The sequence below is a fragment of the Lissotriton helveticus genome, chromosome 10, assembly GCF_964261635.1.
Source record: "Lissotriton helveticus chromosome 10, aLisHel1.1, whole genome shotgun sequence".
NCBI classification, from domain to species: Eukaryota; Metazoa; Chordata; class Amphibia; order Caudata; family Salamandridae; genus Lissotriton; species Lissotriton helveticus.
In genome coordinates, this window is record NC_136071.1 from 959,766,400 (window position 1) to 959,910,578 (window position 144,179).

The following is a 144,179-nucleotide window of genomic DNA, read 5'->3' on the forward strand; positions in this document are numbered from 1 at the left end:
CAAAGGACCAAAGGTCTGATTCATTACTTCAACTGTGAGGATATTCGTACTCAAGATGAAAGAATGTTCAAATGTGTGATTTATTCATATCCATATCAGGATTTCAATATAGATGGTACATGTCAATAATCTGTATTCCACACGTATGTTCGGGTGTGTTATCACATCACACAACCCAATGCATTTCGGGCATGGCCCGTCGTCAGGGGAATTACTTCGTGTGAATGTAACAGCGGGACTCCGAAGAGTTCCACGAGGTGAACGCCTCGGAGTCCCGCTGTTACATTCACACGAAGTAATTCCCCTGACGACGGGCCATGCCCGAAATGCATTGGGTTGTGTGATGTGATAACACACCCGAACATACGTGTGGAATACAGATTATTGACATGTACCATCTATATTGAAATCCTGATATGGATATGAATAAATCACACATTTGAACATTCTTTCATCTTGAGTACGAATATCCTCACAGTTGAAGTAATGAATCAGACCTTTGGTCCTTTGAAAGTAGTGCGTTGGGTTGTTCTCTCCCTAGGCGGGAGAGCTTCTTCTACTATTTTCATATAAGAACACATGAAAATATTCAAAAGCCCACACTACTGCTAAGCGTTCTTTCTTAGGTTTTGAATAAGCAGTCAGTTTGTGACAAGCTTTAGCTAGCATAAGCTACGATATGCCTTTGGGCCTTTGGCTGTCCATTGTGCTGTGCAAGATTTGTGCCGAGCCCGAAAGGGCTAGCATCAACTCCAACTTCTGTATGAAGCATAGGATCAATGTAGGGCTTTTCAGTGGCGTATTCGATGGATTGCTTGATTAGATTGAAACGTTCCTCGCACTCACGTGACCACCCAAACACCACATCCTGTTATATCAGTGGGAAAGTCTTGTATTTATCTAGAACCATGACTGGACATCCCAAAGAAAGAACATAAAATAGAAATGTCTTGAGGGAGATTAGCAGTAGATAGCGATTGCACTTTGGCTGAACCAGATGTCATACCCCAATCAGAAAAGATATGACAAAAGAATTCCAATTTTGTCCTATGGAATTCACATTTGTCACATTCAAAGTCAAACCAGCATCATTTAGCAACCAACATACTTGTATGACAGCTTTGTTATGTTCTTTCTGAGTAGTTCCGAAGACTAATATGTCACCAATATAGTTGAAGGCATTTACAACAGGCTGTATAATACATTGATAGATGTCTTTGAAAATTTCTGCAGCAGAGGATGCACCAAAAGTCAGTCGCTTATAGAGAAACAAACTAATGTGTGTAGAAAAGGTTGTAATACACCTGCAAGTCTCTTCAAGTTCCAACTGGTGATGTCCTCTGTTGAAGTCGAGTTGAGAGAAAAAGTTTGCACCATTCACCATTCATTATCATTATCATATCAGCAATGTACGCTCCTAGATGTAGTTCTCTCTTGATTGCCTTGCTGGCCTGACACATGTGAAAGTAAGTGCGTGTAGCTCATTCACTGTCTTTTTTAGGCACTACCACTATGGGAGATGCCCATGTCGTTGGACTAGTGGAGAACTCAGTGATATTGTGTTTGAGCAATGAATCAAGTTTTCTTTCAACAGCTTCTTGCAAGTTAAATGTAATTCCTCTGTATCTTTGGGCAATAGGGCGAGCATCCTTGTTTATATGTAACTGTACTTTCATAGTTTTGAGCTTTCCTAATCCATGAAACAATGAAGGAAATTGACTTAGTATTTCAAGATGAGTATTCATATTGTAGTTCGCTGATATCAATCGCATATCAGCAGAGGTGTTGAAAATGAGCAGACAAGCACTTAACACCATACCTTGAAGTACACGAATAGGCACTTGCACGGCTGTTTTCTTGTGTTTCAATGTAGTTGCAAAGGAACCGTGACTTTTTAAAGGTGTTGACGCAGCCAATGTATATACTTTTGTTTTCAAATGCATAAGTTGTGGTAATGGAGACAATTAACAATATTTCTCCACTTCATAATGTTGACCTACGCTCCTCTATCAATAATAAAAGGTATTGAACATCCATTTATCTTTAGGGCAATCTTCCAACAATGTTTACAGGGTTCTTTTTCATGTCAATCTTTCTTTCATCTGTGTTTTTCTCACATTAGACTATTCCCACATGTGCATGTCTCTCTGAAATAAACATCTACATTGCACTATTATCATTGTCACTTTGACTTGAAATCAACACTGAGGAACTCTTTGGTGATTATTTTGATGATGATCACCTTCATTTGGTGTCAATTGCCTCAGTTGGTGTGACCACTTGGCCTTGTGAGAGCGCGACAAACGACATTGGTGTAACGCTCGGTCAGCCATTTTGTCTTCACGCTGTGACGCACGTACTTTTCCCTTCACTTTGAAAACTGTCACAAAATAGTTTGCTTTGCCACAGCTGTTGCAAATCTGTCCCATGGCGAGACATCTACGGTTATGTGGAAATAACAGTCCACATCTGAAGCATATTTCCTTTTTCTGTGGAGACATCGCTTTCCATCCCTCAGCTGTATGCTTTAGCTTACTTTTCAAGTTTATGACTGACGCCCTCTGGGCACCTCCGGCCTCGATGTCAGCCACTAGTCGATTAGCACGCTCTTCAACTTAGGCAACCGTGAAGGCTTGCTCTAAGCTCAGAGTTTCCTTCAGCATTCGTCATTGAAAGGAATCTGACAGACATTCGTATATCACTCTGAGGCATGAAGCTACCTCATCATTAAATTCAATGAATTTATCGTGCTTTAAGAGGCGAGCCAGTCTCTCAACAAAATAATTGATGGTTTTAACTACTCTCTGGCATTCCTAGACTCAAGATGTATCGTTCATAATCTACATTTGGCACTGGATTAGACTTGATATTTAAGGCTGCTTTGATGTAATTGTATGTCACTTTATAATCCTGTGGTATTTATGGCCTCTTTTACACCTTCACCAGCCATGTTCTTCAGATACCTGATAATCCTTTTGTCATTTGTTAAAATCAATTGTGTCCATGAAATCCTCAAAGGTTTCTATCCAAGCCGTCCATCTATTGCCAATGTTGTATTTTTTGGCAGTATCACATGCTGATGATGGTTTTAATAAAGCAGCAGCAGTATAACCATTGATGGACAACAACTGTCTCTCTAATGCTTCTTGGTGAACTTGCTCATTCAACCTATCCCTAGAGCCTTGAGATGTCCTGGCTTAAGGTTCAACCTTGACAGTTTGTGGAGCTTTGGCCTCACCATTGCTCGCCATTTGAGCTCTTAGTTTTTTTTTCTTTTTTTAATGTCGTAATGTTGTATTGGAACAGAGGTATGCAGCATGGGTAAAGTTTAGTACAAGAAGGAATACACAATACCATTCAATACAATGAGAGGAGGGGGATTGAGGGGAGTGTACAGGGAAAATGTGCCTATCACAAGTAGAATCGGTAGGACTAGCTGTCCTAGTGCTGGGTATCCCTCTGGGTAACAATTGGCAAGGAGCCATCGGGCGGGGGCCCCCAGAAATCTGCACAAGGGGTGGTGGGGTTTGCTGCAGCAGCAACTCACGGAGAGGGGGGTCCACATACCTACATGTCCGGGAAGATGAGGGGTTGGGTAGGAGGGAAGAGTGGAGGGGAAAAGGAGGCAATAGGGCAGGTAGACAAGATGGGGAAGAAGCCGGGTATGGGGTAGCAAGTATGTGGGAAGGGTATATGAGGAGGCTGGGAGGGTGGGGAGGGAAAGAAAAGGGGGAGTTGTGCGGGTGGGCGGTAGGGTGGGAGAGTAACAGAATGTGGGTGTTGTGTTTGGGTAAGCATGGTATGAGGCCTCCTAGGGTTACGTCAAGGGTCTCCTGCATGGCTCACAAGTATGCAGGCTTTAGTGCTCTGGATGGGATGCAGAAGAGGGGATAGTAATGACATTTCACACTTCAAGGGGCATCCCGCAGGAAGGAAGCCCATGTCTGTGTGAACACCTGTGCTTGGTCCTGCTTGCTGTAAATGACAAGCTCATGCAATGTTTTCTGGGTCATTGCCACTGTCGAATCCTCCTATGAGGGGGTATGGGTGACCTCCATTGGTGGAGAATACATATCCTGGCTGTGGCTAGGGACGTGTGAGGGAGGCGGTGCTGTGGACGAAAGAGGACTGGAGAGTCTCAAGCGTCATGGAGGAGAATGACAGGGGTAAAAGCTGAGTTTCAGTGGCCTGGATGCTCCCAAGGTGTCCCTAACATGTGACCAAAAGGACCAGATCGAGGAGCATTCGCAAAGGATGTGAGTAAGATCTCAGTGGGCGTCCGACCTCCTCCAGCAATTTGTGTTGGGGAGGAGGCATGCCCTGTTCAGTTTCATTCGGATCAAGTGCCACTCGTGGAGCAATTTGAAGAGGCAGAGTTTTAGCCAGGCTTTCCGAGTGCCACTGTCCAGGGCTTCTAGCATGTTAGCCCACTCCTCCTCTTCGATGGTTGTCTGCAGGTGGTCCTGCCATTTGGTGCAGAGGCTGTGTAGGAGAGGTTGGGACAAAAGGTGGCTTGTGAGTGTGCTGTAGAGTGCCAACATCACTCCCTTGTGATGGCCCCATGTGGCTAGGTAAGCCACAACTGGTGAGGATTGTAGGGACCATGGATGTGGGGCTAGACAATGCCTCTGCAGTGTTGTAATGGCAAGTAGCACCAAGCTTGACGTGGGTGGTGGTAAAACTCCTCCCTCAGATGGTCAAAAGGTTTCAGATAGCCGTCAAGCAATATCTGATCCAGGGTATGTATGCCTGTCTCCATTCATTGGGCCCAGCTGAGTGCCTTGTCACCAATGCGAACACTGTCTTTACCCCACAGTGGTGCCTTGTTATGCAGTCGTTGGTCTACCCCATGTAGGTGGTGAGTGCATTGCCAGGCCTTTAGCGTAGCCTGCAGCTGAGGGTGCGGGAGGCATGGTTTCGTGTCAAGGTCACCATAAAGAAAGCTAAAACCGTTGCCGCAAGAGAGAAGCAACCGTTCTGTGTGAGCCCACTGCGGTGGGTCCAGGGTACCAGGGAGCAGGTATGCCAATTGTGAGAGGTGGAAGGCTAGGGCATGCTTCTCCACATGAGGGAGGCCTAGGAATCCACAGGAGCAGTACCCCATGAGTTTGGATGTGGCCAAGCAGGGCAGCAAGGTTCTCCACATGAAGGTCCGGATCTGGGAGTTGATAAGGTGTAAGGTGGTTAAAGGCACTGTGACAGGGAGCATACCCAACTTGTAAGTGAATTGCAGCGCTTGACCATCCTCACCGCCTGCACCCTGCCCCACATGGAGAACCCCAAGAGGGACCACTTCTCGAAGACCCCTTTCATTTGGGCTATCAGGGTGTCCAAGTTACCCGTGACCATCCCTCTGTTAACCAGTTTACCCAAGTATTTGAGGCGTCAGGACTTCCAGCAGAAAGGGTAGCTGTGGATTTCCACCTTCTTGGTGCCAATTGAGAGCGGTAGGGCCTCACTCTTGTCCCAGTTCACTTTGTATCTAGATAGGGCCTCAAAGTCACCAATGACTTCCAATAAAGCCAACAAGGAGCGGTGGAGCGTGAGCAGGACATTATCTGTGTAGGGGTAGAGTTTGGAGAGACCACTCGCGAGTGGGACGCCAGAGCTTTTTGTTTTGGTGGAATTCTGAAGAGTTGTTCCAACTTCCGAGCTTCCACTCAGCAGCTTTTGGTGATGTGCCGCTTCATTTCTGGACAGCTCCGCATGCACAACGACTGTCCTCTCTCTGGGGCCACTCCACAGCAGATGGTGGTATGATGATTCTCTTTAGTTGTTTCTGGAAGTAGACTAGTCTTTTAATTTACGAAGGATTTGATAAGCTGATAACATTATAACATTCAATTGGCTTTGCACTTAAATCTCTCTGTGTAACCACCTGGTTGATCTCTGCTTCATAGAACATCAGATTGCACTTCTTCCAAAGTTGGACGATGTGGGGTCATCTAGCTGGTGCACCTAAAGAGCAATTCTCTAACTAGTTTGAACTAGACCACATTATGCTCTACCACCTATAGAGGCACCGTCCTACCTCTGCACAACATGAAAGAAAACACAAAATAAGGTAGGAGCGTACTATATTAATGTATGCATAAAGTACAATCAAACTGAATTTTTTCAATAACAATCTTTCCGATGAATCTTGTTTTCTTGAATATTCTTTATTTTCTGTTTTAGTGTAGAAGTCACAACATGAACAGCAGCCGACGCGTTTCGTCCTATGTCTAGGATGTCATCAGGCTGTGAATACAAGAAATATAAACAAAGAATCACAAATACATTCAGAAACTATACATGTAATTTCAAAGCAGCCACTTTCACTATATATACCATAAGACCACAAGTATTTAAATTGGTTATTAGTCTTTGTTGAGATCCAAGTACATGATGCATTTATACATAAAATAAACTCTAGACCCATAGTTTTAGCCTACAATGCTACAATAATTGCAAAAAACTTAAGCAAACAAATGCATTTCCATATACAGAGACATTTTAAGACGAATGAGACAACATAGTGTTCCCTATCTATTGAACACTCTTAAATAGCCCTCGTGAATTCCAAAGTACATCCTGTGTTCACATGTGGGGCGTTATTACCTAATGTGGGAACGAATGGAACATTAAAAAAGTATCTGAGAGGTACTGTGTGGGAAATTGAAACCTAAAGTTGAAAAGTATAATTACTATTATATCCGCTATCTATATCACTATCCTCTGTCTAATTTACTATTCAAAAAACAGAAGCTCACCTTATTTTCAAAAAGATGCTTTCAACTTGTTTGTGATGCTTGTTAATTCATAACGCATGAATCCTGAGGGCGACGTAAATGAACGATTGCTCGATCGATACTTTTTTAATGTTCCATTCGTTCCCACATTAGGTAATAACGCCCCACATGTGAACACAGGATGTACTTTGGAATTCACGAGGGCTATTTATAGTGTTCAATAGACAGGGAACACTATGTTGTCTCATTCGTCTTAAAATGTCTCTGTATATGGAAATGCATTTGTTTGCTTATGTTTTTTGCAATTATTGTAGCATTGTAGGCTAAAACTGTGGGTCTAGAGTTTATTGTATGTATAAATGCATCATGTACTTGGATCTCAACAAAGACTAATAACCAATTTAAATACTCGTGGTCCTGTGGTATATATAGTGAAAGTGGCTGCTTTGAAATTACATGTATATTTTCTGAATTTATTTGTGATTCTTTGTTTATATTTCTTGTATTCACAGCCCTGATGACGTCCTAGACATAGGACGAAATGCGTCAGCTGTTGTTTATGTTGTGACTTCTACACTAAAACAGAAAATAACGAATATTCAAGAAAACAAAATTCATCGGAAAGATTGTTATTGAAAAAATTCAGTTTGATTGTACTTTATGCATACATTAATATAGTACGCTCCTACCTTATTTTGTGTTTTCTAACATCAGATTGCAGCTTAACTTCCACAATACGCTGCTTTTCAAGACCTGGTTCTAGCCACATTTAGCATTATTACTCCATAAGGCATAAAGCATTCATTTGAATAACAGCACAGTACCTCTGTTTGCAGCCTTTTCAATCGATTCTCAGCCACCAATTTGTAGATTTTCAATGATGCTTTCTTTGTTCGCAAAAGCTTTACACAGGCTGGCGTTGCACTGAGACTCTACAGTTGCCAGTGTTGATTATACACTTGAACTGCGGCGCTCGTGGCATGCAGGAGCAGTTTGCTGAACCACGGCAAACTCTCTGAAAAAGGGCTGTTGATCTACAGGTTACTTATCCCCTATTGTTCACAAGTTGTAGTATTCTACCCAGCCCGGGCACTCACCAATGACTACGATACACACAGAGAGTAGTTATACACATCTTTAGTCTTCAGCGTGTAAGCAAGAGCTCAACTTTCTAAACCTGCATTCACTTCATACTCTCCAGTACTTATGCCACAGGTCTACAGAGTCCATCAGGAACCAAGAGTTCCATTATTCTTTGTTTACATGACACTATACACCTCATCCTGCTCTAACCACCAAAACCCTCTCCCACCAGTACTTCCCCCAATATTACTCCTGCAGAAAAGTGATGTCATGCAATGGGCACAAAGTGAAAAGGTTGCCCAGCAGTTGGGTGAATGACAGTGCACCTTTCTGGTTAGAGCCTAGACAATTTCCAATGGTCTGTGCCTAGATTCTTACTTTCCTAACATTTACTGCATTATAGAGCGCATTTACTCAGATGTGTCTAAGCGCTGGACAGAACCAACAGCAATGCTTATGGACATCCCAGCAGAAGAAAGCATTATGTACAGAGCAAAATGCATTATAAGGCAACATGCAAGGGAAACAATGTTTAAAAGGTCTGGTTGCCAGGTATTTCTGATAGAGGAGACCTGAACTGAGAAGCTCTACATACCTTTAGACGACAGTTTGAAAGAAGATAATTAAAAATGGAGATGTCTGACTCCAGCGAGGGTGGTGACCAATATTATTTCCTGATTTTGAATAACGAAAATGCCAGCGCCAGTCCCTGAGAATATATAAAGTGGATTTAGATCACATTTTTATGGCATGCTCTGGGTCATTCAAATTGTCTGGTTACACAATTATCAGTTTTTTAAGAAAACAAGGGGGACCCAAACGGTAGCTAAGGACCAAGGGTATATGTCATTTGAAAAAACAAAGGTCCTGAGCAAATTAAGAGATATAAACAATAGTAATATAGAACACAATAGGTACTATATAGTTCTCCTGTCCAGCCGGACCAGGGATTTATTTTAATTGGAATAACACAATAAATTTGAATAAAATACTGATAGTAGGGCACAGTCCTGTACCGTACTAATGGAAGCAACACCGTGGCAGAAAAAGAGGTACAGAAAAAGAGTTTCACAGGCAAAAGAAAGTGAGCAACCTGGACACTTTTTAAATCAGTGTAGGTAGTGTTCTCCAGAGTAGAACATACACAAAAATACACAATGGTTACATGTATGTCTACTTAAAAAAGTCGACATTTCGATCCATGGCTCTAATTAGGAAGGATCATCATCAGGACTAGAAACAAGATTATTTTGCCTGGTATAAACAATACGCCTGTTTAGAGAAGGAACAGGGAAAGAGAAAGAACAATAAAGTTTTTTAGAAAGCCTGAATTTGAGAAGTCAGCATTTTAAACGATTTGTACACATTTGCAATACTCGGAACCGCAGTGAGCCTGTTGGTGTAATGCCTCTATCGAGGACATGTGCACAGGTGAGTCTTAGCGTGCAAAGATCCATCATTCGGCAACACATTGTAAAAACCATTTTGTGAAGTAAGTGAATGTCGGAATTGACCATGTGAGCGACGTGAGTGTGGCTCGCGGTGTTCGTTTAATGGCAAAAATTACTAGCGAAAGTATTTCAACAATTGTGTACCATCTCCGACCGGGCGCATAGGTGCATGCATTCACGTAGCGCTACGAACAATACTTGTGCACATAGTTCTATAGCTTGGCTAGTGAAGGGCTGAAAGGGTCGATACGAGATGGTAACGAGATAGTCTAAGTGACTGTGGGGCTTACCTCGGGTTGGAGGGCACGTATTGCTGAGCGTGGCACGCTGAGCGGAAAACTCATCTAGCGGTTGCTTGGGCTAGGAATAATTGTATGCAGGCGGGCGCTGTAGGGGCACAAGGGAGGGACAGTGAGCCGAGTGGGGACAGATCATGCATTGGTCGCTGAAAACAGAAAGCGGAGGACCTACCGAGGATTTGGGCGGTCATCAGTGTATTAGGATATTGAGAAGCGGCTTCCGATTGCGGTTACACGCTGCTTCCTGCGTTCTTAGTTTGATAGAGGATACGCTGTGATGGGAGAATATAGGGTTACAACAACCGGAGCCAGGGATCCATAAGGGGTAGGGGCGGGAGGCTAAGAGGGAAAACAGGCTTACCCAGGTTCTGAACAATGTCAGGTCCTAAGGTCAATGATAGCGCTGGTCCGCCGAGGTGCTCTTGCCGCCCGATTAGCCTAAGGATCACAACGCAGCCATGTTGTTATGCCCTGGGCTCGGCGGTCACGTGCCTATGGAGTGTATGAGACAGGGATCACTGACATAACCTCGACAGACCGAATATCGACTGGACAAAATATCGATGACAAATTATCGACTACAAAATTATCGATTGCCTATACTTAAACAACAAACCACAAAAATATCGAAACCACAATATCGACTAAAAAAAACAACGACTACAACAATATCGACTAACAACATTATCGATTTCTAAAACATCGATTATCACATATATAAATGAAAAACAGTCAAAATATCGAATACAAAAATATAGATACCAAATTGATCGATTTTTTACAAATCGAAATTACTACATCCTTGAATAAATCACTTTATTATCTTAAAATGTAGTCATACGAATCATAATTATTCAGAAATTGTTTATATAAATCGATAAAATATACTATATATTTTCCTAACATTTATAACACAAAATAAATACAAACATACATTTTATAATACATAAACAATGTTTCGAACAACTAAACATTTCTTACTGCAAATTATATACATTCCTCCACTTTACAAATATAAAGATAACATTACCTATACTAAATAAGGCCTTACACATTCAATAAACGTTAATTGGCGTCACCCATATAAGGAAAGTAATTAGCATAACAGGTAAAAAAATTCAAATCCACAAATAAAAACAGACTATCAATTTAAACAACCAATCCTTTTTCTGAAACAATTAGACTAATACTATATAAACAAGATTACAGCAAACTAAAAATGCAGCCTAAATCTCCTAACTAAAGGAAGACGAAACTCTGCAGGATTTCTGAAAGAAAACTTATTGACTTCAACATAAAGACAGCTACACCTATCTAAAGTAAGTACTACTACATTATTAGCCATCGAAAATGTAACTCTCAAACCTCACACCTATATTTAAAAGCCAAATACCTAAAATATATGTTTTTTTTTTACTATTTATCCTACAGACAAAAAGAAAATACAGAAGACCTACACAACACCTGGACATCAAAAGTTAAATATTAATAAGTAAGTATATAATTGAAATGTAAATTCGACATTTAATAGATAGGTAACTAAATAGAAACTAGCTAAAAACCTCTATCTAAATATCATAAATAGTAATAAAATATTTGTACACATTTTCTCAACTTCCACAGGCACAAAAATATATACACAGAAAATAACAGTTTGAAGAACATCAACACCTGAAAAGAACTACTTGAAATCATCAAAAGAATTACAGGTAAATCAAAAATGTATTAAACTGTATTATTAGAATACAACATTATTTTATCAAAAAATGTAATGACATTCTCTTTTAATTACCTCCTAGCACTACAATACAATCATGACTGAATGAGCTAAATTCATTTATTCACAAAAAGGGAAAATGCTTCTTTGTTACATGGTATATGTCTACACTCAAGAGAAACAAAAAGATTTGAAAGTGTTTTGGATGTGTACGAAATATTATGCCAACAAATGTTATGGTAGAGCTATAACTCAGGAAACTACTGTTACTTATACTAAGGAACATAATCACCCACCCAATGTAACAGAAATAGAGATTAGACAAATGCTAGATTCCCTTAAAGAAGCTAGTACTAGAACTGATCAACCAACAACTGCTATTCTGAAACACCATTTAAGTGTACTTCCCCAACATGCTTCTAGCCAATTACCATCTATTGAATCCCTTAAAAGAACTGTAGCTAGACAAAAAAGAGCAACATGCACTACTCCTCCCACACCAAAAACTTTTGAAGAAGTGCAAATTCCCCCTGAATTCTCTGTAACTCACAATAAAGATAATTTTCTACTCTATGACAACAAATCTAAAGATAAAAGAATTATACTGTTTGCCACAGCAAACAACATAACTAAACTTACCCAATGCCAAACTTGGATGATGGACGGTACATTTTCTGTATGCCCCAAACCTTTTTATCAATTATACACTATCCATGGTCATTTCCAAAATGCAAATATTCCATTCCTTTATGCCCTTCTACCAAACAAACAGCAAGCTACCTATCAAGAAATACTAACTGAAGTCAATCAACATACTAACAACTATTTTCCACAAAAAATTATCATTGACTTTGAAAAAGCAATGATAAACAGCATCCTTAAAACATACCCACACACAGCAATACAAGGTTGCTATTATCATTTTATTCAATGTATCTGGCGACATCTACAAAAATCTACCTTGAGTATCCAATACGCCACTGATAGCACATTTGCTTATCAAATAAAAAAACTCATCGCCCTAGCCTATGTTCCACTGACAGATGTAACTGAGCACTATAACTTATTAATAGACAGCCCCTACTATAAAAGAAACGAAGAAAGACTAAGCCCTATGCTTGACTACTTCGAAGACACATGGGTAGGAAGGCTACACAGATCAGGCCATAGAAGACAACCCAAATACCAAATAGCTTGGTGGAATGTCTACCTTAGCACACTAAATAAGGAAGCAAAAACAAACAATGCAGTTGAAGGATGGCACAATGCCTTCCAAGCAACTACAGGCCGAGGAACGCCTACCCTTCACAAATTAATACAATCCTTACAAAAAGAACAGAGTTACCAGGAGCTCCGAATGGAGCAATCAGTAACTTTGATCGGACCTAAACTCACCAAAGAAACTAAAAAAATGTATAGCACACTCCAAAGTCAAGTTACCCTCTATCCAACTAGCAAAGGACTAGAATATCTATCAATGATTGCAAAAACTATTCTTTAAAACATAACATAACTATACACATTACATTAAGCATTTTTTTTCTAAATTCCTTGATTTTTACATGTAACAATTTGCAATTAAATTATCAAATACATAATATTTACATATATAAAATGTATTTAGATAATGTATTTACAAAATGTTACATACAACGTAAGTAAAGCAAAAATTAAAACAGTTTCCCCACCCATAACATTTTTTGTAAATACTTACATTTCTGTTGCAGCTTCAAACGTAATCCAATTCCAAGTAATCCATACGACACCATTGCAAAAACCCATACAATCCATGTAAGCCCAAAAAAAAATGCAAAAATACAAGAAAATCCATAGCGACTCCTCTCCAATATAATAGACACGATATACGATAGAAAACCCGAAAATAGTAATGTTGAAAAAAAAACGCTCCTGGAAAACTTGAAAACCAAAATATTTGTGTGCAAAAATAAGAGTATATAATACTCGTCACACAACTCTGATCGACAAAGAAGGTACTCCTCAAAAACAGTAAAACGCGACGATAACCTGGAAAAATAAAATACATACCCACCCACACAAAAACACCCATACATATATAAAAACACATATTTATACACCAAACATATTATCTTAGTAACATTTAAACATATTACCTCACGTCACACACCTACAACTAAAACGCGGTAAAAATCAAATATCGTACACTCTACCTAACACCGAACACACAATCTTCTCTTAATAACCCTATCTACATAAACCTAAACACACCACACATACACTAACAATAACTTCATTAACTTCTAAAATACAATTAAAACAAACTTACCCTCTCTAACGCGAAGCAGCATCCAACCGCGATCTGTTGAAGCACCAAATAAGCCTAAGTAACATTACGCGGTTAAAAAGTAGTCCCTGTATACAGCAAAATCCTCTTTAATTTCTATATTCCAACACTTTAAAAAAATACACTGAGTATTATATTAAGTGTAAATAATTATTTAAATTGTAGAAAATTATTTCTTAAATATTCATTACTTTCAAATAATTATTCAACTGTTATGTGATACTTAAAATAATATTTTATGATTTATATATACATTTTGAAAATAATCTATATGTTAAACAAATTTGCATATATAACTTTGTTACAAATAATTTGTTTATAAAGATAGCAAATATTAGTTTAAACATTATGTATGTATATAAAAATGTATTTCTGTGTTTATCTATGTAAAAATTTATATTATAAATATGTTCAATATTCATAATATTAATTTAAAAAATATATATGATTACTTTGTAAGAAACAAAAATGTTACTGTTACAAAAGAAATGTACATATTTATGAATGACAATATATTCAATGTCTATGTGAATAAAATAATTGTTATTAAATGAAAAGTACATATTACCAATTTGTTTCTTTAACTATTTAAATTACAATATATGTGAATAAACATAAAATTATGTTAATATCATTTATGTGTTAAAAACATATATATGCACTTCATATATTTTTTGGGATAATAAAAACTGTTTAGTTACAATTTTCAATTGAAATAAAAAATACATCTCTACTTACAATTTATTTTTTATATGTTAATAAACTGTTTTTCATTTATTGCATTTAACCCTGTGTATGTTTCCTTCTTTATTATTCTATATAAATATTAATTACATATGAAATATTCTATATAAAAATGCATTATAAATTTTAATAATTTTAAAAATGTATTAACCTTTTAAGTACTACAATAACAATAATTATAATTAATACAAAATATTTCTATGTAATGTGAAAACTTTATTATAGTATCCTACCAATAATAATGATTTCTATAAAAAAATGTCTTCTTATTTCCACTGCACCAATTATAAACTCACAAAACCATACTACACATTAAAACCATACAAATTACAATTCCCATTTCACCAATTGTAAATTCATGGAAGGTGCTGGACACTGAACCCATACTAATTACTATTCCCACTCCAGTGGGTGCAACAGTAGGGAAAGTAAATACTTCATATATTAATAAATAAATCAAAAAATAATATAAATATTTTTTTTTTTACAAATGATTAACTATTTAATTTAACATAATAATTAATATATTAAAATTACTAATTAACTATCATTATTTCTATTACTTACCTATTAATACTAATTTACAACTAATTACCAAATATTTTTTTGATAATTATAAATTAATTTACAATTATTTTCTATTAAATACAATTAAATAAAAGATGTATGACGTTTGAACACATACTTTTACAACGCATACCTTTACAACGAAACGTTAACAACGCAAATACCATTACACCGCATTTATTTACAACAAATATTTTTACAAAGCAAATACCTTTACAACGCATAGCATTACAACGTACGTATTCATAATTATATAATATTTTATTTAATGTAAATTATTAGAAAATAATTTAATTAAATGTATTTCAATTTAATTAATTTAATGTAAATCAAAATTTACCTTATTTTTACCCTGTACCCCTCTACCCAAAAACCCCAAACTGACCCTGAACCCTAAAAATACCCCTTTACCCACAAACTGAAAACTGACCCTGAACCCTAAAAATAAAATACCCCTTTACCCACAAACTGAAAACTGACCCTGAACCCTTAAAATACCCCTTTACCCACAAACTGAAAACTGACCCTGAACCCTAAAAATACCCCTTTACCCACAAACTGAAAACTGACCGTGAACCCTAAAAATACCCCTTTACCCACAAACTGAAAACTGACCCTGAACTCTAAAAATACCCCTTTACCCACAAACTGAAAACTGACCCTGAACCCTAAAAATACCCCTTTACCCACAAACTGAAAACTGACCCTGAACACTAAAAATACCCCTTTACCCAAAAACTGAAAACTGACCCTGAACCCTAAAAATGCCCCTTTACCCAAACACTGAAAACTGACCCTGAACACTAAATATACCCCTTAATCCACAAACTGAAAACTGACCTTGAACCCTAAAACTACCCCTTTACCCAAATACTGAAAACTTACCCAGAACACTAAAAATACCCCTTTACCCAAATACTGAAAACTGACCCTGAACCCTAAAAATACCCCTTTACCCACAAACTGAAAACTGACCCTGAATCCTAAAAATACCCCTTAACCCAAAAACTGAAAACTGACCCTGAACACTAAGAATACCCCTTTACCCACAAACTGAAAACTGACCCTGAACCCTAAAAATAACCCTTTACCCAAACACTGAAAACTGACCCTGAACCCTAAAAATACCCCTTTAACCAACAATCCAAACCTATAACATTTTAAATATAATTATATACTTACCAACACTTAAGTTGTAATGGTATGCGTTGTAAAAATACCTGCGTAGTAAAAACATTTGATCTAAATACATGCATTGCTATGGTATTTGCGTTGTAAAAGTTTCATTGTAAAGGTAGTGCATTGTAAACGTTGTGTGCTAAACGGTGTATACCTTAAATAAATATTATTATTTCATTATTTATTATTAAATTACTTCCCAGTCTATTCCCCTATAAACAGACAACCCACTACAGAAAAGTAAAAATTTAAAGTAACATAATTAGCAATTAATAAATTACATTAAATTATTTACCAATTATATTTTAAATAATCAACATTAATTTTTTAATTAACAATTAATGAAATATTACTACCAATTAATAAATTTACATATTTAATTGATTATAATTAAATTACTTCCAACCCTATTCCCCTATAAACCCACAACCCCCTACATAACATCAATTATTTAAATTAACATAATTAGCAATTAAACAATTAAAATAAATTATTCACCTATTAAATTTTATATAATGTAAATACATTATTTAATTAACAATTATTAAAATATTACTACCAATTAATAAATTTACCTTTTTAATTAATTATAATAAAATTACTTCCCACCCTATTCCCCTATAAACCCACAACCCGCTACATGACAAAATTTTTATAAATTTACATAATTAGCAATTCTTCAATTAAATTAAATTAATTACCAATTAAATTTTATATAATTAAAATATATGATTTAATTAACAATTATATAAATATTACTACCAATTGATAAATTTACATATTTAATTATTTATAATTAAATTACTTCCCACCCTATTCCCCTATAAACCCACAACCCGCTACATGACATAAATTATTTAAATTTACATTATTAGCAATTATTCAATTAAATTAAAATAATTACCAATTAAATTTTATATAATTAAAATATTTTATATAATTAACAATTAATTATATATTAATACCAATTAATAAATTTACATATTTAATTATTTATAATTAAATTACTTCCCACCCTATTCCCCTATAAACCCACAACCCGCTACATGACATAAATTTTAATGAGCATAATTAGCAATTAATGTATTAAATTAATTACCAATTAAATATCTTATATTAAAAAATAAATTTGTAATTAACAATTAATTAAAAATTAATACCAATTAATACATTTACATATTTAATTAATTATATTTAAATTACTTCCCACCCTATTCCCCTAAAAACCCACTACCCGCTCCTAGAAATTATTATAGTATTTGAATATTTTTTTTTTATTATTATTTTTTTTAAAAATTATTTCAATATAAATAAATACAAAATAACATATATTTTAACAATAAATGTAGTAATAAAACATTAAAACAGTGTACATTTAACTATTAGATATTATTTATATCGATATTAATAGTCGATATCATGACAGTCGATATCATGACTGTCGATAACACAACTTTCGATATTTTTAAACTACTAGAAAAATCGATATTTTTTTCTAACGATATTACTTACTCGATATTTTTTCAATCGATATTTTTTAACATACATAAAAATCGATAAAAAATACATCGATATTACTTACCTCGATATTAATGCCATCTCGATATTCTGGAGTCGATATTATGTCCATTCGAAATAAATGATTCGATATTTAGACTGCACACCATGAGACAGGGCCAATTGAGCATGCAATCGTGGCGGCCATCTTATAATAGTGGGGGATGGATGGGGATTGGGACGTGAGTGGAAAAGAAAGTGTATAAAAAGAACGGCGCAAGTGAAGGGCATGCATTAGTGACATTCCATTAAACCATAAAGAATTATAAAACAGGTTAAGAGCTTATTTCACATTCACATTTGGGGAGCAAAACGACAGTTAGAGTAATGTACAAAATGTACTGTCCAGCCAGAGAACAGTTCTAGGTCATTTGACCAGGGTGCAGAGTCCATTTTTGCGGTCAAGTTCATTTGTGGGTTGCAGATTAAAACAAAGTAGTCCAGTCCTCACTCCTGTTCAACCCACTCCAAATAGTATCAAATTGTATGATGCTTTTAAGTTCCTCGCGGTTCAGGAGCTGGGCTAGGTTGCCACCCCTTTGTGGCAATTTCACGATCTTCAGGATTGTTTGTCCATCGAATATCATCCTCTGAATGGTTCTTTTCTGAGAAATGTTCGATCAATGGTGCATTGGGAGTCCTGCACCTAATGCGACTCCTATGCTGACAAATACGGGTCTTGGCTTTCTGAGTTGTCTGTCCCACATACATTTTTGGGCAAGGGCACAGTATCGTATAAACAACATTATTAGAATTACAGTTGGAAAAAGATTTCGATTCGACAGTGACACCATTGTGACTGAAATTACATGCCTCAATTGTATATCCACAAACATTACACCCGCCACATTTTACATGTTCCAGCAGAGGTGAAAGGCCCCAATTTGATTCAATGGTTGTTCTAGGTGTAGGGGCTGGTAGAGCCGCTCTAACTAGATGGTCTTTAAGGTTCTTACTTTTTCGGAAAGCAAAAAGGGGTCTCTCTAGATTAATGGGACCAGCGTTAATCGTGGGCCAGTGCTTGAGGATAGATTTTCTGATTTTATGCGACACAGGTGAGAAAGTTGTGACACAGGCTATCCTCTCTGATTTGTCACGTACTTTCGGTGTTAATACAACCTCTCTGGGGCAGTACCATGCCCTTTTTGATGCAGTCTTAATTAGCCTTCGCGGGTAGCCACGGTGTTTCAGCTTGTTGGATAAAGTATTTGCCTCCCTAAAGTAATCTGTTTTGCATGAACAATTGCGTCTTATTCGCAAGAACTGGGAATAAGGCAAAGAGTCATTTAGTGCTCTAGGGTGGTTACTATCATAGCTGAGGAGCGTGTTCCGCTCCGTCGGCTTTCTGAAGAGGCATGGGAGTAATTCACCTTCCTTGTGGTAGATTGTCAAATCCAGGAACGCAATTTCTGCTTTATCATGCGCGAGTGTAAAGTTAAGATCAGCGCAATTATTGTTCAGCCAATGCATGAACTGGTGCAGCGTGCTGATGTCAATATTCCATATAAGGAAAATGTTGTCCATAAAGCGACACCACAATCCAATCCCTGAGCGGAAAGGGTTGTTGTCTGACAGGATCGATCCAGTTTCAAGTTCGTCCATAAAGAGAATTGCCAGGTTGGGGGCAAAAATTGCCCCCATGGACGTACCCTTGATCTGTTGATAATAAACATTATCAAAGATGAAGAAATTCCTAGTCAGGCATAATTCGAGAAGTTGGAGAATGAAGAGAGTAGGTATTGTATGTGGACGTGGGCGAGAGTCAAGTCTTTTTTGGATGACCAGTAGAGCCGCTGTCTGAGGGATGTTTGTATATAGCGACTCTACATCCATTGTGCATAATGTATTGACTGATGGATCGAAGGGACAGTGTTCAACAAGGTTTATCATGGACATACTGTCCCTTACATAGCAGATGGTTCCTGGCACAAATTCTTTAATGAAGAAGTCGACAAAGGCACCCAAAGGCTCAAGGACTGACCCGCAGGTGGAGACAATTGGTCTACCCGGAGGATTGTCAATGTTTTTATGCACTTTAGGGAGAGTGTAAATGACCGGTAGACGTGGAGTTTTTACCTTAAGAAAATTGAACTCCTTCCTGCTCAGGTACCCTTCGGCACAAGCATCCGAAGTGAGTTTGAACACAGTCTCCTGGATGTCTTTAGTGGGGTTCCCTGGTAATCTTTGATAATGATCTGTGTTTGCTAATTGCCGCAGAATTTCCTCTTTATAGGAGTCAATGTCCTGAAGGACAATCCCACCACCCTTGTCAGCACTTTTTATTATTAATGAAGGATTGTTCTTGAGTGTGCTTATGGCATCCTTCTCTTGGCAAGAGATGTTGTAGGGGATAAACAGTTTTTTTCTTTTCTAGAGCTTGAAGGTCCTTTTGTACTAGTTTTTCAAAAGTCACTATTTCTGAAGGAATCATGCCTGCAGAGGGCAGAAATGTAGATGGTGGGCGAAAGGGTGTCCTCGAGTTTGTGGTGGGTGAAGGGTGTAATTGGAAAAAGGCTTTGAGGCGAATCAACCTAAAGAATCTCAAAAGTTCTGTTTGTAGTTCCATAAAATTAGGGCGTATTGTTGGAACAAAACATAAGCCTTTTTTGAGTAGTTCCAGTTCAGGGTTCAATAAGTTATGATTCGAGAGATTGAAAATGGGAATAATCTCTGATCTAGATTCTAGGGAGACTTCCCCTATGGAATCTGGTATTTCGTTTTGGACTACCACTGGTAGAAATTGTTCCTCGTTCTGCGCTCCCCTGGCGGGTTGAACCATCTTTGTGGCTTCTTCACCCTGCCCCTTTGTGGGGTATGTTGTTGGCCTCTGCCTAAAAAATTAGGCTGGGCTCCTCCACCCCGTCTCGAGTTACTAGCCCCTTCGTCAGGATCTGAGTTATCCGAGGATTCTGCAGATGTTCCGAGAATCCTACTAGGGTCTGACGTTTATTGTACCGGCCCCAGGGCCTGCTGTTTTGAGGGTTGGAGTATACTCTGTTGGTATAAAAATCTTTCTTAAGGTAAGGGTAAGTGTTTTCGATGTTATATACCTTAATATCTTTCTTAATCTTATTTGCTTTTTTATTTTGCTCGATCCGATAGAAGTCCGCTACAGTTTTCTCAACTTGGTCAAGCAATTTCTTACATTCAGCAGTTGGATCTGAGTCGTTAATCTGTTTTAATATGTCATTTATTTCAATTTCTAGGGATTTCAGTGTCTCCGTTGCTATGTCTATCCCAAGTGCCAACCAATGTCTAGAGCACGTTGTTCCGATGTAACTAAAATTGGAAAGATATTTCGGGTTGTCTGTAAAAATCCCTGGTATATTTCGAACTTGGAGGCCTAATGGTATAACGTCAGCCTTCAGATAATCTGTTAACATTAATACCATTAACTGAAGTCGGACCTGTTTTTTCTTTAATTTCGCTAGTTGGTCCGGTAGAGAGGAATCAGTGGATGGGGGTGCATCTGGGGTATCAGAGAGGAGAGAAGGACCTGAACATAAGTACTTAATGTAGTCTGCTGTGTACACAGGTACACAGCGCCCGCCTGCATACAATTATTCCTATCCCAAGCAACCGCTAGATGAATTTTCCGCTCAGCGTGCCACACTCAGCAATACCTACCCTCCAACCCGAGGTAAGCCCCACAGTCACTTAGACTATCTCATTACCATCTCGTATCGACCCTTTCAGCCCTTCACTAGCCAAGCTATAGAACTAGGTGCACAATTATTGTTCGTAGCGCTACGTGAATGCATGCACCTATGCGCCCGGTCGGAGATGGAACACAATTGTTGAAATACTTTCGCTAGTAATTTTCGCCATTAAACGAACACCGCGAGCCACACTCACGTCGCTCACATGGTCAATTCCGACATTCACTTACTTCACAAAATGGTTTTTACAATGTGTTGCCGAATGATGGATCTTTGCACGCTAAGACTCCCCTGTGCACATGTCCTCCATAGAGGCATTACACCAACAGGCTCACTGCGGTTCCGAGTATTGCAAATGTGTACACATCGTTTAAAATGCTGACTTCTCAAATTCAGGCTTTCTAAAAAACGTTATTGTTCTTTCTCTTTCCCTGTTCCTTCTCTAAACAGGCGTATTGTTTATACCAGGCAAAATAATCTTGTTTCTAGTCCTGGTGATGATCCTTCCTAATTAGAGCCATGGATCGAAACGTCGACTTTTTTAAGTGGACATACATTTAACCATTGTGTATTTTTGTGTATGTTCTACTCTGGAGAACACTACCTACACTGATTTAAAAAGTGTCCAGGTTGCTCACTTTCTTTTGCCTGTGAAACTCTTTTTCTGTACCTCTTTTTCTACCACGGTGTCGCTTCCATTAGTACGGTACAGGACTGTGCCCTACTATCAGTATTTTATTCAAATTTATTGTGTTATTCCAATTAAAATAAATCCCTGGTCCGGCTGGACAGGAGAACTATATAGTACCTATTGTGTTCTATATTACTATTGTTTATATCTCTTAATACACAATTATCAGAGCATAGCCAAGAGGGTCTGACATACTCTAAAGATGGCCAGTTTGAAATAAATTCTAGCAGAGACTGAAAATCAATGAAGGCCGCTGAAGGCCAAACACCGGGCAAATAAGAAGACACCCAATGTTTGGAGAGTGCCACTTCGACATAATTATAGAATACAGTGAATGGGACACACTTGCTGTAAAAACACCTTTCTAGGCATCTATCTAGCTCAAGGCCTACATATGTACAAAGAGACAGCAAAGGTGTGCAGCATCCCAATAGCAAAATCACAAGTCTTTCCCATCAAGGTAACATAAATTCAGGCAGTCACATCTGACTTAAGGTTCTCTAAGTTAAAGAATTACTCTCGCCTCTTGTTCAATTCAGTTCACCTAGGTCTGGGGCATCTCCAACCAACCAACTGGCTTCCTAGGTGTTTCCTTGCCTTATCTAGGAATACAAATACCTAGGTTGCAAGGCAATGACCAGTAAATATGAGTTTGTGTGAGTGTGTTAGCCACCTGTGTCCCTTCCCTCTTTATGACCATTGAGTCGGAGTAATAACTTAGACAGATGGAAATTATGGCTACATATCTGACTGTATGCAATAGCCAGGGCAGGGTTTGCCCCAACGGCAGCACAGTTGTCTACCAACTTGGGTCTAACTCACACATTAAGATTCAGATTCCTCTACGGGTGACACTCATGGATTGCTCACTTACTCTCAGAAAGGAATCTGGAGGATTCTGTTTCACCACACCTCAGATTCACCCTAAGCACTCGTCACACACTGTTAGAAAAGAAACAACCTTTGATGGACTTGCACTCAGTTCAAACAGTGTTCTTATGACTTCTCTCTCTGCATTTCCCTCAGTTGTTTAGCCCTTTACCATCTTCATGTAACCCCAGCTGTTTCAGACAGCCCCAATGCAAAGTGCCCTGACACCAACCTTGTCCAAATATGCTATACAAGTAGTTAAATAAATAAATAAACAGATAATTATATAAATAAATAAATACATACATAATAGATAGAAGTAGAAGAAGTTAAGGTATTTATTAGGCGCACAACTACCAGGTGGTTTCTTGGTGCCAGGGATACAGGCCCAGGGGTGTTGAGGGAGGCCACTAGGGCGAGAAAGCTTGTGAGAAGAGGAAAGTCTTAAGCGCTTTGCAGAACTCAAGATAGGAGGAAGAGGATCTGATAGTGAGAGGGAGGGTATTCCAGAAGGTGGGGGCAAGAGTGGAAAACTTCACGCCCCCAGATTTCCTCTTCCTAAAACGAGGGATGAAGAGGAGGGACTGGGTAGAGGAACGGAGGTCTCGGCTAGGGGTGTAGGCTTTAATTTCAGAATTAATGAAAGCTGGAGAAGTTCCTGCGCAAACCTGAAAAGTTGTACAGCCCATCTTGAAAAGAGCGCGTTCCCGAATCGGGAGCCAATGCAGGGCTCGAAATAAGGGAGTAACATGATGTGATTTGGGAAGGTTGTAAATAAGTCGGGCAGCTTGATTTTGGACCAGTTGAAGGCGCCGGAGATCGTAAGCAGGGGCACCATTGTACAAGATGTTTCCATAGTCAAGGCGTGACATGACCATGGCCAAAAGAATACGTTTTAAGGCGGAAAAGGAAAAAAAACCTGATATCTTTCGGATTGTGCGAAGAGTCAAGAAACAGGATGAGACCACTGAACTGATCTGGGAGTGCAAGGTGAGGTGATTATTAAGTTTTATCCCTAGAGTTTTAACTGAGAAGGAAGGTGAAGGAGAAGTACCCAAGGAGGGGGGCCAAAACAAATGGGTCCAGGGACTGGAGCTGACACCTGTAAGTACCAGTTCGGTTTTATCAGGGTTTAGCTTGAGGTGGTTGCAGTTCATCCAGTCCCTGATGAAAATCATAACGGATTGGAAATTGTGGATGGACTCGGGGGAAGAGGAAAGGTTAAAAATAAGCTGGATGTCATCGGCATAAATAAATGCCATGACCTCCATCTGCTGTAATGCAAAAATAAGAGGGAATATGTATAAATTAAACAAAAGAGGGGAAAGGGAAAAACCCTGAGGGACGGCACATTGGACATTGCGTGAGGGTGCGGAAAAATCGGCCAGGAGGACGGCCTGTGTACGATTCCTCAAAAAAGAGGTGAGCCAAACCAGGGCGGGTCCCCTGATGCCGGTCGCCTTGACACGGGTAAGGAGGATGGAATGATCAACCGTGTCAAAGGCGGCGAACAAATCAAGAAGGACCAATGCCTGCGGCAGGTTGACATCCATTCCCTCTCTAAGTTTGTCCATAACGGAAAGAACAACCGATTCAGTGGAGTGTGATGGACGAAAGCCCTTCTGACAGGAGGCTAAGCAGCCACTATAGATATAGATAGATAGATAGATAGTCTCAAGGCATCTACAGAAGTAAAGCACTGTCTGATTCCACATATGATGGGTCAAGCCAAATAGCGGATTCACTTCTGCGCTCCTTATGTGTCTTCACCCATCTTTCCTTGGGGATCACTTCCGAACGGAACCTATCGGGCAGCATCAGCACCCGCACACACTCCTAGGCAGTGTGGGCCTAAAACCAACAGGCTTTCTTACAGTACTGACTTAATCTCAAGAGCATTCTTTGTTCACATATGCAAACCATCACTCCTATGCATTTCAGACACCCACAAGTACTATTATGGAGATCAAACCCAATCTATACAAAGTGGACGCAATACCCCATAATAACACCCATCAGTTTACTACACTTGCCCAGTGATGTAAAATATGACACAGAACAGCATAAGATCTGCCTCGTTTTGTTAGGCAATAGGGAACTGTTGATGACTCAGTTCCCTGCTTCAGCTAGGCAGGCTAAGAGAGGCAAGAAAAGCCCATGCCTGTGATAACACTAGCACCTTCACAAGATATACATTCTAACAGTGCAAGTGAAAGGGGGGGAACCCTGAGGGAAACCATAGTCAGTAATGAGAGAAGAGATGCACAGGTGGCAAAGTCAGATATTTGGGAGAGACCAATGAGGAATGTGCAGAACCAGGCGATAGTGGAGTTGAAGGCTTCGACACCGCATCCAATCTCTTGAATATCATGTTTTATGGTGTTCGACACTTTAGAGAGATCGTCCGTGACTAAAAAGCCCCCCCCCCCCCCCTTCATTGCTCATACCCTCCAAGCTTCATTCAGAATTTCCTGTAGAATAATGGGTTCTGGACAGTTCTAATCCTGTCCCACGGGGGCTGCATCATGCTCTAGTCTGGAATGTAGCATTTTTCGTTTTCGGCGTCATTCTAAGGTAGCTTAGTGGGCATCCCGCCATGCATTATGGGAACGCTGCGCGGGTCAGCGAGGATTAGGAAAATAGGAAAAATGCTTTGAGATACAGAAAATTCTACCAATTGTACATATGTCAATCTCTGTCTACGAGCTCAAAAACTAGATTTGAGTACGAAGAACAATTTCAAAGTGCAATTTTAACAGTTCACATTACGGGCTACCTGTAAGTGTACACATATATGTTTTCAGATTTAGTTTATGGAAATGTATAAGCCAGTGACATGCGACAGTCTTTTCTCGGTGTTACAGAAAAAACAGATGTACAGTTGAAATGTTCTTTTATTTCAGAACGCATGAGAATATATCCTGTATGTAAAGCTTGCCTCACAGAAATATATATGTTTTAATGTACATTTTGAAGAGAGGTCAAATGTTTAAAAGGTTGGGATACGAAACGGGGGCAAGGCTTCCCGCATGGTTTAGAACTCATTCCATTTCAATCGAGGATATTTTAAAGTTTGAAAGATTTACGGCTGTTGCACCAATCTCAAGGTTACAGGCTGAAGTGACAACCTGCAGTTCTAATTCGGAGTTCTCATCTGCCTCTTTGCTTTGATTATGATCCTTTGCATTCCCCGTGCACCAGTCAAGAGGCAAATAATGACCATTCACAGGGCTGGATCACATAAACTGAGCGTTTGGGGCCGGATCGCAAATTTGGCTTGTGCTAGTATATGTCCTTGGTGACATATAAGGCAAGGCTTCATGCATACACATTTTACCACCCACATTATAAAAGCAGATTTGTGGAATTGTAATAAGTGACTAGAATATTTTTGCACATTTAAGCAGTTGAGGTACAGCAACAATAGTACAACAAATTACAGTTTCACGCCAAAATAGGAGGAGTACTGTACAAAACAATATCACAAACCAGGCTTTACTGCTGATTAAAACAATTTTACAACATAAAAATAAAAGGAATACAAACACAATTAAATCGAATGAATAAGTGAAGGAAAAGTTGTTCTTAACAACCATATATGGCAAAGCTAAACTAACTGTTGATGACAGTGTTGAAGCGATTTTGGATCATCTGATGAGATAAAGGGGTATATTCACAAGAAAGTGTGCTAAACATCACCAGAAAATTCTAACGCAACCTTACACATCGCAGTCGAACGAGGGAAAAGAATCCTGTGTCAACGTGGAATTCACAACAAGGGGGTACCATGCGATAATCTGCCAAAACTACGGCCAATGTCCACGATACAATCACTTCGACTGAGATAAAAACACAAACCACAACACAAAAAAGTGTGATGAGCCCATTCGCAATGAGGAAAGCAGGGTTAAGCACCGCCAGGCCCGCGACACACACGGCAGGTGGGAATAAGCACAACAAAAGCCTGAAAAAGAAAGACAAACCAAACAGAAAAGAACAGCTAAGCACAATGGAGGCAATCTCAGCCAGTATACAACCCCACAAGCCCCATTGGTAACAAAAAATTGTGCATGGCAGACCATCTTGGACAAGGTGAATGCAGCCTGGGAGCGAAGCTACGTGTCCAGGGTCACTGCCAATACTTAGGTGACATGGTAACGTCCGCTGAAGACAGCACACTGTGATGTGCAGGGTCCGTGCCCATCATGCTGACACAATGACCACACAGACACACTTGCTCAGATGGTGTGAATGGCTCTGGGCACATGCGTACGGCGACATTTATTAGCAGGCACACATACCCAGAGACACCGGTGTTGGATGTGTGTGGGGTGTGTGCACACCAGCCGGCAAGAGCTGCCTGGTGCAGTCAGAAATTGACAACAGTGTACATCATAAAGGACACAAGCATTCAACCATATAGGCCCCATTACTTGTGATGCACAGAGTTAGTGGCCCCGGATACGCAGCGTCCTGCATGGGCCTACCGCCTCGGGCCTCTGACATACAGGGCACAGGGGCAGGGTCACAAGTGCAGAGCAGGTTTCCATAGATGACAAAGGTGCTTGTCACGGAGTGTCTCGGTGGACAGTGGAAGGTGTACCCCCAGGGCATGATGCAGAGGGCAGGACCACGCTGAAAAAGTCACTATGGTGGTGATGAATGGAAAAGACACATGTCGGACACCAAGTCCGGTCCAGCCAGATGAAGATGCAGAACACCACCAGGCCATGGACTCAGACGCCACCAAGGTCCAACCAGGCGCTAAACGGCTATTTGGAAAAAGATCTCCGCCAAAGTGCCCCTCATCTGGAGCCCGTCTGGCATTGCAGCGCCGGCCAGATGAGGTGCAGCCCGATGAAGAAGCATGACACCCAACTGGGTGTGTGAGAGCATTACATTCCAAAGAGATGGATTACCATCTCTTTGACTCTGTAGCCTACTGTCCTTTATATATTGCTCAATTCTAGATCATTCAGGAACAGCGCAACTTTAATTTTCATATTGCATTTGGGCAATTGTGCTGGACCTTATGTATAAAAGCCCTTTGTCCCTCTATTTGTGAATACCAACCAGATAGTACCCATGACTCATTGCGCACAGAGTTAGTGGCACCAGTGCTGTTAGGGGATGCCGCCTGCAATGAGGCGTGTCCAATGGTGTGGCCTCCTCCACATCTTACACAAGACACAGTTCCACATGTGTGACCTACTGGACCGCAGTGTAGGCCTGCACAGCAGTCAGCACAGGCCATTCACCAAGTGTCACCGGCCTAGGTGGGATGGCCCCACCAGCCTGCATAGTTCAGGTTCAGTGGCACCACGGGACGTGGACTGGCATTGAACAGGGTTGATGGCACCAGGTCTATTTTTGATAGTGGTTGATCACCTAGGTGACACTTCTCCGGCTTTCATCCGGACTGAGCCGCATCTTTCTCTTACTCCTCTCAGTGCGTTCACTGGTGTGGACTCTGCCATTAATCATTCACGACTGAGTGCTGGATGTGGGACCTACTGGTCCGCAGGGTAGGCCTGAGCCCTCATCCATGTGTCATCTGCTTACTTCGAACAGAGTTAGTGGCACCACGTGTCACAGGCTTGCGTTGAACAGGGTTAGTGCCACCACGTGTCGCAGGCTTGCGTTGAACAGGGTTAGTGGCACCATGTCTGGCAGGCTTGCAATATAGAATTATGCCTCACTGATCGAAGGGAGTCTGGTGCTGTGGCCGCTGCCATGGACTTGGGTTCACTGCCATTCAGGACTCAGGACCAGGTTCCACATGTGGGACCTACTGGGTCAAAGAGGAAGCCAGTAGATTATGTCAATGAGAAAGGAGTAATGTGGGCCAGCGTCGGGGGCCAATGATGGTCTGCTGAAGCTGCAGAGGTCACTGGACTGGTGCTTTGAGCTTTCACTGGCATGTGGTGGGCCCTCTTTAACACACGCCAGTGTAGGCAAGTGTGCGGAGCCTCGTTGGTGCGCTGAGGGAGGCATGACGGGTCTGGGAACCAGCGGCCTGGGGTGCAGCAGGTGCACAGGGAAGCAGGCCCCGCTGCGCTCAGCGCAGGACTCGTGGCAGGCTGAGAGGCGCCACCCCTGCTTGCTCGTGGTCCTCAACGTCAAGTTGGCGACCGAGAGCAAACAAAATACCATCCCGGCAAGACTTTTTCCTCATTCGAGATCAGCAACATCAAGTTGCCAATCGTGAGCGTGGAAAATAAACCTCCCGCGGAGATTCTCACCGAGGGGAGGTCAGTTTTCTCATTGCGAGTGGTCGCATATGCTCGCGAACCCTTGTGATGACAAACTACCAGTCCGGTTTGAGAAAGCTGCAGCTCGAGTACAAATCTACTCGAGCGGCAGACAACGACTGCTTGCACTGTGCAAGATGCGATTTGCAATGATTGCACAGTGTGGACAAGCATCCGGCACTGTGCAATCAGTGCAAACAGCATTTTTCCTACCTCACTACGCAGTTCGCGTAGCTCGCGTAGAGCGAAGTGCACTTCGTGTAGCTACGCGTAGCGCTACTATGCGAACTATACCCAGGGTTACCTCACTTCCTGCTATTGTGTGTCTGTGGTGCCTTGCTGTGACTGGGTTGTGGGCATGGCAAGACCGGATTCCCAATGGGGTTGTGTTGTTGTGTCTGGTTGGTTGGCATGTTGTGTGTCATGTTGGATGTAGTTGTGCTGTGTGCCCATTGGCAGTGTCATGAGTTGCATGACTGTGGGCTGGAGGTGTGTGGTGTGTTTATTTTGCACTTACTAACAAGCACTGCATTTTCATGTGTGCCATCCTGGGAGCGCTGGGTGATGATGGGCTGCCAGGAGATGTGAGTATCATTCACTCTGCCTGGGGAGTTCACCACAGCATTGTTGAGGAGTTTCCCTGGAGTGTCTACTATTGCCTGCACCTAATGGTATGCATATGTTTTGTGTTGTGGTAGTTGTGCGCAGTGTGGGCATGGGGCACGAGGGGTACATGTGTGCAGTTGATTGTCCCTGACACATGAGGTAATCCAACTATGGCGTAGGGGCCTTGCTTGGTCTCCAGCTGCTCCTGCACAGTGTGGGTTACCTAGCGGTGCTGGGGTACCAGGCTGATGTTGGCATCTAGGACAGGTGTGATGACCTTGGATGGGGCTGGCTGTGTGACTCCTCCAATTCTGGCAGTTGTGGGTTGGATGGTACCAGAGGCCGGCATGTGCTGCGCAGCCGGCAGCTTTATCTGAGCTGGTTGTCCACTGTGTTCGGACCATCAGCAGGTGGGGGTTGTGGCTCAAGATGCAGGGGATGGTTGTCCTTTTGGGCCTGTAGTGGGCAATGTCCTCCTCTGGCGTTGGGACTGGGGCGGCAGGAGCGTTTCAGGTGAGTTCGCTGTCTTTGTGTACGCTTCCTCTGTGATATTCCTGGAGGGGGGGTGCGGGACGGGTCCTGGGAGTGGTGGCAGGCCTGAGGTAGTTGCGGTGGGTGTTGTGGCCCTCATGGGTATCTGCATTGCATGATCATTGTCTCCACTCCCTACAGTCCCTGCTGCTACTGCAGCTTATCGCCTGTTTTAGGTTCGCATTGCAGATCTGGCAGTTAGTTGTGAAAGTGGTGGTGTGTTTTTTTTGTTTTTTGCACGGGAATCCCTACTCTGCATCTCATTACAGTTAGTTGGTGATGTCCACCGTGGAGATACATTTTGGGGCAGTTATCGCAGGAACACTGGCGATGTCTGCAGTTTGCGCCAGCTTGTGAATAGGGTGTTAAATCTATCTCCACTTTTGATGTGTTAAGGTGGGGATAAATTGGAGATAAGTCCTTGTGAATATCCCCCTATTGTGTATATTCACAAGAATGTGTGCTAAACATCACAAACAAATGCTAACACAACTTTACACATCGCAGCAGATCGTGGGAAAATAACCCTGGGTCAATGTGGAATTCACAACAAGGCAGTACCATGCGATAGTCTGCTGAAACCATGGCCAAGGTTATCACTACAACCACCTCGACGGAGATAAACACACAAACCACAACACAAAAACATGTGCGATGAGCCCATTCACGATGAGGAAAGCAGGGATAAGCACCTCCAGGCCCGCGACACACACGGCAGGCGGGAATAAACACAACAAAAGTCTGAAAATGAAAGACAAACCAAACACAAAACAACAGCCAAGCACAACGGAGGCAACTCGAGCCAGTATACAACCCCACAAGCCCCATTGGCACCAAAACCTTGTACATGGCAGGCCATCTTGGGCAAGGTGAATGCAGCCTGAGAGGGGAGGAGGATAATGGAAGAAAATCAGAACATTCGGAATGATGCGAAACTCACATATAAGGAGAAACACGCCAACAACAAGAAGGCAGCAATGCACATCGGATGTGGGAGTCCAACGACACACCAGGAGCTGGATGACATGGAGGAAATGGTGTCCACTACATCAGTCTGGAGATGGTGGCAGGACTCGGGGACCGGAAACTGCCCAAAACAACAGACATAATAGCAACAGGGAGAGGAACCAGCAGGGACTGGGGGTACGGGGGGTTGGCACAATGGCACACATGCACAATTAAGCACAGCACAACTGCAGACAAACCATGCCCAAGAGTAACAACACCAACCACATAGAAAACAGAGTAGCCCAACATTAAACACAATGTGGTACAAACACTAACATTTGCACAACCAAACACAGGACACAAATGTACCCGCCTGTGGCCAGTAAACGGCCATATGCATCTGGCAAAGCACGAAATAGAGACATGATAATGCACAAGTACAAACCCACAGTCCTGATGGAGTAGCAATGCACGTATGGCAGGGAGCCAGAGATTCCGTGACACACACATTGGCATACAAATCAAGACACAACACAGTTGGAGACAAGTGAAATTATGGAAACTTTATCAATAAGTGCATGTCAGTACGGCCAAGAGAAGTGCTACGATATGCAGACCAATGCAGAAGCATGCCTGAATGAGGAACGAAGGAAAGCGCCCATGTCCACCTCGGGGGAGTCCATCACCAACACAAGTCAGTGCCAACCCCCGTTGGCTGTCCGCGCCTTGATCATGAGTCCAGGCCAATGCAGCCATGTCCACTGTCGTCTTGGGACATGTGCCCAGATTCCCAAAATGCAACCAGGCGTCAAGACACACGCAATGGGTCACATCCAGTTGTGGCTGCAGGCACCTTGTCACTCATCCATGAACGCGAGGGCAGCAGCGTAGGCCAACATCTCCAATGAGCGATCGTTGCCCACCACATCTGACATGTAAGCGTAATCCATCAGCTGACCCGAACAGATGTGCTGACTCCAACCACTGGACCCAATGTGCACCAAAGCCCAATCAGGTAGTGGCTCAATGTGCTCACTGCACACAACAACTCACGCAATCTCCCCGGTCCAGTTTCCAGCCTGCATGCCAAACATCCATGCATGCCATAAACGGGCATTATGGTGACACTCTTGGTCGTGGGCCAACAGGGGGCGCACACACATGTCGAAATCCAGGCCAGCTACCGCTACGTTGGAGAGGCAGACATCCAGGGACCACTCAAAAATGCATGAGCAAAAATGCAACACAGGCTGAACACACGTGACGTCTGCAAGGCGGAAGATCAACCGGTAACTGATCCGCAGAACTGCCAAAGGCAGTGCTCCCAGTACAGGAAACAGACGTAAATGTATGTATGTGTCTTGTAAAGCGCACTGCTGCCCTGAGGCGTTGTGGCGCTGTAGACCGCTGGGGAACCCGTCCTGGCTATCCCTGTGAGATGGTCCCTACTGGGTATCTCCAAGGTGAAACCAGGCATCCCCGGCGAATGTGGGGGGCCGTTGTAGAGATGAGGCAAGCTAATGCCCAGAGTTGCCGAGTGTGATCCCTGGTTAGAGTAGGCACAGAGGCGAGAATTATCGAGTCCGCTGACCCTGGTCCACGTGCATTGTACTGGTCCCCGAGACTGGAGTCAAGCATGTGTCCGGGAGGGTCTCTATTGCGTCAGTGGCTCTGCTTGAAGTGGCACTTGCTTGCCATGCGCCATTCCTGTGGATGAAATGGCACATCTCTGTGCAATGAGCAGTGTCTGTGTGCAATGGGTGCAGGCCTGGGGTGGGATGGGAGTACACGTGAAGGCCATTTCACGCACGCTAACTACGACCAAGGACTTCTGCATGTGGGATGTGTACACGTTGGTCTCACGTCGGGCAGTGCGTAGTGTGGGAGTCGCAAGCAAATGCTATCATATCTGTCAGGGGGTGTTGGCCACATGTAAGTTCCTGCTCAGAGCTGCATATGTGCTATCACCTGATAGTTCAAACAAAGGACCTTTCATCCCTACAGTAACTTCACCATCTGCATGCATACAGGAGATGTACTGAGGCCTGTTGTGGAGAATAGTGCCCCTCCGCAGGGTGGCCTGTACCATGACCGTCCCACCAAACCAGTCCACTTTGTACCACTCACGAAGATCTACTAAAGCTTGGCAAATTGGAGACTCATAAAAACTATTGGTAATCATCTCCCATGACATAAGAGAGAGTTCCGCGTGATACTCTCGGCCCTTGCGTCCTCCATGAAGACAGTCATTCAGGACCACCAATTCGGAGGCCCAATAATAAAGCTGTAGGTTACCCACAACCAGGCCCCCATCAAAGGTAGATTGTACACAATTAGGTACGGAGCCTCTCCAACCATGGTTTTGTAAGGGACCCATCAAGGGAATCAGCATAGATTTGGCATGGTTGACCAAAAACCCAGATGCTTGACCATAAAGATTGAGTATGGTTAGCATCCTGGAACCCGAAGACAAGGGGTCATGTAGGAATAGCATCACGTCAACGCCATAAAGCGTGATGTGGTCTTCCGGCACAGTATTACCCCACCAGAATCCCAGGACAGGAGACATCATTGATGAGTACCCCTTCAAATCAGGAATGTTCAAGAGAGAGCACCGTTCAGACACATCCACATTGAGGCGCCAGTATATAAGGTTTGCACGAGTCTGAGGAAGTCGGAATCAAAACCCAATCGAGCCAAGAGGTTCCAAAGGAAATCCCAGTTAACAGAAATGAATGCCTTCTCGAAATTGAGAAGGAGAAAGGCGTTGGAGCCGGGCATGAGATGGCAGTACACCACCCACGGCTGCCTACACCCGTTAGATACAGTGATGAGCCCCACAATTGGGCAAGAAGCTGCATTGGTTCAAGTGGGCCAACATGGGTATGACATGAAGCAGACAATTGGCAAGCATCAGGGACTGGTTACACTATACCACCCGCATAGTGTCAAAAATTATCAGAAAACTCCAGATTTCACTATCTTGGGACTTCTCATATTTGAACTTTGGCTATATTTTGTACAAATTTAATTTGTGTTCTGTGTGTAAACTACTATTTGGACCTGCCGATTTGACAGATGAAGATTGTGAAATTTGGTGGTGCTTTGGGATAGTATAAAAGTTTACTGGACTTGTCACCCCAGCCATATATCCTGCTCTGGGCGGCAATCCAGCTTCGTCGAGCCTCATTAAGGCTTAACTGGCACAGTGAGAGCTGGTCTAGGGCAAGCTGATAATGCTCGGTGGGGTCCGCTGTCAAAGATTGCTCCACTTGAGTGATGCACAATTCTAGCCTTTCAATTTGCATCAACCGCTGCTGGTCTAAATGGCAAAAATATGTGTGGGCCGCATACCACATATATGCATTTATGGAAGCCTAGAGAGTCACAGGGGACTCAATAGCTTCAACATTGAAACGCAGAAAGGTACACAGTTCCTGAGAGAGATAGTCGACCGGAGTCGTGTCCACAAGGGGCCAAGCACTAAGGCGCCAAATTGAATGCTTGGCTGGGGCCTCACGACCTTATTGGGTAGTAACAGCTGCCTGATCTGAAATATTGCGCAGCAAAATCTGTGCATCGGTGGTAAGGAGCACGCCTGTAGCTGACATAAAGACACAATTAATACGTGATGTAGATTTATGTGCAATAGAATTGTGCATATAGGGGCGGGAGTGGTGGTGGCAAATGCGCCAAATACCACATAGACCAATGTTGGATATCCAGTTCATAAGACGGATGGTCATAGGTGTAGTACCAATCAGTGCCCTAGAGGTGTTCCAGATCGGGGAATCAGCATATTAAAATCATCACGTACAGTGGTCATCCCTGGGGAGCTTCCAATGAATACCCTACGGACGGCATCAAACGTAGGGCTAGGAATTTGGGGGTAACACATAAACACTCAGCAAGTGAGAAGTCTGACCGTCAATCATCACTTCAACCACTGCCTATATATCCTGATGGTCGGGGGTGCAATGAGTGATTGACATAGGTAAATGCCTGTGAAGAAGCACTGCAACATCCTAGGATTCCCTTGCATAGCCAGCAGGATATACCTATGGTACCCGTAGTGGGCCAAGAAGGGGCAGTGAGTGCTGAGGAGATGGGTTACTTGGAGGAGGAGGATATCAGGTGTATGGTGCTTCACAAACTCCAGGACAGCCCTGAGTTTGATACGGTCGTTAAGGCCATTGACCTTCCAAATCATCATTTTGAGGACCACAATGGGAAAGAACACTCACAAAAGTGTAGGGCGTGGTCTGAGCCAACATCTAGAAGGAACAGGAGAACAGGGGACTGCAGCACACATAAAAGGAAAAACAACATGCCTGACCACCTAAAACAATACCACCCTCCCCAACCCATGCTTCCCCCAGAAACATCTGCCACCCCCAATCATAACAATAAAAAGAAATCCACCCTATGGGGCACACACAACATCCCACTTCCGGAGGAGATCAATAAAAGAAGGATCCATTACTGCTGGCACAGGAGATATGTAAAACTTAAGAAGCCCCTAAAAGGACCAAGTCACAGCACCACCTCATATGTCCTGAGAAGAAGATGCATGGGCTTGGACGGCACTAGATTATCCAATGTGGCAGCAGCAGCCGCCATTCTAACAGGATCGTGAGAAGGACTAGGAGTTCTCGGAGCAGAGGACATCCCCCGGTTCATTTGCCCCACCCGGATGGGCCACATTTGCCTCCATTACTCCTCGCACTGCCTCCACCGGAAGAGCTGTCCCCCTGGGGGCGATGTTTTTTAACTGAGCACTGACACTTGACTCGCATTTCATTTACACCACGCACATATTTGACACTGGGGAGATTAAAAACCCCATAGCCCTTTTCTTGAATACAAGGAGGAGGGGAACGATATTTACTCACCCAAGGAAGCCTGTGCTCGTCTTTCCTCCTGACCCGCCCCGTTCCGACGCGGTAACCAGTACCGTTGCGCGGAGGGCGGGCCAGGGAGAGCCAGTCACTTCCTGCCGGGACACTCCACGAGCGGTTAGCGCTCTAGTGCACCTATCTGGAGGGCCTATTTAGCCATCGCCCCTTGTGAGCGCGCAGCGTTCGCGCGCAGCGTCGCCGAAGCCACGCCGAAGACCAGCCAAAGAGCTGCCCGTCTGCGCCCGTCCGCGACAGGACGAGGCAGAACAGAGGCACAGAGGCTATAGGGCGACTCCACGATGCCTCCCGAAGGTATTAACCTTGTTACCTACTCACCCCACACCCTCCGACTGTTACAGCCAAGGGTGAAGTGTGATACTCGGTTACAATATAAACAGCTCGAAGGGAGCTTTTCTTGCCTCCAATGCCGTTTTCAGTCAGATTCGACAGGAAATAGCTTTTGCGACAAAGATAATATACCCACTACTCCCCTGGAACTTAAGTGTCTCCTTTTAAATGTGCGTTCCATGCCTAAGCACCAACTACAGATTTGGGATCTCATTCACGCGGAACAACCTGATCTCTGTTTTTTTACTGAGACGTGGATGAAACCCCACACTACACCTGCTGTTGTGTTGGGTGTTCCCTCAGGATACAGAATTATGCATGCTGATAGGCCCATTAAAACAGGAGGTGGCTTAGCGATTATTTGCAAGGACACGTTTAAGACAACTATTTTAGATAAAATATGTAGTCCAATGTTGGAAATCATGATTTTTAAAATCACATTAGGTAATATTTCCTGGAGAGGAGCCCTTCTGTATCGTCCACCCACTCCCAATCCGGACTTCGCCCTGCTCCTTCTGGAAACACTTGCTCCCCATATAAAAGCCAAGGAGGATTTTATCCTCCTCGGGGATTTTAACATACATATGGACGTCCCAGAATTGCCGGAAGCCACTCATCTGACCACTGACCTATCCCACCTGGGGCTCAATATAAGCAACAACGGTGCCACACACATAGGTGGGCACACCCTCGACCTTATATTCTCAAACTGTTCCAAAATACGTTGTTTTCCTGCTAAAAACATCCTTTGGTCAGATCATTTTTTGATTGAGTTCCATCTGGCTGGACCAATCAATCGACCTCAGAAAGCCTTGCCCCCGCCTATTCTTCGTCGAGAATGGCATAAAATCTCAGTAACCAACTTGCACAAATACTGGGTGCAACCGACCATTACGGAGACAGATACTGCTGAGTCTGCATTAGAGAAATTTAATCAATCCCTAAAATCTGCTATTGACACCATTGCCCCCCTTAAACTACACAAACAATTTCTCCATACCAAACAGGAGAAATGGTATACAGCTGATCTTAGGAAAGAAAAGCAAAAATGCAGACGTTTAGAAAAATTTTGGAGAACATCAAAAAATGAAGAGGCCAGGGAAGCCTTTCACGAGGCTCAGTCAGCATATTATAAAAATATAAAACTAGCCAGGAAAGTCCACCTCTCCGCGCAACTGGAGGAGGCAGGGAACTGTCCGCGCGAATTATTTAAAATTCTAAAAGATTTTATTAAACCCACAGCCACTGAAAGTACCGATGATGCTTCTCAACCACTCTGTGACGAAATCTCTGAGTTTTTCGAGGAAAAAATAAATTTGATTTATGACAAAATTTTAACCTCTAAGGGTGAGGCTACTACACCCATTCCTGAAGCTAAACTCGGCACTCAGGCCACAAATTCCCTGTTTGTCATTCCCCCCGTCACAGATCTAAATCTGGCAACACTTATTGGCCATATGAAAACTGGCTCCCCCAGCGACCTCCTTCCTGCCAAAATGGTGGCCCCTTTGATTCCCATCTTAGGCCCCTCGATCCAGGCAGTTATCAACACCTCCCTGGCCAAAGGCCAAGTCCCCATGGAATGGAAGACTGCGGTAGTAAACCCAATCCGGAAGAAGGCGACCCTACCCTGGACGGACTTATCTAACCTCCGACCTATCTCTCTCTTGCCCTACATCGGCAAGTTAACAGAGAAGCACGTGAACACCCACCTTTCTAACTATATCGAGACAGCGGGTGGCCTAGACCCTTCACAATCTGGGTTTAGGCCCAACCATAGCACCGAATCCGCCCTACTGGCCGTCACCAATAACATCAGGATGACGCTTGATAGTGGAGGGTCGATGATTCTGGTGCTATTGGACTTATCCGCTGCCTTCGATACGGTGTCTCACGATTTGCTTCTCTGTCGGCTGAGAGAGATAGGACTGGGAGGTACAGCCCTGTCCTGGATGGAGAGCTTTCTTTCGGGTCGCTCTCAGGAAGTCCGATTGGGCTCCCATAAATCCATCGCTAGGGAGCTCACCAGGGGTGTGCCACAGGGCTCATGCCTAAGCCCCACATTGTTTAATGTGTACGTGGCCCCCCTGGCTGACTTGGTGAGATCTTTTGGGTTTATACCGGTGTCCTACGCCGACGACACCCAACTTCTGTTCCCTTTTAAGACCTTCTCTCCTGCTTTACAAAGAACTTTCGCAGAAGGCATGAGGGCAGTTTCCAGATGGATGACAAACAACTGCTTACAGTGCAACGTGACCAAAACAGAGGTTGTACTCTATGGGGAAGCAGTAACACTATGGTCCAATGAGTGGTGGCCGCTTGAACTAGGACCTGCCCCTATTCCTAAACAGACCATAAGAAATCTGGGAGTGCTGTTTGATCAGTCACTGACCTTTAAAGAACACGTCAACCAGGTTGCTGGTACCTGTTTCGGGGTTATTTCTTTGCTGAGAAGGGTGTTTCCTTTTCTCCCAGATCACCACAGAAAGACCTTGGTCCAGGCTCTGGTCGTCAGTAGACTGGACTACTGTAATGGCCTTCTTTTGTCAGCTAATGAAGGCCAATTTAACAAACTACAGGTGGTCCAGAATACGGCCGCGAGGTTAGTCATGAATGCTCCATCTAGGACTCCCTCCCGGCCACTACTGACAGAACTTCACTGGCTGCCAGTGCGACTGCGGACCAAATTCAAAATCTTGTGTACAATTCACAAGTGCCTGATGGGGAAAGGACCGAAATTTCTCACCTCAGCCTTCCTTCCTTATGTTCCTGGACGTTCACTACGATCAAGCAACCTCCAGCTCCTTAAGGTTCCAAAAATTAAAAAAACTCGGCAAGGAGGCAGAGCCTTAGCATACACAGGGCCTGTCCTATGGAACACCCTGCCCCTCGCATTAAAACTTAGTACTGATCACCTGTCTTTCCGAAAAACCCTGAAAACGTACCTTTTTTCCAGTATCTAATTCACTCCCCTCCTACCACCCACTAAAAATGTTTATGGGCAGAGTAGCTGGTCTCCTTTGTATGGCAAAGCGCGGAGATACCCCTTCGGGGGTCTATTCAGGCGCTATAGAAGCATATAAATAAATAAAATAATAAATAAATAAATTAGTACTCAGGGGCCTAGTCTCCATAGCCCATTCCATACCATTTCAGGTGTGTCAAAGAAGTATTATTTGGAGGCGTGGAACAGGAGCATATTCCACACGCTCAGTTGTTGTGTCACTGCTTCAAAAAGCAGAGTTCGTGCTGTACAAGGCAAGTGGAAATTAGAATCTGGAAGGACTGGAAGGTCATGGGGGCCGGCTCATGAACAATGTGCAGGATTACATCTCGGTCTTTATAATTCAGGACCTTTGCAATTATTATTTTTAATTTTAGATGTATACTGCGCATAGCTGCCTCAGCGCTTCCCCAACAATACCCAGCAGTATTGGCAGCTCGGGAGAGGGAGGAAAGTTAAGCTGGGAAGAGCCAGGTCTTTATGGCTTTCCGGAAAGCTAGATGATCTCGGAGCCCTCTGATAACAGCCGGAAGGGAATTCCAGAGATTGGCCGCCAGAACTTTAAAAGAACCACCACCGTCTCTGGCTCTTAAAACTCTGGGTGTACATGCCAGCCCTTGGTCTGTCACCTCAGGTGGCGACTTGGAACATACGGTGTTAGCAGGAGTGATAAGACTGGGGGGCTCATTGAGTTAAGATTTTATGAGCAACGCATAGGGTCTTGAACTGAATGCTTTTCCCTACCCGTAACCAGTGTAGTTGTGGTAGGGACCTAGACACTGAACATGGTTTATTCAGCACCAATAGAGTGCGGGCTGCTGCGTTTCGTATTCTCTGAAGGCGCAATCACATGCTGCGGAGGGGTCTCAGGCAGAGGCACTGCCATCAGGGATCTATGGGCTCATTCCACTACGGAACAGGTGGACAAGTGAACTTCAGGGACCCTTTTCAGGAACCATTTCTCCAAAAAGTCCACAGGAGACGTCCCTTCAACCCCCTCGGTTACCCCACAAACTGGAGATTGTTGCGCAGGTCCCAACTGTCTACCCTTTAATTAGAAATAAACAGCTCTGGGGGGCTGGGGAGGGGGATCCACATGGCCTACTTCCCCTTTTAACCTATATGCACCACCCTGGGGGATGGGGTCCTCAGGGCCTAAAGAGGCTCAAGGAGGGGGTGCCATGGCCCCGTCACTTTTAAAAACATATAAGGCCCTGGGAGGTCCCCAGGGCTTAATGGGATTAATTAGGCTTGGGGGGGGCTACATGACTCCCCTCCCCTTTAAAAACATAAGGCCTTTTGACCAACCCTCCACCTTCAGCCGTGCAAGATGATGGGCTGGCTTTACGTCTGGTAATAAAATATGACTTTAAGTTAAAATAACCCTAAAAAATCACTGAAAAAAACTACGGTTAAAGTAACGTTATTTTTAGGTGAATTTGTCAGTGACAACATTAATGTTTTGAAATGAATAAAAACACAGAATTTCACCAGTTATAGTTAGCAAAGCTAACTATAACTTGGTCTCCACCATGCACTGGTTATGACCTCCCATATTACACAGTCTTTTGTTAAGGAGAAATGGTCATGCTTGACGATCCTGTCTAATAACTCAAGGCTGTTTACAATACTTAGCATGTAGTATGTAGAATCTTTGCCCTGATGAAAACGTTTTCTGCTATAACAAAAAACTTGTGTGGAACATATTGAAGAGAAATCCACTGTCACCTACACACAGAGTTAATCTTCAACACAAAGATTAATACTGTGTTCAATAAGTCTACATACCTATGATGCATTAGAAGCACATGTGTTTTGTAAACAGTTACACCAATTAGCTGGACACAGGCGTTACAAAATTAGGTAGAAAAGTAATATGGTAGCTACCCGCCACTATGAAAACTATGACACAAACTAGCACACTCATTGGATGATGTCATCATTGATGTAATCAAAGATGTCATCAATGATGTAATTTGAGATATCATGAGTGATGTAATAAATGATTTTATGGAGGGCGCGTGTTATAATTAGCTTTTGCTGACCATCACTGGTGAATTTCTGAATTTATGTGTTTTTTAAGTTCAAAACGCTAATAGTCCTGGATGTCAGTGACCCGAACTTCATGACAGTGACCACTGCACCACACTCACTTTGATTAGTGAGGGGTATTTGCATATGGAAGGTCGGTGACACGTGGTGCCATTGAACCTGCACTACGCAGGAGTTGGGGCCACCAACGTATGCACTTGGCTGTGGGCTCTTGCTCATCGCTACCTCTGGCCTACACTACAGTCAGCACACCTCACAATTCAGATACAGTCCTGATCCCACATAACGCAGTCCAGTAGGCAAGACACATTGCGGCCCGTCCACACCTAGCATCATCGCAGGCTCATACAGTCTCAATGCTTCTGATGCCTCTTACCTTCTTTAACACAAGCCAAACCCACATGTGTAACTGTGTCCTGAGTCCTGAATGGCAGTGACCCCAAATCCGTGGCACCGACCACAGCACCACACTCCCTTCGTTCAGTGAGGCATGTTTCGATATGGAAGGCCGGTGACACGTAGTCCCACTAACCCTCTTTAACACAAGCCGATCTTACATGTGTAACTGTGTCCTGAGTCCTGAATGGCAGTGACCCCAACTTCGTGGCAGCACCCACAGCGACAGACTCCCTTCAGTCTTATTTGTTATTTTCTTTAAATACATTTTTTTATATGTAAAACTATACATGACTAAGATTCTTCTTTATCCAACCGCACAGGGACACTTCTGCGCCCAAAAACGTTGTTGGGTGTATGTTGGTAATGTGGGAAGAGGGTGAGTTACCTGCTGATGTGGGGAGAGGCAGCCTGAAAGGGGTTTCTCTCACAGAAAGAACTCCGGTATGTTTTCACAAGTGCCTCAGACAGATGCCAGTTGACGGACTGAATCACAAAATGATTTTTCAATACTTATGTACTGTGAGTTATGAACAGTTCACCCAGGCTTGCAGAGGGACAGCTGCGGCCCGTCCTCTCGACTCACAGAAGCAGTACTACGAGCTGTCCGCGTCATTGTAGCTATCCCTGCCCTGTTCCGTTGTACGCCACGCCACACCACTCCGATTACGTTCCAACGTTGGCCCTACAAAGCTACCTGTCACAGGCGTTCTCTCTGTTGGTGTGCAGGTCAGTGGTCTAGTTCTCAACATCTCACGGCCACTCCCTGAGGACAGGTTTGCACACACACCACACCCATCTGTCACATGCGTCACAGGCCATGTGACCACGCAAATATAATACATCGACAACGTCACATCCTTTATTGCCAGTGCTGACTGGATGGCGGATGCTCCACGGGTCTCAACCACAGAGAGCCTTTGAAAAGTTGCGCTTAAGGTTAGTCTGATCTGAATGGCCGTCAAGGGCCTACCATTCCCTTGGCGCGGACTTCAGATGCACAGGGTTAGTGCCACTTGAAGCTCATATGGCCATCAGGGGCCTACCACCACGTGGCCCGGACTTGAGATTGTATTGTATTGTAATTGCATTTATATAGCCCTTCCTATCCCAGACAAGGCATTAAAGCGCTTTTTCGGAGAGTAGCACGCTACTCCGGGAACCATAGAGGATTAGTGTTGAATTAGTATAGTGAAACATGCAAGTACATTTTAAGTGGTGGATAGGTTAGTCAGTTATTTGGATATGGAATGATAGCATAAGGATAGAGGAGGAAAAAGGTTTGTATTTATATAGCGCTTGTTGACGCACTCTATTCAGGAAGCCCATAAAGGATTAGTGATGAATTAATATGGTGAAATATGAAGTAATTTCAGTGGTGGATATTAGTCAGTTATTTGGAGTGAGAAGGATAGCGGAGGGATAAAAGGGGAAGAAAGGTTTGCATTCATATAGCACTGGTTACCCCCGATGGGTGTTGAAGCACTTTTCTGGCGAGTAGCATGCCACTCTGGGGCCCATAAAGGATTAGTGTTGAAAATTAGTATAGTAAAATATGAAGTAGTGGATATGTTATTCAGTTATTTGGGTAGAGAAGGGTAGGTGGCGGGATAGAAGAGGGAAAGAGGTTTGTATTTATATAGCGCTTGCTGATGGGGTTTTGAAGCGCAAGTAGCACGCTACTCAGGAACCCATCAGGATTAGTGTTGTATTAGTATGGTGAAACATGAGAGTAATTTTAGTGGTGGATATGTTAGTCAGTTATTTGGATTCAGAAGGGTTGGGGGGGGTAGAAAAGGAAAAAGGTTTGCATTTATATAGCGCTTGTAACCCTGATGGGGTGTTGAGACTCTTTATTGGTGAGTAGCACACTACTCTGGAACCCAATAAAGGATTAGTGGTGAATTAGTATAGTTTAATATGGAATTTGAGAAGTGAACATGTTAGTCTGTTAACTTTGATAACTTTGATTGAGACGGATAGTGGAGGTCTTAGCAGTAGGAGGAGGCTTTGGATGAGTAAAAAGTAGTTTTTGAGGGGAGGAGTCAGAGGGAAGAGTTTAGAAAGGTTTGTTTTAGGGGATCGGTTTAGTAAAAAGAAGTGTTAGATGATGCAAGAAGGGGTAGAGTAGGAGAGAGTCTAGAAAGGGTTATTTTGTCGATCATAGTAGTGGTATGAGGTATGGGATAAGTGAGAGTGTGGATGTAGAGGATATATTGATAGATGTATAGGATGAGAGATAGGGTAGTGCATCGGAAAGAGTAGTAGAAAGAAGTTTGAGATGAGTCAGAAGGTTGGGCTAGAAGATATATTAGGAAACAATTATCATTCTCAGACAATTAGGAGTAGTATAGCTGGTAATCACTATACTCAATACCATGTGTATTATTTATTTCTAACACTTATTCGCATACAAACACGGCCACTAAGGTCACGCTGTAGCTTTTTTTATTTCCTTTATTTTTTCTTGTAGAAGCTTGTTGAATTGGTGTGCGTTTAATTATCGACGGGCGAATGTAACAATTGTGTGGATACATTGATGCAGGAGTATGAGGATGCAAGAACGCTCATATTATGATATTGGGTAAAATAAACTCAGCAGTAAATAAAAAGGCACTTCAATTGTAAGACAGACTATTGGCATTATCAACCTTGTAGTCGTGCGTTCAAGTTATGCTTAGATTACAGTAAAAAAATGTTTTTTCTAAATACACTTGCCTGCACGCAATCACTGATCTAATAAAATTGAACGTGATGGGTAATTTTTATTGTAAGTATGACTGTCACATCAAGTGAAAGCATTTTTTGTTCAGTTAGTCGTTTTAACTTTGTGACATTGCTCTTGCTTGCAAAAGCCAGTCCTATCGGCGTTGCCAATACTAGTTATATTTAGCCACTTGATTAGTGTGTGTGTGTGTGGGGGAGAGGGAGGGGTGCTAGAGACAGGACACAGCCCTCCCCCTCTCCTATACCTCTTAGTGTGAGAATAAATCAGTTAAAGAGCAGTGCGAGGCAAAGAGTCAACCATTCTAAAAGGATAAGGAGACCAAGGTCACGCTCCAGCAGATTATGTATTTGGGGGTGTGCCTATAACACATTTGCCAATATATCCTGGGTTCCTTGCCAAGAGAATGGGTAATGGCACTACTTACCGAGCTGTTTCCCTTCTTCGGAACCAAAGACTTCCTTGGGAAGATGATCAGTTTGGAGCGGAACTCCTTCAGTCTTTGCACGTTGCAGTAGAGGCATTCGGCACTTCGGTTACGTCGACGGGGATCCACGGAGATGTGGCACGAACTTGAGTTCCACAGGGTTAGCAGCACCAAAAGCTGATGTGGTCTCCGCCATTGATGACTCAGGACTCATTGACATGTGTGAGATCTACCGGGCCGCAGAGAACCTGATGTGGTCTCCGCCATTGATGACTCAGCAACATGTGTGAGATCTGCCGGGCCGTGGAGATGATGTGGTCTCCGCCATTCATGACTCAGGACTCAGCGACATCTGTGAGATCTGCAGAGAAGTTGATGTGGTCTACGCCATTCATGACTCAGACTCAGCAACATCTCTGGGATGCGCGGAGTTTTGACGGGCACCTGGAGTGCCCACTGCTGCACACTCCGGTGGCACCAGGTAATTATTTGCTCATGGATGCGCAGGGGCGGCAGTGTTTCTCTTGCTCTCTCTCTCTCTCTCTCTCTCTCTCTCACTTTCCTCTCTTCACTCTCTCTCTCTCTCTCTCTCTCTCTCTCTCTTCCGTCGTTTCCTTCTATCTCTCTAACTCTATCTCTTCCTTCTTCCTTTCACACTCCCTTTCTTTCCATCCCTCTCTTTTTCTCACTGGCTTTTTTTCCTTCTCTGTTTCTCTGTGCCTTACTCCTTTGATATTTGCATTATACACAACCTTATTTTGTGCTTTATTTTCCAGGCTCGGTCGTCGACATCCATGGTGCCCACAGGAGCCTTGTTGTTTTGTATTATTTTTGTTACATTTTGTTTATTAGTTTATAGTTCATATATATATCAATGTTAATAAAAAAAATAAAGTTTCAAAATAGTTTATCGTTTACATATATATATTTATAAAAAATAAAGTTTGAAAAAAAATTAATAACGTTTTTGGTTGTTTTCTTAAGTGCTGTGTGACTCTTTCTTGTTCTTATTACTGTTATTTGATGGTGTCCACCATGGTGTTACATTTTGTGGCACTTATCGCTGGAACACTGGTGATGTCTGCAGTTTGCACCAACTTCTGAATAGTGTGCTAGATTATTCTCAACTTTACTTCCATTAAAGTGCTGATAATGAAATGCCGACTAGCCGTTCCCGTGCAAAAAGACACGAGATGCACCTTTGCGATTCATTCTAAATAATAAAATCCTGTATTGAATTGCACTGAGGTAGTGGCTGCACTTACAGTGTACACACAAAATCGATTAAGAAATCTCATTGTATTTATATTGATTGAGAATAGTGTGTCAGGTGCTGGATCTTGACGGGATACACTGCCCAGTTCGTACATTGTTCAGCACTCGAAAAAATCACATCACAACTTTCACAACAAATCCAATGCGAAACAAATTCCGGCGATAAGCCACGTTAGCACCAGGGATTTTACACCTGCTTTCTGCTGGTGTTAAGCAGGACGATTACCTGCACCATGAAAGGGATCACAGCCAACAGCCACACCAGAACACCCACAGGTGCCATAGAGTGAATGAGCATGATACAACCGCCAATGCCCCCCAAACCTGCATCTGAGCAAGTGTGTCCCTGTGGTCATTGTATTAGCATGATAGGCACAGGCCCTGCAACATCACAGTGTGCTATCACCTCAGTGTTGGCAGTGAACCTGTACATGTAGCTACGCATGCATCCTCCTGCATGCACAACCGTTGTGTGCTGGTCCGGGTACACAGGTCAGCGCATGGGTGTGCCTATCCGACAAGGGGAACGGGGTGTCTCGGACATGTTCGTGTACAGGAAGTGCGGTAAGTGTGATCTCTGTGTTCTGGTGTGGCCGGCCACAAGGGCCACAGCAGTGGATATTGTAAGTGGCATGCACCACCTCCAAACGGCACTGTCATGGTGTAGAATGCAGGAGGACATGCGCGAATAGGCACTACAATGGTGTGCCGTATGAGTGCACGAGATACAGCAGCACACCGTACGAAAGTGGGAGGGAGGAGCAGCTGTTTGGCAACGTAACACACAGTGAACCCGCCCATGTGCCACGTGCTGGCCATCTCATCCATGATGACCTCGGTCGCAGACATCCCACGACCGGCCTTTGTACACATCCTGTTTGAATGCAGCGTGGTTTTCACTTCTATGCTCGTTCAGTGGTGTGATGTTGGCAGGTTGTTTGACTTATGCTCCTTGTTGGTGTGTTTCATTTTGGCCATTGTTTGTCTATACTTGTGCAGTACTTAATTATGCATGTGTGCCATTGTGCCCATCTCCCTCCCGACCCCCCATTCCCTGCTTCTTCCTCTTCCTGGTGCTGTTGTGTCTATAATTGTATTTCTACACACGTAAATGCATGTAAAGAACAAATTAGAATAGTTCCTTGATTCTTTTAGGTTTCAAAACATCTCTCTATTGATTTTTTTTAATTATCCATATAAACAATTTTTTAAATATTTAAGGACACATAGAAGTCAGCAGTGCAACGTATTCTATCAACACACTTTCTAGAACATTCTACAAAACGTGCAGATTAAAAGTTCCTCAATTTTTTTTAAACTAACGAAATTGTTTTGCAACATTTTCTCGAACATTTAACGGCATGGGCATGTTAAAAGTTCACAATTGTTTTATGTTCGAACAGTGCCTTCCAAATGCAAATAGCATGTGTGATTGAGTTGAACAAATTTTATGCTATGATATGTACCCCACGTTGAAACTGCTTCTTCTTAACCAATAACAAAGATGCTTTTCCATAAAACGAATCTGCACCCTACTTTTAAAAAATAATGCTTTTCATCTACCAATCACGTATCGTTTTCTAAGGCAAAAAATAAGTGGTTCCACATCTTTAAACATATATCTTATTCTCCGAAGGAACTGCATGAGCTACAGACATCTTCCATACCTTCAAAATGCTAGTGTGGATCGTAGGACATAGCTATATTTTCTGGTGCAAGAGGTATGCAGAAGACATACGTATTGACTTACACCTAGGTTTACAAAATGTGGACATTAAATTGTTTGCACAGAGAGGATTGAAGTGGCACCAATTGCTACCTTTGGTTAAAACCTCTTTGCATCTTCCACACCCTGACCTCATGATTGTGCATTGTGGTGGAAATGACCTAGGCACATTGACTGGAGTAGGTCTGGAAATGCTTATGAAGGACACCTTTGGACAATTGATGTTACTTTTGCCTCAAACTGTCTTTGTATATTCCAATATATGCCAAAGACAGAAGTGGAAATGGTCAAAACAATGTTGTCCTCAGATTGAAAAATCTAGGAAGAATGTCGACAAAGCTGTGTCTGCATACCTCAGAGACCATAGAATGGGGTTGATCTACAACAACAACATACTTTTTGATATGGCTGATATCTACAGAAGTGATGGAGTACACTTCACAGATCAAGGAAACAGAGTTTTTCTGAATAACCTGAAGTTGTGCATCCGCACCTACATGTAGCTCCAACTAATGAACACAAGGGCTCTTTTTAGTGCCACCCTATAGCTGACAACTTAAGCTCGCTATTTTAGGACCAGGTAACAGCAACTCCCGGACCCTTGCCAAAATGTATTCTCCACACAGCTGTGGCGCAGCGGCCACACAATCTGACTTTGCAGCACAGACCCCTCGCTTTGATCACCTGCTATAGCGACAGCTCAGGATACCACCATGTGACTCTGGGCAATAGCACAATTAATTTCCACGCTGGCCCCCAGCGCCTGCAGACCTGTAGGAGTGAGTAGTTTGCACTTTACAAATACTGGAATGATTCGAAACGGCAAAGTTGAACTTCACACTCCATCTGTAGTTGGCAATCGCCAGTAGGTAGTTATAGTTAGGACCAAGTTTTCATAGGAAGAGCATTTTTTGTTTTGCTTATAACTTTGGCCCCGTTAGATGAATCTTCATTAAATTTTCCAAACAAATTTTTTGTTCATATAAGCTCCTATGTGGAAAGTTTGGGGGTGATTCGTCAAGGGGGGCCACTAAAAAAGGGGGGTCCCTAAACGTGTTTTCTCTATGTTAATTTTCATAGGAAACTTTAGACAAGGCTACAGGTCGAACGGGTGAACGGAATTACCCCAAATTTGGCAGGGAAAAGGGTCTTGGTCTACAAAGCACACTTTTGTTGGTGTAAATCCATTCAGTCGTTTTTGAGAAATATCGAAATTTACAGATATCAATATTTTGGAATTCTGTCATCTGATTGGCTGAGGCGTTCCAATCACGAGCTTGCTGCCTATTGGTTGAGAGCGCCTCGAAGTGGTTGCAACTAGGAAGTGTTGGCCGCCATTTTGTGATTCACACTCCCTCTGTTCCCCAAGGAGTAGGGAGGGAATAGGGTTGGGGGCTGAGGATAGCTACAGCAGCAGAGCTATCTCGGCTTTCACAATGGCTTCTATAGCACGGGGACACACCAGTAGGTGTAACCAGGTGCTTTACAAACTCAATTTACTTACTTACTTACTTACTTGCTTACTTACTTACCCCCAATCGCCCTACAGACGTCACACTGTTTAAAACAAAAGTTCCTCCTAGTACTTATGCACACATGCTGACACTACTTGGACAAGTGTGCCACAGCGGCCAGAAAACATGAGTTCAGAGCACATGGCTCACGATTTAATCCCCTGCTCCGGCAGCACCTCAGCTCAGCACCATGTGACTCTGGGCAATAACTCACTTAATAGCTCACATCATTTCCACAAAAGTTTCTCCTACTACATATGCACACATGCTGACACTACTTGGACAGGTGTGCCGCAGTGGCCAGAAAACATGAGTTCAGAGCACAGGGCTCAAGATTTAATCCCCTGCTCCAGCAGACGTCCGCTCAGCACCATGTGACTCTGGGCAATAGCTCACTTAATAGCTCACATAATTTCCACGCCGGCCTCGAGGGCCTTCAGACCCGTAGGAGTGAGTAGTTTGCACTATACAAATACCAAATTGATTTGATATGCGCAAATTTACCTTCGCATTCCCTGTATAACACCCCCTAATCACTATACACAAGTTACAATGTTTGAAACAAAAGTTCCTCCGAGTAGGTATAACTACATGCTGACACTACTTGGACAGATGTGGCACAGTGGCCAGAGCACATGACTTTGCAGCATATGACTCACAGTTTGGACTCACGTTTTCATCCCTCAGTCCAGCAGCAGCTCAGCTTAGCACCATGAGACTCTAGACAATACCTCACATATTTTCCGTATCCCAGGACTTTCAGCCCAGTAGGGGTCAGTAGTTTGTCCTAGTAGCTATAAACACACACTGACACTACTTCCACAGGTGTGCTGCAGCGGCCATGCCGCATGATTTCACAGCATAAGACACACAGTTTGGGCTCGCACTTTAATCCCCGAGTCCCACAGCAGCTCACATTAGCAGCATCAGACTCTAGGCAATACCTCATTTAATGTCCATAGCACACCACTTTCAGACTGGTAGTTATGAGTAGTTCGCTTGGCACCCCCTTTATAGCAGACCCTAAACACCCCACAGAGGTTACAGTGCTCCTACCCTCCTCATTACTACTATTTTTCGCCCATTTTTCCCTTTACTCGCTTCAACAGAATCACAAAATGGCAGCCAACACTTCCTAGTTGAAACCACTCGAGGCGCTCGCAACCAATAGGCAATAGGCTCGTGCTTGTAACGCCTCAGCTAATCAGATGGCAGAATTCCAAAATATCGGTATCTGTAAATTTCGATATTTCTCAAAAACTACTGAACGGAGTTACACCAACAAAAGTGTGCTTTGTAGACCAAGACCCTTTTCCCTGCCAAATTTGGGGTAATTCCGTTCACCAGTTCGACCTGGAGCCTTGTCTAAAGTTTCCATTGGAAATTAACATAGAGAAAACACATTTTGGGACCCCCTTTTTTGGTGGCCCCCCCTTCACGAATCACCCCCAAACTTTTAACATAGGAGCTGATATGAACAAAGAATTAGTTTGGAAAATCTAATGAAGATTCATCTAACGGTGCCAAAGTTATAAGCAAAACAAAAAATGCTATTCCTATGAAAACTTGGTCCTAACTATAACTACCTACTGGCAATCGCCAGTAGGTAATATATGTGTGTATATATATATATATATATTTATATATAGAATACAAGCTCCTCCTCGGATTTCACAGCGTTTTAGCAGCAACACACACCGGCAAACGAGGGAGATGGACCACAGGAATCAGCAAAGGTGATTTATTGTTGCAACCACACAGAGAACAGTTACGCGTTTCAGGCTAACTCGCCCTTGTTCACACTGCAATATTACAACACATGAGATGTTTGTTTTATATTTGCTCAACCATGTTGACACCCACTCTTAGTGACATCACCAATCACGTGATACAAAAATCAAAAGTGAAGAAATACAACTACTAGTAGTATAAGCAGCAAGGAATTGTTGCACATTTAAACAATTGAAATAGCAGGATAAATCCCAGTAAGACATGTTATATAGTCCCAGTCGACAGGCATGAATGTAATATATTTTGGAAATAAATATAGAAACATAGTTTAAATATTATTTCATATAGACGGCAAAATTGATTTAAAAATAACTGTATGAATACATGTATAGAACTTCTCCTAAGAGACTTTTAAATTTAAAAAGTCTGGTAGGTATATACTAAATGTCAAAAACCTTGTCAATGACTAAAGTCTCCATGTGCAAAATACAACCAAGCAGCAATAAATGGTCAAAAGTGCAAAAGTTGTGCAAATATACGTGCAAAGTAAGCAGAAAAAAGTGTAACACCAACAAAATTAAGAGACAATGTCACCTTCATATTTAGAGCCCTCTCAGATCCCTGAGATGTAATTGCTACAAAAATTTCTATGACTTTCATCTACCTCTAAAAAATAGTCAGTATCAAAGGGTATCAAAAACAGTTAAAAAGCCCTCAACCTATAAATAAGTAATAAATATATATATATTCACTGAAAAAACCATAGGTTATAGACCATATATAGTTAGGAATTAGCATTTAAAAAACCTTATTTTACTCACACAAAACCATTGAAATTCCATATATAGTTAGTTGCACTAACTATATATTGCGCACCCGCAATCCACTGCTGATCATGTCACATATTACATCATTCATGACATGGTCAGTGACATCACTGATGACATCACTGATGACATCTCAAATGACATCACTGATGACATCACTGATGACAACATCCAGTGACTATGTTTCTGTAAAGTTAAAATATGTCTTACATATTGAAGAATGAGTGGATGTATAAGTGTCTGGACGAAGGATTTAGTAGGTGCATGACTGAATGTATGAGTGAGTGATTAAATGTGTCTCACTGAGTGCATGGGTTAGTGACTAAACTGTCTTAATTTGTGCATCATTATGTCTGTTGTTCTGTAAACTGCTGCATGTGTTGATCAGTAGCTATATGAGTAACTATATGGGTTATTGATTGATTGCCCAAGTATTTGCATGGGAGACTGAGTGTGTGTGTGGCTGGATGGGAGGTGTGTGACTCTGTACAGATCAATGTGTACTTGTATCAATGATTGTATAAGAGAGTAAGTATGTGTTAGTATATGGTTGAAAACGTAAGGTGCTCTATGTTTAACTGTATAGAGTAGAAAATGGAAGTGTGATTGATTCTTTACAGGACTGACTAGGTGTGTGAGTAACTCCATGGATGAGTGGCAGAGTGTGAGTGTCTGTATAGGTGTATGAGTGCATATGATTGTGTTGTAAACATGAGTGATTGTATGTATGAATGATTGTATGGGTGAATGAGTGAATGTGTGTGTAGACGTAGGAATCAGTGAGTACGTATGTAGTAACTAGTATTGGTGTGTCAATGGTTTCAAAAATTATACTCTGTTTTTAACACTGGGTGAAACAGAGGTTATATTAAAATGTGAAGAGATGCATTGTATTGTCACATGAATAATATCATCAGTGATGTGGTCATTGATGTCAAATGAGATGTCATCAGTGATGTCATCAGTGATGTCATTTGAGATGTCATCAGTGATGTCATCAGTGATGTCACTGACCATGTCATGAATGATGTAATATGTGACATGATCAGCAGTGGATTGCGGGTGCGCAATATATAGTTAGTGCAACTAACTATATATGGAATTTCAATGGTTTTGTGTGAGTAAAATAAGGTTTTTTAAATGCTAATTCCTAACTATATATGGTCTATAACCTATGGTTTTTTCAGTGAATTTTCAAGGTTTTGTAAATGCTAATTCCTAACAATATATGGTCTATAACCTATGGTTTTTTCAGTGAATTTCAATGGTTTTTTAATAGCAAATATCATAAGCTGTCGAATGTCAAGTACGTGGTAAGTGAAAACATTTTCGTGTTTATGCACACTGATCTGCTTTGAATGGTGCCCCCCCCCCTCATTTCTATTAGGAGTACTCTCTCTTTGCAGATAGTGAAAGGTAGTTAACGCAGGCCTTTGCCCCCGTTGTAATCCGTCGTGCCTGCTTCTCTCTCCATTTGATTGATTGTTATCCAAGTATTTACTGTTTTAGAATTAGTTCTCTTTGGTTCATTCTCTATTTACAAACAAACACAGAGTCGCAATACTCTGTTTAGTCTTTGCAGATAACGAAAAATCGTGTAAAAAAAAGAAAAGGAATCGAGCAAAATCAGTAGGCCACTAATGGGATCTCTTTTTGACCTCGCTAAAATAGAAACATTAGGAACAACCCCTCATGACAAATACAAAACTAGTGAGATGAACTGAACTCCACACAATGATGGCTGCAAAACAGCTCGGCTCCGCCACCCACCCCGCCCAAAATAACGATAAAGAGCGGCTGCCATGATTGGTTGCGGAATGGCCACGACGGAGCTACGAAATGATGCTGCTCTCATGCTAACCCCAGCTTCAGTCTGAAACATCCAGAAACACTGTAGACTACCAATTCGATCAGTTCCGGTAGCGCCCCAATGTAACCCGGTAGAGAAGAACTAGCCCTCCCCTCTTTGACTGATGGTTCTTGTTGCCTGTCCCTTCTGTTGTCATTTAACAGAAATATTTAGCCTGCTGAAAGGGGTTGTGTTCCGACCGCTGGTTGGTGGAGACATTTTGACTATATTCTGGACCTGCGTTGTCGCGTAATGCGTCATATGACGCGCCGCGTTAGCGCATCCGGAAGTCATCCGGGGCGCGCGGCGCGTAACGTAAGCATAACAAGTCATGTGCCTTGTTAATAAAACTTTTCATTGGTTCATTTTACTTTTCTTATTGTAATGATGAAAGGCTTGGTCATATGACCTAAAAATTACGCTTTTCATTACTTCCGAACATTATTTTTTCTTAAATATATGTTATAATGTTCCAGACTAATGTACTTTCCCGGAAATTTTACAACTGTCCTGCAAGTAAAATATATTCTTTTTTCGAGAAAAAGAGCGTTTCTTCGTCCCATGATGGAGCCGTTGAGCAAAAGAGGGTCGACCTGCTGTCTTAGTCGCCGATACGCCTGAATATGAGATTCTTATCGATCACTTTATGTTGCAGGAATAGAAAACACAACAGCCCTTGACCATTTATCTTTACTGCGTTCCTTCATATTATACCTTTTACCCTTCATGTAATTGGTCTGCTTTATTTCACTTGCCTTTTAATGATTCTAAAACAGTGACTATTATTACAAACTTTACCAATGTATATACTACTACCATGTTTTCTTTTAAAAACCTTTATTGTGAAAATTTCATTATACAAATACGAGCCTATAACCACGTGGGCCGGCCACGGAGCAAACTGTAATCGTATGTGATGAGTAGACATTTACACTGTAGAGGAACGTAACGGGCGGGCCATTAGGTTGCAAGAACTAAGGTGTCTAACAGTTACGGAATCGGTGGACGTACATTTTATAATTAAAATACGACAGGGCCAGTTACAATAAAATTATCTAGATATACATTTGCGGGCAAGTACCATGGGTGACGTTAATTCGAACTTTCAACAGTACAGTAATCAATAACACATCAGAACTTAATATCAATAGGGATGTCGAAATATTCAATCAATTCTCGTCCCCGCCCGCCATGTGCTTCAAAACTGCATACGTATCTCGTGATTTCAAGGTTCTGCAACCAGTACACAACAAGGAGTTACGAGTCCCATTTATTCCGGCGCCATTTTGGGCGAGGACGGGCAGGTCCAGGATATAGTCAAAATGTCTCTACCAACCATCGACTATGATGATGTTCATATGCTGTATTTATTAGAGTAACACTCATCTGTCCACATGAAATTAATTTGCCACAATCTAAACATGTCATTTTAATCTTTCCAAAGTTCTTCTAAAAATTTGGGACCGTTTCCCTTGCCTCTGAAGCTCTCAGTGCCACTTCTTTGATGAATGTACTAGCAGGTCAGGGGTTCTCCTCCAAATCTCTCTTTTATGCAGCACTATAATTAATTGGTGCCACCTCTCCATATGACGATGCATGGTATAGTTACCACAACTATATTTTTTTTCGGTTCCTCTGGAGAGTTCATCGTGGCAGATGAAGCGTGTAACGTACCGGGCATTTACCTTTTTTTGCATGTACAGGAAAGGAAAAAAAAATCGAGCGTCCGAGTTCTAAGGTGTCCCAGGGCCATTTTAGTGGAGGACATGATACAGCGATAATGCCCTGGATAAGGACACTTCCTTCGGGCACCCCACGCCGTCTTTCGGCGCAGCATTGTAGGATGGCCACACCAGTGCGGCAACTTGCTAGACACCACCTCGGTGCCATCCGGATCTCGGCGCCCCACTGCAGATGAACTGCCTCCACATGGAGAAGCGGGAGAGGCTCGTTTGCGCCGCCTCCCCCCCCCCTTCGGGCACCCCACGCCGACTTTCGGCGCAGCATTGTAGGATGGCCACACCAGTGCGGCAACTTGCTGGACACCACCTCGGTGCCAACCGAATCTCAGCGCCTTGTGTTGTCTTCCATTCCGAAAATATTGTTGGCAGCATTTTGAAAGGAAAGACAAACAGCCGTTTGTGGCCCTCACTACACCGTTCTCCTAGTGAGTCTCACATTGTTACATTTAGGAAGAATGTTGAAGAGTAGTATGTTGAAAATCTGAAGCCATTGTTATACAAACTCTCAACCAGCCTTGGATGGAAAAATCCTGAAGAATGTACAAACTGAAAACCAGTTTTTCTCTGTATAGCATCAGCAGCAACGCTTGAGTCAGCTTTGTGTGAAGCCGCCATTTTGATTCAATCAATAGCGTCCCCCTGCACACATTCAGGGACCTGGTCGTGTCTTCAGGTCAAACGGATTGTGGGACAAGATGCACAAAGGAAAAGGAAAAAAGTTCCGCCGGACCCCGGGAGGTGGCCGCCTATGTCATGGGCGATCTTAGGCCACACCAGGGCAATAGTGAAGCTGCAGCAGGTGCAAATAAGCTTCAGACAGTGTTACAAGCGCTGCTCAGAACTCTCAACTATGACACCACCTCGGTGCCATCCGGATCTTGGCGCCTTGTGCTGGTTCCGGCCTATTCACACATCGGTCCGCTACTGACGCCACCTCACAGGCCAACGAGGCACCCCACGCCGACTTTCGGCGCAGCATTGTAGGATGGCCACACCAGTGCGGCAAATTGCTGGACACCACCTCGGTGCCATCCAGATCTCGGCGCGTTGTGCTGCCTTCGGCCTATTCGCCACAAGTGCGCACGCAACTCAGCTGCATAGCGAGTGAAACACCAAGGGGCGCCCCACTGCAGCCGAGGAACCTCCATCTTGGGGGCGACGCACAGCATCACATTGCTTTCCAATGCAGTCAGATCCTCAAACAGCCCCCACTGACTGACGCGAACTCACAGGCCAACGGGGCGCCCCACGCCGACTTTCGGCGCAGCATTGTAGGATGGCCACACCAGTGCGGCAAGTTGCTGGACACCACCTCGGTGCCATCCGGATCTTGGCGCGTTGTGCTGCCTTTGGCCCCATTCGCACATCAGTCCGCTACTGACGCCATCTCACAGGCTAATGGGGCGCCCCACGCCGACTTTCAGCATTGTAGGATGACCACACCAGTACAGCAACTTGCTAGACATCACCTCGGTGCCATCCGGATCTCGGCGCCCCACTGCAGATGAAGTGCCTCTCAACTATGAAACCACCACTGTGACATCCGGATCTTGGCGCGTTGTGCTGCCTTCGGCCTATTCGCACATCGGTCCGCTACTGACGCCATCTCACAGGCTAATGGGGCGACCCACGCCGAGTTTCAGCATTGTAGGATGACCACACCAGTGCAGCAACTTGCTAGACATCACCTCGGTGCCATCCGAATCTTGGCATCTCAACGCCTAGTGGTATCTTCCATACAGAAAATATTGTTACGCTACCTTTGGCCCCATTCGCACATCAGTCCGCAACTTAGACATCACCTCGGTGCCATCCGGATCTTGGCATCTCAGCGCCTTGTGGTGTCAGTCAGAAAATATTGTTGCGCTGCCTTTGGCCCCATTCGCACATCAGTCCGCTACTGACACCATCTCACAGGCCAACAGGGCGCCCCACGCCGACTTTCAGCATTGTAGGATGGCCACACCAGTGCGGCAACTTACTAGACACCACCTCGGTGCCATCCGGATCTTGGCGCGTTGTGCTGCCTTCGGCCTATTCGCACATCGGTCCGCTACTGACGCAAACTCACAGGCCAACGGGGCGCCCCACGCCGACTTTCAACATTGTAGGATGGCCACACCAGTGCTGCAACTTGCTGGACACCACCTCGGTGCCATCCGGATCTTGGCGCGCTGTGTTGCCTTCGGCCTATTCGCACATCGGTCCGCTACTGACGCCGCCTCACGTGCCAACGTATTTTCTCCGCATTTTATACCCTATGCCGCATAACAGGTCATGTGACTTGTTTATAAAACTTTTCATTGGTTCATTTTACTTTTGGTTTCCTAATGATGGAAGGCTTGATCATATGACCTAAAAACAACACTTTTCATTGGATGAAAACTTTTTTTTTTTCCAAACGATGAAAGCCCCACCTTGTTTCTGGATGTTTCAGACTGAAGCTGGCGTCAGCATGAGAGCACCACCATCTCGTAGCTCCGTCGTAGTCATTCCGCGAGCAATCATGGCAGCCGCTCCCCACCAGAAGCCTGCAGGAGTCGGGGCCCCCAAAACTTTTGATGAATTCTCAAGGCGGAGGGGACGCTTTCGAGAATGGGGTCCAAGACCTAGCAGACAAGCGTCCGATTTCCAAGGTGTCCCAGGGCCATTTCAGTGGACCAGGCCCAAAAAGGAAAGAGCCTGCCGCCATTTTGAGAGTCCTGTGACAGCCGCCTATCGCTGCACCGCAAGAGTGGGCGCAACTCAGCTGAATTGCGGCTTTTGACACAGTGGACCAAAAACGGACGGAATGGCAACTGAAACGGTAAAGGGGCGCCCCACTACAACAGATGACACTCCACCTGGAGAGGCCCGTTCACGCCGCCTCCCCCGGGGCGCCCCACGCCGTTATTCGGAGCAGCATTGTAGGATACCAAAACCAGTGCGGCAACTTACTGGACATCACCTTGGTGCCATCGTTCTGCTGCCTTGGAACTATTCGCACAACAGTTTGCTACTGAAGACCCACCCCCCGCGACGCCCCACGCCGTTATTTGCTGGGTGGCAACTTACTAGACATCACTTTCGTGTCATCTAGATTTCAGCGCGTTCTGCTGCCTTGGAACTATTCGCACAACAGTTTGCTACTGATGACCCGCCCCACGCCGGAAATCTGGACGTTGTGCTGCGTTGGGACTATTCGCACAGCCGACCGCTACTTCGTTGTTTTTCCCTAAAAATGTTTATATGTTATTACTATTTTTGTTTTCTTGTATATATTTATAAATTATTAAAGTTTTATAATCTTACTACTTTGTCGGAGTGCTATATATTTTTAATGTGACACATAATTGTAAAAACTTTCATGTACAAAGAGTCATCCCTGGAATCTTCCGCTTCACGCTCGGTCCCCTCCCCAATCACAATACAGGATGGTTTTCAGATAATAGCAACGCTTCTGCTGTGACGGATCTCATCGAGTGTGGGCCTTGATCTACTATAACTCCTTTGAAGAGGGGTGAATCTTTACAGCTGTGGCCATAAACTACATCTGCAGGGCTAGCTGATACCCTAGGACCAGCCTGGACAATCGGACACAGAGGAAAAGGAGTGTCAGAGGGTGCAGTAGTGAATAGGGCGAAAGGGAGGTGTCGGGCGGGCACAGGGTGTGATTCTCAGGAAAGAGCAGCGCAGATGGGGGGAGGTTTATTACCCATGCATAAGACAGAGAGCGGGGGTGACCACTGCCTGGGGGAGATGCTTGCGAGGGTGGGGAGCCATGCTAAGGATCGACAGCGTGCACAGAGTGGGTCTGGTCAAGGCATCTAAAATGGCTGCCGTGCACGACAAAAGTGTGGCATTTGAAAAAAGACAAGATGGCGCAGACAATGTTTTTCAACACTTCCTGATTTCCTTCGAATCGAACGTTAACAGACGTTGGGGCATATTACCAAAGTTAAGCGATATTTATCCCTAACGATGCATTGCAAAGATTTTTTTACCGTCAGAAATTATCGCAGATAAACCTTGCTATTATCAAAGTTTATCGCAAATACGATAAAAACCGACCGCAATGCATTAATATCGCTGAAAACTCAGCGATATTCATGCATTACCGAGCTAATCCTCTTAGCCATGTTATCCACCTCCCATAGGATAACATGGCTAAGAACTGCTCAGGGCAGCTGTTACTTTTTGGAGATATTCGCGCTTATCTCGAATATTTCCAAAAGTTGATAATAGGAGATAGCGATGTTAGCGACTGTTTCCAGTCGCTAACATCTTGGCATGCCCACTTTGCATGTCATTAGTGATAAATATCACTCACATGCAAAGTGGGGCCCAAGATGGTCGCTATCTCCTACTAGCCGTCGCTAACTGGTGTTAGCAACAGCTAGGTAATACAGATATAATTTTATCTCCGCGAAGCGGAGCGCTGTTACAGATATATATCTTGTTTTTGAACGTTAATTTCTCAAAATGCACTGAAGCACATATATTGAGACCTAGCAAAGGCACATCGGGCTACCAGTCCCTAATATTTTACCAAGTTTCGTGCAAATCCATTCAGCCGTTCGATTATTATTATTATTTATTTTTTTTGCCCCGCGGGGCCCTTTTAAAACCTCCACATCAAACCTAGGGGATCAGCGAGGATCTACTATGCCCCCTTATGGTCATTTGCCCCTTCGCTTTGGCCTCCTCTTGTCTCTCGATCCTACCGAGAGACAAGATGGCGGCCGCTACGGACTGTTTGGAATGTTTACAGACACCGGAGAGCCAATCAGCTTCGCTTCGCAAAGCTCCGTAACGCGAAAAGTACGCGAAGCGGTGCGCTGTTACAGATATATATCTTTTTTTGAACGTTAATTTCTCAAAATCCACTGAAGCACATATATTGAGACCTAGCAAAGGCACATCGGGCTACCAGTCCCTACAATTTTGCCAAGTTTCGTGCAAATCCATTCAGCCGTAAGATTATTATTATAATTTTTTTTTTTTGCCCCGCGGGGCCCTTTTAAAACCTCCACATCAAACCTAGGGGGTCAGCGAGGATCTACTATTCCCCCTTATGGTCATTTGCCCCTTCGCTTTGGCCTCCTCTTGTCTCTCGATCCTACCGAGAGACAAGATGGCGGCCACTACGGACTGTTTGCGGCCACTACGGACTGTTTGGAATGTTGACAGACGCCGGAGAACCAATCAGCTTCGCTTCACAAAGCTCCGTTGCGCGAAAAGTACGCGTCCTAGGCCGCTGCCCGGTCCGCGCTTACAGATATATATCTTTTTTTAAACGTTAATTTCTCAAAATCCACTGGAGCACATATATTGAGACCTACAAAAGGCACATCGGGCTACCAGTCCCTACAATTTTGCCAAGTTTCGTGCAAATCCATTCAGCCGTTCGGGCTAAAAGTGAGGCCAACCGCCCTATGGAAATTAACATGGGAAAAACGCGTTTTGGGACCCCCCTTTTTTCTCGGCCCCCCCTTGACGAACCCCCCCCAAATTTTCAAAGGCTGCTCAGAAACAAAATGTGCCATTTTCCTGAAAATTTCAGCCAATTCCGTCCACAAACGGCAAAGTTATTAGACATAGAATTTTCAAAAATCCCATAGAGAAAAAATCCTAACTATATATACCTACTGGCGACCGCCAGTAGGTAATATATATATATATATATATATATTACCTACTGGCGGTCGCCAGTAGGTATATATAGTTAGGATTTTTTCCCTATGGGTTTTTTGAAAATTCTATGTCTAATAACTTTGGCGTTTGTGGACGGAATTGGCTGAAATTTTCAGCAAAATGGAACATTTTGTTTCTGAGCAGCCACTGGAAATTTGGGGGGAGTTGGTCCAGGGGGGGCCGAGAAAAAAGGGGGGTCCCAAAACGTGTTTTTAACATTGAGTTTTCCATAGGGCGGTTAGCCTCATTTTTAGCCCGAACGGCTGAATGGATTTGCACGAAACTTGGCAAAATTGTAGGGACTGGTAGCCCGATGTGCCTTTTGTAGGTCTCAATATATGTGCTGCAGTGGATTTTGAGAAAATAACGTTCAAAAAAAGATATATATCTGTAAGCGCGGACCAGGCAGCGCCCCGGTACGCGTACTTGACGCGTAACGGAACTTCGCGTAGCGAAGTTGATTGGCTCTCCGGTGTCTGTCAACATTCTAAACAGTCCGGAGCGGCCGCCATCTTGTCTCTCGGTAGGATCGAGAGACAAGAGGAGGCAAAAGCGAAGGGGCAAATGACCATAAGGGGGCATAGTAGATACTCCCTGACCCCCTAGGTTTGATATGGAGGCTTTAAAGGGGCCCCGCTAAGCAAAAAAAAAAAAAAATTTTTTTGTTTTTTTTCGTGGTTAGCGCCCGGTACGCGAACCGGGAAGCGTACTGGGGAGCGTATCACAATAAAAAATGAATGATAGACTTTTCAAATGCTGTATGTTAATTGATTGTTGGTTTTGTTGATTATTTTTTTTTTTTTAAAACTTTTTTTATTGTGTTTCATAATTTATTAAACTTTCTAACATTTCATTGTCAGAAATTTCATAATCATGGAATATAGATTGTAGTCTCTGAGGTTGTAAAATGTCCTCATTTGCAAGGAGGTTATCTACTGCTTGCACACATTGCAGTAGTTCTTGGTCCCAAGTTTCATCCATAAATTCAATCTCATTTGGATCAATGATTTCTGTGTTGGACTCTGGAAGGACAATTTCAAATGAAATGTTTTGTTCACTTTCCATTTTTCCTGAAATTTGCATAAAAAAAATATATATTAGTAGAGGTAGGGCACTGTTGGGATTAATTTTAGATAGGCAGTTTTTAACAGAGAATTTATCTTTGGGCAGTGTATAGTATCAGAGTGGAAGTAGGAATATAAAAAAGTGTATCTAAATTTATAAGTACTACAGAGGGATAGTATATAACTAACAGAAAAAGTTTGCCATATTAACTTAAAGTGCACAATATACTTCAGTTTTAAAAATAACAACTTACCTTTAAAAAGAAGTTGAAGTTATTAATGAAAATTCTAATAGAAATGTACACCAGGAAGTAGTAGTCAAAATGGCTGTGTTTCCTTCTCTTCCTTTATATATATTCGGGTACATAACCAATCAAATGTCAGGTAAAAAAAGTAGAAAATGAAAGTAACATTTTAATTGGTTGTCAATTCCAACACTTCAGATGTGTTTTGTGAAGTAATTTACCTCACGGTATTTAGAGAGGTCTACAGGCTAAATGGCTAAATGGAATTCCAATCAAATTTGTGAAAATGGTAGGGATTGGTATGTAGTATGAGCTAATCTATATTTGGTGAAATTGTCTCAAGTGGCTTTTGTGTGAACTACTTTCCCACCTTTTTTGATGGTGCGCTCCCCAGGAAGCGACCCGGTACGCGAACCGGTGAGCGCCCTGGTACGCGAACCTTAAGCGTAACGGGAGTCCACCATTTTGTGTTTCGGTCGAATTATGATACAAGATGGAGGGCAAATAATGTTCAGAATAGGTAGAAGGGGGCACGGTAGACTTATCTTGACCCCCTAGGTTTTGTGAGGGTGGCTGATGAGGCCCATATGTGCGAAAAAATAAAAAAATTTTTAAAAATTTCGCGAGGTTAGCTCCCGGTACGCGTACCGGGTAGCGCCCCAGGGAGTGTACTTTGTTGAAAATTAGTGAAAAAAGTTAGAGTAAAATAATAATTGTGAGTGATTAGATGTAGGGTAGCTCTGAGAAGAGCTTTTGGGTTTATGGTACATTTAGGTACTTATAAGTAGGTACCAATGCACATTCTTAAATTCAGAGTGAAAATTCTGTTGCCCTCATCTGAGAAGTGAACTCCATCTCCTCTGTAGATATCTTGCATGTAGTAACGCAAGTTATTGTTGTACAGGGAGCCCATTCCATGGTCTCTCATGTAAGCTGAAACAGATTTGTTTACATGCTTCCTCGACTTCTCAATTTGTGGACAAAATTGGTTTGACCACCTCCATTTCTGTCTTTGGCATATATTTGAATATACCAAGGCAGTCTGAGGAAAAAGTGCCATTAATTGCTCAAAGGTGTCCTTTAAAAGCATTTCCAGACCTACACCAGTCAAAGTGCCCAAGTCATTACCTCCACAGTGCACAATTAACAGGTCAGGTTTTGGCAAATGCATAAAGGTTTTCACCAATGGTATCAATTGGTGACATTTTAATCCTCTGTGGCCAAACCACTTAATTTCCACATCTTGTAAATTGAGGTTAGGTAAATTCCTGCTTTCAACGTACCTTTGAGCCCAGTGAATATAACTATGACCAACAATCCAGACAGAAAACATGGTGAGAGAAGGTTCTCCTGCAGTCAGATGAAGTGTGGCAATGAAATGGTAGTTGAAAAAATGTGAGTTTGAAATGAAAAAAACTGTGGAGTTTCTGTGTTCATGAAGTAGTAACAGTGATTGGTGGATTTTGATTGATGAAAACAGAAAGTTAGGGTGTACAGATGTGTTGTTTGAAAGATGTATTTTGAGTGGTCAATAAAAAATCATTAAATGAAAGAAAGCACTGGATATGCTGGTGCACTGAGAGTTCAGAGTTCAATTGCAACATTGTTGTGTGAATTTGCAAACACCAGAGTTTCTCCAAGAGCTGGTTGCTATGGAAAATAGGCAGAAAGGGCAGAGGGGGAAGGGTTTTCATTTGAAAAAAAGTGAGGGAAGAGTTTTGATTGGGTGACATGAGAAATATGTGTGAAGAATTACACCATTTCTGTGCTTTTGATAGCTGCAGACTCTGGAGTGCATACCTTTTGCTCTGCTGAAGACAAATTGGTGTGTTTCTTAGACTGTTTTCAAACTCAAAGTATTTGCTAAGGTGAGAAAATATTTCTTTACTTTAGATAGAGAATAGTGTGCTTTAAGGAGAAAATTATGATTTATGTGGCGCAATTTGCTTGTAAATATGCTCTCACATGTGCATGGAAAATTTTGATTTTGAATGTTTTTGTTATATAGCCATGTTAAAAGTGACGCAACCATGCTGGAAAGCCAATCAAAAAATGATTTCATGTGTTTTAATGACATTTTAAGTCATTTTCTGATGTGCAGTGTTTAGAAATTATGATTTGAAAATCGTTTTTGTGGAAAAGGAATTGTTTTTAAATTCATGACAAGGATATAATGGTGTATGGTTCTTTATAAGGCAATTGACTGTCCTTGATGTTATTTTTCTAATTTTAGTGTAAGACCTTTCTCTGTGGCGCAAATTGCTTGTAAATATGCTCTTACATGTGCATGAAAATTTTAATTATCAATGTTTGTGTTACATAGCCATGATAAAAGTGAACCAACCATGCAGGAAAGCCAATAAAAAAACGCTTTCATGTGTTTCATTGACATTTTAAGTCATTTTCTCATGTGCAGTTTTTTTAAATTATGATTTGAAAATCGTTTTTGGGAAAAAGGAATTGTTTTTAAATTCATGAGAAGGACATAATGGTGTATGGTTCTTTATAAGGCAATTGACTGTCCCTGATGTTATTTTTCCCATTTTAATGTCAGACCTTTCTTTGTGGCGCAAATTGCTTGTAAATATGCTCCCACCTGTACATTGAAAATTTTGATTTTGAATGTTTATGTTACATAGCCATGTTAAAAGTGACCCTACCATGCAGGAAAGCCAATCAAAAAACGCTTTTATGTGTCTTAAGGACAATTTAAGTAATTTTCCCATGTGTAGTGTTTTGAAGTTATGATTTGAAAATCGTTTTTGAGGTAAAGGAATGTTGTTAAAATTTATGTTCGCCTTATGCCCCCAAATTTCTTTTTCAGGGTTGCAGCAGGGTGTTCTTGAGACACCCCTGCACTTTTGGAATAAATTCCTAATTTGTGATGAGCAAATTGTTAATCGCAAATTGCACCTTCATTTATATGAGCCTCCTAGCCCATGGAAATGAATGGGTAATTTGCAATTAGCAATTTTCTCAAACAAATTTGGAATGGTAAAGAATCGCTATTTATTCCTTAAAATTCGCTTTTTTGGAAATGCAAAATAGTTATATGATACATATGGCGGTTGATGTCTAACAAGATAAGAAGCTTACGGATACATTTATGATGACTGGTGCAATGAAGTAGAAATCACTTACTTCATTGGTAGGCCTTTACAATAAATTATCTCCTCTGTATTCTTCATCAAGCATAACTTTAATCTGCAATCCTGAGTAGGCCTCACCTTAAACAAACCTCTGGATAGGCCACATCTTATTGTCATCCTGATTTAATCATTTATAATGCTAGGGACAGATTTATGATAGGTGTATACCTCTTTTGTGCCACTTAGAAAACATTGTCCATGGGGAAATGACTTAAAATGTCATTAAGACACATGAATGTTTTTTTTTTAAAACGTTTGCAATTTTTTTGGGTCACTTTCAACATGGCTATGTGTCTGAAACAGTCAAAATCTAAATTTGCAATGCACTGGTGGGAGCATATTTACAAGGAATGTGCTTCATGGGGAAAGGTCTTATAATGTAATATGGGAAAAATGACATTAGAGATACTGAAATGCCTTATAGAGAAGCATACACCATTATGTCCTTGTCATAAATTTGCAAACCATTACTTTTCCCCAAAAACGATTTTCAAATTATATTTAGAAAACAGTGCACATGTGGAAATTACTTAAAATGTCAATAATTCAAAATTTGTGATTCCTTAAATGCAATGTATCAAAAAAAATATGTAAAAAATGATATTAAGGATTTGGAAACTACCACCAACTTCTAGTTTGTGGTAATTTGCGAATTCTTTTCAAAAAGCATTTTTTTAAAAAAAAAAAAAAAAAGGTCCCATATGACGCCCATACATGCCATTAGGGCATGTAGGTGTGCCATGTGCTCCCAAATTTCTTTTTCAGGGGTGCAGCAGGGTGTTCTTGAGATACCCCTGCACGCTTGAAAAAAATCCTATTTTGTGATGAGCTAATTGCTAATCACAACTTGCAACATTAATTCCTATGAGCCTCCTAGCCTATGGAAATGAATGGGTAATTTGCAATTAGCAATTTGCTCATTGCAAATTAGGAATAGTAAAGAATCGCTATTTATTCCTTAAAATTTGCTATTTATAATATGTAAAATATTTTGATGATACATATGGCAGTTCATCTGTAACAAGATAAGAAGCTTAGGGATAGATTTATGATGAGTGGCGCATCCCCAGGGATGTGACAGTCATCCTGCGCCACTGTTCCGCCACCCATGGTGTGCTGCATTTACAATGCGGCGCAGCATGGGGCAAAAAAGGCACAGATGCGTGACGCATCTGTGCCGTAAAGGTGGCGCATTGCTGGAGTTGTATCGTAAGTGCGATGCAGCTCCAGCAAGGATCAGGGGTGCCCCATCTATACAATGCTGCGTCAAGACCTATGCCAGCTTCAAGCAGGCGCAGGGTTTTGAAGCAGCTTTCTCCTATCTGATTGTAAATGCGGCACACCATGGGTGGTAAAGCAGTGGTGCACATTAACTGGTGCATGCCTGGGGATGTGCCATTTAATATAAATCTGCACTTTAACATTTGAGTATGTGCAGGGGACACAGAGTCGTTGAGGCTTATCCAAGGTTAAGAACAGATGAGTCCTGTTCAGTGAAAAATTAGACATAGGCTTCACCTGCTCAGCATCGCTGGACATGGCTAAATAATAGCTGCAAAATGTTACTCCTGTTAAATAAATTTACTATTATAATCTGTGAGATTTGTCTCTTACTCTGCAACATCTCATTGTTGTTGTCTTTCTTTAAAGATAAAGACAACCTCAACATGAGCGACAATCTGCAATCAGTTGATTTTGACCTCATCATTGAACTTGTAATTGAAACATCAGTGGATGTTGATCCATTGGATGATTTAAATCCTGAGGATGAAGAAGAGCGTGATGAGGATGCAGATTTGTCCGAATTATATGATATAGGATGGGAAGCTGACCTGCTTGAGCCTTTGGAATTATAAACATTTATTTTTAAATTTTATAATCAATAAAAAGTAAAAAGGTAAACCGTTTAATTTAAAAATAAAGACACCTTCAAAAACAGGTTATGTGTAGTGTCTTCAATAAAATATTAAAATATGCTCATAAAATTAGATCAGATTCACATATAAAATAGCATAGGTAACATAAATATAAATCTCATTTCTTTTCTGCTATTTCTGTATTGTAAATTTGCAAGGACTAAAAAATATTCTATTTAAAATGTCAAGTAGTGTGTTAAGTTTTTGATCACTATTACTGATTTACTGTTTGATAATATTGTTTAATAACATTTTTATTATATTTTTCCTCAGATTCAACTATGCCTACAAAAATAAGAGAGATGAAGGCTGCAAAACGTCAAAGACAGCAGGAGAAAAAAAAAATGCAGCAGTCCTCTAACAAAAAGATTTCTCAAGCCATGAAGAAAGCACCGGGTAAGAGCTCTAAATATTTCATAAGAAATATTTCTAATAAAAAAAATATTAGTACAGAAAATGTTTCAATCCATAAAATGACAAGTAAATCAAATGGAAAGAAAAGGACAAATGAAAATGTTACTGCTAGAGCAAGAGATAAATCTGTGCATGATAGTAGAAGGAAACAACAGTTTACGGAGATTCGTAAACGAATGTTCCGTAACAGGATAATTGGCAATTTGTTAAAAAATATTAAGAAAGGTCAACAGAAATTAGTTTTTTATAGGAGAAAAAAAAAAGTTGAGAAAGTTATTGATCAGGCTTTTGAAATTAAACGTAAGTTATTTATTTTGATAATCAATAGAATTAGGAAGCTAAACAAGGCAATTTTTGATTTCAAAAGAAATAGTAGATGGAAGAGAATAGTTAATCGTAGTAATTTTTGTGAAGTTTTTTCTGGAGAATGGATACATAGTTCAAGCTGTGAGGCATTTTTTAATGAAGAGAGTTATTTCCAGGATAATGATTTGGTGCATGCAGTTGACATCAGTGGTCGTGCTTATGAAGTGAAAGATGGTTGTCCAGTTGAAAAAGAAAAACTTGTGACAACAGAGGCAGAAGAGTTGTTAGGTAATGAGGTTTTAGGAAGACGTGCTAAGGGTCCTGTGTACACCTGGAAGTGTAGTAGTATTTGCAGTGTGCGACAGGATTCCATCAATTTGCTTTGTGATTTTGTACGGACATTTAACAAGAAAAGTTTGAAGCAGAAAATAAGGTTGTTGCAAGAATTAGATCCTTGCAGAGTGAGAGAAGTGACAGGTTTGCATGGTCATTCACTGGCTTGTCTTTCCAGGAGAGTATGCCAGAGTGTTTTTCATCATTTCAGGATGCTAGCAGTGCATCATAACAAAGTGAGGAAGTTAGTTAGACTGTTGTATTATGCTAAGAGTCCAGCAATTATGCTGAAACAATTATGCGCTGCTCTTTTGCATGGTTCTGAAATAGATGTGAAGAATATATGTGAAGAAATTGAGTTTTGTTACTTTGGAAGTAAAGAGGAGAATGTTGAAATTGAGCAAGAAGTAGAGGGTCATTTGGAAGATAGTGTACAGGTTTCCAGTACAGATAATTTCCAGAGGGAAATTGCGACGTTTGACATGAAATCAAGTGAGAGGCCTAATTTCACTTGTGTGTGTTGTAGACGCACTTATTATAAGAATCAGACTAAGTTAGTGGATTTATATGCAAAAAGTGAAAGGGAAAATAATAGTGAATGGAAGGATTTTGCAACATACTTGATGGTAGAAAATTGTTTTGATTTGGGATTGGATCAACGTGTGTGTACTTATTGTTGTAACAAATTAAAACAAAACCAGATGCCTGCTAGAGCAGTTCATAATAATCTGGAATTGGTTGAGATTCCTTCTGAATTGAAGGACTTAAATACTTATGAATCTATTTTGATTCAAAGTATCCATCCCTTTCAGGCTATTGTAAGAATGGAGCCAAAGACAGGGAAATTGCCTCCATCAGATTTACAGAGAGGATTAAAGGGAAGAGTTGTTTATTTGCCTCTAGATTTCAAGAAAAACATTAACACAATTGGAGTAGAAAAAGTGGAAGAGGAACCTCTGGTTATCTTAGTTAATGGGGTTCCGACAAAGAATAAGAAAATATGGCAAGATTTAGTAGATGTTAGGAAAGTTAAAAAGGCAACATTGTATTTGAAAAAAAATAATAAATACTATAAGAATGTATATGTTGCAGAAGAGGAAGTAAGTGAGGAAGAGGATAGCGATTTGTGTGCTGGTCAAATTGAGAAAGTAGAACCCTCTACTAGTGAGGAAATATATGAACATTATAGTGTTCATCCTTTGCATTCAAAGGAAGTCATGGGGAATGCTATTGAGTTGTTTCAAATGAAACAAGCCAAAGGGAGTCCCATTAGTGTTTGGGAGGAAAGTTTGGAAGCTCAGTGTTTCCCACAGCTTTTTCCAACAGGTCAGGGAGGAAGATATGATGAGCGACCTCATCAAATTCCTGCTTCTGAATACCGGACTTTGCGATTGTATGCAGGAGATGCTAGGTTTCGACAATGCATTCCTTATTTGTTTCATCTCCTGTTTGAAAGCGATCTGTCTGGACTGTCATATGCAGTGAACCACATCTTGAAAAGTGGTATACACATGCAAAACATCTCGGCAAGTGATTTTATGGATAAAGTGAATGTCCAAGATAGTATTTTGGATTCTCACCTGATTAATCTCATGGCGTGTCAGCGTGGTACTAATGAGTACTGGTACCGTCGTCATGGTGATTTAAAATGTATGCTGAGGAACTTAGGTACTCCCACATGGTTCCTCACTCTGAGCTGTGCCGAGTATGGCTGGGAAGACTTACTTGAATTTCTACGAGAGGCAAATGCTAACGTAGAAAACATCGAATTCAAGACACCCGGAGAACTGTGCTCTTTGGATCCAGTCAATGTATGTAGGTACTTCAATCATAGATTTGAAGCTATGATGTCTTTCATCATGAATAAGAAGAATCCACCTCTTGGAGAGGTGTTGGATTTCTTCTGGAGAAAGGAGTACCAAGCAAGAGGTGCTCCTCATATACATATGTTGCTGTGGATCAAGGATGCACCTAAATTTGGAACGGATCCAGAAGACTCAGTGATGAGTTTCATCCAACAGTATTCTACGTGTGCTGTTCCAAACGCAAAGGAGAAGAAAAGCCTAAGAGAAAAAGTTCTGCGTTTCCAAAGCCATCGATGTGGAAAGTACTGCCGTCGTAAATTCCGAAAGAAAGACAAGTTCTACACCAAATGTCGTTTCGGCTTTCCACGACCGGTGATTTCTAAAGGAAGAGTAAACAGTTTGATGTCTTCGCTGCGACACAATGTGATGAAGAAATCACCTAAAAACACTTACAATTTGAAGAGGAACGAAGAGTCCAAGTACATCAACGACTACAACCCGGTGATTTTGTCCATGTGGAATGCTAACATGGATATACAGTTTGTGGCTGATAACTGTATGGCTGTGGCTCGGTATGTGACGTCTTACATCACCAAAAAAGAGAAGACAGAATTGAAGGATATGTGGGAGGACATTTCCCATGAAAAGAGCCTCAGCAAGAAGTTGTACAGTTTCAGTCTGAAGATGTTGTCGCATCGAGAAATCGGAGCGTACGAAAGTTCTGACCGGTTGTCTTCAGCAAGTCTCTATGCCAAGTCCAGGAGTATCGTTTGGGCGAGTCTTGGTCTTGCTGCAACGCGTAATCGAGTTCTCAAACCTGTGCGGGAAATTGAGTATTTGGCGGAAAAGGAGCCAAACAGTACCGACATTTTGAAGACAAACATGTTGGATACATATTATCCAAATCGAAGCAGTCACCTAGAGAATGTTTGTCTGTATGAGGTTCTGCAAAATTACATGTTCAAGAGGAACATCAAAGAAGATACTGAGAAAGGAGTGTATGCTGTAATAGGAAGTGAGGGATGTCTGGTCAAGCAAAGAAAATGCCACTTGATAAACCATCGAAAATTGAGTGGCGAATCTCCTGAAAAAAAGGAGTTTTTCTATTTAGCACTTTTGCAACTTTTCAAGCCTTGGCGTGCAGAAGAGGAACTGCTTAGAGATTTCCTCTGTTATGAAGACTCTTTCAATGCCGCCAAGGAGACCATAGAATGTCCTGCTTTTCCCAAATATGTAGAAATGTTGAATGCGGAAATTGAGCAGGAAGCAACGATTGCAGCCGAGATTGCCAGAGACAGTTCTCAGGACAGTCAGAGTTCTGCTTCATTGAGTCAGGATCCACTAGGAGGACCTCTTATTGAAAATGAAGCTGCCACTGCTATGAATGAGGTGGAAAGAGCCATGGCACATGCTCAAGAGGATGCGGTTAACTTAGAAGAGTTGGAAAGGCAACTCAACGTTGAGCAGAGGAAAATATATGACGAAGTTACCATGCAAATTGATCATGGATTAAGTCATGATAAGAAAGAGTGCTCATGTACGTCGTTGAAGCCTGTCCGACTGTACGTGAGTGGAGAAGCGGGAACTGGAAAAAGTTTCCTCATTAAAGCAATTTCATGCTATTTGCAGGAAAGGACAGAGTCATCGCTGTCTTGTGTTGTCACTGCTCCAACTGGACTGGCAGCACATAATATTAAAGGGATTACTTTACATCGTTTACTGATGCTGCCAGTGGAGCATGACAACAAATTAGAATATCACAAGCTATCTGGAGATGCTTGTTTTGAAGTTTCAAGAATCTTGAGGAAAATGAAACTTCTTATCATTGACGAAGTAAGCATGGTTTCCAATGTCATGCTTGCCTTTGTGCATTTGAGGATGCAAGAAGTTCTCAAAACAGAGTATGATGTGTTATTTGGTGGCAAACACATCATTGTTTTCGGAGATCTTCTGCAGCTGACACCAGTGAAAGGGCAACCTGTGTTCAAAATGCTCACGCATGAAGATACCAGGAAGTGCCTAGGCAGCATTGGCAACGTCAATATATGGTTAAACTTCAATTATGCTGAACTGCATGAAAATATGCGTCAGGCAAAGGATGAAGTTTACAAGACTATTCTACAAGATGTTAGAATTGGAAAAGTGACCGAGCATGGGAAAGAAGCTTTACATGCACGATTACTGTCAAATTTATATCCAGAACAAGATGTTGTGCCTGAGAATATTTTTCAGAAAATTACTGATAAGAAATCTGGAATATGTTTGATGCCAACTCTTGCAGAATGTGCCAAATTTAACAACAAAATGTTGCATTTAGAAAAGCAAGAGATTGTGAAAGTGGAAGCTATTGATAGAGTAGAGCATATGGGATCAACAATTATTTTGTCTGAGAATCTGAAAACAAAATTGGATTCATTAGAGAAGAGTATATCTAAAACTGCAGGTTTTGAAAAGACTCTGAATGTGTGCTTGAACTGCCGTATAATTTTAAGAAGGAATTTACATGTTGAAAGAGGTCTGGTAAATGGATCAATGGGTAATGTTGTTGATTTTGTGAAATACAGAAATAGAGATGGAATAGAATTTTTAAAAATTAAATTTGATGGCATTGAGGAAGTACAGCTAATTGCTCGTTGTTCTGCTAGATTTTTGCTTGTAAAAGACTTATATGTTCGCCGTAACCAGTTCCCTGTTTGCTTGGCATATGCGGTGACAATTCATAAATCGCAAGGTTTAAGTGTAGACACTGCATTGGTGAATATTGGCAGTTCTGTGTTCAAGGAGGGTATGGCATATGTGGCATTGTCACGAGTTAGAACTTTATCGGGATTGTACTTGATTGAGTGTGATGTCAGAAACATTTGTGCAGATCTAGATTGTGTTAAGGAATACAATAGGTTAAGAAGAGAGTATGCGCCACATTTGCCTCAGTTTCCTTTGTTTGAGAAACGTCTGGTAGGCCGGAAACGAAGAAATGAGAACAATACTGGGGAGGTTGTAGCAAAAAGACAAAAAGTGAATGAACCTAAAATTACAAGCAGAAACAAAGAGGATTCTGTTGAAGATGTTGTTGGTTTTCAGTTTGAAAACAGTTCTGGTGTCAACTGCTATGCTAATGTAGTAATTAATGTTTTGTTTTCTCTAAAAAATGTAAAAGAAGAGATTGTGGTCAATTCTGATCAAAGATTTTGCAGTTTGTTGAATTCTGTGTTAGAGAAATGTAGCACAGATAGAACAAAAATAGAAAGTGTGTCTGAAATTCGAAATCTGTTAGACAGATGTTCAGGGCAAACACAATTCTCTCAAAATATTCAGCAAGATTGTCAGGAGTTTTTAATGTATATGCTTGATGTATTACATGCTGAAGGTGTAGATGTAGATCAGCTGTTTGGGCTTTCTTATCAATGGCAGCATGACTGCGAGAACTGTATGGTATCAAGTACTACTAGTGTAGACTCAGAAAGATTTATATATTTAACTTTGCCAGACAGTAAATCAGTCTCCTTTAATAAGCTAGTAAAAGCTGCTAATCACAACATGGAGTGTAGCCAATGTAAATCTGAAATGATGTCCACATTATTTATACGAACATATGGCCAGTACGTCATTTTAATGTTCCAACGATGTAGGCCTGATGGAACAAAATTGACAACTTTAATAAAAAAATTTGTAGCTTCGCAGTTGTCAATATCAGGAAGGACTTTTGTAACTACAGCAATTATATATCATGACGGCCCTTCAATATCATCAGGACATTACACAGCTTATTTAAAGTCTAGAAATGGCTGGTCATTCTGCAATGATTCTGTTTTAATTTTCAAAAAAAAATTGCCGTATGACCTTAAAAACTCTTACCTGGTGTTTTTAAAACCAAACTTTTAGGAAAATAATCTCGGGATATGATCTGTGGAATTTCAAGAAGTTCTAATGGCTCCTACACAATTTGGCCTTGAGGATAAGTGTAGTTCAGAGACATAACTTCTAATCATAGGATTGGACATCATGGAGATGTATGTGCACTTTAAATGAGTTCAGAAAAACTGTTTCTTTTCATAAGCTAATTGAAGCAGCCAATCAAAACATGGAGTAGAGGGAATGTAAGTCTGCAATGCTGTCTACTGTTTTACATTGCTTTGTGATTAAAAGTGATGTAGAGAATTAAATAATTGTAGTACTCATAGAGGTAGTGTAAGTCTGCTTCATATTAAGCAGTATCAGTGTCATAGGAAATGTAGAACATGACTGAGCAAGAAGGGGAAGATATTACTATTCCAGGATTGTGAAAATGATCTTCAACATTTTAATTCTGAAAGTTGCGGAAATGCCAAATGATGGGATTGGCTTACAAGAAATCCAAGAGTTATAAATATCTCTGACTAGATTTGGCCTTGTGGAAAATAGTGGTAGAGAGCAAGAAGTCATTTATTGCATGTAACGTGTTTTTAAAAACGATGGAGGTTTTCTTTCAGAAAGTGGCGGGCTGAAAGTAATAACAGCACAAAAGAGTGTAAGCTGTTCATAGGACATCCTTGGACGTCATGGAAAGTAAGTTAACTTTAAGGAGTTCTGAATTTTATTTTCTGATGTTGTATGGGTTTTTTAAACACAATCATTTTGATTGTGTTTTTTTTTCCCCGCTGTTACATGATGAATACCTTCAAGTCACTGTTTTTAGTGAATTTTGATACATTCTGAGAACAGCAAAAATAAACCATTTAACATGTATAATTAATTCTGTACTGTTTGCATTTATGATGTATATGTAGAACTGTGTAGGAGGCATGGAGAAGGTGAGTTTTCTGTAAGTGTTAAATTTATTGTATGCAGTGCTGCACTTCTACGTATTCTTTCATATGCTGGACTACATCTGCACAATGAGATACCTAAGCAAAGGAAACACAAGTGATGTGATTGTGAAATGAGCAAAATAAATTGCACATATTTCAATTACATCACCTGAGTTTCCTATCATTACGAATCACATTGTGCAGATCAAGTTTAGGTCTGTCCAGGGAAACATAGGAGGTTTCTACTTTGTTGAAGAGTGCAGTGGACATGACTCACTTCATTAGTAGACTTTCACAGATATTATCTCCTCTGTACACTTCAACAAGTGTAAATCTCATCTTGAACTCTGAGTAGGCCTCACCTCAAACAAATCTCTGGATAGGAGACATGTTATTGGCATACTGAAGCGACACTTTTCTGAAACAAGAAAAATGCAAAAGATGCACCATGTTTTAAGATAGGCCTCACTTCATCTGCATCAAGATACTGTTAGTTTAAAATGTATATCTTTAGGATTGTGTAGAGGACCTGGAGAAGCAGAAGCTTCTGTCAGTGTCAAAGTTGTTGAAAAACTATTTGTCTTTCAATATTTTCCCTTGTCTTTTGTAATTTTTAAATACATATTTTAATTTTTTTCAAATGTTGGTTCTCTCTTTCACAGATTGAAAGTATAGAAATAAAATGTGATTAATTTAACGGCAATTACAAGGTAAATAGTTGTACTCTTTTCGTTACATTTCTATCACATTCACCTACTATTAGATCCACTGCTTCACTTCTTTAATCCTCAGTTTCCTGCCTTTGCTACTTTCCTCATTCCTTTCTCTATTACCTATTTACTCAACTCCTTCCACTCTTTTTCTCAGTCCCTCTGTTCTCATAGTTCCTCAGTCTTGTTCACTCACTCCATCTCTATTACTCTTAGTGTCTGTGAATTACTTTCCCAACTTTTTTTTTTTTTGGACCGCTTCCTGGGAAGTTGCCCGGTTCGCAAACCAGCAGCGTTATGGCAGTCCACCATTTTGTGTTTCGTTCGAATCAAGATACAAGATGGAGGGCAAATAATGTTCAGAATGGGTAGAAGGGGGCACGGTAGATGTATCTTGACCCCCTTGGTTTTCTGAGGGTGGCTGAGGAGGACCATATTTCTTCACTCTTGTTCACTCTCTCTGTTTCTATTAATGTCACTGTTTATGACTGATCAAAAAAATGTTTTTTAAAAAAGAACAGTAACTATAAGGGAAGGAAATAGACAGTTATGTTAAAAGAAAGACAGCTATAGGGAGTAAACTAACGATACTGTTACCTACAATCCACTGCTGTTGATGTTACTGACCATGTCATGAATGATGTAATATGTGACATCATCAACAGTGGATTGTAGGTAACAGTATCCTTAGTTTACTCCCTAGAGCTGTCTTTCTTTTAACATAACTGTGTATTTCCTTCCCTTATAGTTACTGTTCTTTTTTAAAAAATATTTTTTTGGTTAGCTTCCGGTACGCGTACCGGGTAGCGCTCCGGGAGCGAACTAAGAGAAATAGAGGTTGGCAGAGTTCCAAATATTCTACCAATTTTTTTATAATGGGGAGTTAGTTCTGAAAAGAACTTTTTTTTTATGTTTTTGTTGTTTTATATTTTTTTTAGTATTTTTTGAACATTTTTTTACTTTTTTTGTATTTTCTGAACGTTTTAAAAAAATTTTTGGTTTTTTTTGGGGGGGGGGGGAACAAAAACGATCCATTATAAAGGGCTCAACAGGAGCAAAAAAAAAAAAAGAATTTATTTTTTGGTGCGTCTTGTGCAAACATTAATATGATTTTGAATTGCTCGCAAAATCAAAGTGATGCTACTTTCTCTGTAGCAGATGAAAGCGCCACATTCCACGCACACTTGTTTTACGTGCCCAAACAACATTTGGATGTTTGCAATCACCTCCCTCGCCTCTGGTCCCGACACCTCTGGAACCACCGATCTTCTTGCCATTTGTAGGGGATTTTGTTGTTGGTCACGTAGCTGGGCAGCACTATAATTATTTGGGTGCCACCTACTCATATGCCGATGCATAGTATGATTGCCATAACTGTATTTTTTATCAGTGCCCCTTGACAATCTATCACCGCATATGCGGCAAAACACGTAACGAGCATTCACTTTCTTTTGCCCCTCAGGAATTCTGTAGAATTGCCAGATATAATTCTCCTGTCGATTGTACCTCCTGGGCTCCTCTGGCAAAAACTCATGCTCTTCCTCCTCTTCCTCCTCTTCCTGTTCTTCCTCTTCTTGCAGAATTACTTCTGCAGGTGGTCCTCTCTTTCTTGGATTTGGTGGAGGTGGTGGGCTAGCACCAGCTGAAGCTACTAATGAAGCCATCACAAAGTCTCAATAAAGGGTCTTTCTCTCACCAAGATGAAAGTCAGAGTGATGAAAGAAGGAGGGTTTTTCATCATTTGGGAAAAACAAAAGTTCTAAACCAATGAAAAGTGTCCATTTTAGATCACATGACCTTGTATTACATCATTAGGAAACCAAAAGTGAAATGAACCAATGAAAAGTGTTATTACCGAGTCACATGACCTGCTATGTTTACATTACGCGGTCGGCGCCGCGCCGCGGATCGCTTCCGGTTCGCGTACCGCTGCGCTTCCGGGTACGCGAACGTAGCACGTAATATGACGTATTACGCGAGAACGCGAAACGTCATGCTGACGCGAAGCGTCGCGATGTTGTTTTGTAACGCGAGAGGTGCGCAAAAGGAACGTTTACCAGTTCGCGTACCGGGTCGCGCCTCCGGATTGAGCTAACGGGAAGCTAACCGGTACGCGTACTGGGAGCGAAACAAAAAAAAATACAAAAAAAATTGTATAAAAAACATGTAAAAAATATTTTTCTTTTTAAAGAATAATACATTGTAAAGGTTTTGATATTAGCTATTAAAAAACCAATGAAATTCACTGAAAAAACCATAGGTTATAGACCATATATAGTTAGGAATTAGCATTTACAAAACCTTAAAAATTCACTGAAAAAACCATAGGTTATAGACCATATATAGTTAGGGATTAGCATTTAAAAAACCTTATTTTACTCACACAAAACCATTGAAATTCCATATATAGTTAGTTGTACTAACTATATATCACGCACCCGCAATCCACTGCTGATGATGTCACATATTACATCATTCATGACATGGTCAGTGACATCACTGATGACATCACTGATGACATCTCAAATGACATCACTGATGACATCACTGATGACATCTCAAATGACATCACTGATGACATCACTGATGACATCTCAAATGACATTACTGATGACATCACTGTTGTGATAATACGATGAACCTCTTCAGACTCTAATATAACCTTAGATACACTCAGTGTAAACACAGACTCACAGATTGTCACTCATCCATGAAGTTACACACACACCTAGACAGTCATGCAAACAATCAATCACACCTCCATTTCCTTAACTATACAGTTAAACACACCTTACTTACTTATTCAAACAAATACTAAAACATATTTACTCACTTATACAATCCTGGATACAAGTTCACAATGATCCATACAGCCACTCACACATTCACTGGCTCTTATGCACAGTTATTTATATATGTCAACTCTCACATGTACTGTATTTTACATATGTACTTAATTTGACATGTAGCACTGAGATATCTATTCACTCACCAATACAGTCATGCACACAGTCAACCGCCCATACAGCTGTTTCCAACATGCACTTTTGAACCCATACATCTATGCACAGAGTCATACACTTCCCAGCCACTCACACACACACTCAGTCTCCCATACAAATGCTTGGGCAACCAATCAATAACCTATATAGTTACTCATATAGCTACTGATCAACACATGCAGCAGTTTACAGAACAACAGACATAATGATGCACAAATTAAGACAGTTTAGTCACTAACCCATGCACTCAGTGAGACACATTTAATCACTCACTCATACAGTCAGTCACGCACCTACTAAATCCTTCATCCAGACACTTCTACATCTACTCATTCTTCAATATGTAAAACATATTTAAACTTTACAGAAACACACAGTCACTGGATGATGTCATCAGTGATGTCATCAGTGATGTCATTTGAGATGTCATCAGTGATGTCATCAGTGATGTCATTTGAGATGTCATCAGTGATGTCATCAGTGATGTCACTGACCATGTCATGAATGATGTAATATGTGACATCATCAGCAGTGGATTGCGGGTGCGTGATATATAGTTAGTACAACTAACTATATATGGAATTTCAATGGTTTTGTGTGAGTAAAATAAGGTTTTTTAAATGCTAATCCCTAACTATATATGGTCTATAACCTATGGTTTTTTCAGTGAATATATATATATATATATATATATATATATATGTACAAAACTTAATGCAAATAGAATATCAATACGATAATCATAAATAGTAGTATAAAAAGGTAATCAGAAAATACATACTATGTAGAAATATATTATTACAATTGATTTCATCAGGGAATAGCAACATAATCATCACAGTAAATGTATGGAATAGACAAATATAAATAGAAGGATACAGATTAATTACAACAGACAGAATCATATATATATATATTATGAGCTAAAGAATTGTGCTGCAGCCTTCCAAGCATGCGGTCTCTGGTGTTCTCTTTGTTAATTTATAGCTTACAACACATGTTAAACATTGAAACATTCAGGTCCATGGCCTGCAGTGTCATGTCAGAGATAAGGATATTGTGCATTATCACTTTTATTTGGGAGCAATCTGAATTCACATTCACAGCTATATTTTTTCTCTGTACGAAATGTACCCTACAGCATTCTGAAGAGAATGTGATTGTTCCTGCAGAAGAACAAATTGTACAATAGTGTAATCTGGCTTCCTGAAAGCTGTGCTAATGGCTGCTGAAATTGGGAAAGCAGGTAAAAAACTGTGTTTTCATTTCAGGGCTCAAACTTCATGCTACAATCAAGTCTCTTTCTAAATTTGCTGAGTGCCATCTTTCTCCTTCTCACATTAGTGGAAACATTGGATGAAGGACAGAAATGACTGAATCCAACGTGACATTGATAAGGGCCGGGTAAACCTGGTCAAATCAACACTGTATGTCTTTGATAGACTTGGCATCCTTGGCGTGGCTTTCCCCCTAACGTTTTGCCTTCAGACCTCCTGTATTTGCTGACTTTGTTTTTGCTGGCCTTAGGACTCTGGTCACTTTACCACTGCAAACCAATGCTAAAGTGCTTGTATTCTCTCCTATAATATGTAATATAGTGGCAGATACCCAATTGGCATATTTAATTTACTTATAAGTACCTTGTAAAGTGGCACTACATGTGCCCTGGGCCTGTACATTAAATGCTACTAGTGGGTCTGCAGCACTGATTGTGTCACCTACTTAAGTAGCCCTTTAAGCATGTCACAGTACTGCCATAGCAACCTGTGTGTGTGTGTGTGTGCAGCTTTGAACTGCCATTTCAACTTGGGGAAATAAACCTTTCCCAGTCCCAAACCTTCCATTTTAATACTTATGTTAACCTTAGGGTAGGGCCTGGACAGCCCATTGGGTACGGTGGTATGCATTTAAATAGTAGGGCATGCACTTTACTTGTCCTGGTAGCAAAAGACTCTTAAATTTTCTTTTTACTACTGCAAGGCCTATCTTTCCCATATGATAACACTGGAGTTACCCTATTACATTTTATAAGTGTAATTTCCAAATATAAACAGGTTTTCAGTTCAGGGTCTCTGCAAATGGAATTTAAAAGTGTAACTGATGGTGAAGTCAGATTTTAAATTACCATTTTAAATATGGCACTTTTTTAAAGTTATACAAACATGTGGGGAGAGCCTCATCGGCACTCCACTCCCAGACGCACTGCATTATGTGGATGCCAGATCCAGTCATTATTTCACCGTTTTACCCTTGTTCAAATGAATCCAATTTAAATACAAATTGTTCACCAAGCTTTAGCTCGCTTTTCTCCTCCACATTACACCATAAGATGTTTTGGAAAACTTCTCATATTCTCGTATGCCCATCTGGACCTTTTCGGAAATACGATCCCAAAACAGACAAGAGTTCAAAGCAGCATTTCTTTATTTTAAGAAACCCAATGCATTTCAGGCTTATTACAAGCCCTTCATCAGGCAACAATTTAAGGAAAATACATTGTTACTAGGTTTAACAATTCACAATTAAATCAATAATTCATTTTGCGCATATGACATTATTTATAAAAACGTATGTTAAGAAATAACATTTATTTGTAGCAATTGTATTCAAAGTAATGCATAATCCCCGTGACCCATGGAAAATTATTTATCTCCCCCCTCAAACATAAAAAGTGACACATAGTATAGGATTTTTACCGGTCTTTCTTTCCGTTCCCTTTCACACCCGTCTACTCTGTCCTGTTTCTCTTTTATATTCAATTATGTAATTCGAACTGAATCGAGGGACAGATGCGTACTCTATGCATTTTTCCCACAAGTGAAAGACTCCAACGTTTTCAATTGCATGCTTGCATTTAACCTCATATATATTTCACATGCCGTTCTCATAGGAAAACCCCACTGCACGCGTACCTGCTCGCTACTTTATCTCCTAGCAGTCAAGTTCCCGAACCGCTTTCGTCTCCAGTAAACCGGAACCTTCTTTGTAACGTGCATTTAAACTGTGAGAGCTCCACCCCCTATCCCTTAATCACCTGATCCCCTGTGCAAAAGTGCTAAAAAAAACAAAAACTTCAATCTCCATGATCCACTGTGTCACGTTTAAAGTGATTCGTGCTAACCAAAATTACCACTCAAAACAAAATACATATGCGCGGAATGTAGCAAATTTCTTTTTGTAATACAACCAAAGTCACTCTGTAAGCTTCTTCTTTCATTACGTTGAATACAATTGCTACAAATAAATGTTATTTCTAAACATACGTTTTTATAAATATTGTCATATGCGCAAAATGAATTATTTAATTAATTGTGAATTGAATAAACCTAGTAACGATGTATTTTCCTTAAATTCTTGCCTTACAGGTACCCCTGATGAAGGGCTTGTAATAAGCCTGAAATCCATTGGGTTTCTTAAAATAAAGAAATGCTGCTCTGAACTCTTGTCTGTTTTGGGATCGTATTTCCGAAAAGGTCCGGATGGGCATACGAGAATATGAGAAGTTTTCCAAAACATCTTATGGTGTAATGTGGAGGAGAAAAGCGAGCTAAAGCTTGGTGAACAATTTGGATTTAAATTGGATTCATTTGAACAAGGGTAAAACAGTGAAATAATGACTGGATCTGGCATCCACATAATGCAGTGCGTCTGGGAGTGGAGTGCCGATGAGGCTCTCCCCACATGTTTGTATTCATTTGGTGCATTCAGGGCATAGCACAACCCAGTCCGCAACGCAATAAGTAAAGTTCATGAAATAACGGATGAGACAAAATTGCGGAAAATATGGTGTGCATACCACCTTGTACATTGTTAAACTTTTATAAAGTTGGCATTTTCCACCCTAAGCCATTTGGTGCCTACAGCCTGTCCCTGGATCACAGGACTGGGTGTGGGTGACAGTTGGACTTGTGTATTTCTCTTAGGCAGTCACACACAAGGCGGGCTTAGGTATGACTGGATGGGCCATCACTGACTAGATGGGAGGGAGAAGCTGGGCCTAGACCCACCTGTACTTGAATAGGCTGTGTCCTGCCTCCAGACAAAGGGGTGCATACCCCCTGTAGTTAGTCTGGAGCTAGGACTAGGATTGCAAGGAACCTGTGAGCTTCAAAGGCATGTCTCTAGACGTTTCTTCTCACTTCAAAGGCCCAACTTGGTATAAATACTGGACATCAGAAACCACCACTTCTGTACATTTCTAGACCTGTGGCTACTCTGCCAGGAAAAAGGACTGTTGTGCTGCTGAAAGGGTTGCCACCCTGCTGGACTGCTGCTCTGAAGGACTGCTGCTGTGCTGACCTGTTGCATGATGCCTGCTGCCTTCTTGCCTGGGTGAGAATGACTGGGCTTGCATCTCTGGAACCCAGAACCCCGAGTTACTCCAAGGGCTAGTTGGCTGTCCTCCTGATCTGAACCCTTAGGGACATAGCGGTCTTCATACAACCTTGCACTTGCACTCTGTCACCAGTGAGTATATACTTCCAAGTGTTGCCACCCCAGTCCTGGACCCTTGGAAGTGGTCTTAATGTGCTCTGCAAGCCTCTGTGGATCCAGTGGAACCCACACAACTCCTCAGCTGTGCGGCCCAGCCACACATAGAACAAAAGCATCCCGCTGCCGCGTGGATTGGAGCCTCTGCAAAGACCCACATCACAGTTGCAGCCCACAGTGCCTCCGGAATCACCGCAGGCCATCAAGTCCCTTGTCAACACCAGGCTCGACAATGCCGAACTCCGCATCGCATTCTCACAACTCCTCAGCTCTGCGGCATCACCCTGACTGTGCGCCACTTCCTCAATGCCTTACTTTGTATTTCAAGCCTCGTCAATGAAACAATGCCAGACCTTGCATCATAGACTCGCTTTTTTCATGTTCTAAATGTAACACATCACCTGGGAAATTTGTAGATTTTACACTGCTCCTAGCGAGACGTAACATTATGACAAATTAGAAAATGGCTGTACACCCACATGGTAGAGAAATGGCAAACCGCATCCTCCACATATCCTGAGACGGAGATTGTGCATCTACCTAGAGAAGAAATGTGGGAGCTTACACAAGATATTCTTTGCACAATCATGTGATATCATGTTTGAATAAAGTTATGATGACCTACTCCTATAGAGGCCCCTGATATTCACATGGTTAAAATATAGGTTTGTTGTAGATTAAATTGTATTTTGGGCTAGGTAAGGGTAGACAAGATTTATAAAACTACTGAAGAAGCATAGTCGTCAAGTTAATAAGGGACCTTTTTTTGCTTCCTTCTAGACTGCTGGGTGGCTAGACCGCTTTCAGTGAGTTATTATATTGGTATTGTGTTAAAATGATGTATGGAAGCTCAGACATGACTTGTAGTTAGATATAGAAGATTTATTCATGTAGTAATCTATCAGGCTCTGAGATATAATATGATATGTAGATCTTCAGTAAAGCCTGATAATGCTTAGAAATACCCCATCAGGAGCAAGGTCCTGTCTGCTCAGCCCATCACACCAACTGATCCTCAGCTACCTACAAACCAACCCCAACATTCCAAATGACTTCACCACAGGCTGAGCAGACAGGCAGAGAACCACCGTGGGGAGACAGCATTAGTAAATAGCACATTACAACACATCTCCCCTTTTAATAATCAAAACATTCAAAAGAAACAGAAGAAGATAAAATCACGAAATAGAAGAAGATAAAATACACGAGTCTGGAATGGAAATACAAAAGCACAAGTCTGGAAAGAGAATACACAAGTCAGGGATAGAAGCAGATAAAATACAGAAAAAATAGAAGTCAGGAAAAGGAGAATGCATTAAAACAATATATAACACATCGTTCCCCCACACAAGTCAGGATAAGAAGAATGCATTAAAACAATATATAAAACATCCTTCCTCCTTAATAACGATCATAAACACAAAAATGCATCAAGATGGTAAACACACTTTTGACAGAGAGAAGAGGACGCACCACCAAAACATTGTAATACATCCTTACATTCTTCTCCTAAAAATTATCAAAACAAAAAAAGATTTTTAACAATAAACTAAAACCGCACCAATTTCTTAAAGTGCTGCACAAATCTCAAAAACCAAGGGTAAAATACAATAGTAAAACTGGTAGGGGAAGTTACACACAGTAGAAGTAACTTCCCACGTGTGTACCCGTCACACACAGTCTAAGTAATGTGTATATAACACAAGACTAAATTTGAAAAACTAGGGTATCTCTTAACCCAAAACAAAACTAGGGTATCCTTTTAACCCAAAACAAAACTAGGGTATCCTTTTAATCCAAAACACATTCGAATCATACAATGAGTATCAATAAACTCAGAGAATCCAAAAACAAAGGGTATAAACTGAAGTGAGAAGTTACACTACACTAGAGGTAACTCTCCACGTGTGCACCTGTCACACACAGTCCATGTAGTCTATAAACATACGACAAAGCAAACTAAAAAACTAGGTATTCCTTAACTCTACATGTGTAGACGTCACACACAGCATGCATACATTACACAAGGCAAACCAAAAACCAAAGTCAGTCATATCCAATATTAAAAGAAAACCAAAACAAAAGGTAGTTACTCAGTTGTACATACCAGTTTCACACAATATATGCAAGACACCACACAAACCCCCCAAAACCCTTCCAGATATAATAAAATCCTGACACAACACTCAAACCTGTCTGCTCAGCCCATCACACCAACTGATCCTCAGCTACATACAAACCAACCCCAACATTCCAAATGACTTCACCACAGGCTGAGCAGACAGGCAGAGAACCACAGGGGGGAGACAGCATTAGTAAATAGCACATTACAACATATTGGTTAAAGTGAGTTTGCATATTCGCAAAAGCACATTTGTTTTGTAGAAGACTACTCAAGAAATACCAGTCTGTCAGCACATATGATAAAAGAAAACATTTATTATAAAATGTTTAACAAAATACAAAATAAGAGTACGTGCAGTACAGGAATTGACAGCAAAGCTGCTGAATGTTCGACTAGGAGAAATCCTCCACAATAGTTTATGCAGCCTAACCACAAAGGGAAAGACAACATTATTTCTGCAATACACGTTCAGAGGAATAACAAACTTAAGGCATTTTCTAAAGAAATTAAGCAAAGGGGCGGCTACAGCCCATCAGTAGCCTCGGCAGGACACATAAGTACAGAACACTAGGCCAACCAGAACAGGCCAACACTGCGTGATACCTGCATGGGGTGAGATGGTGTGGCTGTTGCTACCCACGTTATCTTTGCCTGTGACATTTTGGGACTTTTTGGACTAATGCAAAGTACAGGTAACGGCAAATGACCAGACATGATTTGGAACATCAGTCACATCAGGGACACATAATCTGTACCACTTCTAAATATGGTGTGGTGCCAGTGCCTGTTGCTAAGCTAGCATTGTGTGCTGTTCTACAGGCCTTTTCAGTAGATATTTGGAATCAAAAAGTAGGCAGCCCAGTCAGGATATAAACTAATTATAAAAATAGCTTCCGCGTCCCGCCATAAGATACCAAATCACTACATTTTACTTGTAACTTCCCCTCATCATCATCTCTGTGCCTCCATTTTCTCTATCAGCCAGGAACATGTAGTTTTCATGTAGCTTATATTTTAGCATGCAGTGCACACAACTGGGTGTAACTGCTGATAAGCATGTAGGGCAAACTGGGATCCTTATACATAGCGTGACCTCTGCTGCTATCCCTATTATAATCACTTCCAATATTCATGACCTCCTTGAACCATGTCAGTACATGCTCTCATATTCTTCCCAAACCATCTCAGCCTGACGTTGTTCCTGATGTGTATAGAGCAGAGGGACTCCTCAGTAATCGGGGCTTTGTAGCTGGTGCAGTTTTATTATGCCCAGTGAATTTTATTTGTCCTGACCACAGTGCAACCCACATTTTTGAACATAGGGACGCTGGGTGAACCATTGCTGTGCAGTGCTATCTTTGGTGCTCTTTTGCAATATGTTGCTTTCTATTGTCTTTTGTGAAATTCATATCCTATGAAACCTAGACATTCACCAGTTACCTATTTGGTGTTAACTTTTCTGAACCTTTCCTAATGCTGTTCCTAACCATTGTAGTCTACTACACTCTCTGTGATTTCCTCTATTACTCTGCAAGTTATTATCCACTAGGCACCGTTGAAGCAGGTGTGCAAAAATACTTGATGATACAATACATGTAACTTTTATCATTTTCTTTCTACTTAGTCAATATAGTCTGTTTCCTTCAGTGATGGTATATTTGTTTTTATTCTACCTGCCATTCTCAAATCAGTGGTATAAGTTCAAAGTCTCAATGACATTCAATGTTCCTAGTAGAAGGTCTGTAAATGAAACCGCAGACACCATGAGCATTGCAGTAGCACAAATAAGTGTTGGTACTCATAGCCGTATCCTGGCCGGCTTTGCAGAGGTGTCAGCCATTGGTGCCTTGAAGAATTGAAAAATGAACCTTTCAAATGTTCAATTCTGAACCTTTTTTTATTGCATCAGAGGTCACCAGTACTTGAGCAATAGGTACTCTAAAAGGAAGGTGAAGTGCTCTAGGAAGGATGTTCAAGCAGAATCTTTCAGGCAGAACAGCAGATGATGAAGGCAATGAATACTTGGAACTGCCCAACAGGTCCCACACTCCTATTGAGGAGGGTGCCAGAAACGTTGTTTCAAAAAGCTGTTGGTGACCCCCAGTTAGAAATTAGGTAGGTACCTTTTCCAAATAGGGACCCTTGCTTCTAGTCAGGGTAATTGGGATACACTCCTAAAATAACCCCTGCTCACCCCCTTGGTAGCTTGGCACAAGCAGAAAGGCTTATCTCAGCGGCAGTGTGTAAAGCATTTGTGATCACATACAGTAACAAAGTAAAAACACTACATATGGACACCACACCAGTTTAGAAAAATAACTAATCTGTATCTAAACTAAAACAAGACCAAAGGACAAAAAATCTACAATAAAATATTAAAAATAAGGCTTTCAAATGGTAGAAATAGTTCAGTTCAATGCTTGTTGTAAATGCAACACTTTTCTCAAAAGTACTTTAGATGCATCACGCAAAGCAAACAAAGTAGCCGCAGGGCAGGTGATGCGTCTGTACCTTACACTCAGGGGAGGTGATGCGTCTGTTCCTTACTGCAGCGCAGGCGAGGTGATGCATTGATTCCTTACTGCGTGGGGAGTTGATGCATCTGTTTCTTTCTGCGGCCCCCAACGATGTGACAGTCTTGCCGCCACGTTGCGTCGATCCGGTATGATGCATGGTTTCATGCGGCTATTTCTCGAGCCGCGGCAGGCGCTGCGACGGTTTCTTCGGTGATGCATCAGAAAACAGGTGCGGATGCGACACGCTTCTTCGGTGTTGCACCGATTTTCCAGGTCCCATCGACAAACAGTCTACAGAGGTTCTAAACAGCAGCAGGCACCTCTTTGCATGTTGGAATTCCCAGCATTAAAAATCAGGGGAGCTGATGGTGAAGTCTTTGTATCCCTGAGACTTCAGAACAGGAGGCAAGCTCAGTTTCAAGCCCTTGGAGATCTTCCTCAAGATGACAAAACAAACAGCAAAGTCCCTTTCTCCTTTCCTTGGCAGCAAGTAGCCAATTCAGGCCAACCCCAGACAGCAAACTTCACAGGGGCAGTATTCCTCCTCAGCTTATCCTGCTCTTCTGGGAATGGGTTCTCTTGATTTCCAGAAGTGGTCTAAAAGTCTGGCGTCTGGGCCCCTCTTTTTATACCCAAAAATCCTTTGTTCTCTGCAGGCAGAGAGTGTCTATACCCAGCCAAAACCAGTTCTGTGTGGCACGTTGCAAGTGCACAACAACCTTCATTGTCAGTGTGAGCCCTGACTCCAGACACACCATTAACGTGAAGGTGCTACTCCTTCCACCACTCCAAATGCAGACCAGGCCTATTCAGCCCTGCCCTGACTCATATGACTTCTGGAGCCACTGCCCTTCTCCAGTCCCTGTCATCCAAAAGCCAGACATGCAATACACACACCTAGCAGGAGCACACTGGATGGTTAGTCAAGAAAATACCTACTTTCTAAAAGTGGTATTTTCAAACACAGAATGTAAAATCACCGTCACTAAAAGATGCATCTTAACATTCTGAGTTCAGGCATACTAAACTTTATTTTCCTATCATGTTCCCAAGGTTAGTTATGTTTATAAGATGTTATAAACAAACTTCCCATACTGTCCTACGGGAACAGATAGCCTTGCAATAGTGAAAAACTAAATTCGCAGTATTTCACTATCAGAACATGCCACACATATCAGGACATATCCTACCTTTCACATACAATGTATCCTGCCCACAGGGGTACCTTGCCCCTACCTTAGACGTGACTAATATGTAGGAAAGGGAAGCTTTAGGGACTGGCAAGTGTGTGCACTTGCCAAGTCAATATGGCAGTCCCAGACTGCACACAGGCTATGCAATGGTAGGCCTGAGTCACATTTTACAAGCTGCTTCTGTGGGTGGCTCAATCAGTGCTGCAAGTCCACCAGCAGCATTTCATTTACAGGCCCTGGGCACACATAGTGCACTGTACTAGGGTCTGACAAGTAAATCAAATAGCCAATCATGGAAACACTAATTCATAATGCAATTAAAAAAAAAAGATCATATGCACTTTAGCACCGATCAGCAGTGGTAAAGTGCCCAGAGTCATACAACCACCAACAACAAGTCAGAAAAAATACAGGAGGAAGGCAAAAAGTTCTGGGATGACCCTGCAAAAAGGGCCAAGTCCAACACCCCCTTGAGTAACATCAGATGTCACCAGTAATTAATGTTCACAGAACACTTGAAGAAAACATGAATATCCTCGAAAGGTAGGTACCTGGAGGCCAGGCCCACTTCCACTCTTCTGATCCAGCGATGGTGTGCAGCTGGAAAGGCCTCTTTTAGCTCCTCCTTGCTGTTGCTGCTTTGTTGGAGTGACCCTGGAGCAGCCGATGTTACAGGTTGCACCTGACGTTCTTGCTCCAGCTCTGGTGTTTTCTTGGTGTGAGCTCCATGGATCCAGGAGATCAGCCCCTCACTCTTGTCAGCTGGACAGGCAGTGGTGTCTGATGTGGGTGTTGGCAGTGGTCATGACAAGAACACTGTGCAGCACAGGATGATGAAGGCTCAGCCATTCATGCTTATGATGGTCAACAAAACTAGTGGCATCATCTTAGACATTCTTTGCCTTCCAGTTTGTGGGCATACTGCTTTGTAGTAATAGATATGAGTTCCTTTAACTGTGCTGTCACACCTCCTGGAACTTTTGGGATGTGGAGAGGCACAAGCACTCAGCAAGAAGACGTATTGTTCGCTCTCCTGTTTGCCATGGATGCTGCTTTGCATTGTGTACTGCTGCTGGCCTTAGCAAAGGCATTTGTGAAATATGTCTCTGGCTCATCGCAAGAGCCTCAGAAAGGTGAACGAAGCCAAAACACAGGGTTGATAAGTCCTTGATAAAAAACAATCCAAGGCCATATGACCAGTGGAAGTACTAACCAGACATGAGCGGGTGGAAACATTATGAGGGAGCATATGCATGCAAACATTTTAAAAACAGGAAAACCTATTACACTTGCTAAGGAGACGAGGGAAAGAATCTAAAAACAATTTTGTCATCAGTGTGCAAACCTAAAAACATCAATTAGCTTTGAAAGAAAAAATGAAAAACCAAAACATTGCACTATATTTTCTCCCAACAGCAAGGCACATAAGATAATCTCCTTCACAGTAATACATTTGGGAATCAAAAGACTCATAGTGGTCAAACTGTGCCAATCTCCTTCCCCATACCTGGAAAATATAATCATTTGTAACCACCCCTAAAGTCTGCACCTGTAGTCTAAAAAGCATGTTAAATCTGAACACATTCAATTCTGAAGATATTACAATTCTAAGCATAGTTATCAATATTATTATCCTTCTACATTGAAATAAAAAAATCTAACTGAAACATCAATATATAAGCATAACATTACCACTCATGATATATTCTTTGAGGTCCATAGCGAATGCACTGCATCAAAATGCATTTTAGCACATCCTGCTTACAATCTCAGCCTTGAGAAGGATGTTGCCTGACAACCCTAGAAAAAGAAAACATTAATATGCATACACATAATTACAAATTTATATGTAAAAATCATTCTTCTCCTTTCAACGCTAATTAGGCAAAATCTTTAAAAGTCAATATGCCTAGTGCTGATCTATATATGCTTCTTTTTGGGGGTGTAATTCTGAAATAAGATAAATCTGATGAAAAGTACCCTATTTTGCCAAAGGCATTTTCATGGTCGCTGGCGCTTGTGTAGGGGATGTCTGTGTGGTGGCGGTCAATGGTGAGCTATTACTCTGGACCTCTGGTGGCTCCTGCATCCTTGTACCCTGTGCCGCTGTGTCATGTATCGTATGCTGCACAGAACTGCACACATCCTACAACAATTCCCTCCCTCCTGCCACACAGCTGCACTCATTGTGCACCTGTGTTAAGCAGGCCTCGTATGTGTCACAGAGTAGAACAACAGTGAATCCATGAAAGGACTTTCCTCATTACCTGCAGCAAGCTGCATCCCATCACAAGAGGCACCCGCCATTACGTCCCTTGGACAAAATACTGTCCTGCAATAGTTTTGCGGTCACGGTGTGGAAAATATGTCATTGTAGAACATGTATGTATATAGGTTTAACTGTCTATTTCTTCAAGGCAGTGGTAATGCCAGTGGTATTTAACATAGCGACATAAGACGGGAAAACATGGCGGCCGCGAGTTAGAGCGGATCGCATGGAGGTGATGGTCTCTCCTCCATCGGGCTTGAACTAGGAGAAATACCTGTGAATAACTTGCCTTAGGTCCCTGGAATTCCAATACTTTACGCTCTTCGTAGTTACCGGTCAGGCACAGATGTGTTTGGCCGCGGTCTCTGCTCCGGGGTTGCCCGCCCCTCCCCTCACATTGCAGCAGTGGTTCTGAGCAGCCCTGGAGCTGCGACGAGGACGCCGGGTGGCGGCCCGCGGGTGCCTTAAGTTCAGGGGAAAGGGAGAAGGGCGTGAAAAGACCCACCCAATATTCACACCCCCCCCCGGACCCAGTTGGACAAGGACAGTGGACTCGAGGCAGTCAAAGACGCTGCACGGAGGCTGCAATCAAAAGCGGAAGCAGTCGGAGAGGAGAGAAGGCAGAGAACCAGGGCTGTTGAACCCTCTGCTGGCGAGCTTGATATCAGTGGTGGCAGCAACAGTAACAGAGTCAGTAAGGAGAGGGGGTGGACGGATGACCTGCAGGGAGGTGGGAGTTTAAAGACATTCCCTGATTCAAAATCCCCAATAAATCCACGGCAGTCCCCGTTAATACTATCAATAACAGCGGTGAAAAAAAAAGGAAGCCCTCCCAAAGAAGAGAGGTGGTAAAGGAAGGAGGAGGGGAGAAGGCTTAGGGGAAAAGGAGTGCTGTGAGGACATTAACCCTGAGCTGACTGACGGGCACAGCGAAGCTGCGGGAGGGAAAGTCAAAGGGGTTACTGATTGCGCAGGTGGAATTTGGGAAACAAGGCAGAGGGCTAAAGTGAGTCCCGAGTCCTATATTCAGGCGAGGAGCAAACGTAAGGGGGGCCCTGGTATCACGAATAACACCCTCGTTGCGTGCTTACTTCAAGGTACTACCACAGGTGTTGGAGGTAACCCATAGCCCAGTCATGCAAAGACCAGAGCCCACGGGGTGTTTCACACAGAAGATGTCAGATTTGGGAGGTCTAGGTGGAGCTTCGCTAGAAATACCTACGCCAGCACCCACACCTGCACCTGTGGTGAGTACATTGCCAACAGAGGCTACCAAGGGGGTAGCTGAAGAATGTGCAGGAGGAGTAACAGAGAGGGACATAACGTATACTGAAAAGAAGCAGGGAGGGACCCCCCTGGAGGACCTGCTTATTGCCATGAGAGAGGAGATAAAGATGGGCTTCGCAGAATCTAAACAAAACCAGAGTGAGATCAGGATAGCATGTGACACCTTGGAGCGGAAAGTGGACGGGCTCTCGGAGAGAACTGAGAGTCTGGAAGGATCTGTTGGTGAGCTAAAAGCTAACCTGGAGGCAGCACAGTCCCGGATTCAATCCCCAAGGAAGGAGGGGGATGAGATGAGAGGCAGGGTCGAGTCTCTGGAGAATTTTTCCAGAAGAAATAATTTACGTCTTTTAAAGATCCCAGAGGCGAAAGAAGGGGGAGACCTCAAGACTTTTGTGGTGTCTCTATTAAAAAGTGCCCTTAATTTGGAAGAGACAGAGGAAGAGCTAGCCAAAGACATTCAGAGAATCCACCAGGATCCGTTTTGCCTTAACGCGGGGAGAGTAAAGCCAAGGAAAATACTTTTGAACTTCTTGACATACTCCCTGAAAGAGAAGATTCTCAATCTGGCCCTAAAGGCGAAATCATTGAAAGCCCCGGATTTTTCCTTTGAGGTTAGGTCGGACCTGTCGAAGGTCACTCTCGAAAGACAGTGGGAGCTGGGGCAAAGAATGGAGAAATTTAGGGCAGCGGGGGCTACTGTACAAATGAGGTTTCCCGCCTTCCTAAAAGTTATGTACAATAAGAAAATGTACAACATACGTTCCCCTAGGGAAGCAGATGATCTAATTATCTCCATTTCTGAGCACTCATAAGCGGGTAAATGAGCATGAGTAACCTTAAAATTTCCGCGCTAATGCTAGGGGGTGAAAAATTAACTTGTAAAAAGAAATTTCAAGTTTGTCAGATCTGTCTGATTTGGTCTTAATAAGATAACGGAGGGAACAGAGGGAAGGCAAGGGAGGGGGGAAGGGAAAAAAAAAACGTAAGGAAAACGAAATAAAAAAAATAAAAAATATATATAAATAAATATAGGGGGAAAAAAAGGGAAATAACATTGAAGGATAAAAAAAAAAAAAAGTCATGAGGAATAAAACCCATGGGCCTTTATACTTAATGGGGAAAGAGAAGAATAGGAAAAAGATGAAAAAAAAATAAAAAATATAAGAGAACACTATAGAATTGAGTAAAAGTTATGACAGAAGTTAAAAAACAAGGAGAGAATCCTAATTCAAATCAAAGCTGAAAGGGTGGAGGAGAGAATAATTATCTTCAAAGTCATACGTGAAAAACTATCACTTGAAACAAGAACAATACTTCTCAACGCACTGAGATAATCTGATATGCACAGGAGAAACTGTTCTGCATGTTAATGAAATACACGTTTTCAATGTTGGAGTCATCCTAATAAACCCCTTTTCAAACTTTTGCTGCAAGGTGTGTTCTTAAAGTGAAGATGTCTGGGTGTATTGCTTTGCCCTCCCAAATAATAGAAAATACAGCCCTCTCACAAGAAGGCTCAAACATGACTAAGCAATAAAAACAAACACCACTTGGAAAGGGATTTCACCTTTATAAAATGAAACACATCAAAAGACTGTTCAGAGTAAGGCATGGGGTTTAATTTGTGCAACACTCTCAAATAGTATTTCCCAGATGTCAAATGACTAACATTAAAATGTATATAGAGATATACATGTATACATATGTGCAAGCAATAATAATACACCTATAAGTAGGCAAATTCAACTGTAAAATGCGTGGATAATAATATGAATGAAATACAAGCAGATAATAATATGGACGTGCGCTGCAAGAATTCAGACAGATATATACACTGATTGCATCAGATGATTACAACCACTGAAGACTTAAATGTGCACACAGAAACTCACACATCACAATGTCAATAATCAAAAATAAAACACATCACCAGCTTCAAACTTCATCTTGGCCCACTCCAGACTGGGGAATTCACAGCCAGAGTCAAGAGACTCAGTAAAACCGGGAGCTGCTGCTGAAGTTGACGCGTCCGTCACCATTCAGATTCCAAACAAATCCCAGTTTCCAAGCCAACAAACCCCAGCTTTATACTCTCAAAGCCCACTAAAAGTTTCTGAGAGGGCCTCCTCTTCGCCAAGGAAATTACTGGAGTTGACCACTTTGCATGCAAGCATTCCAAAGGCAACAGATTTCTCACCTTCCTTCTGTGCTCTCACATGTTCCAGACTTTATCATAACAAAGCTTTCGAAAGACACCAGCAGTACAATCAACAATCTCCAAAAGTACATCTACAAACAAGCTTGAACGTGAATAGCCTAAACAACTTGAGTAATATTGGGGCCTGTCTGTGTGCACAAAAGCTCAAGCTAGCTGACAGAATTCAAGATGGTATGAGGGCATGTCAAAGCCAATAGTAAGAACTTCATAATTTTTCTCAATATACAACACAGTCGACATTTGTGCACCACTGCTTATAGCACTACACACTTCATCTACCAATGTACAACATAATGCACATTTGAGCATCACTGCATATAACTCTGCACTCCGAGACGAAGAAGTAGATTTCACACTACTCTCTCTCATGCTTTCACATACACATCCCATATATTCTGTTCCTGGCAAGGCTGTTGTACTTTGTGAAAGCTCTCCCCAGCTAAAACTACAAAGAGAGGCAAAAGAAATCTTCAAGGAAAAAAAGGCACATGCAGGAAAAATGATGTTGTACATTCAGGTAAAAGTAAAACACCAAAAGTCAATTAAAAAAATGGTAGTCAAAGGTCATCACATGGTTTCAATACTTAGGGGTGTTCACTTGTTGTGTTACCCCCACACCCCTGGAAAGGGGTATAACCTGACAACAAGCAGACCATGAAACAAAACATTAACTGACATGTATGAAAAACAAGCATCTCCTCTCTGAGGTTCTGGCATCTGAAAACAAACATGTTAGGGAACAAACCTTTGCACCAAAACTTAGGTACGAATATACATGATTACACTTCTCTTCGTCTATCATTTATGAACTTTGAACAAACTACAAATTGTAAGAGGACCCATGCCTATTTCATTAATATACACAAGAATACACAAGAATTGTTTACAGTTTATGGCCTGTTGCTGTAACTACACTACCATGTTGTCCTCCTACTGCTGATCCCGAAGATGGCACCCTTCCCTGATCTGGAGGATCTGCTGAGCATGGAAATAGAAATGGGCCTGCTCTTTTCCCAGGTTTCGATGATCTGCTGAGCATGGAAATAGAAATGGGCCTGCTCCTTTCATAAACTATGATGGTCATCTTGGAGTGGTCATTCACTCTACCTATACTCACATCCTGGTCCCTGCGATGTTTGCCCAATATCACATACTGGGCGATGTCGCCAATCTTTAAAATGGCGCCAGTCAGGCGATTTCAGGTCTACGTCCTGTGTGGTCCCCAAAGGTGAGCAGAGGGGCCGACTGGACATCAGACATTGTTTTCTTCCTAATCATGTTTTTCCATGTTTATTGAATGCACTAGCAACGGATCTAACTGTAATGTAACTGCAATTGATTTAAGACTGGAACATGCCTTAATCCTCATGTAAAGTGCTCTGATACCTCCGGATCTAGCCAGGACTCCCTCGTCTCCTTGCTATGTCTCCTACCCCCTCCCCTTCCCCCACCTCTCCCCTCCTTAATTCTTGCTTGCCGCCCCTATGAGTTCCCTCTCTCCCATGTATCTCTTTCCCCCTACCTGCTTTGTTTATCCTTGTGCCTAAGCTGCGTTCAATCTCCCTCCCTGCCGCCCTTTTACATTATCCCCTTACCCTTCTACACGCCTTGAACAAATGGATGTAACTCGTAATTTAGTTTGAGTTTGAGTTTAAAGTATTTGTAGAGCGCCCGTACACCTGGCGGTTTCATGGCGCTATAAAGTACTGAGCCCAGGAGGGCAGGAAAACGAGGAAAAAAAAAAACGTACCTTCTGTAATAATGTGTAATTTGGAACCTATGCAACCCTACAAGCCCGATTCCCTATTATGCCCCCCTTTAGTATGCCCTTGTCCAAAGCACTCCTACTCCCCTTGTTGGGGATGGACCCAGCATTTTTGCCCTATAGTCTCAGAGACCCTTCTGAGAGGGTCCACAGTGACTAGGGAGTCTCACTTAGTGGAGGTCTGGGGTTGATCCCCTTACCACTGGAAACCGTCTCCTACCCTGCCGGAAGTCGGACACTGTGTTCACGCTGAGTTTTCTACCGACTTCCCTCCTCCTCCCTCCTTCATTCTTCTAAGTGTGCCCATGACCAAAGCACTCATCTCCCCTTGTTGGGGGGGGATCCAGCATCTATGCCCTGAAGTCTCAGCGACCCCGCTGAGAGAGTCTACCGTGACAAGGGAATCACACAAAATGGAAGATTAGAAATTAGCCCTTTACCGTAGGGAGCCGTCTCCCACCCAGCCGGACATCAGACACTGTTACTTCCTCGTCTCCTCGCTGTGTCTCCTACCCTCCCACCCCTTCCCTCCTTCATTCTTTGCTTGCCTCCCTATTCCTTTCCTCTCTCCCCCGAATCTCTCTCCCTCTACTTGCTCTATTTTTCCTTGTGCCAATTATCTGCCTAATCTTCCTCCCCATCGCCCTTTTACATTACCCCCTTACCCTCCACAATCCTTGAACCAACGGTTGTAACTTGTAATTGACGTACCTTCTGTAACAATGTGTAACTTGTAACCTATGTAACTCTCCTCATGTAAAGAGCAATGAATGAATAGAATAAATAAATATTTAAGTATTTGCATTTCTGTCCATTCTCCACTATGAAGAATACGTGCTTAAACCAACAATACAACTATGTGTTTCTGTTCTGTTCATAACCACAGAAAACTATTGAATTATGCTGTTTTGGTCTGGGCTCAATGCCCTGCTGGACAGAGCACTGCTCCGTGTACCCACATACCAGAGCCTTAACCACTTCCATGCTGATGACGGCCCCCTGCCATCATGCATCACGGTGGGCGTGTGCTGATGACGGCTGGGGCCGTCATGTACCCGCCCACTGTTTAAAAGTGCCGCACAGGCGCAGAATCGCGCCCGCGCCCAAGGGGTTAATAACTTCACTGAGCTGCCAAGCATGATTCTCCCATTTTCTCTGTTTAATTCCGGAAACATGCTCAGTAGCTGTCGTAAAGTCAGTTCCTGACATTTCCAGTTTACAGAATTATCAGGAGTGCTAGATGTGTCAGGATATGTTAATTCATTTATTTGTCACGGAAATAAGTGACTGCTAAGGTCTTGAACAAACTTTCAAAATGTCTGTCTTTTTAGCTATGACCTGTTGAAGGACACGTAGTATTTGTGCTAAATCCCAAATGTACACCGCTAGAATTAAAATTGAACTTATCCTGCTGTGCATTATATCTATTATGCATATTGCGGTCTCCCAGGTTAACCCCAAACAATACGCCTGATCTTCTAGTGTGCTCTCCATAGAAGCCATAGAATAGATATCAGTCCTCTGCCACACAATCATATGCATGGTGTAGTAGTTCTATTAGCTGATGTAGTGAGCCAACGCATTGAGCCCAGTCAGGTATCTTAACTTGCCGGTCTGTTAGCTTGTCTAACAACATTGTAGATGCAATTGCATCTGTTGTGGTGAGCAAATGTATTGGACCTATATTTTCAAGCGTATTCTGGTCCTGTCTATTGTCCCTATTCTCATCCAGAATTTTCATTAAACCATATTTATATGTATGCCATTGTTGCACTTTAGCATCCATTTTCAAGATAATACTATTAAGTGTAGGGGCCGTTGTTGTGGATAGGGGATAAGTGTCATCAAATCTTTGAGGCCAGGAAATGTTATGTGTTATCCAAGACGGAACTTCCACCCCTTCCTGTGAACACTGGCAAATAACATCAAGTCGAGCTTGAGGAGTGTTTGTCTGGTCATCTCGAGAGGCCTGAAACACACTATCCAGTGTATCCTTGTGCATTAAAAACTGGAAATCACATGTTTCCAGCTCTAGACCTGCTAATTGAGAGAGAATTGTGTCTATATTTATAACTAGTGCCCTTGGAAAAATGGGTGTAGTTAGTGTATAGTCCATTGCACCAATTTTTCTCCATTCTTTTCTCCTGAGTTCTGTGCACTTGAAATCGGAAGGGTAGAGAAGGCAAGTTTCACTAACTCATCCCCTCTGCAGTTGCTTGAATCCCCGTATACAGAACGAATACCTGCCATAAATATGACAGCAGTGCCATATCATGTCCGCCAGTCAATGGAAACTTTACGTCTAGGCTTTTGGCTGTCAAAGCATGACTTGTCATGTTGGGCTGGGTGACTACTGTTCAAAGCTCTTCTGTCTCAGTGGACTTTCGATGGAGTTGTGTGTAAGCAGCTGACCCTATAGCAGCTACAAACAATCAGACATACTTCATTACAGTGACAGAGGGTAAGGCAGAGGAGAACAGACGACACATTCAGTATTACACTCGGCCTTCCATCAGCTAGCGCGTCTGTTAGTTAAAACGCCAGTCAAAACAGCCATTCAGATGCTCCAAGTTCACCATGGAGCATTCACAAGTGAGAATGGTGTAGAAAAGTGGCTAAAGGTGCTGTACTGGTGTCCTTATGCAGCCAGAATTAAGAAAACAAAAAATGAGAAAGAAGACAGTATTTGAATCATCTTGTGGGGTACTATTCAGAGTTGTTAAACACATACAACACAAAAAGCCGGGGCCTGTCTCTCAGTGGTGTTTAGCTACCCGAGCACCAGTTTCCAGTGTTTTAGTCCCAAAGAAGTAAGAATGGAAGCGAAAGGATTATGGGAATATCGAGTATCATAAGCATTGCCACACAGACAAAAGGTAATGTCCAACATCATAAATGTATCAACATATCTGTTGAATCAAAAGCGAAATCAAACAATGTCACTATACTACGTTGTCATGCCAAAATATCAATAAAAACACAGTCCTTGATAAGGATAGCAGCAGAAAAAGCTTAGTTCAGTGAGGATGTTTCCCCTCCTCAGCCTTCAGCTGGTGAGTCTCCGCCAGCCAGAGAATACCCAAAATGAATCAGTCACAGAGTTAATCAAACAGCAACAACAACAATAGAAATACCAAACCAACAAAAAACAATTTTCTCTCTTCTGGAACTAGTTACAGCTGAATATGATAGCAATGTTCAGCATGAGAGAATACTGGGGAGGTTCTGCAGTTACAACCCCATCATCACTGAGTGTTCACAGACAGTGACAGCACCCATTACTTGTGGGTCTACACTGATGGTTCCTTGTGAAACCCAGGCTAGCACGTGAGGCTGTGCACCAACTACGACTACACTCTGCTGCAATAGTCCATTTGACCGTGCTGACACTGTTCCTTCATGGATCATCATGAATTATGTACCCTTTGGACAAAGAAAAGACAACTCTCCTCCGGGCTAAATAACACACTGAAAAGTTTGTGAAATAACAACATGTTGAGGCACAGAATTCCCACAGCAGAAAAAACAATAAAGGAAATAGAACCTGCTATCACCCATACCTGGGGAGCAATACCTGCTACAACACTAAAACATGAAGCAAAAACTGCTACAAGTCTAACCTTGGGAGCAATACCTGCTTCAACTCAAATCTGAGGAGGAGGTGCCTCCTCAATACTCACCTAGGGGTGTCCCATCGGCACAATACAGGGACCCTCACAAGATATACATTAAGTAGTACTAGAGAAAGGGGAGAGCCCTGAGGGGAATCATATCGAGTACTGGGAGAAAATATGCACATGTGACAGTCAGATATTTGGTAGAGGACAGTAAGAATGTGCAGAACCAGGCGATAGTGGAGTTGAAGACTTGGACACCGCATCCAATCTCTTCCGCAGAATGCCATGTTTTATTATGTTGGAAACGTGCATAAATATAAAGACCCCCCACTTAATCCTCCATACCCTCAAAACGTCATCCCAAATGTATTACATATTGAATACCTGCTCATGGTTGACCTATGTTGGGATGGGGTCTTGATATTTCTTTGTTCAGAGCTCAAATCTTGCCCCATGTGGAACGACTCCTGTTGTAGTCTGGAAAAACTTGCACGTAGCATTGATCGTTTGCAGCTTCATTACAAGGTAACAGCCCTAGTAAACACGTGGGTCAGGTACAGCGGATAGACGACTGACCGGAATTTTGAAATCCAGAAACCCTCCACAAAATTGTAGTGCTGTTAGCACTCTAGCTGTTGCACGCACGCATCCACTCATCCGCAGGCCAGGCGTGGCCTGCGGGGAACCAATAAATGGAAGGCGTGCGCTCGGGCACGTCACTTCTGACTAGCATTGGGTGTGAGGCTGACTGGTGTCCGTTGCGCGCCTCCACCCCTGCGCTAGCTATCAGCACAAGGCCTGGTCCCACACCTTACACCATTACACTGGCGACGAGCGGAGGGGGCCCAACCCTCGCCCGTGCACCTGCACCCGACGGAGCGGTCCGCTCCTCTTCCGCGGCGCCGACCGCGCATGTCCCGGCTCCTACCAGTGAGCCTGCTGCTGCCGGAGCGCTCCTCCCTGACACTGCCCTGCCTGCTGGGGCGCGACCTCCCTCCTCTGGCTGCCCTCCGGTGAGGGTGCGAGCCGTCTGCTGGTTCCTGCGGTGCCCCGGTTTGGTGTTTTGCGACGCCTTGCCGAACCTCACGCATCTCGCGTGGTTCGCGGTACCGACGCCTTGCCGAACCTCACGCATTTCGGGTGGGAAGCGGGAAAACGCCCTGCAAACCCTCACGCATCTCACGTGCATCGTGTTTTGGCTTGCTGTGACCCGGGGGAGTGTGCCGACGCCTAGAGGAACAACTGCCAACACCCTGGAAACCTGGAAGTTCGTCTGGAGCAGTCCTGAACATCCCGCGCCTTGCCAGACACGGCGCACGTGGCGCAGGAGAAAGCCGCTGCACGAGGTGGGCGGATGGTGCGGATCCCTGCACAGGTACACGTGCTGCTGCGAATTCCTGAGGGGACTGACTAGACCAGAGGTTATCGCCGCCCTAATTGGGAGTCGGCGCCATGGGGTATGGAGATGGGGCAGCGCCTGTCATTAATATCCCCTTCCAGCACGCCGCAGCCGGGGTTCTGCCGCCATTCAGCGAAGCAATTGACCCGTCCACGGCCTCACCTCGCTGGAAGATTTGGCTAGAAAGACTAGAGAACTACTTTGTAGTCACACGAGAGACGGATGACGCAGTAAAAAGATCCTTACTACTCCACTACGCAGGGGATGAGATATTCAGACTTTTCAAACACCTCCCTAACACGGGTGCGGCGGCCAGCTATGCTGCCACGGTTACCACTCTCAAAGGACACTTTGAACCCCAAATGAACGTGGACTTCGAGGTATTCAAGTTGGGACAGGCACGTCAACGAGACGGAGAAACTATGGATCAATTTCACACGCGCGTCAGGGAGCTGGCCAGTTCCACCGACGAGGACCAGCCCAGAGCCATAAGGAGGCAATTGATCCAGGGATGCCGGGATAAGACATTGAGAGGCCAAATCCTTCGCAAGCCCGGAATCTCCTTGGAAGACATCATCATCCTGGCTAGATCCCACGAGCTCTCGGACGTCAGAGCGACGGCCATGGAACAGGCCCTACACAAAACCCCGATCAAGACGGAGAACATCAAGATAGAACGCGCGGACGCTGTGCGGCCTAGAACACATGGTCAGGCACAGAAAGGATATCGAAGGAAGTCACCTCAGGCCCGCTGTGGATACTGCGGCCATGAACCACACGCGGCCAAGGACTGCCCGGCTCAGGGACAGACCTGTGGGAACTGTGGGATCCCAAACCACTTCGCGTCAGTCTGCCGCAGGAAGAACCAGACTAGAAACCCCAAGAAGTCATGGACACCCACTAAAGCAGTCCGCCAACTGTCACTAGCCGACCCGGCCCTGGAGAAGTCAGAGAAACACCTGCCCACGGTCTATGATGATTCAGATTCGGAAGACGAAGAGGCGTACGTCGTCTCTTTCGCCCGGGAACTCAAGCAGCGGCGACGACCACAGCCAACCTGCGTGGTACAAATGGGACAAAGCGAAGTGAAGGCAATCATCGACTGGGGGGCCACCGTGAATGTGATGGGACTGCAACAATTCAACAAGCTGCGTCCCCGCCCCGAGGTTCTACCGTCCAAAACGAGAATCTTCGCATATGGCGCGGACACACCCCTACCTCTCAAGGGGAAGATCGTAATACCCATCCGAGCAGATGAGGAGGAAGTAACGGCAACAATACACATCATCAACCGGGAAGCTGACACCCTACTGAGCAGCCATACGGCAGAGGATCTGAAATTGATAGCCTTCGCCAACCGGATCCGAGCTCACCAAGTGGACGAATTGCTAGAGCGGTTCCCTGAATTGTTCAAGGGATTAGGGTGCATCAAATTTGACCCCATCAAGCTCCACATTGACAAATCGATTTCCCCCACAGCTTTGCGCCACCGCCGGATACCCTTCCACCTCCGACCCCTGGTGGAGAAAGAACTTGAGAAACTAGAGAATCTTGAGGTCATTGAAAAAGTGACGGGACCTACCCCATGGGTCACACCCATGGTCATTGTCGAAAAGCCTAAACAGCCGGGCGAAATCCGTTTGTGCATCGATATGTGATTACCGAACACAGCCATCCGGAGAGAGAGACACCTGACGCCCACAATGGACGACATAGTGGCCGACGTGAATGGATCAAAATGGTTCTCCAAAATTGATCTTAATGCTGGATACCATCAACTACCCCTTGCGGAGGAGAGCCGATTCATCACCACATTCAGCACTCATCTCGGCCTCAGGCGCTACAAGCGCCTCAACTTCGGCATATCGTCAGCAGCTGAGGTGTTCCAAAACACCATCAGAGAGCTCCTATCGGGGCTGCCAGGAGTTATCAACGTCAGCGATGACATCCTAATACACTCATCCACCGCATCTGACCATTACAAACATCTGCGGAACGTCCTGAAGAGACTAAGTACATATGGAGCGACACTCCACAAAGACAAATGTCAATTCTTTCAGTCATCTATTGAATTCTTTGGCTACATATTTAACCAGGAAGGAATTCAGGTCGACCCGAGGAAATCCAAATCCATCAAAGACGCTCCAGTGCCCAAGTCACCAACGGAGGTGAGAAGTTTCCTTGGGATGGCCACATACTGTGGCCGATTCATACCGGGTCTGGCCACGAAAAGCGAACCCCTACGAGCCCTCACCAAAACGGACGTCGTTTGGCAGTGGGGCACTAAGGAAAATGAAGCATTCCAGAGCATCAAGGATGCCCTCCTGGAAAACGCCACACTGTCCTACTTTGATCCTGGGAAATGCACCGAGGTCATTGTCGACGCCAGCCCGGTAGGCCTGGGGGCAGTCCTGACCCAGGAACACGAGCCCGGACAATGGACAGCACTAGCATTCGCTAGCAAGGCTTTGACCCCTACCAAGACCAGGTATATCCAAATTGAGCGGGAAGCCCTGGCGATCAAGTGGGCCTGCAGCCATTTTCACCTTTACCTACAGGGCCACCCATTCGTTATGGTCAGAGATCACCAACCCCTAGTACACCTCTTCAAGGGCACAGCCCCGCATCCACCACCACGCATTGAAAGATGGGTGATCCAGCTGCAATCGTATGGAATGGAGGTGGTGTATCGGCCAGGAGCCAAGAACCCGGCGGACTATCTATCACGCCATCCACTACCTCAGGAGCCGACCTCCACCGATGATGACTGCGAAGAGTACGCCCGATGGGTGGCACTCACATCCTGACCCCTGTGCATGACCATCAGTGAAATCAAAGAAGCGGCTGCTGATGACAACCCGTACATGAGATCGCTACAAGCCACCCAGGAAGGGACCTGGGCCAATTACCTACACGCCCCCAACACCTGGACGGCAGCGGACAAGGAGGCCCTCACAAAGTTCTGGCATGTCCGTCATGAACTCAGTGCCACCGACGATGGCGTGCTACTAAGGGGAACACGACTGGTGGTACGACGACGCCTCAGGCATCGAGCTACGCAGCTCGCCCACGGCGGCCACCAAGGCCCCACGAAAATGAAGGCCCGCATGCGGGAGAAGGTGTGGTTTCCCGAGCTGGAAACTATGGTGGAAGAATATGTGAAGAACTGCCTATCATGTCAGCTGACGGGTGATCTGGAGAGGCCGGCCCCGATCATCACGGAGGAGGCCTGCACCACACCGTGGACCAAAATAAGTGTGGACTTCGGAAGTTTTCCGGGAGAAGGACACACACTAGTGGCTATTGATTCATACTCGAAATACCCATTCGTTGAAAGAATCGACTCCACTGCTTTCACACACGTGGGGCCAGCATTAGAAAAATTATTCTCCATGTTTGAATACCCGGAAGAACTAAAAAGCGACAACGGACCACCGTTCCAGGGAGCAGAGTTCGCAACTTTCCTGAAGGCCAGAGGCATCACACACCGGCACATAACACACCAATGGCCGCAAGCAAATGGGGAGGCCGAAAGATTTATGCGAACTCTAAACAAGACATTCCGGATAGCGATGGTAGAGCAAGCAGATCCGGAACAGAGACTACATGACTTCCTACGGGAATATAGAGGGACCCCTCATTGCACCACCCAGAGAAGCCCGTGGGCCCTCATGTTCCAAGGACAACGCAGAGATCTCATCCCCACTGCCCCGGGATGGTACCGACCCCGAATGACACAGATGAGACCCAGGAGCGGAGGCAACAGAACAATCAGCGAGCAAGTCAGCGTCGAAGAGCAACACCACGACGGCTGTGCCGGGGAGACCAAGTGGTCATACGGAACAGACGCCCTGGAGGGAAGTTCCAGACGCCCTACGAACCGGGACCGTGGATTGTGACAGCCACCAAAGGAACTATGGTGACCGCGCGCAAGGAAGGGGAAGAAGTGTCGAGGAACACCTCGTGGTTCAAAGTGGTATCCCCTGGGCTGGCCAACAACTCGGAATCGTTGGACAACACTGGGGCATCGCCCAGGGCTCTAACGCAAGAGGATGAAGACAACTCGCCAGCAGGGACACAAGAAGTAATGCCGGAGCCAGAGAGTGGACCATCAACGACGCAAACCCCTACCAGGAGCACCCCACACCACCGAGAACATGGTCGAAGCCAATCCCAGCGATACAACCTACGGCCCAATCCACCCCCGAGTCAGAAGCTAAAGGACTATGCCTGTCAGCTGAGCCCCTGAAGTCGTCAACAAGGGACACGCAAGTACAGCGCTTCATATTGAGACTATGATAGACTGATCACCCAATTCTGGAACATTTGCGAGGACAAAATCAAAGTTTGTAAAGTTGGATAGGGATGTAGTGCTGTTAGCACTCTAGCTGTTGCACGCACGCATCCACTCATCCGCAGGCCAGGCGTGGCCTGCGGGGAACCAATAAATGGAAGGCGTGCGCTCGGGCACGTTACTTCCGACTAGCATTGGGTGTGAGGCTGACTGGTGTCCGTTGCGCGCCTCCACCCCTGTGCTAGCGATCAGCACAAGGCCTGGTCCCACACCTTACACCATTACAAAAATGAGCATATGATTTGACATTAATACATGTTGCACTGCAAGCTAGACGTGAGGAGAGAAAGGCTGGCAGAAATTCCAGCTGATACTCATAGAATCCCGCCGGTGCTCCATTAACATGGTGTAGCATCCTGCCATGCATTATGGGAACGCTGCGCGAGTCAGCATGGAATCTGAAGATGGGGAAAATGCTTTGAGCCACAGCAACTTATACCAATTTTACAAGTGTCAATCTCCGTCTACGAGCTCAAAAACTATTTTTGTGCATGAAGAGCAATTTCAAAGTGGAACTTTTACCCGTTCATATTATCGGCTGGCTGTGAGTGAGCGCATATATTTTCAGATCCACATAATGGAAATGTAAGAGCCAGTGGCACACGCCCGTCATTTTTCGGCATTACAGAAGACAGCTGTACAGTGGAAATGGTATTTTATTTCTGAACGCATGAGAATATATTCGTTAAATTCGCGTCACAGATGTATATATGTTTTATAGGTCAAGTGTTTAAAAGGCTGGGATGAGAATTGGAGGTAAATCTTCCAGAATGGTTTAGCTAAAACTCATACCATTCCAATTGAGGATATTTTAAAGTTTGAAAGATTTCAGCTATTGCACCAATCAGAAGCAGACAGGCTGGAATGACAACCTGCAGTTCTAATGAACATTCACACGACTGGATCACATAAACGGAGGGCCAGGGGACCGGATCATAAATGTATTTGGCTTATGCTAGTACATGTCCTTGGTGGCAAATAAGGCAAGGCTTGGTGCATACACCTTTTACCACCCACATTACAAAATCAGATTTGTGGAGTCTTAATACGTAACTCTAATATGTTTGCATATTTAAGCAGACAGACCACAAGAGTTACAGCAATATTAGGACATCAAATTATAGTTTCACGCTATGATAAGTGCAGTACAGCACAACACAGCATAGAAATAACACAACAAAGAATTAAAGAGTGCTTTACTTCTGATTTAAAAAACATCACAACATAAAAATAAAAGCTATAAAAACATAATTAAATCCAATGAAGCAAAAGCGGTCATTGTTAACCATGTATGTTAAAGCTAAAATAACTGTTAATGACAGTGATGAGTTAGCTCAGAGAAAATCTGATAAAATAAAGTGCCTACACTGGAGGGACGGAGGGCGTTCAACCAAGATTAGATGAGGTAATGTATCTCAATATGGCACATGGACACAAATGAAAGAAAAAGCGTTCCTTAAAATGAGCTTAATGAGCCCGGAATAAATTGTAAACAATGAACGTTCATTAAGTAACTCAAAGGGCATTACAGATGGTAAACTAGAAGTCATTCAGAATGCATTAAATTAATATAAGAAATTCTAAATCGTGAAATTGTGAATCATGAGGAAAAGGAAAGATATGGAAGGGAAACGTGTGAAAAGAAAAAAGAAAAGGAAGAAAGAAACAAGCATTGGCATAGCCAATAGGTCTCGCCTTTGGGACCTTATAACTGTTTAGCCATGCAAAAGTAGATGTTGTTGCACCAAGGATATTGTGCTGGATAACTAAACACTTATAAGGTCCCAAAGGTGAGACCAATTGGCTGTGCCAATGCTTGTTCTCTTTGACACCCATATGCTCCATTATGGTATTCTCATTCAGTGGTACTTATGACCTGTGGTTTGAAGATCAGAATCTGAAAGTGAAGGAGCCATAAACAACAGATTAAAAGTTTAATGTTAGAGGGAACGTCCTAACGGCCCTTTCTCACTTTCACCTCCGATCACACTGCTAAAGTGTTGGAGATGTGGTCATGCATGGGTGAGAGAATCTTATCTCGTGAGACTATGCTCGGAGGAGTTAATCGAATGAACAGGGGAGACTGTGCTCCAGGGTGTGGTCAGGGCTTTAAGGGGAATGAAAAAACTGGGTGGTCTCTCAAAGGGACATAGGCAATGTAGTTAAGGGCGTGGCTTAAAACATATAAGCTAAAAATCTGTGCTTAGCATAGTGTGCCACCTTGACTCGTATTTTGCTGTTTCTGTGATTGCATCTAGATATGATACAACAAGTAACATCTTACCTTCAACAAGTCATGACTATTCACTTTGTCAATGGCTGTTAGTTGCATAAGATAAATAAGCAGCAACTATGGCTTGTATATACTATTGCAAACACTTCCACTTAAAACCCTGGTGGTGACACCACAACAATGTTGCTGCTCCTGCGTTTCAAAAAGAGAAGGGAAATCCAGAGATAAAATGACTTTCTTTAAAGGATTTCCCTTCCCTTACAACGCTCACCACGCGCACATTGATGAGCCTACTGTCACGTCCGCAAAAATATAGACCGTCTGTGCCAGGGCACAAAACAGAGCCCGATATAGACCCGTTTCGAGGCCTCCATTAACCCTTTAGGTGCTGCCGTCGGCCAACGGTCGTCACGGGCACTACCTCCCCAGTGCTGCGTGCGACCGCTGGACGTCCAGTTCAGCACTGGATAATGGACAGCGCAGCACTGGGGAGGTTTGTTTACTAGCTCTTAAGGTGTTAAAAAACTGCCGGTGCTCAGCACCGGTGAGACCCGGCCCACTTAAAGCCCTGGGTGTGGTACTTACATTCAAAATATAAGGTGCTACACTGTAGGATACCTTTTGTGTGACGTGGGAAACTTGGATTTGTTAAGAATGAGATTCACACCCAATGAGTGAAAATGACTGGTAAGGTAAGGTAAGGCAAGGTGACAATGACTGTGAGGAAGGAGGCTCACTGAAATCACGTCTGGAGGAAACTAGGTTGCAGAATAAATTTAGCACCCACAATACCACAGTGGGCCATTAGAGGGCTGTCGGGAATAATCTGAGAGTGCTGCGATACCTCAGGTAGCCAACAGAGGGCCGGGACAAGCTCCCCTGAGCTCTGCCCGGGGGAGGGGCTGAGAGGCAGCAGTCCAGGAGGGCAGGAGCTGGGCGAGCAGAGAAGGGCAGCCTGGAAACCCTTCAGAAGTTATCCTTGGGTGCGTGAGGACCCCTGTGAATGCGCAGAACTACACACAGGGTGTCACCGCGGAACCCGGCGCTGCCATGACCCCGAGGAGGAGGATGGTGAGGTGAAAGGAGGACGACGGAGCAGCCCTGAGCACAGACAGATGGCCATGGCTTCCAAGGAGGGATTTACGAACTCTGGAGGTTGTACTACACCAACGTGAGGCTGGCGAGGGGGCACGCTGTGACTGCTTGCAGCCTATGCAGTGGCTGTGGAGAGTGGCCAGGGCACATGTGCGAATCATGGAACATCCCGAGGTGCGGGCTGGTGATAGGTAAAATGCTTGAATTCATTTCAAGATGTGGGTCCAGTGCATGCTATGTCACTGGAATCAATCTGCACCCGGCGATGTTCCCACAACTAGGGCGAAATCGGTCCTGGGTTACTTGTGTCCCGGTTTGGGGAGTGTTAGAAATTGGTTTGAAGTTTGACTGGGGTATGAGCCCTAAATGATATGTAAAAGGAAAATGGCTCGGAGGAATCAATATCATTTGTTCATAGGGAACATTTAATTACCCTATCAGTAGTCCAAAATCCTGTTGACAATACATCAAAAACTTAATTCAACAATCCCATGCACCATGGAAACTGTCATCGAAATTATTAGTCATAATAAAAGTTTTTAACACAAAGAAAAAAAATACAAATAAACATATATATAAACATATTATTATTATTATTATGAAGTTTGTAAAGCGCCTGGTTACACTAACTAGTATGTCCCCGCGCTGAGTAATGCCACATTGACTGTTTGTTGAGGATCTTTTGTTCCGGGTAGCACTCAGTCATGATGTTAATCTTTGGGGAACAGGAAGGTTTTCAGCTCCCTACGGAAGGCCTTCTCTGATGTTTTCAACCGGAGCCTCTGCGGCAGTCTGTTCCACTGTGTAGCGGTCATGACTCTAAAGGAGCGCCCACCCATTCTTACACTGTTGAATTTTGGGACCTGGACTTGCCCCGTCCCGCTTGACCGCAATTGTCGAGTAGGATGGTATCGGTTGAGCAGGTTAGTCAGGTACCTAGGGCCCTTCCCCTGTAGGATTCGATGGCCCACACAGTGGGTCCTAAATATCACACGTTCCCTGATTGGTAGCCAATGCAGTGTTTTGAGCGCTTTCTTAGTAGAAGCTCTCCTGGGTAGCATCAGGATCAGGCGGGCAGCCGCATTTTGAATGCGTTGCAGCCTCTGTATACACTTTGCGCTGGCTCCCAAGTCCAGGACATTGCCTTAAACCAGTTTGGAGGTAATTAAGGCATGGACCATGGTTTTCCTGGCCGGCAGTGGTCTGGTGCTCGAACGAGATTTTGTTATCCAGCCAGAACCCCGGGTTCTTGGCCAGATTACTAGGAGTGGGTAGTGTACCCAGCGTCAGAGGCCACCATGCCGAGGTCCATACTGAAGGGGCCCTACCCACTATCAGCACCTCTGTCTTAGTTCCATTTAATTTAAGACAGTTGTCTGCCATCCATACTGCAAGTTCCTGCATACACGCGGAGAAGTTGACAGCACACTGCTCCTTTAGTTGTGACAGCGTCACCACCAATTGCGTGTCATCTGCATAGGACACGACTGCTACCCCAAATCTGTCTGTAATATCAGCTACAGGTGAGACATACAAATTAAAAAGGGTGAGGCTAAGGCTGGAGCCCTGAGGAACTCCCTGAGTCAGGCTGATTTCTTTGGATTGGAAAGGACCTTGCGCCACTTGGAAGCTACGGTCTGTTAAGAAAGACTCCAGCCAGTCCCACGCTTTGCCCACTACTCCTCCCTTTTTCAGACACTGTAGCAGTGTGTGATGAGCCACAGTGTCGAAAGCGGCACTCAGATCAAGCAGGATTAGTGCCGCTGTTTGCCCTTCATCCACGTATTTCCGCAGGGTTTCGATAGATAGAAGTAGTGCAGATTCGGTTGAATGGAGAGCACGGAAACCCAACTGGTTGGGATGAAGCAGGCCATTGGCCTCAAAATGCGCGGAAAGCTGTTTATTAACAGTCTTTTCTGCAATTTTTGCAAAGTACGGAAGGAGCGAAATGGGGCGCAGGTTCTCAAGCTGCTCCATGCTGATGTTCGGTGTTTTTCCTCAGGGGGAGGACCACTGCCTTCTTCCAGGTCTTAGGCACCTGCCCTGATTCAAAGGAGAGTTCTCATAAATATCTAACACGGGGCTCCAGAGTTTCCAAACTACCTTTTAGTACTTTAGGAGCCGCCTGGTCTCTGGGGGATCCTGATATAATGCTGCCTGCAATCTGACATAGGACCTCCCGAGGGGGCACCATGAATGCCGTAAGACAATCCCTATCTGTGATGGTGGGAGTTACACCTTTACTACAGCCTACCCTGGCCGTATCTGGAAAGGCAGAGTAAATCCTATCCACCTTATTTGCGAAAAACAACACAAACATTTGTAGCCTAACACCTGAATGTAACAAATCTAAGCTGCCAATACCCATATATTTCTATAATGATTGGTGTTCACACACTCAATCTGGGTGATACACAATGAGGTAATCTTCTAGGCACAAGAGGATATAATCCCTCTCCAACCATCTATCAAATGTGCTTAGTAAATAGAAACACAGTTCTTATATTTTGACAGACTCCTCTCGCCAAAAACTGTTGACACAGACATGTTTTGGCCCCCAATTTCTTCTGGGGCTCCTCAGGACAAGGGTAAGGATAACCAATGTGCCAAAGTAAAGTACCTTAATCCTTGATGCTGAGCGCTTTTGTGGATCCACATCAAAGGTGCATCAGCAGCCAAGGTGATGTGTAGGATCCGGCGGTGTGAGGTCCTGATGCATCAACGTCGAGGACCCTGTTGATGGGGCTTGAGATGCAAAATCTGTTGTCGATGATGAGAGGTGCAGCAGGGTTGATCTAAAGACATCCTCAAGGCAGCCATCAACAAGAGATGTGAGGAGTTTATGCCAGGTAAAGCATCACACAGTGGTGGTTCTGAAGGTGATGTATTGGTTCTAGATGTGGATGGCTTTGGCGAAATAAGTCTTTTGTGACTGGTCCAATCCACACAACAGTGGTGTTAGCTGTGTTAGTTCTGCTCGAAGATGTGCCGCTCAGCCAAGAAGAGGTGTTGGTTCTGCTTGGAGAAGCATCATTCAGCAGAGGATGTGTTGATTCTGCTGGAGATATACCTTAGGCCCACTTCCGAGGGTCTAAGGCTGGGGTAGCACCACTTGGAAGGGCAGACTCACAGATGGCAACATCTAGGTGCAGAAGCCTGTTGGTTGGAAGACGTTTATGTCCCTGATACTTCGGATCAGTAGGTCAGCCAGCTAGCCCTTGGAGTCGCTGTGGGTTCAAGTGATGCAGGTCCATTCCTTCTCACCGAGACAGAAAGGCAGCAGGCCAGCACAGCAAAGCAGGAGTCCAACAAATAAGCATCCAACAGAATGGCATTCCCATCAGCAGCACAGCAGTGCTTTCTGGCAGTCATCAAAGTTACAGAAGTGTACTGAAGTGGTGGACTCTGAGGTCCAGTAATTATACACGGTTCTGCCTTTGAAGTGGGAGTGACTTCAGAGACATGCCTTTGACGTGCACAGAGGTCCACACTTCCTGACCTGGCTCAAGACTCAGTTCAGGGTGGTATGCAGCCCTTTGTGTGGGTACAGATTACAGACTATTGAGATGGCTCGTCAAGTAACACCTAAGCTCCCAGTGTGTGTGGCTTTCTAAGGAGAATACACGAAGCCTAAATGTCACCCAGCCCACACAAGTGATCACAGACAGGCAGCAGGCCAAATCACTAAAGTAAGAAAATGCCAACATTTTAAAAGTAGTGTTTTCAGAATTGCAATTTAAAATCTGACTTCACCAATTAGTGTGGATTTTAAATTGTGATTCCAGAGACACTAACTTGAAAAGTCTATCTCTTCACAATTGAGAATTACACGTGTAAAATGTAATACGGTAATCCCAGTGTTATTCTATGGGAGAGACAGACCTTGTGGTAGTGAAAAACGAATTTAAGAGTTTTCCCACCACAATGGACATGTAAAACTTAAAAGTACAAAGTCTGCCTTTTAAATACATAGCACCCTGTCCTCTGGGATATCTATGGCATATCTGAGAGGTGACTTATTTGTATTAAAAAGGCAACCAGCTCCCCATCGATGATGCAATCCTCCTCGGCCTACAAACACAGCTTTTCCCACTCAGAGCTTTTTCCTGCCATCGTCAACAGCTTTACAGAGTCCTCATCCAGCGGCTCCCCAGCGACAGAGACTTCTATTCTGGCACAGCCTACAGCCTTGCCCTGCTGAAGATACCTTCGCAGGAAATTTTCTTCAAAATTTCTTCTAAGTCAAAAGGTAGGGCAAGACCGAGCCCAATACATATCATGTATCCAACCCATGCTCCATCATGGTCGACCTTAATTTTTCACTTTGCCCTTTTCTCGCACAACCAGGTACCCGCGGTTGGCGCTTATTTGCACTATTTTGCAATAGAAACTTTAAAATGTGATAACTCCGTTTCTACTGATTAGATGTAATTTGTTTTCATTTAATTTCATTAATTAAATATTTGTCTATTTTTCCAAATTGTATTGGTATTTTTCCTATGTTGTCTTTTCAATGTTTGTGTGTTGCAAAAATATTTTACGCATTGCTTCTAAATTAAGCCTGATTGCTTTTGTGCCAAGCTACCAGAGGGTTGAGTACATGTTAATTTAGTGATTTTTGTGGTTCAGCCTGACAAGGATGGTGGTTGTTGCCTGAGTAGGGTTGTCACCCCCCTCATCCAATAACCCTAATTTATTACACTCTTTATGTGTTTGTCTCACTCGTAGTTCTGACTATTGTTGTTATAAATCTTTATTGTTTAAGTTATTTAAAACCATAACAATATCATAAAACAAATATAATATCCCCATAAAAGTATTACAAAATATTTAAAAACAAGAACAAGCATGTTCATTTATATAATTCCAATAGAGCAAAAGCGGTGTCCTTCTCATGATGTCAATTTAAAGTTTATACATAATTCTACGACATCGTATGGTTATTGATTTCAATTTAAAACACATAAAACTTTCCCTCCTCTTTTTTTTTCATTTTTACATTTCTTGTAAATTGACCATAAAATTCTAACCATTATTGTTTTAGGAAGTGCCACATAGTTTGTCTCATAATACAGTAAGAATTTCATTAATTTACCAGTCAGCTGAGGGTCTGTCGTGCCGAGTTCTCTAACAATTGCACCTCTACACGTTCGAATACCTCTGTCATTAAAAGCCTTTTTTAGTAATACCATGCGTTGCATTTTTAAGGTGGGACAGACGCATATTAGATGGATAATGTCTTGCCAGGCTTCACCACATAAACCACAAGATTTTACGCCACTATATTTCCACGACGGTTGTTTTGCCAGGCTTGGTAATACCCCAAATCTCATTACCATTAACTTGAGTTTCAAGTGGGGCGAGTATGTTGCTCCGAGGTATTCCGCCGGTCGAAGTGATGTATAAGATTGCAGAACCATCCAGCGGTGAGATCTTTTTGCTAGGGAACCTTTGTCTGCCAATAATGATTGCAGTTTTGCCGCCTTGTTTATTATGCTACGAAAGATTTGGAATGAAGGGTTCTTCATCCATAGATCCCTCGTCTCGGTGTCATCTAATGCCTTTTTCAAAAATTTACCGTAACTTGAATTTTGATCCTCCTGGGCTTGCCACAAGGCATCATTTAGCAGATTAGATCGATTCTGCCATAATTTATACCATGTTTTGATTGCTGCGTATTTTCTCCCAATTTCCTGCTTGATGAGGCCAAATTCAAGTCGGACCTGTGCCGGGGATGCTGACTGGGGTAATCTGAAGACTCTTTTATAGGCCTTCATTTGTAATGAGTCTAAGATTTTACCATCTTTTCCATTTAACAAGATGCTTCCATACGTGATTGATGGTAGTAATTTTGCAGCCATCACAGAGATTAATGGCGTGAATGAGGGACCATATAGCTTCTTAGCGATAGTGCAGAAGGCATAGATATTTCTGTTTCCTTTATTTCAAGATATTGTTTCTGAGATTGAAAATTCAGACTTTTGTCGATGTATACCCCCAAGTACTTATAGGTTTTTACTATTCCAAGGCATTTTTCTCCTATTTTAAAATGATACTGATGCCATGTGCAGTTCGTGAACGACATAGTTTTTGTTTTGGTCTCGTTAATCTCCAGTGCGTTAGTATTGGCAAACATCAATAGTTCATTAAGTGCTCTTTGTAGGCCTACTCGGGTAAGGCTAAACAAAACGATATCATTTGCATAAGAGAGATGCGTTATGGGCAGTGTTGCCAAACGCGGCGGGTGTGCATTTGCTTGATCCAATCGAGGTGAGAGGTCGGCCATAAAAAGGTTGAATAAATGGGGACTAATACACAGCCTTGTTTTAATCCAATCTCAGTTGGTATTTTTTTGGATAATTTAATACCATTCGCCATTTTTACACGGACCCAAGTATGCGTGTAGAGTTGTATGATGGGACGTAATATTGTTTCCTGGAGCCCCAGGTTATGTAATTTGGTCCATAATAGCCCGCGATTCACTCAATCAAATGCCGATTTAAAGTCTATAAAACACACTTGTCGTGATCTTCGCTGGCGTTTGCATTTATCGGCTATTGTGGCAAGAGCTAAAATATCTGTTGTGGTGCCAGAGCCTTTACGAAATCCCGTTTGGTTTAATGGAATCAGGCCATTTGTATTAGACCATTCCACCAGGTCCTCCAGGATTAGTGTGTCAAAGTATTTCGCTTCCACGTCCATGAGTGCAATTAACCGATAATTTGCCGGATCTGCCCTGTCACCTCCCTTGTAGATCGGATTAAGATTGACCCCTTCCAGCTTGAGGGAAGGGCATTTGTTAAGGTGATTTCATTATAAAGACCTAGTAGCGATTTCGCCCAGTAGTCTGGATCCGTCCTAAATATGGCCTGAGGGATGCCATTTGGACCTGGAGCGCCATCATTACGACCCTTTTTTATTATTCTTGCAATATCTTCTAATGCATGGCATTGACATTCCTGGGCTATGGTGATGCCACGATCTAATGATCCTGGAGGATTCTTCCCTGTACTGCGATTAAGGCTTTGCTGCTCACAGTAATTGACTTATTCGTGGATGTTATATGATCTTCAAATATTTTACTTAGATGGCCTGCCCATGCATTCTCTGATACCGAGGCGTTGTTGATCACTTTTTTTGATCTTGTCAGATTATTGACTTGTTCCCGAAACAGCCTATTGTTTGCTTGTTTGGCACTAGAAAGTTATTTCGTCCAGAGGCTTTCCTGTTGTACTTCATCATCCTTCCAGATTTGTATTTTATACTGCCTCTTGGCGATCTTTATATCCCGCCATGTATGCTTTGGGATTTGCTGTGTATTGTTTTTCCTCACCATCTCTCTCAGTTCTTTTCTTAACAAGTAGGCTTTCCTAGACATATTTGTTTCGGGCTTGAGCCTGCTAGTCTGTGCATAATTAATTTTTGGAGCCTGAAGCAATAGTGTTTTCGCAAAACTAGACCAGCACTCTACTGTGTTTTTGCCTGTTGTATTCTTGGCTTTGACGATTTCTTTTGCTATTTCTGATAGTTCAGGTAGGGTTTCCGCTGACCATCGAATTCTTTTGAGGTTTTTTGTGGTCAGCTGACCCAACTCAACAGGTGCCGCACGGTGTTTTTGATAACCTATTTTCAATTCGAATACCTGATATGCATGGTCACTTCGGGTGGAATATTTGATCTTATATTTCGTCACGCACGCAAGTAAAGGAAGAGTTGTGATTGTATAATCTAGAATTGACTGCCCGTGAACACCCTGATAGGTCCATCGCGGAGGAGTGTCCTCTTTTGTTCGGCCATTTAGGACTCGAAGGCCTAAATGTTCTAGTGTCTGGACCAGCTGTTGCCCCATTAAGTCCTGTCTCTTTATTAATGCGGATGCTTGTGGAGGAACGGACCATTGCTCGTTGTCTGCTATCAGTTGATCATCATCATCTGGTGTATAGATTAAATATGAATTAAAATCGCCAGTGATTATTATGTCCCATTCTGGATTATCAAACCTTATAGAGGCGACTAGCGACAATAGTTTTTCGGATTGTGCCTTTTTTTTCCTTGCATTTGGATGAATGTAAAGATTTATTAAAATTACTGTTGTTTGATTTTTATGCCCCAGTACCATTTTAAATACTTGTTGATCAGATGTCGTACTCGGTAATTGTTCTGTAATAATATTTAGCGCGGTTGATATATAAGTTGCTAAGCCACCCTTTGGCCTACCATAATTGTGTGTTCTGGTTTCCTTTACTTGGTGGAGTGTATAGTTGGCTACATCTTTGCACTCTATCATCCATGTTTCTTGCAGGATGATGATGTCCTAGTGCTCCCAGTATGCTGGGGCTGTATCTTCCTCTAATTCCTTTTTGGCTCCGACAATGTTCCACGATAGAAATGTTATGGTACTATTGATGGTGCTTTTGCCCTTTGTGGCAAGTCATTCCATATTCCGAACATTTAAGGCTGTGGCCATCCAATTCCATTTATTGCCATCTTGTTGTATTATAGGACTCTCTGTGGCGTCTTTGTCGGGGTTTGTTTTTCCTCTTGCGTTATGGAGTACTGAATAAGCAGGTGTGTTCTGTTGCTGTTTTTTTAGAATCTTTGGCTCAGTTAGTAGGGGTGCGGGATATCGTCTCTTTATTGGTATTGTCATTGTGATACCCCAACTTTCAAACTGTTGTCTGGCATTCATTATTAGCGCTACAATGTCTTCATTTTTCCAAGTTGATAATGTTTTTTCCATACTACTATTCTCTTCTTTCTCGAGTAATTCAATTGACAACAGATCAGAGGTAGTCAAATGCTTTAAGGTAGGAATTTCACCTATTAGTTTTAGTAAATTCCCTCTATTGAGGAGATCTTGTTGCCCCTGAGAAATATAATGAGGGGTCAATATGATCTGTTTATTACAACTATTTTCTCGATTATTGCTGAGATGTTTGCCTCTTGGTTCAGCGCGTTGAAGTACCTCTCTTTGACTGGGTCCATGTCTGTCACCTGCCCGCTTGTTGATTTTAATTAAAATGTTTTCGTTGTTTACATCTTCTACTGGAGATATTATGTGGTCCTTCTCAGTAATGCCCTTTGTTTGCACTGGGTTATTCTGATCATCAGTTGATTGATTCATTGGGGTAAGGCCTGATACTTCCCTTTGATTACTTCCATATCTATCTCCTATTTGTGTATTGATTTTAATTCTCAATTTTTCCTTCTACACCTCTTCTTTTGGGAAATGTCTTCGCTCCGGTTCTGTAGTGCCTTTTGTTTCAACGGCATTACTCTTACAACCCAAAGGTCGCTTCTCTTGAGTCTGTTCTACTGTCTCTCTTTGTTTCTTTCCTGAGAGATCCCCTGCTGGATTATTGCTTCTGTTTGTATAGTTTTCCTTCGTTTCCATTCTCATGTGGGAGAAATCTTTCCCTCTCTGAGCTACCCGTTGTTTGAGCCAGATTATTCCTGCTAGTGGTTGATCGCTTTGCGAGGGTTCGTTTCGATGCACATAAGATTTGATGTTGATTTATTCGCATCATATTACATGATTCTTCTGTTTGTATACTATGACTTAATCATGTCAATTGGGTAAGATCTCCTTGTTGACACTCTTCCTCTACTATAGCTCTTTGATCTATTTGTATACCTTGCATTTCTAGATCTATGTTGACTTTTTTGGTTTTAAACATAGGGAACCATTTCCTACTGGTACTCATTTCTTGTATTGCGTTGGGATTATTCTTTCTGGATTTCCTTGCTCTTTTTCTCTCTCTCTTGGTTTGCCGGCATTTCTCTATCTTGCCTTGGCCTTCTTGTAATGGCACTCACCGTTTACATGGGATGCGTTTTTTACTATGATCCCGAGTCCATCGCTGCTCATCTTTGGTATATGCTTTCCAGAGTTACCCTTAATATAATTGGGACTTTCGATATTAGTACAAATCATTGGAGTTTCTGCCATGGTCGGTGCTTTTGTGTCACCGGTAATAGAGCTTTGTGGGTTTGATTCTGGGATTTTTGTTAGACAGTTTGTTGTTCCCTCCACATCATTAATCTTTTTCCTATCATTTAGAATACTTGTTAAGATCGCTGGAATGTTGCTTAGCTTATCAATTATTGGGCCGCAAACACAATCTTTGCTTAGTACTGTTTTTATTTCTCGATCTTTCATTGTTAGATCAGCTAGTGTTTCCAGTTTCGTGTTAATTCCTACGATATATGAGGCTATGATATTCATGAGGTCGATCTGTGTGTCTATTTTTTTATTTTATTTTATTGTGGTTTCCAACACTTTAAGTAGTGATGAGTATGCTGGTTGCTGAGTACCTCCTTTTGTTTCCGATGCGGGCGTGTCTCCACTATTATCTTAATTTTTTCCTTGTTCCACAACTTTATCTGCTATTAAGCTGTTATTCTGTGTAAGAATTATTGTGTTAGTACTTTGATGCAGCCGAACCGACTGTTCTTGATCAGCTTTTTTTTAATTATGATTTATTAGGCTCCGAGATTGGATTGGCTGCTCCAGTGTACTTGATATTTCAATAGTTGGATGCGTGTGCTCTATCCTTTTTTCTATTGATTCTTTACTCTTTCTATTCTCTAGGACATTTGTATTTTCAACTTCCAGAGCCTGCAGGAGATCTATATTGTTTGATAGGCTCTGAGATTGGATTGGCTGCTCCAGTGTACTTGATATTTCAATAATTGTATGCGTGGGCTCTATCCTTTTTTCTTTGATTCTTTACTCTTTCTATTCTCTAGGACATTTGTATTTTCAACTTCCAGAGTCTGCAGAAGATCCGCATTGTTTGTTAATGAAATTGAGTGTAACCATGAATTGTTCTGTTTAATCCTTGCAGATTTGAGAGTATCCGACATTTCCAAATGTATCAATTCTGGCCTTTGTTTGAATGGTATTAAATTTAATGCTGATTTTGGTGTTGAATGTGAGTGGTCAACGAAGTCAGTAGCGTGAACTTGAGCTTGGATGATTAAGTGACTATTATTCCGAGTTTCTTTGCTCTCCAAGTTGTTATTCTCGGATCTTAAATGATTTTTTTGCTGTGTTAATTGGTTCGGAAGGCCCTCCAGTTTGCCTGTTTCTGAGAAAATGGCTGTTGTGAGATCTTTTAAAAACATGAATTTTCTGTTGGTAGCCGGTTTTCCGAATATTGAATATTGTAAGGGAATTAAGGGGCTTGTTTTTTCTTGAATTTTTTCCGGTGAGTTGTCGCATTCCTTTGCTTTCTTTCCACCTTGCTTGCCGCTTTTTGTATCAATTGTTTTCTGGATCTCCCAGACCTCATTTTACTTTCAATTTAGACGTTTGCTTTTGGAATTATTTTTCTTCCTTGTGATGCGAATAAACTGTTGCGCGCGGTTATACCCCTGCTTTAATCAGGGAGGGGAGAAAAAACGTCCTATTGCACGCAATACTTATCCCCTGATTTCCACTGACTGTATGTTCAGCCTACTGGCACTTCCACCTCTACCAGCCGACGATTAGCATATATGCGTAAGAAATAAATTGCCTGGTTAAAAATGTGCCTGTTCGCTCAATCCTCCGTGGTAGTGTATTTGTCACCGAGCCACCCGCTCTAGGTCTTAGGGCTTACTGATGCTACCACTGACTGCTAATTCACACTGTAGTACAGTCAAACAGACAATTTGGCTCAAAATGGCTCCTGCCAGTTAATCAACCAGAGACTCTTTTGTCTCTGATGGTATTCACAGCTCTTGCTGCTTAAAAATTAAAAATTAACGGCTTCTGCTGCTGCTAGTATTACTCTACAGTCCCTGTTTCTCCCGCTTTGGTATAATTTTGGTATTTTTGAGGGATTAACATTCACAGCATTTGCGGCTTTTACCTGTTTAGTTTGCTACTTGCAGCTGCTGGATGGCTAAATAGACACCCCACGCACCCTCCGCAAGTGCTGATGTGGCCTATAATCCCACCTCGACTCACTCACCTTGGAAGCTCGAGGTGTATGTGAGCGGTCGGGTCGCAGCCCAGTGTCGGCTGAGCTTACACCAGCGTCCCCCAGCAACCACAGTGCCTGGTGGTCAAGATAATATCGATTTTTTCACCAGCGGCTTTCTTTACAATTCGGCTCCCAATTTGCGGCTGTCAGGTGTGTCAGGACTGATGGGGCTGCAGTCCCAGGCCTCACCGCTTCCGCCACTCCTTCCCCTCTCTCTGGCCGCTCACCACCAGCACCGTTGTTCTCCAGCCGCTATCGCTGTCTGCTCCTTAGCTAGTCGCATTACCCAGCTGGGCCTCCTACCGGACAATACAGCGAAGATGCTGGTTTGATGCTGCACGATGCCGTGGTGAAGACTTGCTGTGAGGTAGAGGGAAGGTAAGTCAAATCAAAGCAAAGCAGGGACGGACTCGGGATAAGACTCCCGGTGCTCACGGCACACGCAGTGACAGCCGCACTATCCCTTCCTTTCACGGCGTTCAGAGCTTTGAGTCGCCAGAATCACTGCTCTCCCCCACTGGGCACTGCGCTCAGCGCTCCCCCTCCTCGTGGTGCTCAGAGCTCAGAGCTTCTCACCGCTTCTCATCTCCGGCTCGGCTCCAGCTCCGGGGCTCCAAGTGTCTACGGGTCTCAAAACCACAGCAGGCTGCAGACCGCCGGGGCTTTTCTCGCCGGAGCTTTTTTCGCCTCTCGCCTCCTTCTCCTCGTAACTGCTCGTCGTTTGTGGCTCGTGGTGTTTGCCGCCCTCTGCTGCGCTCTAGCATCCGTTACCTGCTACAACTGTTAGTTCTGAATAATACCATGCATTTTCCAGACTACTTTTTACAAACACCTCCCTGTGGCCTATACTTAGGAAGATTTGTCATTCATGCACTATTAACATACTCACTAAAGTAAATCTAGCTTGTCCCAGGATGTGGAAGTGAATTTGGGTGTATGAGGGTGCACTTGTGGTCTTTAAGAAAATGTACATTTGAACACTGGACTAAACATGGTGGGACAGACTCCACTAAGTTCCCTAAAGAGCACTTGTAGAAAGATAAAGGTCTTAGGGTTTGTCTGACAGGGTACTCAGTCAAAACATGAAGCATCTCCTGTCCAACATTATGTGCAGAGCATTGACTGTAATGCAAATGTAATACAGTGGAAAGAGCATTTGGAGGATGAAGGTTGCAAGCAGCTAGAAGCAAGACCAATCTGCACTTATTCACAGGAGCCGGTAAAGACTTGGTGGCTCAAATCTATGTTGGCAAAAGAATTTCTTGGATTATGGTTCTTATTTATTTCTAAATGAAATTTAACAATTTAACAAGCTACAGAATTACTCAAGTAAATGGCAATGTAATGTATGTATGCATGAGCAGTGATTTTGGGCTAATACTAACTCCTAATCCGGGTCCTCCACTTCCGGCAGTTTCCCAGAACTTTACTTGTGTGTGGCTCAAAATAAAGCAAATTGGGAACGACAGGCGCTGGGGACAGTAATATCTGATCTCAGGCGATCCGGGGCCAAAACAGAGTGTCACACCATTGCTGGACACAAAACCGCAGGCATCATACTATAGAGAATCTGCCACCCTGTGTGGTTTGACATTGTCAATGGAAATGTACCTGTTCCCCTTTCGCCCAGGAAGAGGAGGTAAAATGACTGTTCTTGTACCCTGCACACCAAGCACGGCAACTGGAGCTGAATAGGAAGGACCAAATTCTTTCTTGTTGTCGATCTTCTCTCGGACCAGTTCTCCAACTTGAGGTAGCCAGCTGAATACCGGAATCTGCAACACAGCTTCAGAGGTGGAGGGCAAGTTTTCCTTTGCAAGACTGTCTCTGGTCTTTTGTAGGTTCAGTAAAACATTAGAATGTTCATCTACGTCAAATGATGCGGCTCCCGCCGCCTTGTCTAGACCATCAAGGTCCGGATCAAACATTTTGATGCCAAAGAGCATTTTGTATGGGGTCCGCCCACCCAGAGACCTTCTAGGGAGATTATTTAGTGCTCGTTGAACGCTATTGAGATGGGTTAGCCAGTCACTTCCAGCACCTAATACCTTCGCTGTCAAGGATTGCATTAAGTCACGGTTCATTCGCTCCACAACACTATTACCCTCAGGCCGGTATGGAGACGAAAATTTGACCTGGACCCCTAATGAAGCCATGGTATCCTTGTACGCCTTAGAGGCGAACACTGGACCGTGGTCCGAATGGAAGGTACCACACGTAAAAATTCCCACTGTAGTGTAGCTCCTATTTTCCCAATAGGCTCTGCGCATTGGAATAGTACCTACAGCAGTAAAGGCCTAGGCCAGACGTTAACTAGGTCTACTACTGTCGATGCTAGACTTAATTTTTGGGTTTGCCAGCTAAGCTCAGAGTTCGCTAGAAACTTTCTCGAATGTTCAAGGAAGGATTAACTTCCCTGATTAGACAAGAAGGGATTTAGTTTCTGACAACCATAGAACATGACAACTTTGCTCTCCCCTAATCAAGAGTCAATCTCAAGAGTCGTGTGAGCACAAGGCAATTATTTTACTCAGTCAGTACGTGCATTCTTAGTCTCATCAGAATGTAGAGAAAAGGAAGAGACGGGCGTGTTCAATAAAAGATGTTATTTATTGATCAGTCTCTTTTCTCGTACAAGAGAAATGGATCGATATTATTGCAATACTTATAGTTAAGTAAAGTGCATACATTAGAAGCAATAGTATAAAATAATACTGTAAAAACATTGATATGGTTTCTGAGCCATATGATGTTTAAAATGATTAAAATATATTTACATACACATATACATTTGACTAAACGTACTCAACTGGTGTTTCTAAATACGCCTACCCCGTGTACCTGACCTAAGTCTAATGCGTGGGCGGGAATAGAAAGTTACAGTTTAAGTTAAGTTTGTTTTTGCCAAGTGAATAACTAAAGAATTCTCTGTGAGGGGTTATTCAGTTCTGTACCTGGAAGTTAGGATGAATGAGGAATGGTATCTCTTTCTCTGCTCTCGATATTCCAGGCTGCCTGCGAGGGCTGCCCGAAAGCGCCGGTGCTGGGTCTCTCGGCTTGAGATAGCAGCGCGTCTCTCAGCGCGTCAGGAAGGCGGGGCTGCTGCCAGCGGGGTCTGCTTCTGCTCTCGGCTTCGGCAAGTATGGCTGCTCCGTCTTGTCACCACGCGTGTGTTTGCATAGGGCAAGGTCGGCAATATTTATACCTTAAAGGTGCCGAGATTGACGTAAGGATGGACATAGGTACGTCAATAAAGATGTCATACGACTTGCTCGTTAGCACATTCTTTTGCAAAAGTTCTCTGTGAAATCAAAACAATGGCCGCACGGATTTTCCAGGTTGTCATAGGTTTGATTTGTTATGAGAACGTCGTATGCCTTATCAGGGGCTGGAGGAATGTCGCTTGTCTAATTAGATCTCAAGCGTTATGACCTAATCAGATAACACGTTCCTGTGCCGTAGTGTGACTGCGTCAGATAACGGTATCTGCATCATGGGGGTTTTCTTGCCTCATGGGCTGACTGTTAGTTAACTTGATAGTTAGTTTAACCAGAATAGGGTCAGGAATAGGGGGACTGATTCAGAACCTATAGAAATACACGACACCCACTCCACGCTAACTATGGTCATATCTACTAATCTATGCATAGTATAACATAGTACAACATACTATAGAGTATAGTGTATACCTTACCACCCCAAAATACATAAATGCATTTCGAAATTTTCAAATATACTGAAAAATTGCAGTCATATATATTGTATGCACTTAAGCTATGAATTAAATGCAAAAGTAAACACGCATTGTTATGCATTATTGCTTATTGGTATATGAGAAATACACATGAAATGGCTCTTAATATGGCTATACAGAAAGGAAGTTCGAGACCATTTCATCACATAATAAAATATTTGTGAACCTACCAGCGGGCAGCTAAAGTCTATATAAAGTATCTAAAAATAGAAATCTTAGTTCTCTAGGAATAGTTTCTTACTTTAAGCAGAAGATCAGTGTCCCGGGAAAAAATATGTAGAAAAATATTTTAAGGGGCATGCTGAAAAAATTGCTGTCCGTGAACTGGATTGTAATTGTTCATGTGACTTTATTTTTAAAGTTGAAGGCCGAATTCAGGGAACGCCGTGTGCGAGTTTACTCAAAAGTCTCTATTTCTGTTCTGGAGAGAACATCATATCATTCAGGCTTTCGAAAAAACTGTCAACAGCTTCATGGGAAAGTTCCACTAAGTCGGAAATAGGGGTAACCATGCATTCGTGCGCATGATTTTCTCCATTGACATTCTGATTTGCATTGCTGACAGAAGGTCGTACCTGTTCGATGTTGCTTTCATCTTGAACTTCACTGCTCTTCAATCGTAGTGGTGAAGATTCCAGGAATGCCGTCATCAGGATTGGCAGCCGTTGAGGGCAGCACAAAGCGTGAACCTTGGTAGGAACCAACAGTGTATCTGCATCCACCGGCGCATCCGATTGTAGCGTCAGACAGGTGTCTAACACGCATTCTTCTCCGCATAGCAGACACCTTAGTACAGGTAAAATACACCTTTGCCACATTGGTCGAAATGATAGAAACCAAGTCATGTTCAGGTCTCTAAGCCGGGAGAGTCCCAGGATTTTTGATATCCGGTCCCGGTATCCAATGGCTAGGATCGTATCTTCCATTGTCGCGAGAGTTTGATCTGTGACATGGGTTGCCATAACGAAAAATAAGGACTAGGAATAGGATTCCTGCAATTAGTCCCAGGATCAGGGGAAGTCCGCCAAAAATCGAATGGACGAAATCTGGAAAAATACCCAGTATGGCTTTGAATGGTGTTAATGCCATCGAAAATACTGTCTTAAATACCTTTGAGACCCCAGTGGTATCAGAAATATTTAAGATTTCGCTCAGGATTTCCGCGAAATGTACGGGGGAATTAGTTGATAATAATGTATGTATCTCTGCAGTCGTCCTTGCGACTTGTAGATCATACGTTTCTTTTGATGACTTGAGCCTTGTAGGCGTCTGAAGAAGCACTGTTTTCATTCTGCTTAAAGTGTCTATTCGAATAGAAGTAATTTTCAAACTGGGCCATGCCCTTGCCTCCCTGTCTGGAAAGGAGCTGGGGAACAAAGAACGTCCACAACACTTGACCTTCGCTGTTGTAGTTACTAGATAATGAGTCCCGGGCATAAGACTGCAACATCTGCGGTCTACAATAAGAATGTAACTCCCATTATAGAGTCTTTGAAAGAATGGTTCTATTTCAGTTGCAGGTGCGCCTTGCTGGTGACATGAAAGGTTGTATGAATTCCCTTCACAGGCTCCATGCAAACTAATTCCGTTACACAGAAGCGTGCCGCTTAGTGACATATCACAATTGTTGCCACTAAGAAACACTTTCTGTCCTTTATTACTGACACATGCATGTGAATAGGGCAGGTTCCAAGTTGTTTTAAGGTACCCCTTTCCCAATTTCTCGTACATGCCAGCCTGTATATATTTTTGGCAGTATTGAAACCTGAAGGTTGAGATTGGAATATTTATGATTCCGTGGATTATCCATTCACTGACAGGTAGTTCTGACATTGTCATTGGTAATCTTTCTAGTTTTTCAATGCTCAAGATTGTATAATCAGCACCCTTTTGCGCCATACCGATTTGTCTATCAGTAAGGTTAAAGATTTGGAATAGTGACGTTGTGTTGATTAAACGGCAAGGCACATAGCCTGAACGCAGATTTTGTAACGTCCAGCCAAGCTGTACAATGGAACGCAATTGTGACTGACCATGTTGTAATAACAGTAAGTCTTGCGATAATATATCGATTGCTGAAGACACAATGCTGTCCAATGAAAAAATTCTGGAGGACAGAGTCATTAACCCATTGTCCACTACAGAAAGTGATTTTTCCAAATTGATACGGTCAATTTCCCGTATTCTTTCTGCTGTCTCAATTTGAGTAACCTTCCAGGCCTCATTGTATGCTGCATATACAGAGGCTGCTATGAAACGCTTTTGACGCTGTTTGCGTGGTCCCAGTATGAAATCACGCAAGTCAGCACCATCAGTAAGTAAAGTTAGGTGTTGCTTAATTTCAGGCAGTGTGGAAGTCTGTGGCCATTGAAGGCATAATTTGCCCACACTGTAGGTTGTTATTATCCCTGGGTGATGTCTTTGGGGATATCTAGGGTCTGGCCTGGTCATTTTGAAACCCTGTGTTTTATTCAGGAATCTATCTTGACAGTTATTTGTATCTGTGGGCCAGATCAACCATTGTTTCCAATCAGGATGTGTTCTGTTTTGGTTTAATATATGGTTTACGTCTATCTCTTCATCTGTATCAGAGCTATTGCTAAACATTGTTGGCTTTGGAATAGACGGTTTAATTAAATCTTTGATTTTGGCTAAGCCAAGACAGGTGGTTTGTTGAACAGTGTCATTTAAAAATATCATTTGTTCTGGGATCATGCAGGCTCTAAACAAAGCTTCTATACCCTGTACTTGCCATTCTTTTGTACCCCAAACACTTTTCAAATCAACATTTTTGTCCCAATAATCAAATCCAAAAGTATTCATTTTTTCAAAGAATGAATCTGAATATATCAATTTTGTGTTGGTTATCATGGTTTTCATCCCTGTCTTGTTTGACAATTTAAAATAAAATGTTTCAGCATTACTTGTGTTAAAACCTGAAAAATATGAATATTTGTCGTATACGGTTCTAGAGCTTCCTTTTGGAGGCGTAGCACAATGTTCCCATTGATTATAATTTAAAACATTTCTAGGTTGTGCAGATTTATGCAGAAAATGGTTACCATAATGGTTATAGCAATACATACTATCATAATTTGTAGAACCTTGCAAATAATCATGTTTTGTAAATTTAGCAGACATTACTAAGTCAGACATCATATTGTTAATACTTTCAAAGTCCCAATCATCAGCAAATGAGTTTGGTTTTGCAAAGTCACTCAAAGAGATCTTGATTTGGTGTGGATATTTCAGGATCTCGACCGGACCATAAATTTCATAGTCAGTGTTGTCCCAGGCTACCCCACCAGGTATTGGAATTGCTGTGAAGTTGGCTGAAGAAAGTTCTGAAGAAAGTTCTCTTTTCTCGACGTGCGAAGATGTGTGTGGTTTGAGGACCAAGTTGATGTTCTGACTTGCTGTGTCCATTTTAGCATATTTTCCCTCAATGAAGCGTCCCAAAGTAAATACCATGATGAGCCAAAGTATGAGGATAAATGCACCAAAACCCACCCAAAATTCAATCCATGGAGAAACCAGATATGTTTCTTTCAGTTGTTTCAAAAGTTCCTTAGCTTTGTCTTTAAAGGATTTTGATGATGGCTGTGTCTTTGGTTCACTGAAGCCTTCAGAGGAATCATCGAAGTTGATGAAGTAACCAGATGCAGTTCTGTCAATTGTTCCAATAGGTTCAGGATTTTTGTTTTTTGCATTGTCACTTGGTACTTCAGTATAGATTGGTGTGTCTCTGCTAAATGTCTTTATTTGGGTTTTCAGAGGTCTGAGTTCTATTGCATTGTTGCATAGTCCTTGTTGTTCTTCTGTAGGCGTTTCGAATGTGATGAGCCTCTTTGATAGGACCTCTGTACTGGTAGCAAACCTTGGTGTTCTGCTACTTATTGGGAGTCCACTTGGCCTACTGTTTGTTATTGGCCACATGTTGTGGTTTTACCAGGTCGATGGATACAACTCGGTTCTCCTTTTTTCCAGCAAGTGGCGGTAGTACAACTGATCTTGTCCCGTTGACAGACAAGACAGGAACTGCTTTTCTGTAAGAAGGCCCAAATTCCTTCTTTACCGCGATCTTCTCCCTGACTAGATCCCCGACTTTTGGAATCCAGACAGGTCTTGCTGGGACAGGTGGTGATTCTTCAGTGGTCGTTGGCTGTTGTTTCAACTGTATGTTGCTCAGGTCTTTTCTTGTTTTGTTTAAGTCCTGCAAAATAGCCAAACGGTCTTTGACATCAAAGGTTTTTTCTATTACCACTGAAGTCTGACTATCAAGGTCAGAGATCAACATCCTAGTTCCGAATAATAATTCGTACGGACTGAATCCCTTCAGAGAATTTCTTGGCAAGTTATTTAGACTACGTTGGACACTTATTAGATGTTTGACCTACCCAGCTCCCGAACCTAATATCCTTTCTATTATAGATTGCTTTCTGCCTTGGTTTTTTTCTTTACACCATCCCGTACCCTCAGGAAGGAAGTGAGAAGATTCCCGCTGGGCTGTGCTCATTTGGCCATGTTTCCCCCCCCAGGCTGGATTGCCTGAGTGAAAGAAATGGTCGAACGTAGCATGCTCTTAGCGTATATGCCATTTAGACTCGCAAATCTTGTATAACAGTCCGGACGTCAGCCGAGTGCTGGTGATCTACATTATAAGTGGAAACTAGCCTGTATATGTTAATCGCAAGCCATTCTTTTTGCTGATAATATTATCTGCCTTGATTCGACGAGGTATTAAACTGCTTCTCTCCCCACTGCGATCTCTGTTGCAGTTTGGGCAGTTTTTTACAAACATGGTGTAGTGCAGGCTCATGCCTGGCCACCAGTACCGTGATTGTAATTCTTCCAGAGAATCTTTTAATTTAAGGTGTCTGAGACCCTCGCCCATGTGTGCGTCTGCGATTAACAAGCTTCTCCTGTCCATGTTTGGAATCACTCTATCCCCCACTCCAGGGATTCGAGCAAAAGGGACGGAGTTTGCATCGATTATGTATGTATAATTGAGTGGATAGTTGATCGGTAACGCTGAGCAGTCGCCTTTTGATGACGTTTTCACCGCCAGCATCGTTTCACCGTCAATGTATTTTAATGTACGCTTTTTTCGATCTACGGGAGCCGATTTAGTGGCTGCCGCTGCGGCTGTTTCAGCCAATGAATTCCCCACAACGTGAACGCCATCACGTTGATGACTCAGTGAGTGTGTCACGTGAGTCTTTGGTAGTTCTTTTTGTAAAAGAGCTATTTGTTCCCAGAGCAGTCTCTGCTTTATTGGGGCATCTGTGTCATCTTTGTAACCGTTTTGAATCCATGTCTGCAAATCCTTGTTATATGCTTTGACGCAGTAATATGAATCTGACACTATAAGTGTCGGGAATTCGCGATCCGCATTATCTAGCGCCATTTTCAAAGCTATTATTTCAGTTTGTAGTTCTGAATTAGTTTCTACTGAGTGTGATTTTGTTAATAGAGGTCTTAGTTTACCTCCGCGCCACACTTCTTTTGTAATCTCACATGTGGGATTGTATGCATGTTCTCCCCAAACGGAGGGTTGAGCATGTCCGTCTGTATAGATTACACAGGCGTAATGTCGTAGAGGCAGAATGTCGATTGGCAGAGGATACGTCTTTTCATATTTTAGATTTTTAGAAAATTGTCAACCATGCTATGCTTGATAATTCATATCCTACGTACAAGACTGTCAGATGGGCAATTCTGGACTTTTTGAAGTTGAATTTGTAACCCTCTGCAGCGAACCCAAGTATTATGGTGTTCACTCTTTTCAAGTGAGTCTCCAAGTCATCATCTGTTAAGTAAATGTCATCGACATAAGATAATGCTTCATCATCATATAGTTGTAGTAATTCTGTTACTCTCGCTGAGAATACCCCCGGGCTGTTCTTGTACCCCTGGGCTAACCGACAGAATTGTTTTTGAGTGCCATTTACTGAGAATGCAGTTAAAGATCTGCTCTCTGGTGCTATGTTTTGACAAAAGAATCCATTGGAGATGTCCAAGGTTGTTTTGTATTTTTTGCGCACTATGTTATTCATTAGTGCAGCACTGTGTGAGTTTTGCACTGCAAAGGTTTTGCAACATGTGTTAAGGTGTCGGTAATCCAAAACTAGACGGTACGAATTGTCTGGTTTGGAGACCGGAAACAAAGGATTGTTCATTTGTGAGGTGCAAGTTTCAATCACCCCCTGGTATTCTAGCTGATCTAGTATTTCATTTACTTGTTTTTTAGCTTCTTGCTTAATTGGGTACTGCCTTTGTGCAGTTGGTTGTGATTTTAACTGGATTTTGTGAGGAGGAGAATCCTCATCCCATCCTACATGATTTTTATATAAAGCAGGTGCTAAGGCCACTGCCCACTTTCTAGCAAGTGTGTATTTTTTATGAATCGGTATTTGATTCGAGAAGGCAGGCATAATTACTTCTTCGCCATGAGGGCACTCCCTGACAAACTCTGGTGGCCAGTCTTTTTCAGCTAGAAGGATGTCATAGCCTTTGGAGAGGTTATCCCAAAATAGTCCCCTTATTTTCCTAGTCTTATCTCCCCCTATACGTAATGTTATCTCTTATATCTTGTGGGGCTTGCTAACTCTGGTGTCTGCAGTTTCCACTTGAAGGTATTCATTCGTGTCCACTGTCTCCAGATGATTCATAAGGACTTTGCGAGCTATGCTCACCTCTGCTGCGCTGTCTAGCATTGTCTGAGCCCACTCTCCGTTTTTCAGTTGTGTCCTCAGTATTCTCGGCATTGTTAACTACCTTGATACTGGCTACCTTCTTTTTTGGAAATTGTAATTTCTTTTTTTGTTGAGCAGGTTCCTTGTCTTTGGACTTAGCGTGCTCTTCTGATCGTCCTCTTCTTTCCGATTTCTGCGAGGAAGTCTGAAAAGATTGAGAGGGACGTGTATCAATGTCTTGATATCTATCAGGTTTTTTAATATTATCCCTATTTCTAAGGTTATATCTATTCCCAGAGGGGTCACTCTGCGGTGACCTCTGTCTTTGGTTTGGAGATTTCTCTCTTCGCCTAGGAGACCTTCCTCTGGACTGGAATTTCTTTTCTTTAGGATTGGATTGTTTGTTTCCATCCCAGTTCTTTTTTGGTGAATTATTATTATTAAAAAATATTTTTTCTGGACTTGTAGTCAGTTGCGGTTTTACTGGTATTCCACCTAGACTATCTCTGCCTAGTTCTTCATAGGATTTTTCTATGATTCTGGCAATTTCAGCTGGTTGGTCTGCTATATCTGTCTCTTTTAACCTCTGGCGGATCGCCACGTTTGCTGCTTCACCTTTTATGTTGGCTAGTAATATAGCCGAAACCTGTTTGAAGTCTTTTAGTAATTTCATACCAAGAGTTAAAGCAGGTTCTGGACCGTATTCATCTTGAATTTGTTTTAGCACATCTGGTATCACCGAAATGGATGGGACACCGTGTGTTTTTGTGTAGATGGAAGCAAAGACTGTACCCCAAGTGTCACAGTCCTCAATGTGTGGTGCGATTCCCATTGGGAGACATATGGTCAGAATCCTGTGTTTTTCCAGCGGGGTGGTGTCAGGAAACACCGCCTCTATTTGGGTGATTTTCTGTGCCAACCAGAATGGTATTTGTTCCCGTTTAGCTGGAACTTTACCTAGGCAGGATTGGATGTTCTGTGGTGTAATTTTATTTGTGTTCCCCTGGTGAGGGGTCAGCTGTGGAAGTTTAATCGCTGGCTGAATTGTTGAAGTCCGCATTACATACTGAACTAATTGTCTATGAATTTTTAGTAGTTGTTTTAGCTGTATTAACAGCTCTGCTGCAGGCATTCTTTCGATGTCTGGATGTGGTGTGTATCCGGCTAAGACCGGCCACGTTGCTCCTGGTCTTCCTAAAGGACCGAGCCTTGTAATGTGATTGTTATGTTTTAGGGCGCCATCAAATAAGAGCAAATGCTCTTGGAATTTGAGTGGTACTTCCACCTCCTCGAAAGGAGTGTACGTTTCAGGAGGTTCCTCTACTTTGTAATAGTGGAAGTACTTTGTTACAGCATTTGCTGCTGGAAAATGTATCCATGAATAGTATACCTCTGTCTGCCGATATTCGTGTGCCTCAATTACGAATATGACTGTGCCACCTCTAGGTGTCAGTCCATTTTCTATAAGTTTTAAGGTTATAGATCTCCTTTTAATGACCGGAATGAGTATTATATCCGCGTCTGCTGCTTGCATGGTAGCATCAGCATCTGCGAGTTCAGTTGCTAATCTAACTGCCTCTCTTTCTTCATCACTTTCTGACATTTTACTGTCAGGATGGTATTATGTTTGTTTGCAGATCAGGTTTCTTTATGGAACAAAGATAAGATGCACAATATTTCGGAACTGTTTTATCCTTCAACGTTGACTTGACCAAGAACCATACATAGGAGTTCCCTCCTGCGAGGTTTTGGAGGATATAACCTTTCACCCACTCCAGACGTCTTTGGAGTATTCGGGAAAAGGGGTCTGAGTGAGAAAGCACGACTGAGTTACTCTAAATGTCTTACGTTAGTTTTATCGCCCTTTCCAAACACGTTGGGCGCCATGTAGTGTAGCTCCTATTTTCCCAATAGGCTCTGCGCATTGGAATAGTACCTACAGCAGTAAAGGCCTAGGCCAGACGTTAACTAGGTCTACTACTGTCGATGCTAGACTTAATTTTTGGGTTTGCCAGCTAAGCTCAGAGTTCGCTAGAAACTTTCTCGAATGTTCAAGGAAGGATTAACTTCCCTGATTAGACAAGAAGGGATTTAGTTTCTGACAACCATAGAACATGACAACTTTGCTCTCCCCTAATCAAGAGTCAATCTCAAGAGTCGTGTGAGCACAAGGCAATTATTTTACTCAGTCAGTACGTGCATTCTTAGTCTCATCAGAATGTAGAGAAAAGGAAGAGACGGGCGTGTTCAATAAAAGATGTTATTTATTGATCAGTCTCTTTTCTCGTACAAGAGAAATGGATCGATATTATTGCAATACTTATAGTTAAGTAAAGTGCATACATTAGAAGCAATAGTATAAAATAATACTGTAAAAACATTGATATGGTTTCTGAGCCATATGATGTTTAAAATGATTAAAATATATTTACATACACATATACATTTGACTAAACGTACTCAACTGGTGTTTCTAAATACGCCTACCCCGTGTACCTGACCTAAGTCTAATGCGTGGGCGGGAATAGAAAGTTACAGTTTAAGTTAAGTTTGTTTTTGCCAAGTGAATAACTAAAGAATTCTCTGTGAGGGGTTATTCAGTTCTGTACCTGGAAGTTAGGATGAATGAGGAATGGTATCTCTTTCTCTTCTCTCGATATTCCAGGCTGCCTGCGAGGGCTGCCCGAAAGCGCCGGTGCTGGGTCTCTCGGCTTGAGATAGCAGCGCGTCTCTCAGCGCGTCAGGAAGGCGGGGCTGCTGCCAGCGGGGTCTGCTTCTGCTCTCGGCTTCGGCAAGTATGGCTGCTCCGTCTTGTCACCACGCGTGTGTTTGCATAGGGCAAGGTCGGCAATATTTATACCTTAAAGGTGCCGAGATTGACGTAAGGATGGACATAGGTACGTCAATAAAGATGTCATACGACTTGCTCGTTAGCACATTCTTTTGCAAAAGTTCTCTGTGAAATCAAAACAATGGCCGCACGGATTTTCCAGGTTGTCATAGGTTTGATTTGTTATGAGAACGTCGTATGCCTTATCAGGGGCTGGAGGAATGTCGCTTGTCTAATTAGATCTCAAGCGTTATGACCTAATCAGATAACACGTTCCTGTGCCGTAGTGTGACTGCGTCAGATAACGGTATCTGCATCATGGGGGTTTTCTTGCCTCATGGGCTGACTGTTAGTTAACTTGATAGTTAGTTTAACCAGAATAGGGTCAGGAATAGGGGGACTGATTCAGAACCTATAGAAATACACGACACCAAAAAGACACGCAAATCCCTTACGACAGTTCTAGAAACAACGCTCTTTTGAGGCCACACCCAGACAAAGCACTTGCAAGAGTCAACTGCTACTAAGATGTACTTATACGCAGTATCAGATGAGAAAGGACCGCAGTGGTCTAAATAAACACACGCAAATGGATTATTAGATATGTACAACTGAGTTTGGGGCGGGGGTGAAGCAGAGGAAGGTTTAATTTGCTGACAAATGCCACATTGAAGGACAAAATCACGTGTCTGTTTGTACCAACCCCGCCACCAATATCATGCTGGAGAAGAGAAACAGTAGCTGACATGCCGGTGTGTGGCAAAGCCATCCCGGTAAGGGCTGCTGTAATCAAAGCCTGCCCACGGTCGGCGTTGGGAATCAACCTGTCACCAACGTCGTTAATTCTCACATAAGGACTTAAATGATAAGAGTATTTAGAAGGGAAACCCCTAGAGTAATTACCTCCCTTCTCAGTTGCGGCAACAGCTGCCAAGATGTCATCATCAATCTTACTTTTGGAACGTGTAACCGCTGCCACTGCATATGTTGCAACTGCTGTCTTCGAAGCCTCGTCCGCGAGATAGTTGCCAACAGAGTGAACTCCAACACGCTGATGACCCTGAGTATGAATTACAAAAACAAGAGGGAGTACAAAAGGGTAGATTGTCATTGTAAGATTGAACACAGTAGTAAGAGACACTCCCAATAAGAGTAGTCACACTGGGATCAGCGTACTCCAATGTAAGCATCAGAGCACGAAGTTCTGCCAATTGGGCTGTACAGTCCCCTAATGTCTGTGTATACACGACATCGGACTTGAATTCAGCATCCACCATAGTGCCAACCACAATTGAACAGGCTGAAGAATATGCACGCTTTGAACCTGTAGCCGCTTGCGCGCTTACGTCATTGTAAATTATACAACAGAAATCCTCAAGTGGGCGCATAGTCAGAGGAGCAGGATGAACAAATTCATACTGCAAGTACCTTGAGTCTGCAGTGAGAAATCATAAATTAATGTGACATACAGGGATGTCAAGGATGTGGCCCATTGTATCCACCAAGGGTGCAAAGCTTTGGAATTCGGTACACTGGCTTTCGTCACTGCCTCCAAGGCAGGATACAGAGTAACAACCAAAATGCGTGTTCCCTGCGACAGTGCGCGTTCCTTAAGAATGGCCATTTGCACTGCTGTCAAGACTTTTTCCACAGTTGAAAACCGCAACTCAGCCAAAGTGTACAAGTGTGACTTGTAAGCGATAGGGACTGTATTACCCTCATTAAAGGTGAGGTAAGTGAAACCCACTGCCCCTGGCACGATTCTTATCACCAGGTTGGTGTGGTCATCACGAGTCAACAAGAATTTGGATTCAAGAAGATCAGCCTGCAACAATTGCAAAATGGCTGAATGTTCTGGCAGCCAGCACGATTTGGAAAAAGTAGGTTGTATCAATGCATAAAGCGGTTTGATACGCTGGGCATATTCCAGAATGTAGGTACGACCGACATTCAAAAAGCCCACTAAAGATTGTGGTTTTTTCAGTGTTGTTGGAGCTCGCAAAAGTGCGCATTTCTCCAGGAAGTGAGGAGCTAAACATCGACCTTCATTGCTGAGCTCGTAGCTGAGGACCAACAATGTGTACTCTGCAATGTGTGATTTTGCAAAGTTCAATTTATAGCCTATGTCCGCAAAACGGCAAATTATGCGGTCAACATGGCATAGATGCGGACATAATTCGTCGTCTGTGAGATAGATGTCATCCACATACGAACATGCATCTGCATCGAGTCTCTCCTGAGAGAGACAATGGGGGCGGCAAAAATGCCTAGACTAGTCTTGTAGCCCATAGCCAAACAAAGGAAGTGATGATGTTTGCCACCACTGGTAAAAGCTGTCCATTGACTACTAGGAGGGGACAGATTGTGGACAAAAAAACAATTGGATATGTCAACCTTTTACGCACAAGAGTATCCACAAGAGCAGAACTGTGAGTATTCTGCACCGCACACGTATGACAATGTGAGGTTAAGTGGCGGTAATCCAATACCAAACTGTACAAGCAATCTGGCTTGGTCACTGTAAAAAGTGGGTTATTCATCAGAGACACAGACGTTTCAATTACACCTTGATATTACCATTGTTCAAGGATTTCTACAACGGAAGCTTTCGCTTCATGTCGCATGTTGTATTGGGGCTGAGGCAGTAGCATCGACCGCAAGGAAGTCTCATGTTGAGATGAAAATGTGTCCCATCCACAGTGAGTACGGTACAACGCCGGCACACGCGCCTTAGCCCAATCTTTTGCAAACTGCAGAGCCTGCTCCTTGAGCACTGTGTGCACGAAAGCAGGGAGGATTACCTCCTCCCCTTGTGGAGCAGCTAAGACAAAGGGTGGGGGCCAGTCGACCTCCGCCAACAAAATATCATAGGTAGTTGTTAGATTTTCCCAATGTCATGGTACGTTCAATGTTACCTTCAATTACAAGGACAATATCATAAAGCCTGTCAGGGGGAGCCCCTCTAGTGTCAGCTGTCTCAACTACAATGAAGGTGTCAGTCGCTGTCACCATCAGTAGTGGACACAATGCCTCTTGAATGATGGTAATCTCCGCCGCGCTGTCCAGCAGCGTCAGCGCCCATGTCAGTGACTTAGTAGTATTGCGGCCGCGCAACTCATATATACGCTCAGCCGGTGTAAGTGAAGCCGGTCGGGACCCCTGTTTCTGTTTCCCCTGTTTTTTATTCTTACTCCAATTTTGTTTCTGAACTTTTGGCCGGTCAGATGACGCTTGTTGAGTTTGCTGCTATTTTTCTTTCTTAGCAAAAGGCTTAACACCCAAACTATTATGGCCCACGATCCTATAAGCCTCCGCAATAATTTTCGGTATTTGACGGGCTTTGTCTGCGTCGGAGACATCGCGCAAAGCATTAGAGACCTGGAAACCTATCGCATCCCCCTTGACATTAGCAGGACAAGATCGCGTACCATGTAAAACGCTCCCACAAGTCGCATTCCCAACTCCACAGCCGCCTCCGGTCCGTGTTTATCCTGAACACGCTTGATCACAGAGGGCAGGACAGTCATTGACGGGGTGCCAAAACACTTGGTATAGACTGCCGCAAAAATCACAACCCAAGTTGTACATTCAGTTACGTCTGGCACTAAATCTTTCTGCAAACTAATTGTGAGGATCCTGTGTTTCTCTACAGGACTAGTATTCGGGAATACTGCTTCCAGTTGGTCGAATTTCTTGGCAAGCCAAAAAGGTATCTCATTCTTATCCTGGGTGACGGTTGCCCATGACCGCATTAACCATGACGGGACTAAGCTTCAGCCCGCCCCCGCCAACTGGATGCGCCGCACCACCCGGGGCCCACCCGGGAGGTTGCGGGTAATGTAATGAACCAGACCCCTGAAAACTGACACCGCAGAGGCATACAGGGGTCTTAGTTGGGGAACTGTTAACACACCAGCCTGAGGATACGAGGTGAAAGCAGCCAAAACAGGACAATTAGCGCCTGGGATCGACAACGGCCCTTGTCTCACCACTGTTATAATGTGTGGGAGGGCGCCATTAAACCAAACGGCGTGCTGCCAAGCACAAATCGGAATTTCTACTGTTCGATATGGAGCGTACGCTGCAGGAGCATCAGCAGGGGTGTAAGAGTGAAATACACCAGTACCAGCATCTACCGCAGGAAATGTAACCCATGAGTAGAACAACTCAAATGGATACACTGCGTCAGCTGAGACTACAAAAACCACTGCCTGTCCCTCTAAAGAAACGAGGTATTCCTGCAAATGATTCCGCACAGCCACACGACTGTCTGCCAGGATATTTACCGCAGCCATATCGATACAGTAATAGAGAAGTACAATGCAATATAAATAGGCACAACAGGGTAGTAATTCAAATAGAAAACCGTTTTAAAATATCAAGCTTGAAGAGGCCTATGGAACTATAGGTAGGTTTTATCCGTCACTACTGTAAACCGGAAACAATAGTGAGGGGGTCGTAGACTGATATAAGCACTACTCAAGTGTCACACAATAAGACCACATTCGTTTGCGGCACCATGTTGCAAGGATTTCTGCTCATACACAGAACTGTGTACAGAGACCTGGGACATTAGTGAATTGTGGTGTACCAGAAACTCACCTCGGTACCTAGAAAACGCCAACCAGCTAGCATCAGTGTCTCATTAGCTCTTCGTCCTATAGCAAAGTAGACAACCTAGAACATGCGACTTAGGACCATCTCAGGAATGATGGGAAGTGAGAACGACATGATCTCATGCGCAGTATTTTAGTCAACATAAACAGACATATGATTAAGAATAATATGGTCAGCATGGTTACAATTCCATAAAATACAAAAGGAGGAAACATATTATAATGATAGTGCAAACAGGTTATATAGCGCTTAGTTTGAACACCCTCCCTATATAGGAACTATGTATTATAAACTAAAGAAGTTCTCTTGGGTTTGTTTTGGGGGACCCCATTACCTTTCCGCTCAGTAAGAGTAGATTACATCTGGCTCTGGAAGGCTCTCTGCATTCCTGGAAACTTCCAAGTGTATGAAATCATGGCAAGTGTGCTATGATAAAGGCGCCAGAATCTTACTTGGCTCGCAGCTGCCAAAATGTTGTGTCTAGAATGTGTTACACGGACATGACGATAAACAGGCTCACATGTTATGATAACCCTTACAGCTCAGCACTCACTGTGCAGACTAGGGGCACGGTGTATGTCTAGAGATGTCGAAAAACAAACCTTTTCTCATGTGTAGACCTTTATGAAGGCTAACTTACCACAAGTATTTGCAATGCAATAGGTCTCGCATTAGGAAAGTTTGAGCTATTGGTATTGTAAATGACAAATTTTGTATTTATGTGTTGGTTTTGAAAATAGCGAAATTAATAGCTTTGTCATTTACAATGCCAATAGTTATAACTTTCGCAAATGTGACACCTATAGCATTTGTAATGCAATATGTGTTGTATTTACATGACTTAGATGTATTGATATTCAAATAACAATGGCTTTTAATTTTTTTTAATAAGTAATACTTAAATAAAAGTTATTGTAATTTATAATGGCAATAGCTTAAACTTTTGTAAATAACTTTTGTGAAGATTATGTTCAGTCTATTTTATTGTGAAGAGAATCCAAGAACAGAAGTGAAATATTAAAATATTTTTGTGACATGTGTAATAAAGCTTGAAACATTGAGAGAACATATTTGAACCCGTTGTTTTTGAATGGTTGTCGTGGCGCTGAGTGATGTTGTGGTGGCGACGAGTGATGCTGTGGCGTTCAGTGATGCTGTGGTAGCGCATAGTGATGTTGTGGTGCCCCTGAGTGATGCTGTGGTGATGCGATAGATAGATAGAGTCCAATAGATAGATAGAGTGAGGGCGATAGATAGATAGAGTGAGGGTGATAGATAGATAGATAGATAGATAGATAGATAGATAGATAGATAGATAGATAGATAGATAGATAGATAGATAGATAGATAGATAGATAGATAGATAGATAGATAGATAGATAGATAGATAGATAGATAGATAGAGTGTGGGTGATAGATAGATAGAGTGAGGGCGATAGATAGAGTGATGACGATAAATAGAGTGAGGGCGATAGATAGATAGAGTGAGGGCGATAGATAGATAGAGTGAGGGTGATAGATAAATAGAGTGAGGGAGACAGATAGAGTGAGAGCGATCGATAGATAAATAGATAGATAGATAGATAGATAGATAGATAGATAGATAGATAGATAGATAGATAGATAGATAGATAGATAGATAGATAGATAGATAGATAGATAGATAGATAGATAGATAGATAGATAGATAGATAGATAGATAGATAGAGTGAGGGCGATAGAGTGCATGACCTGCTGACATGCACTGGAAGCAAGCCACAGCTCCAGTGTATGACCTGCACAGGCACTAGAAGCAAGCCACCTCCAGCACATGGCCTGCTCACATGCACTGAAAGCAAGTTACAGCTCCAGCGCATGACCCTCTCACACTCATTAAAAGCGAGCCACAGCTCCAGTGCATGACCTGCTCACTTGCACTAGAAGTGAGCCACTGCTCCAGTGCATGACCTGCTCACTTGCACTAGAAGTGAGCCACAGAACCAGTTCATCACCTGGTCACATGCACTGGAAGCAAGCCACAGCTCCAGCGCATGACCTGCTCACATGCACTGAAAGCCAGCTACAGCTCCAGTGCATTACCTGCTCACATGCACTAGAATTGAGCCACAGCTCCAGTGCATGACCTGCACACATGCAATAAAAACAAGCTTCAACTCCAACGCATGAACTGCTCACTTGCACGAGAAGAAAGCCACAGCTCCAGTGTATGGCCTGCGCATGCACTAGAAGCAAGCCACAGATCCAGTGTATGACCTGCACATGCACCAGAAGCAAGCCACAGCTCCAGTGCATGACCTGCTCACATGCACTGGAAGCAAGCCACAGAGCCAGTGCATGACCAGCATACATGCAATATAAGCAAGCCTCAACTCCAGTGCATGAACTGCTCACTTGCACGAGAAGAAAGTCCAAGCTCCAGTGCATGACCTGCTCACATGCACTGGAAGCAAGCAACAGCTCCAGTGCATGACCTGCTCACATGCACTGGAAGCAAGCCACAGCTCCAGTACATGACCTGTTCACATGCACTAGAAGCAAGCCACAGCTCCAGTGTATGGCCTGCACATGCACTAGAAGCAAGCCACAGATCTAGTGTATGACCTGCACATGCACTAGAAGCAAGCCACAGATCCACGGCATGACCTGCTCACTTGCACTAGAAGTGAGCCACAGCTCCAGTGCATGACCTGCTCACTTGCAGTAGAAGAGCCACAGCTCCAGTACATGACATTCTCACTGCCTGCAGTTTTATTCTGGAGATGAGGTGCATAGGCTGAACACATAATTATTTTCCACACTACAGGTCTAGTGCATAAGGTGCTGACAAATTCCAGCTTCAGGCTTCGACTGCGGCTGCAGGCTGCACTTTAAGTGCTTTGACTACAGCTGCAGTTTGAGTTCTTCCCAGCTGCAGGCCTCAGTTCAAGTGCTTCCCAGCTGCAGGCTGCAGTTTAAGTGCTTCGACTGCAGCTGCAGGGCGCAGTTCAAGTGCTTCCCAGCTGCAGACCGCAATTCAAGTGCTTCCCAGCTGCAGACCTCATTTAAAGTGCTTCATCTGCAGTAGAAGGCTGCAGTACAGGTGCCTCCGATCTTGCACTGTGGGCCTCGCAGGGGGAGACGCTAATGAACGATAGACTAGGAGGGATGGATGGACAGAAAAAAAACCTCAGAGGCCGACAAGAGAGCAAGAATTCATGAAGCCAAGGTGGCGGGAGATGGGAGGTGGGGGATGGGGACAGGAGGAGCGGGGGGCTGCTGCGGAGGCCTCAGTGGAGATGGCGTTAACTGCTCGAAGGGCCAGCTCACAGCTCAGAGAGCGAGAGGGGGTGGGGAGGGCAATGGACAGTGTACTGCCGAGGGACGTGTGCTCAAAGGGGCAGATTACAATAGGTGCCCCCCCTCATACACACACACACCTCAGACAGAGAGAGGGGGGACAAGGGACAGGAGTGAGGACAGGAAGGAGCACGGGGCTGGGGGAGCTCGGGGGCAGGGAGGAGCGGCGAAGAGCGAAGGAGGGAGCAGAGAAGATAGAGGTAGAGATAAACATGACAAGCAGAGGCAGTGAGGGGGAAATAAAATAAAGTGAGCCGGGAGGGGGGAGAAGAGAGAGACTTTACTGCAAAATGAGTGCTCGTGGGATTTTGCATCATTTCGCATTAAACTAAGCAGAATGCGGAAAGAAACACAATGTGAGTATCATTATGGAGAGCTGATGACTGCAGTATGTGGGTGGGGAGACACAGAAACACAGCTTTCCTTGGACCTGTAGTGTGGAAATCAATTATATGTTCAGTCTATGCACCTCATCTCCAGAATAAAAGTGCAGGCAGTGAGCAGGTCATGCACTGGAGCTGTGACTGGGTGAAGGGGGCAGCATCATTGTAGCCACGCCCCCTGAAATTCTGCAGCAGTGAAGGGCCAAGCTGTAGTGTAAAGACAAGGAAATCACGCAGCAAGGAAAGGTGGATTATGCCATGAGTACGTTGGTATTTTGCCATTTTAACACACGGATACAAAAGAAATCCTAGGGCTAGAAAAAATGTATTGGTTTATTATAAGGAAAGTAAAACCCTTCTGCTTATCCTTTTCAAAATATTGTTTTTAAAAAGAATATGGCTTGCATGGAAACACCATAAGTAAATATAATAACATAACCCTTTTTACCATCCAGAGGAAAACAGATTGAGACGTACACGCAGATGTACTCAGGAGAACACAACCCCACGTATCACAAAGTTTGGCTGGATCAGCTATTGAATTGACCGAGGGAGGGGGTGGCAAATGGTGAGTACTTGGGAGACAAAGAGGCAAATGGTGAGCAGTTCGGCGCCGCTTTGATCTTCTCAGTGGCCACGCTGCTCACTGAGAAGATCAAAGCAGCCGCAAAATTGCTCCCAAAGCTGCAGGCGGAGAAAAGGTGCGCATGCCCGGCGCACATGCACTGTGCCCGATCCGCCTGCAGACTTTGGGAGCATTTTTAAAAGTCCCTTACTAAACTCTCGCAGATCAATGCATGCACATTAGATCAGCGAGACCTAAAAACAGCTATGCAGTGTCGTGTGCAAAAGCAGCAAAAGGTAAAATGGCATTTGAACTTCTAATAAGCCATGCTAACAGAACATGC